This window comes from Amborella trichopoda, chromosome 6, assembly GCF_054954075.1.
Source record: "Amborella trichopoda isolate Santa Cruz 75 chromosome 6, AtrichopodaSantaCruz75HAP2 v2.0, whole genome shotgun sequence".
Classification (NCBI taxonomy): Eukaryota; Viridiplantae; Streptophyta; class Magnoliopsida; order Amborellales; family Amborellaceae; genus Amborella; species Amborella trichopoda.
Window position 1 is genome coordinate 25,693,362 of NC_142341.1, and position 121,896 is coordinate 25,815,257.

At 44.0% G+C, this 121,896-nt stretch overlaps 1 long non-coding RNA gene across 2 annotated transcripts; it reads right to left on the reverse strand.

Moving 5' to 3' along the window:
- Nucleotides 1-28,888: 28,888 nt before the first annotated feature.
- Nucleotides 28,889-111,882, reverse strand: LOC148781676 (uncharacterized). 2 transcript variants are annotated; one of them, XR_016056810.1, is made up of 2 exons: nucleotides 110,566-111,882; nucleotides 28,889-29,133 (listed from the first exon to the last, which is right to left on the reverse strand). It is a non-coding gene; the product is annotated as an uncharacterized LOC148781676 (long non-coding RNA). The 2 variants fall into 2 exon arrangements; XR_016056811.1 differs by lacking the exon at nucleotides 28,889-29,133 and adding an exon at nucleotides 105,692-107,087.
- Nucleotides 111,883-121,896: the final 10,014 nt, after the last annotated feature.

Consider the following 121,896-nt stretch of genomic DNA (forward strand, 5'->3'; position numbering starts at 1 on the left):
AAGTATCATTTTAAAAATAAAATACAAAACTCTTTTGTAGTTATTGGATGTGCCCATATTTAATCTGAGCCATTGAAATGGTGCTTGTGCACCCTTCCACTATCCCCATGATGGGGACAAGAGACTCTCTTATATTTCTTGGTACATCGTTCCAAGGTGTGGGTGTGAACGGATATAAAACCTCCGAATCTCATTCCCAGAGAGAGAGAGAAAGAGAGGGAGAGAGAGAGAGTATTTCATGCTTCTAAAGGAGCATACTATCAATTTACGTCCTCGGGCAAAACTCAAGCTAAGAGTTTTTTATTTTATTTTTTATTTATTTATCAAATTTTACAAATGTAGCTTCTAGAACCTAGAGGCCAATCTTAAAGAAACAAAAAAATTAGCTCTCACCCTCTAAGTGCCTAAAAAATGCCTTCCCAAGATTAAAAGTAACCACTTAATTTTTGGAGGGAAATATCTAGATATTCTAAAAGTCCAAATCTATTTTTTCCTTGAAAATAAGATGATGAGTGGGTGGATCTCAAATTTCAAACAAAAAAAATCCTCCAAAGTAGCTATTATGTCTGAGGGAGTTGCTGTACAATACTCACATAGGAGCATGTTATACACACCTTTCACATATTGCACAAATATATAAAGGGGCCAAAATACATGGAATTTGGAAAAAGTAGAAGGAAATGTGCGAGGAGTACACACTCTTTACATATTGCACAAATACATAAAGGGGCCAATATACATGGAATTTGGAAAAAGTAGAAGGAAATTACAAGTATTCCTTCATGACTTATAAGGAAAATCTTACTAAGGCTTTGAATGAGCTTCTTTCTCTTCTTCATTAAGTATTCCGAACCAGTGTTATTAGAATGAGACTGGATAGGCTTGTTCAAACTGGAAAAAACTGAACCGGCATTATCTCCAGTTTGGTTGGGTACCAACCATGAAATGGTTGGGTTTGTGAATTGGTCATGAACCGGTGGACTGGTCGGTCCAACTAGTTGGGTTTATAAATTGGTCCTAAACTGGTGGACTGGCCAGTCCAACCGGCTGAGTTTGTGAATTTTTTATGAATCAGTGGACCGGCTCAGTCCAATGTGTGGACTGGCTAGTCCACTGATAATGACTAAATTAGGCAGTTCGGTGAAAAGTTGCTTTTGACCTTTTTTTCCCTTTGTTATGACTGGTCAGACCTGATTTTTCCTCACGCTGACGACAGGATAAAATCCTCTTTTAAACAACCGTAGAGGGTTCACGCGCACTGCATATTTGTTGGTGTGCGTACGCATGCTCACCTTATACGGATAGGAACCAAGAATGAGAAAGATTTTACGACAGGGGCACGGTTAGGCACCTACCTCGTTGTTTGGGCGTTCGGGGACACTCCTGGGTGGTTCGCCCTCTTAGAACAATTGCAAAGCCTTTCGATTGTCTGCCAACGCAGTTTGGACATGAACTCTCCTCAAGCTTTAACACGTCGCCTTGTTCTCTTATGCTGAAAACTTCAATGTGAATTCGATGATATTCCTCTACAAAGGTTCACTCAAACGGGGGACTGGCTGGAAAAAGAAAGAACAAGGGATGAAATAGTGGCAATAATTCTGCTATCCATGCAAACACTATGTGCTCAGGTCATCAGAACAACTAAAGAGTTAGAACCCTCTTGACTGTCGACTCAGGAATGCTCCACCCGAGTGAGTGAGGGAGAGAACATATATATTTCTCGTGGCTCAACTCGACTGCATGGAAAGGAAGTTAGAGCAATGATCCGAGGGTTGGAACTCTTGGAATGACTATGAAGGGTACTGATTTGAGCGGATGACGGATAACGGGATGCTATACGGAGTCGCAGGTTTGCTACGTTTACGCTCGAAGCGCAAAGGGGAAGATCACCAAGAGAGACGGGACCACGAGTTCTGCGGCTCCGAGACCCACAACGCAACAAGAATGAGAGGAAGAGGGGGGAAAAGTCAGGACCGCGTGTTTGTCATGGTTCTAGGTTACTGTGCGAGGCAAGCAACGAGTAGAGCGAGAGAGAGGAAGAAAGAGGAGAGAGAGTGAGCTTGAGGCGTGGCCTAGCCTAAGAGAGGGAGAGATAGAGAATGGGACCTCGTGATCTGGCTGGGCTAGGGTTAGTTTATCTCTCTGAAATTTTTCTCTCTTCTCGTCGCTAGATCAAAGGATTAGAAGCAAAAGACAAGTGGACACAAGCTTAATACAATGATCCAACCCTTTTACAATTGACCTAAGCTTGTTTATATAGAGGATACACCAAACAGGGATGGATGCTCAAAACTAAGCCCAATTATAATTAAAATAAATTACAATAAAATATCGAATTTAGGAATAATGATCAAAATGAGCCTTAAGCCTTTTGTGCTAATGGCAAAACCATCCCTTTTTGAGGGGCCTTTCGTCATTGCCAGATCTTGGGAACTTTTATGAATGTTTCTGGCTGTGGTTCAAATGATTCATCATAGTAGCCTTGATGATTGCTTGATTATGAAGAGTTTGATGTATTTTGATCATCTTGAGACAGACTTTTCTTGAGGGATAAAAATCCGGTTATGTTGTGAACTTTGGCCATCAATGCAATATGACACATGGTGCTCAGAGTATTTATTTTTCTAGCAAATTAAAGACGAGACTGTCACAATATTTTTGCACCAAATTTTATCTGATTTGGTTCTTGCTTGAAGTACTTCTGAATTCGAGAGGTCGTCGGGAAAAGGGATTCCGATGACTGGGAAATATTGCCCTCTCCAATCTTGGAACTTGCACTATCCAACCTAAGATTGTGTGTAAAAGTTATACCAGCATGTAGCCCTTCGTGATACGACCGCATCAGACCTGACTTTGCAATGATCTAATGTATGGATATCTAGTAATCACTTCACGAAATTCGAGATGTATTTCTTTCAAAACTCTGATTTCTATGGTTTCGGGCTCATTTTCTCTCTAGAAAAGTTTTGGTTTTGAATTATGTCATGATGCGTGCCACATGTCAAAATAGCCGAGTCCTAGAGACTTAGCTTGTGTCTAAATTTAAGCTTGTTCTGATTCCAAATGAATGACCTGTGGGCGCTTGAAGATCATCCTGAGATGTGAAAACACAGCCTCCATGATTGGAAACTGGTTTGGTGAGGTTGCACCGCAATAGTGTAAAACCTATTCGTTTGTAGTAATTTGGGCCCAGAATGTCCTTGGGATGTCCGATTCTGCCCAAATTTGGTCCTTAGGGGTTTTTCGATGTTCCAGGTGCATTGGAAGTAGTATGGTATTCTTTTGAAGCCCTTGGATATAGTTGTAATGTCTCTTTCCAACATGATTAGGACTGGTCTTTGATAACTGAATTTTTTCCTAATTGGGATAAACATATTTGGATTCAACAAAACTTTACAAGCATCTTTTGGGTATCCCAAACTACCCTTTTTATGCCTTTCAAGGCCATTCTAGTACATTTTCCAAGGTTTCCATTTTTAGGCTTATTTTGTAGTGTTCCCTTGGTTTGGCGGTGTCTTGGGTATTAGCAAGACCAGGTTGTTACTAGCTCTCTTCTTATTTGTATCAGAGATGTAAGTACGTAAAAATGACGTATAAAAGCTTGGATCGACAAATGTTGTGCTTCGAGAGAAGCAAGAAGTGCAACATTCAGAATAAGATTTCATTGTCGAAGTTCATCTTTTGAATCCTCATTAAGACGTATTTTATTGTCTCTCAAAAGAAATGGTTTTCTTCTTGACCATCGGCGTTAGCACAATCCTTGAGGGGGAGATCATGATAAGCTTCCTTCTGAAGGGGCGAACGAAGTGGACTCTAACGATCGGGGGCCCAACTTGAGGGCTTCCTTCCCAATGCTATTGGAATCTTTTTTTTTTTCTAGGAGAGCGCACTGATAGGGTGCCTTGTGAAGGTTCCATGTCAACAATGGCCTCTTGATAGCCCAGCTAATGTGTTCCCTTGGGGGTCTTTGCCTCGATCTAATTGGTGGTGTTCTTCGGCTCTGCGGCCCGACTAGTGGGTGCTCTTGGTGGGAGTTTGGTCTCAATCCAATTGATGGTTCTCTTCAGCTTTGAGGTCTGATTAGTGGGTGACCTTGGTGGGCGTTTTGTCCCAATCTAGTTGATGGTGTTCTTCGGCTTTGGGGCTTGACTAGTGGGTTCCCTTGGTTGGCGTTTGGTCCCAATCTAGTTGGTAACAGCTAAGGTCCTTTTGTCGGAGTTGATCTCAGTGTTGTAGGAACTTGATTTTGGCTTTGGGGCCGACTAGTGGGTGCCCTTGGTGTGCATTTGGTCCCAATCTAGCTATGGTGAATTTGGGCTCTAGGATCGACTTGTGGGTTCCCTTGGTGGGTGTTTGGTCCCAATCTAGTTGGTAACAGCTGATGGTCCTTTTGTCGGAGTTAATCTCAGTGTTGTAGGAACTTGATTATGACTCTAGGGCCGACTAGTGGGTGCCCTTGGTGGGCATTTGGTCCCAGTGTAGCTGTGGTGAATTTTGGCTCTAAGGCCGACTAGTGGGTGCCCTTGGTGGGCATTTGGTCCCAATCTAGTTGGTAATAACTAAGGGTCCTTTTGGCGAAGTTGATCTCAGTGTTGTAAGAACTTGATTCTGGCCCTAGGGTCGACTAGTGGGTGCCCTTGGTGGGTGTTTGGTTCCAATCTAGTTGGTGGTGAAGTGCTGGTCTGAAATTTATTCAGCGCATTGCTATTTTCTTGTTGTAATTGGCTGAGGTCATCTTTTTTTGTCAAGAGCTGCATCAACCTATTTATTTAATCCTAGCGCCCTTTAGGGTTTTCACTTGAACTGGGTAGGAGTGTGCCACAAGAATGTTTTTCGTCGACTCCTTTTTATTGAGACAGTTTTACTCGCGACTTCGAGGTCACATCCACCTTTTGATTACCATTTTTACTCATGGCGCCCTTTTGGTTTTCGCCATCCCCGGTTTTCTTATTTTCAAGACACTTTTACTCATGGCTTCATGGCCATGCCCACGCCCACCTGTCATTTTTACTCATGGCTCCCTTGCAAGTTTTCACCATGGCCATTTTTTTGGTTTTTTTACAGTTTGTACTTTGTGGCTATGTCCGCCTGAAGCTTCTACTTGTACTCATGATGATTCTCATCATGCCGGACTTCTTCTTTCTTTTTTAAAGGGGCTCTCTCTTGGAGGGGTCCTGCTTGGATAAGGCTCATTGGGGCAGTGGATACCGTGGATGAGTTGTCAGAGGATAGAGGTGTGACATAACCACGTGTTTGTGTGGGGAGTCACACTAAGGCTACGATATGCATGTAGGTGTGCGGAGCACAGGGCAGCTCTCTTCTTTTCAGTAGGCGAAGTGTCACTGGTGAGGCAGGCCGTTTCGGTGTATGGTAAACGTCGTCAGGAAAGAGAAACTTCTCTATGACAGGTCCACGGATAAGGGAGACATTGCCAGAAAGGTAGAAGGTCTTTGCGATAGGCCCACGGATAGGGGAAACGTCACCAGGGAGGCAAAATGTCTATGTCATAGGCGCACAGATAGGGAAGACGTTGCCAAGAAGGTGGAACATCTCAGATGGGTCAGTGGATAGACACATCATCATCTCGGGATGCGAGACATTTCTACGATGAGCCTACTGTCGGAGTGGCTTAAAAAGCAGTAGTAGGTGGGGAGTTCGACGGAACCTCAGGCAGATAAAGCGTCGTCAAGAAGGCGAAACAACAGGAGATTTGACTCACGGTTAAACAAGACGTCGCCAGGGAGGCAAAGTGCTGGGACATTGACTTGTGGTCAGACGGAGCATCACCAGGGAGGTGACACATTTTTGTGGCCAGTCCGTGAATGAAGTGACCTATAAAAATGGGGTTTTTAGAGGGAGAGTAGGGCATTTTCCGCCTTGAAATGGCCTATTTCTTCAGCCTTCTCCCTTTTGTAGTGAGAGAAAGAGAGTTTTCCCTCTTGGAGCATTTCCTATGTGTTTTCTTGGCCTTAGTTAGCACCGACATTAGAGTGTTGAGAGGTTCTCATGATGATCATGTGATTAACGGTGATCTTGTGCCTTCAGATCTTCAATGCTTGATTGAGATTCTAAAAGCAAAGTCCAAGGCTGTGCACAAGCTTTTGAAGGTCATCAGGCTTGAACCCAATCTTGTTCATCAGAAAATGATGACGGGTCATGGTGATCATTGCTGGCCTATAATCCATTTCATGGTGGTTCGCCGTATAGATGTTTTGGTCAACTTCAATGTTCAGCGCCTAGGTGGACTACCAATATGTCGAGCAGATGGTCCGTTGTTCAGATCTTTACTCATTGCTGCTCCCTTAACCACCCTCTGGTTCTTTGCATTCACTCGAGGTTGAGGAAAGGCAAGAGGTTCTTTTCATTCTTTTCAAGTTCCCTTTGAAGAGAAAGGTACTGCCCCTTTGAAGAGATAGCCGCTCTAGGAGGAGGCGAAGCATTTTGAGGTTGTGTCTCTTAATGGGAGACTTATTTCACAACAGATCTATCCTTTTGTAGCTACCGATAATTGTAACCATGATTTTGTAATCCTTTTTGTTCATGAAATGAATCCCTTTTTAATTTGAATCCTCTTTCTTGCTCTGTGGCTTGTGTCTCTTCTTTTTCATGGTTTTCTCGCCTTTCTCTCTTCATGTGTTAAGTTCTTATCCCTCTTGATGGCGGGGATAAGAAATGGGTTATGAGACTTGTTTTGCTTAGGGGGCATGACGACTGTCTAGCTTGAACGGTTCCCTTTTAGGCTTTTCATCCGAACCCCTGTGGGGTGCGCACCCTTTTTTCAGGCTTTCGCAAGGACCCCCTTTTTTTTTTTTGGAACTTGACCACTGAGGATCCTGTGTGTGCGGATAGCACAAGGAATATAGCTCGCTTGTCTACCTAGTGTAGTGGTGCACAATTGTGTGCTGAGCCCTTGGGAAGGCCAATGGTTCGTGTGAGTTAGGAGGGATATTGCATACCTGAGATGAGTGGTATTTTGTCGAAAATACGCGCACCATTAGGAGAACATAGTGGAGTGTGCAGAGTGATAGAACCGCGTGGTCTTTGCGCTGAGTGACTGAACCACGCAGCATGTGTGTTTAGCTACGTCGGGACCGCCCTGTGTTTTACTTGTGTGTCATTTGTGCTTCCATGTGACAGAACTGCACGATGTTTCGTTTTCATGCACGACACGTCATTCTCTCGTCAGTATAAAATGGTGGCTAGGGGTACCTTTTCCTCATTTTTACCCTAAGATTTTCTTATCTGAGGTAAAGAGTCCTAATCTTTTATGTGCCCCCTTTTCACCATCACTCTCGAGAAGAATATTTCACCCTCGAGTGCTATTGACAGCAATGGCCAATTTAAGCTCCACCCCTTCTTTAGGTATGGCTTCTCCTCTTTCATCTTTTTCCTTTTTTTTTTTTTTTTTGTTTATGTGTCGAGTGTTTTTTTTTTTGGGAATGCTCCTTTTGCTTCTTTTGTGCTAATTCTTCACCTCTTTTTTTTATGTCACAAGAACAAGAAGACGTCGTGTGATTTCCTACTGAGGAGAGATCTGTGCAACTAATGGCTTTGGAAGCCAACTATGTTCATGTGAAGGGTGAAGTCTTTGGGCGGAACTGTCGCCTTGCGTCTTCCAGTACAGCCCGCGTCTTTGAACTGATGACCTTAACGATGGCGATAGCTGCTTTATTTCTTGAATATGGCGAAAAGCTCGTCGAGCTGGATGAGTGGCATCATGAGTATTTGGCCAACCTTATAGCTTTGAGAGAGCTTGAAGTTCGTATGGATGACGTAAGAAGACTTATCGGGCATGAAGATCCAATGGTGGTTGATGTCAACTTCTCATCCTTCTCAAGATCTGTGAAGCTTTTATGAGGAGGCTTTTACGTTCTTTGGCATGTTCGGTTCAACTTTGAGGAGAATACTTCTGCCCTTTTTTGTATCTTTGAGGTGATAAGCTTCGTAACTTGTCACCTCTCTTTTTTTTATGGAATGAAATTGTTTCTCCCCTTCTCTCAGGCTTGTTTTCTCTCTCTCTCTCTCTCTCTCTCTCTCTCTCTCTCTCTTTTACGAGGCGTGTTTAGGTCGGGCCTTTTAGTGTCGTATAGCCAGGACATGTGCTAACAGTTTAGCGGTTGTGTAGCTTGGACCTTAGCTTAAAGATAATACTTTTTCAAATATCTCCCATTGATTAGGGGCATGGCCTCTTCCCCTTCAGAATCGACTAGCACGTAGGCTCCATTGGGAAAGTCCTTTACCACAAATGGGCCTTCCCATTTTCGTTCGAATTTTCCCTTAGTCCAGCCATGAGTGACAAGGGGTCTCCTTACTGCTAAAACCAGTTCTCCTATCATGCATGATCTTATTTTGATCTATTTGTCAAAGGGTCGATGCATACGGTTCTTGTGAATCTCAAGGCTCTGTTGTGCTTGCAATCTCTTTTCATCAAGTGTATCTAGATCTTGATAACGAAGGGTAGCCTCCTCTTCATCTGTCATTTCGAAGTGGAGGGCTATCTTCAGGGAAGGCAATTGAATTTCTAAAGGCAACACAGCTTCACCCCCGTATACCAGAGAGTAGGGGGTCGACTGAGTTGGGCCTTGGGCTGTAATACGGTAAGGCCATAGAATTTCGGAGAGCCTTTCGTGCCAATCTCTTTTAGTGTCAAAGACAGACTTTCTTAGGGCGTTGCAAAGGGTCTTATTAAAATCTTTGGCTAGACCAGTAGCTCTTGAATGGTACCTGGTCGAGTATTTCCACGTAAACCCGAACTGATCAACCAATTTGTCAATTTGATTACTTCGAAATTGGGGGCTGTTATCATAAATGATTCGGTCAGACACACAGAATCTGTATCTGATATGGTGACGCACGAAATTGGCCACTCCGAGCTTGGGGATGTTTTTTGAGAAGGATCACCTCAGCCCATTTGGAAAAGTAATTTGTGGTAGAAAGTATGAACACGTGCCCCGAGGAAGAAGGTGGATCAATGGGACCTACGATGTCCATGCTCCATTGAGCAAAAGGCTAAGATTCCATTGTTGGGTGAAGAGGTTCAGGAGCTTGGTGAATGAATCTTGAATGAATTTGACATACCAGACAGCTCTTTACGAACACAAGGGAGTCAACATTCATAGTAGGCCAATAGTTCCGTATCATGATGATCATGTTGTACAACTTAGGACAAGGCTGATGCATTCTGCAGACTCCAGAATGAACTTCTTTGAGCACGTGGTTTATTTCTTCCTGATCGATGCATCTGAGAAGCATATCGTTATAGGAGATTCGAAACAGGGTATCGTCATGACGCACATATTGTGTAGCTGACCTTCGGATCCTTTTCGCTTAATAGGATCTTCGGGAAGCCAATTATGTTGCAGATAACGTTTGATGGGGGCGTGTCAGTTTGTTACTGGCTCTACTTCTTCACATGTGCGCTCTGCTGGTCTAGACTCTTCTTCATTTTCTTTTCCCTCTTCAATCATGGAGGATTTTGGGGAGCTGTATGAGGTTTGTGCATCCCTCTCATCGGCAATGTCTACCCTGAATGGGAAGGAGGGCTTTGTTTGAATAGTTGGTCCTCGCCTTTCCGTCGAGTTCCTTAACGAACTCAGTGCATCTTCATTCCGCCACCCATACTGGTGTGGCCCCTTTTAGTGACATTTGGATAGTTGCCCCTAATTTGGTGAGCGCGTTAGCATGTGCATTAAGCCTTCGAGGCGCCGGCTCAAGAGTAACCTCTTCGAATTTGCCATCAATGATTTAACAATATTGAAGTAATGTTTGAGATTTTCTTTCCTTACGTCATATACCCCTTTGAGTTGTCTAATCACCAATTCTGAGTCCCCGCAGACGTCCAAATACTTCAGGTTCATATGGGAGGCAATCTCTTAGCCTTTGATGAGTGCTTGATATTCTGCTTCATTGGACGACTCTATCCCCGGGGGAGAGAAGGACAAAGGGACAAGGCATCACGAGGGGTAGAGAACACCACTCCCGCACCACCTTTCTCAGATTGGAATGCCCCATCAAAATGCATCTTCCATTCGCACGAGACTTCGGCATGGAAGACTTCTTCATCTAGTAGGTCATCGATCAAGGGGGTACTAGCTAGTAGAGGATGCGTAGCTAGAAAGTCTGCAAGGGCTTGGCCTTTTACAGCTTTTTGCAGAACATATATGATGTCAAACTCCATGAGAAGTAGTGACCATTTGCGAGTAGGCCCGGAGGGGCAAGGGCGCGACAAGAGGAAATTTATAGGATCTGCTCAGGAAATGAGCTAAACCAGATGTGCGAGCAGGTATTCTTAGAGCTTCTGTGCTGCAAAGATGAGGGCTAGGTACATGTTTTCTATTGGCAACTAATTTTCCTCAGCCCCTTGCATTCTCCGACTCAAGTAATATAGAGCCGTCTCTTTCCCCTCGTCATTGTTTTGGGCTATCAGAGCTCTAAGTGACTCATCAAGCACAACCACATATAGAATGAGGGGCCTCCTCGAAATTGGTGTAAAAAGAATCGAGGGTTTCAGCATATAAATTTTAATGTCGTCAAAGCCATTTGACACATATCATCCCACCCGAAGAGCATGTCCTCCTTCAAGAGATGGGAGAAGGGTTGGCATCGTCCTGATAGGTTAGAGATGAACCTCCGTACATAAGCGAGCTAGCCTTGAAGGTGGCATTTCTTGAATGGATTTAATCTTAGTAGGTTCGATCTCCAAGCCTCGATATCTGACAATGAATTTCAAGAATTTTCCCCATCATACGCCAAAGGCATACTTCAAGGGGTTCATTTTGAGCTGATGTAGATGGAGTGCCTCAAAGACTTTTCCCATATTTCTTATGTGATTGCCTCTTTTGTCAGACTTGACCACAAGGTCATATACGTAGCATTCCACCTCCTCATGAAGCATATCTTCGAAGACAGTGGGCATAGCCCTTTGGTATGTGTCTCTAGTGTTTTGAGACCGAAAGGCATCATTTTGTAACAAAAGTCTCCCTTCGACGTTAGAAAAGCAGTGGACTCTTCGTCTTATAGGGCTATCCTTATTTGGTTATATTCGGAATAACCATCCATGAAAGAGAATGCTTGGTAGTTGGCAGTTGGCAGTTGGCAGTCGAGTCAATCATCAACTCTGTAAAGGGGAGCGAGAAATCATCTTTGGGACAAGCTGAATTTAAATCACAGAAGTCAATACAAACCCTGATCTGTCCATTATTCTTCTTGACTGACACAACATTAGCCAGCCATTTTAGGTATTTGACTTCTCGAATGAAATGTGTCGTTTTAAGCTTGTTTACTTCTGCTTCGATCTAGATTTCCAAATCTTGCTCTGAACCTCACCGATTTTTTATTGACAGGCTTGGACGATGGATCAATCCCCAATTTGTGAACTGCCACAGAAGGATCAAGACCCGGCATTTTCTCATAATGCCAAGAAAATACATCTCTGTTGGACCTCAGGAATTCAATATACTCCTTTTCTTCAAGAGGCATAATGGCTGAGATAAAAGTGAGTCTTGGGTCAGTTTCGTCACCCAGATTTACTTCTTCTAAGTCATGAGTCGTGTCTTGACAACCATCTTCCAAGACTTCTGAGGCTTCTTCTATCTCCTCTTCAATGAGAGGTGACGAGTCAACAGTCTGCCCATGCGTTTCAAGCACTTCGACTGTTTGCTCCTCATGTGACTTTTCTTCTTTTGTTTCTTTGGCTTCTGAGCCTTTCGTCTCTTGAACAATCTATTTAACTTCTGCTGTCACTTGAGGTTCTCGGAAAGCGACTTCAACGGAAAAAAGTTCCAGAGGGGAGGGCAACAGCTCTTGCGCCACCGTTACATGAGAAATTTGGTCGACGAGGAAGGGCCACGGGGGTAGGCATGGATGCCCCGGGTAACCAAGGCCTTCATTTTGAATATGCTGAGTCACCGTAGTTCCAATGACAGTGAAAGGTGCTAGCATGCCCTTGCCATTATTCAACCCTTGGTTGTTAGACCGCTCATAATCCATTTTCCTCATGATTTGTTGAGCCTCGAGACTGTATAACTCTCATTTGGGTATGACTTTGGCATCTAGAAGAGGATTACTTCAGGGGTTCACTCAGACAACCATTTCCCAAGTTTCTGGGATGAAACCCAGTAAAGGAGTGGGAATGGATTTTATGGGTGCTATCTCTTCGATCCTAGCTTTTCCTTTTCTTATAGCCTCCACTTGGTAAGGCAAATCTTGTACATGTTCCTTTGACTCTACAATTGAGGCTCGTCTTTGAGACTCATATTGCTGATCAAAGGTGCCAATGAAGTCCTGAACAAGGGAGGATGGACTACTTGTTGCTTCCTGGAAGGCAATTCGAGCTTCCAACACGGGGGTTGAAAAATGAAGGATCTTTTGAGGATCTCGCGTGTGGTAAGCCTGGTTTGTGAGCTCAACGTCATCTTCTTCCTTTTCAAGGACTGGGATAGGAAGAACTTCAGGGATTTGCAGGACTTTTGAGGGAGTCTTGTCGATATATGGGGAAGGAGTGAAACAAATTCACACCATCCTATTCAATGTGCAGGACTTTAGGTATTTGCCATACCTTGAGTTGATTTGTGGGACAGTTGGCTTGAGAAGTAAAGGAAGCATCATTCTCTCCCCTTAGGGGGACAGGAATGTGCAAAACCTTCTGCTTAGCTTTTTGTTCTACTTTAGCCATGCGCGCCTTCTCAGTTTTGAGAAAGGGGATGGGGATATGTAACACCTTCATGCCAACATGAGCATAAGTGACTGTAGGTGTCAGCAAGCTCGAATTTGTAGCTTCCTTTCCACCATGCTCACTCTGAGTTTCCATCAACATATAATCTTGTATGGAGGGAATATAGAGTGAGGTTTCTCCTTCATTTTTCTGACACAATGTGTCTTTCATGAATGTGGGGAGATTTCCATCGACAAGCGACAAAGGGATTATTTTTCCACATCTATTTTCTTCTTGAAAAAGGTGACTAAGTGATCCTGTCATGTCGTCTATGTCTTCATGAGAGGCTAGTGCAGTCTCTCTCAATTTTGGGTCTGTATTGATTCTCATAGGCCATGCTGGCCCTTGAGGGCATATTGGGTTTGCAAAATAGTATTTTGCATCAGCATAGTGTGACTCAGCGACGGGAAATGGCCTTTTGTCAGCATAAACCATGTGTTGCCTTCCATCCCGACTACATTTGAAATACTGATGAAGTGTGGATGGAACCACTCTCTAATCATGTAGCCAAGGATGAACCAGTAGAATGTTGTACGAGGTGTTTGTGCGCATAACATGGAAATGTTCAAATCCACGATTTTGAGCATAAGATGAATGGTACCAGCTAGCTTTTCTCCAGACTAATGAAATTGTAGGTTCAAGCTGCTCCACACTTAACCCAATCTGGGTAAGAATACTTCGAGGCATAAGGTTCACTGTTGATCCCCCGTCTAGCATGATTTGGTTGACCTAATAGGCATGCAACTCGCCAGTCATGAAGAGAGGTTGATTGTGGGGTTTCTCTCCCAGTTGTAGGTCATCATTTGAGAACATGATAGCCATGCAATTATTGAGTATTATGGGGTCTACCTTAACTTATTCAACTTCCATTTCATAAACTTCAGGACTAGAGAGAGCCTGCACCAGAGCCATTATAACGTTTTCAGACAACATGAGGGCATCATAGATACTCAAGAGAGCCAACAGTTTCCTCAGGTGCTCGATCACATCATATTTGACTTTATCAGCCTCAGAAAGGGTGGTTCCTCAGTTTTCCACTGATTTTAAAGGGGCAGAGGTGGCAATGGGGCGGTCTTTGAAGAGAAAGGGTCTGCTACAACCGTCAGGGAAGATTCAGTTGTAGAAGTGGGATTAGGTGAAGAAGTCAAGTTAGACTATACGGCTAGGCAGGTGTAGGTGAGGTAGTATGGGGTGAGAGTTGTGATGGTGCAAAAATTTTAGCATGGGAAGGTGAGGTGTCTGGGTAAGGGATCGATGGAGGTCCATGGTATTTCAAGAGAAAGGGTGGGTGGTTTATGGATGGAAGTGGCTGGATCCGGATAGGGGATTAGTGGTGGTCCAGGATATTTCAAGGTTTTAGATAGGGCTAGCCTTTGGGTTGGTTTTAACCTTCTTCTTGACCGCAACCACATTTGGTTAATTGGGGCATTTGTACATCCTTCGTGAACTAGCATATGGCACAACTCATAATTTGAAGGGCTTCATTTTCTTGAGTTCTCTAACAATTCACTTGAGTTGTGTTCAACAGGTCGTTGGGGCTTCATCACTGCTAGGATTGGTGCTTGAAGGCCTTGGGGCCATCGTTCAAATTGAATGGGCTCAAGACAGCCTTGGGGTCATATCTCTTCTACCTACTCGTGACGGCCTTGGGGCCGCGGATTGGGTGAGTGAGTTCATCTTTCTGTACCTCGATGACGCAACAATGAAGAATGACGTGGCTTGCAATAGATAGAACCAATTTTGTTTTAATAGATCTTATGAGATTAAATACTCTACTTTTTGCTTTAAGAGTGGCACTTCATCCCCTTCATCTGTTTAAATCGCAGGCTCCAATAGACTTTCTCCTAGAACTGGAACCGATTTTGATGTCCCTCTCGACTAGCTCGCCTCACAGAGATGTGTGAAAAGTTAATCAATTTGGGCAATGTGCAGTAGCCTGGGAGGAGAGATCTTGGAGTTGATTTCGGCAGCTTAGCTTTGCATGAAGAAGAGGGGCACTGACTGGTTGTCTTTCAGGGTATCCTCTTGCCTTGAGCCCTGCCCCGAGGGTTAGCTCGTATGTATAAGGAAGGAGGAGTAGACATGGTGGTGCTTGAAGGGAACTTCTTTGAGTACCACGTAGCAAGTGGCTTCGGGGTAGTGAGGGAGGTGTTTCATGATTTTTTCCCTTTTTCACTGATAACATCACCAGACCTACAGGTGTGTGCATGGCCCATAGTAGTGTTTGGAGTGGTTTGTGACCCAATCCCTGGTGTAGTGAATGGCTGAGTCTTTGAAATACTCGACGTTTTTATTGCAGTAGCCTTAAGGCTTTCAGCAAACAAGTGTGTTTTCTTGGAGGACTTTTGATTGCCACGAAAGTTGTGTTCTCGTTTCGTTTTAGCCTTTAGGCTGCCCCGAGTCGCGAGATCAACATGCAATGCATTCGTGGCTTGAAGACCACTCGTGGTGAGTCCGGGTCTTAAGAGACCTGAAGCAGGTGGAAGAGATTAGTGTAAGTTTTTGCCTGTCCCGTTTTGTTATGGTGATGGTTAACCATCAGCCGTGACACACGTGAATGTGTGTGGGGCGGCTTTGAGGCTGCTCGAACTGGTGTAGGAATTGCCAAAGTGCGGTGTGTGCGATGATGCGTTAGTGCTAGCAATGCCTTTGTGAAGCGAGGGTGGGGTTCCTTTTTGCTTACCCACTGAGATAGTGGTCTTATCAGGACTAACTGAGCAAAGAAGAGAAGTGACGTCAGGACCACTTTTAGGCTTGCTACTGAAAGGATGCCCGCTAGTAATGTGGTGCGTATGAGAGGAAGTGGATTCAAATCCACCCATGCAGCTGACATCAATGGATTTCCCTTTGATCCCGAAGGAGGGGGGACAAGGGGTTTGAACACCTTTTCCCCTAATTTTCCTAGACTGAACTAGGATGGTAAGGGCAGCTAGGCTGCTTGTGGAGAACATGGGAAAAGCAGGATTAACCATTCTGCTCTCCATAGGTGAGGTCACAAATATGAGGATGATGAAGTCCCCAACTTGGATGAAAGAGGAGTACTGAAACCCCATTGTAGTTTTAGAAAGAGAAAGAAGTGAGATGTTTGCTTGAGAACAACCCGAGCCAACTATAGGATGGCGTGTCCTTAATAGAGTTGCCAGTTGGTAGAACCTGATTTTTCCTCATGCGGATGGTAGGTTAAAATCCTCTCTCAAACAACGGCAGAGGGTCCGCTCGTGCTGCACGTTTGTTCGTTTGTTAGTGTGTGTACACGTGCTCTCCTTTGTGCGGATAGGAACTAACAATGAGAAAGATTTTACGACGGACGTGCGTTTAGGTGCCTATCTCAATTTTTTGGGGAGTTTGGGGATACGACAGGGCGGTTCGTCCTCGTAGAACAATTACGAAGCCCTCTAGGTATCTCCCAACATGGTTTGGACACGAACTCTCCTAAAGATTTAACATGTCGCCTTGTTCTCTTATATTGGAAACTGCAATGTGAATTCGACGATATTCCCCTATAACGATTCATGCAAATGGGGGCTGGCTGGCAAAAGACAGAATAAGGGGAGAAATAGTGACAAGAATCCCCCTATCCGCTCAAACACTATGCGCTCAAGCGATCAAAGCAACTAAAGAGTTACAACCCTCTCGACTGTTGACTCAGGAAGACTCCACCTGAGTGAGTGAGGGAGAGAACGTATATATTTCTCATGGCTGAACTTGACTATATGGAGAGGAAGTTAGAGCAATGTTCCGAGGGTTGGAACTCTTGGGATGACTATGAGGGTACTGATTTGAGTGTACGACGAATAACGGGATGCTATATAGAGCTGCAGGTTTGTTGCGTTTACGATCGAAGTGCTAAGGGGAAGATCGCAAAGAGAGATGGGACCGCGGGTTCTGTGGCTCCGAGACCCACAGCATGACGAGAATGAGAGGCAGAGGGGGGAAGAGATGGGACCACGTGTTTACCACGGCTCTAGGTTACTGCATGAGGTAAGCAACGGGTAGAGAGAGAGAGGAAGAAAGAGGAGAGATAGTGGGCTAGCCTAAGAGAGGGAGAGAGAGAATGGGACCGCGTGATCAGGCTGGTCAGGGGTAGTTTCTCCCTTTGAAAGTTTTCTCTATCCTAGCCGCTAGATCCAAGGGTTAGAAGCAAAAGACAAGTGGACACAAGCTTAATGCCACGATTTCATTAATGACTATGGTCGGACCTAGTTCTCGGGGTCGGGAAAGAATCCTCTCTCAGACAACCGCGGGGTCGCTCATGCACGGACGTGGGGGCACGTACCGGTGTGGGGTGCGTAGGCGAGGGGCCTCCAGTGGGTGGATAGGTACCAACAACGAGAGAGATTTTCAATGACGGGGGTGGTTTGGGACGCTCGACTCCTCACTTGGGGCTCGGGGGACATGCCTAGGTAGTTAGCCCTCTTAGAACATTTAAGAAGCCCTCCGATTTGGATAGGGACTCTTATCAGGCTCGCAACGTCTCTCAGCTCTCGCTCTCTCTCTTACAGATGAATGGGATGGGTTTCGATTGTCCCTTCTAGTGGTTGTCCTCTCGAGCGGCTGACCGGTAGGAGATGTGAGTGGACCCTGGGGTCGGAGCCCGTGGGTCCGCTTGGGTCCGTGTATGTGTCGCGGACGCAGGGTGCTGCACGGGGCAGGTGACGTGTGGAAGAGGAAAGGGAGAGGATGTGTTTGTGCATTCGAGGTCTCTAGGTGCCCACACGCTCAGGGGTATTTGTCTCTCTCTCAAAGTTTTCTCTTTCCTCTCAGGGGGATTAAAAGTTTAGAAGCAAAAGATAAACGTAATGCCTCTATTTTTTCTCTTGGTAATGCATAGTAAACCCTGCTCTCAAAAGTCCATCCCCTCTACAAGTGACTTAAGCTTGCTTATATAGAGGATTCACCAAATAGGGGTGAAAGCTAAAAAAAAAAGCTTAATTACAATTTAAGAAACTTGGAATAAATCCTGAAAGTAGGCACAATGACCAAAATGTCTCTGAGATCTTTTCTGCTAATGACGAAACCATCCCTACATGGTTGTCATTCCGCTATGGCTAGATCTTGAAAGGTTTTTCTACATCTTGTGGTGATGATTCAGATGTTTTGTCACCATATCTTCAATTTCCTTACGATTCTGAGCATTTTGATGCCTTTTAATCGTGTTGGGGTGGTCTTTTTCCATAGGGTGGAAGTTCGACTAGATTCGTGAACTTCATTCGCCATTGCGGCTCGACTTGCGATGTTCTTGCTCTTTTCTCTACGTGCAAATGAGAGAGGAGACAATCGCAGTCATTTTGAACCAAGTTTGCGTTGATTCGGTCTTGGTTTATGTTTTTACCTAATTTGGGAGGTCGTCGGAAAGAGGGATTCCGACATCCGAGTGGATTTACTTCTTCTGCGACCTAGGGACTTGCATCCATCGAAGCTTGGATTGAATGCAAGAGTTATACTAGTTTGTAGCTCTTTACGATGTGGTTGCATTGAACTTGTCCCTGTTATGATCCGATACGTGGATGTTGACATATGCTTCACTGGATTTGAGGCTTCTTCTTCTTAAACCCTGGTTTTTCTGGTTTTGTGGGCACCTGCTTCCAAGAGAAATTTAACTCTAGGTCGTGCCACAGTGCATGCCTTAGGTCAAAATGACGAGGCTGGCGTGATCTAGAATATATCTGGATCTAGGTTTTTCCTGGTTCCAGCAGAACGCGCCATGGGCCCTTCAAGTTGCTCATGAAACATGATGTCGCAATCTCCATGGTTGGGGACTGGTTTGGTGAAGCCACACCACGCTAGTGTGAAACCCTCCTGTTGCGAGGATGCATGTACGTAGACCCTTTTCGGGTGGTCCGATTGAGCCCAAATTTGATCCCCAAGGATTTTTCGATATTCTAAATGCGTTGGAAGTGGTCTACTATAGTTTTGAAGCCGCTAGCATAGGGCTACAGTTGTAAGGTCCTTCCTTGGTGCGATGGCACCATATCCAGGTCGTATGGCTTGAGGCTTTACTTTACGACACAACATTAGCCTGCTAGTGTTTTGTATACCCGTAAGACCAGGTTGTTGCTGACTCTCTCCTTGTTTGTGTAGGACATGCAAGTATCTCAAAAATGACATACAACAACTAGCTCCAACAGATGTTGCGCATCGAGAGAAACGAGCAACATTCGGAATGAAAACTTTATCATTGAAGTTTATCTGGCGAATCCTCACAAAGAATTTTTTATTTCCTCTCAAAAATTTTTTTTTTTCTTGATCACCGACGTCGGCGGAGTCCTTGAGGGGTAGACCTCGCTAAGCTTTTTTGTAAGGACCACAATTTCTCCCAGTCCTGAGATGCGCACGGTGATGAAGGGTGAATCAGTTGCCGCACGTGTATGAGAAGTTAGCGCCGTCTATGAACCAGCACCGTTTGTGACCCAGCGCCGTTTGTGAATTGATGAGAGAGACAGATAAAGAAGACCCAGTGCTGTCTACAAAGTGAAGAAGAAGAGAGAGAGAGAAGGTCAGCGACACGCTGAAAAGTTAGCGCCGCGCGTGAAAGGTCAGCACTGCAGGTGAAGATAGGGATGTGCATCGTCGGTTGTGAAGAGAGAGACGTAAGAGCAACACCACGTGTAATAATTTAAGCATCGCCGCGAGTGTAGCACCATTTGGAGTATTGTCGCACGTCTGGATGGCTGTCGCTGCCTGTGAAGGCAGCAAAGGAGTAACGTCGTGCATGAGTTGAGAGTAGCGCCATAAGAGGAGAGGGAAGATGTGACCAATGTCAGTTCTGTACATGTCAGAGCCGTACGTGTAAGTGCCGCACTTGTCAATTTTTGCTCTCATACTTTCTCTCTCTAGAGCTCAAGGTTAGAGTTTTTTGCTACTGCCGTTGGAACGCCATTGCTTGGAGCTTGAAGTGGTTTGCGAGTGGGAGATTTTTAGGCATTGTGAGGATCAGGTAAGGCTTAGCATCCAAGCATCCCTTGAATTAGTAATAATCAAATTTAAGTTATGAAAGAAAAAGAATGGGAAAAATGATACGATGAAACATATGGGTATGAATGGGTTAAAAAGAGCCTGAAATTCCAGATTTGTGCCTCTACGTGCCATGATAGTTGGGCAATGTAAATGATCTTGATAGTGGTGGAAATTTGTAAAATAAATTACTTCTAAGACTAGTTTACTTCAATTTCACTTTTTACATCATTTTGAAATTCCCCATCGATTAGAATTTATCCTTCAAAATGTGTGGGTATGTCACTGTTAAGAGGTTGCAGAAAATTCCTGGACTCACTCTTTTGTACCAAACTTTTGACTTATCAAATGACATCCAAATTCTATCAAATCACTGCCATTTGATTCATGCATGTGTCTAATATTATTTTTATGTGCTAATCTTGTCCAAAGTCTTCATGAAAGATGAGCAATGCTTCAAATTGTGTCTATATGTCACTGTTAGCAGATTTCACCCGATTTCACAACTATTACCTCTGTTGACACAGGGTTTGACTAACCAAACGGACTCCGAAGGCTCCCAAACCACTGTCATTTGAAATATCTGTGCGTGTACTACAATTTTCATGTTGAATATTTCTAAAACTCCTTGTAGGCTGAGAGTTATGCCCCGAAATGTGAGGGCATATCATTGTTGACAGTTGCAAGAAATTCCAGCAACTGTTACTCACTTTGTGCCGAGCTTTTGGCCATTCAAATATCATCCAAACATCTTCAAACCATCGCCATTTCAAAGATCCATGTTTAGAATTGAAGTTCCATCTTTATATCATTTGGAAATTCTCCTTAGATTGGGGGTTATGCCCTCGAGAAGAGGGGTACATCACCGCCACTCGTAACCAAGAGTTTCAGCTTGTGCCCGTCTTGAGAAATAAATTATTCTATGTTAAAACCCTGGCCAATTTTGTTCAAATCACTTTTATACAAATAATGAGTAAGTATATTTTGAAATTGGTTTTGAAACCACACTGGGACCCTCCACGGTTTGATAATAATGCATTTTTTCCAAGAAAATACCCTGGTGGTGAATGTAGTAAAATTTTACACTCTTTTAAATGAATTGTTCACTGATCAACCTGAGCGACAAGTGTTACAAGTGATAATCGAGAAGAGTAAAAGTTATGTGATAATTTCATATGAGGAATGCTGCATGTTAAGGGTCATGATGTTATATGAACAATGCTATGTGACCATGTAATAAGTGATGACCGATGAGTACTAATGCCATGTGATAGCTCAACTGTAAGTGTTACATGATAAAGTCTGTAGTGATAATGTGACAAGTGTCATAAATGTTAATTGATAAGAGTAAGTTCCACTCGTATGATGGATGTTTCATTCTAAGTGTCATAGTGCTTCATGACAACTGTGTATTTGAGAACAAGACTCAAATCTTGCACAATGAGGCTGGAATTGCCTATCATAAGGTACTGACTAGGTACGAGAAAAGTTGATGCTTGACTGCTCTATTGAAATACTGTGATAATGACCACTACGCAATAGGCCACCCATTGGTAGTGGGCACTGTTATGTTATGATACCGTAATATTGAGCACTACACAATGGGTCACCCATTTGTAGTGCGACTAAAATGATGGATGCTATGAGAATTCTTTGCCGTTCTTTGGGCGTATCGCATGACCAAACATTGATATGAGTGGGTGCTTGCTTTGAGAGTATAGTAGGGCCTGCTTATGTGATTGATGCCAATGAGGTGCATGCTTTGTATGTATTGTATGACCAAGATAGATATGAGTGGGTGCTTGATTTGAGAGTATTATAGGGCCTGCCTATGTGATTGATGCCAGTGAGGGGTATTCTTTGGGCGTATTGCTTGACCTGACCATCTATTTTCTGTAAAATGAAAATGTGCTCTATGACAAAGCAAGAGTATACTTTGTTAAGAGAAGAACGTATATTGTGAACCGTGTTCGGTTATAAATGAATGAATGATAATGGGAAGTGCATGATTGTTATGTATCATGATGGTGTTCATTAAGGAAAGGTTTTCTGAACTATTAATTCTTATGATATCTGTTAATTGCATTGTCAATGTGAATGATAATTATTGTATTGATCGAATGAGAATTCTGATACCTAGAATGATGCATGTGATTGATACACTTATGAGATTCTTGATTTATCTAATATTTATACTGTGATAGACTTGTTAATGATGCTTTGTACCTAGATCTACTTACTGGGCTTTATAGCTCATTCCATTATTTATCCACTCCTTGTAGATTGATAGCGGCAGGTTCAGGGGATTGGAGTTTGTGTTTTATGGCTAGGAGTTGAAGCCAGATTCTTGAAGAAGGTGCTTAGATCTTGTTTGTGTTTGGGCAGTATAGCCCTGAGTTTTTGTTCATTGTGGATATGTGTAATATTGGGCTTAGATGTCCCAACTGAAGTGTAATATTTTTGAAGAATTTTATATAGTAGATTTTGGTGTATGGGATTTTCTATGTTCATCTTCCTTTTGTTTGATTGGTTTAGTTTTTTCCATGGTTTTCTCCATTTACCGCATTATTAAAGCGTTGAGTTCACTTTGAGCTTTCTTAGGGCAGGGCAGTGTAGAGAAAGCAGAGAGATGGCTTATGCAAGTGGAAAAGATCTTTAGATTCTACAGTGCTCTGATGAGCAGAAGTTGAGACTAGGTACCTTCATGTTAGAAGGGAACGTCGAACATTGGTGGTGTTTGGTCCAGCAAGCCTTGGAAGAGGATGAGATAGTACATACTTGGGAAGGAATTTTAGAGGCCTTCAATGAAAAATATTTCCCTGAATCAATAAAGGAAAAGAAGGAAGTTGAATTCATAGAGTTACAACATGGGAATCTAACTATTGATCAGTATGTAGCCAAACTTTCTGAGTTATCCTGATACGCGCCGCATATCATCAACATTGAGGCTAGGAAGGCAAGCAAGTTTGAGAGAGGTTTGTGGCCCGATATCAGAGGGAGAGTTTGTCGACCAATCTTAAGGCCTTTTCTCAATTGGTGGACTTGGTTAGGAAGGTGGACAAAGACTATGATGAATATCGACTGAGGAAAGAGAACCGAAGAACAAGACCTCCACTCCCTGGGGATTCACAAGAAAAAAAATGTCAGAGGAATGACAAGACCCAAAAGACCTCCCACGACGACGTCATGTAGAGCCAGCTCATGCATTGTACCTCTTGTGGGAAGCAGGGCCATGTGGCTTTCGAGTGCTGGCTAAAGGCAAAAGTATGTTCCAACTGTGGCAAGTCGGGCCACCCGGTTAGAGACTGCCCGACATTGAAGGACGAGCCCAAACCCAAGACTTAGGGTCGAGCCTTTGCACTCAACGGGGAAGGAGTTAAGGCCTCAACTTCAGAGAACTAGAATGTGTTTTGATTATAATGTGAAATCTAAAATGTTGTTGGACCTTGTTTCCTCCTCACTATTATAGTAGCATTATATTTTGGCACATATAATAGAATTTGAACTTTTATTGTCTGATTGTACTTAAATTGTGTGCGATTGACTAAGGATCTTCTCGAGATCCTTTAGTATGATAACTGTGTTGAACTTTACTTGAGGGGTATGCCCTATCCCTTTAAGTTGGGGGCTAATATGTGCCATGTAATTGAAATTATAAGTACTGTATGATATGACCTTTATGGCCAATAGTGTGATGAATGGAATCTGATGTATGAAACAAAGTATGAGTGTAGTGAGTGCTAGCGGTTTCTTGGGCATGCTTTGAGTGTATTGCATGACCCTAATTGATTCTGATAAGGTGCCTACTTTGAGCACATTGTAGGGCCTAACCTTGCGATTTTGTGGTACATGCTTTGAGCGTATTGAATGACCATGACTGATGCTTGTAGGGTACCTGCTTTGAGCGTATTGCAGGACCTGACTTTGTGATTGATACTGAGAAGGTGCCCGCTTTGAGTGCATTGCAGGACCTGATATTGTGATTATACTGAGGTGCCTGCTTTGAACGTATTACAGGGCATGACTTTGTGATTAATATCGATGAGGTGCCTGCTTTGAGGGTATTACAGGGCGTGACCTTGTGATTATGTGGTGCATGCTTTGAGCGTATTGCATGACCATGATTGATGCTTGTAGGGTACCTACTTTGACCGTATTGTAGGACCTGACTGTGTGATTGATATTGATAGAGTACTTGCTTTGAGCGTATTGCAGGACTTGACTGTGTGATTGATATTGATAGGGTACCTACTTTGAATGTATTGCAGGACCTGACTATGTGATTGATATTGATAGGGTACCTACTTTGAGTGTATTACAGGACCTGACTGTATGATTGATATTGATAGGGTACCTGCTTTAAGCGTATTGCAGGATTTGACTGTATGATTGATACTGATAGGGTGCTTGCTTGGAGCATATTGTAGGATCTGATATTGTGATTGTACTGAGGTGCCTGCTTTGAGCATATTGCAGGGCCTGACTTTGTGATTAATTACGGTGAGGTGCCTGCATTGAGCATATTACAGGGCCTGACCTTGTGATTATGTGGTGCATGATTTGAGCGTATTGTATGAACATACTATGATATGTGATTGATTAGCATACTTTGAGCGTATTACATGACCATACTGTGATATGTGATTGATTGGCATGCTTTGAGCGTATTGCATGACCATGCTGAGAAATGTGATTGATTGGCATGCTTTGAGCGTATTGCATGACCATGCTATGATATGTGATTGATTGGCATGCTTTGAGCATATTGCATGACCATACTGTGATATGTGATTGATTGGCATGCTTTGAGCATATTGCATGACCATACTATGATATGTGATTGATTGACATGCTTTGAGCGTATTGCATGACCATACTGTGATATGTGATTTATTTGTATGCTTTGAGCATATTGCAGGACCATATTGTGATGTGTGATTGATTGTCAAGCTTTGAGCATATTGTATGACCATACTATTATATGTGATTGATTGGCATGCTTTGAGCAGACTGCATGACCATACTGTGATATGTGATTGATTGGCATGCTTTGAGCGTATTGCATGACCATACTGTGATATGTGATTGATTAGTATGCTTTGAACGTATTGCCGGCCTAGTTTTGAGACTCTGATTCTGTGGTGTGAGTTTGAGTGTATTGTATGATTGATGCTTGGAAGGTTCCGATTTGTGAGTATTGCCGGACCTTATTTAGAGACTAATATCAATAGTTTGCTGGTAGTGACTGAAGTGGTTGAGAAGTTAGGTTTATGCTGTAGACAGTGGTAATAGGTGGCAATGTGTATATGGTTACCCTCCCCCCAATTATTTGATTTCATGTGCATGATTTTGGGGACAAAATCCTTTTTAAAGGGGGCATGATGTAAGGACCACGATTTCTCCCAGTCCTGAGATGTGCACGACGATGAAGGGTGAATCAGTCACCGTGCATGTATAAGAACTTAGCGTCGTCTATGACCCAGCGCCGTTTGTGAATTGATGAGAGAGAGAGAAAGAAGACCCAAAAAGCATCTATGAAGTGATGAAGAAGAGAGTGAGAGAAGGTCATCACCGCGGGTGAAAAAGTGCCATGAGTGAAAGGTTAGCGCTGCGCGTGAAGATAGGGATGTGCATCGCTGGCTGTGAAGAGAGAGACGGAAGAGTAATGCCGCATGTGAAAATTGGAATGTCTTCGCCAGTGTAGCGCCATTTGGAGCATCGCCACGCATGTAGATGGCTATCGCCGTCTGTGAAGGCAGCAAAGGAGCAACGCCGTGCATGAGCTGAGAGTAGTACCGTAAGAGGAGAGGGAAGGCATAACCACTGTCAGTGTCGTGTCTGTCAGAGCTGTATGTGTCAACACCGCACTTGTCAGCGTCGTGCATGCGAGCCACGTGGATCCCACCTTCCCTGGGTACTTAAGGCCCTCTCTCCTTCCATCTCACTGCCATTTTTCCCCTCATACTTTCTCTCTCCAGAGCCCAAGTTAGAGTTCTTTGTTGCTGCCGTTGGAATGACATTGCTTGGAGCTTGAAGTGGACAGCTAGTGGGAGATTTTGAGGCATTGTGAGCATCAAGTAAGTAGGTTTAGCATCCAAACATCCATTGATTTAGTAAGAATCAAATTTAAGTGATGAAAAAAAAAAAAAAAGGGAAAAATGATAGGATGAAACATTTGGGTATGAATGGGTTAAAATGAGCTTGAAATTCCAGATTTACGCCTCTACGTGCCCTGATAGTTGGGCAATGTAATGATCTTGCTAGTGGTGGAAATTTGTGATATAAATTAGTTTTAAGACTAGTTTATTATGAAAACGGTTTGTATCAAGATTTGTATGGGTTTGTGAAACATTAAGTGTTCTTTAAAGCATGTTAAGCTCGAGAATGAGATTTTCTAGAACAATGACTATTCTTGCATCGAATGCTTCAGTGGCCAAATGGTGTCCGAATAGACCCAAATCAGTTTTCAACAAAAGATGTGGCTGTTTCCTTCAACTTTGCCTATTTATGACATTTTGAAATTCCCTATGGATTAGAACTTATGCTTCAAAATGTTTGGGTGTCACTGTTAAGAGGTTGCAGAAAATTCCTGGACTATCGCTCTTTTGTACAAAATGTTTGACCTATCAAATGGTATATGAATGCTCTAAAATCACCGCCATTTGTTTCATGCATGTGTCTACTATGATGTTTATGTTCTAACCTTGTCCAAATTCTTCATAAAAGATAAGTGATGCTTCAAATTGTGTCTATATGTCACTGTTAGAAGATTTCACTGGATTTCACAACTATTACCTCTTTTGACACTAGTTTTGACTGACCAAAAGGAGTTCGAAAGCTACCAAACTACTGTCATTTGAAAGATATACGTGTGTACTACAAGTTACAAGTTGAACTTTTTCTGAAATTCCCTATAGACTGAGAGTTATGCCCCGGATTGTGAGGGCATATCACTGTTCACAGTTGCAGGAAATTCCAGCAACTGTTACTCATTTTGTGCTGAGCTTTTGACCCATCAAATGTCATCCAAACATCTTTAAACCATCTCCATTTCAAAGATCCATGTTTAAAATTGAAGTTTCATGTTTAGATCATTTGGAAATTCTCCCTAGATTGGGGGTTATGCCCTCGAGAAGAGGGGTATGTCACTGCCACTCGTAATCAAGATTTTCAGCTTAGTGCCTGTATTGAGAAATAAATTGTTCTATGCTAAAATTCTGCCCAATGTGTTCAAATAAATTTTATACAAATAATGAGTTTCGAAATTTGTTTTGAAATCGCCCTGGAACCCTTCACGGTTTGATAATGACGCCTTTTTCCTATGAAAATACCCTGGTGGTGAATGTAGTGAAATTGTACACTCTTTTAAATGAATTGCTCATTGATCGATCTGAGCGACAATTGTTACAAGTGATAATTGCTAAGCATAAAAATTATATGATAATTTCATATGAGGAATGCTGCATGTTAAGGGTCCTATTGTTATATGAACAATGCTATGTGACCATGTAATAAGTGATGACCAATGAGTACAAATGCCATGTGATAGCTCAACGGTAACTGTTACGCGGTAATGCTATAGTGCTAATGTGACAAGTGTCATAAATGTTAATTGATAAGTGTAAGTGGCACTCAATAGTCCTATTATGATGGATGTTTCATTTTAAGTGTCATTGTGCTTCATGACAGCTATATATTTGTGAACAAGACTCAAATCTTGCATAATGAGGCTGGAATTGCCTGTCATAAGCTACTAACTAGGTACAAGAAAGGTTGATGCTTGACTGCTCTGTTGAAATACTGTAATAGTGACCACTACGCAATGGGCCACCCATTGATAGTGAGTACTGTTATGTTATGATACTATAGTATTGATCGCTACGCAATGGGTCACCCATTGGTAATGCAAGTGAAATGATGGATGCTATGAGCATTCTTTGGCGTGCTTTGGGCGTAACGCACGAGCAGACATTGATATGAGTGGGTGCTTGCCTTGAGACTATAGTAAGGCCTGCTTGTGTGATTGATGCCAGTGAGGTGCATGCTTTGTTTGTATTGCATGACCAAGACTGATATGAGAGGGTGCCTGGTTTGAGAGTATTGCAGGGCTTGCCTGTGTGATTGATGTCAGTGAGGGGTATGCTTTGAGGTATTGCATGACTTGACCATTTGTTTACTGTGAAATGAAAATGTGCTTTATGATAAAGTAAGAGTATACTATGTTAAGACAAGAACGTATATGTGAACCGTGTTCGGTTATAAATGAATGAATGACAATGGGAAGTGCATGATTGTTATGTATCATGATGGCGTTCATTAAGGAAAGGTTTCTGGACTGTTACTTATGATAAAATCTGTTATTTGCACTGTGAATGTGAATGATAATTATTGTGTTGATCAAATGAGAATTTTGATACCTGAAATGATGCCTATGATTGATACACTGATGAGTTTCCTGATTTATTAGATATTTATACTGTGATAGACTTATTAATAATGCTTTGTAACTAGATCTACTTACTGGGCTTTATAGCTCATTCCACTATTTCTTTCCTCCATGTAGATTGATAGCGGCAGGTTCAGGGGCTTGGAGTTCGTGTTTGGCGGCTGAGAGTTGAAGCCAGATTCTTGAAGAAGGTGCTTAGATCTTGTTTGTGTTTGGGCAGTATAGCCCTGAGTTTTTGTTCATTATGGATATGTGTAATATTGGGCTCAGATGTCCCAACTGAAGTGTAATATTTTTGAAGAATTTTATATAGTAGGTTTTGGTGTATGGGATTTTCTATGTTCATCTCCCTTTTGTTGATTGGTTTATTTTTTTTCCATGGTTTTCTCCATTTACCGCATTATTAAAGCGTTGAGTTCACTCCGATCTGAGTGACATACGCTACATCGAGATCATGAATTCGCACCCGGTCATCCTCCATCGAGTCCAACGGGGGGTCAGGGTCAAGGACATGACATTTTCACTTGACCGAGGGCTGACCAAAGTGGTTTCTAGCATATCGATGCCTTGTTGAGGGGCATCCTTTGAGTTCAACCATAATATATTTTCTGGGAGATCGTGCTGATAGACTGCCTTGTGGGGGCTTACATGTCACGACCCCGCTCCTTGACCCATGTCGGAGGGCGATAGAGTGCGAGCTCACGACCGGAGGTCGCGAACATCACTGAGGTGGGAGTGGCTCAACACATAAAAATACAGAATCTAGAGAAAATCACGAAAGAAAACTAGAATAAATCCATTCATCAACAAATATCAATCCAAAAGGTACAACCATTTCATTCATTCATTATCAAAAGTCTTTACAATTTCTTCAAGGCACTACTGCCCCAAAATACACAAAAGGATGTATACATCATGTTGCTGAGACCACCAAATCATACTGTGAACGTCTTCGGAGGACGACTTCTTAAAACTTCTTAATCTCAGGCTTCAGACCCCCAAACTGCTACCCCCGTTCACTCTACAGTTATGAAAATAGGATGGAATGAGCTAAAAGCCCAGTAAGCATATCTAAACCATTACATTCCAGCTAGCATGATAGTGATAACATTATGCAATGCACATATGTACGTATATATACACATGTATCGAATAAAGTCCATCAACATGTTATTCAACACTCTAAGAATAATGTGATAAAGGCAGTTCAATATATAATGCATAAGTCACAATCACCTCACTTAAAATCAAAGAAATAAGGGCAACAGATCACAGATACAGTTCAAAGTTCATGCAGAAAGCTTAAATAAGATAGGCAAACAGATCTAATTACTCTTGAAGTAAAAGCCACATCGATCATGTTAAGCCAATCCTGAACTTGGGACTTCTAACCTCACTCAGAAGGGTGGACAATGACAAGTGGGTAAATCCACTTCGTAATATCCTCACTCACGCACACAATTCTTAGCGCGCTTTGGGGTTTCGATAGGCAACGACCTTGTCAGACACGACCCTCTCCTTATGCCTTTCTGGTGAGAGAGCGTTACACTGCCATTAGGTGACCCAATACGTAGTGCCTATATAGATCTCGGAGGTGCGACCCTCCTAACTCTCACATCCTGAGTCCCGTCCTATCTTGGGGAGTCGGGGGAAGATCACAGCTGCGACACCATCATTCACACAATAGGTACCCTTCCCAACAGGCAGCTACCAACACCATCATTCACACAATAGGTACCCTTCCCAACAGGCAGCTGCCAACACCATCATTCACACAATAGGTGCCTATTCAATAACACACAAGCATCGCAGCTACCGGAACCATCATTCACACAGTAGGCACCCTTCCCAATAGGCAGCTGCTAGCACCATCATTCACATAGTAGGTGCCCATTCACATATTACATAGGTAGCATGATACGATCATTCACATAGCAAGTATCCATTCACATATCACATAGGCAGCATGATACGATCATTCACACAATAGGTATTCATTTACATATCACATAAACAACATGATACCATAATTGACACAATAGGTATCCATTCATATATCACATAAATAGTATGATATCATCATTCACATAGTAGGTATCCATTCGCATATCACATAAATAATATGATACCATCATTCACACAATAGGTATCCATTCACATATCACACAAACAATGTGATACAATCATTCACACAGTAGGTATCCATTCACATATCACATAAATAGCATGTTACAATCATTCACACAGTAGGTATCGATTCACATATCACATAAACAACATGATACCATCATTCACACTGTAGGTATCCATTCACATATCACATAAATAGAATGATACCATCATTCACACAGTAGGTATTCATCATTATAATAGTAATATCACATTTTCGTAGTGGCACATCACACTTGAACAATATCACAATGATAGTATCATAGTAACAGTAACATTATTTCAGTTAAGCATTATCGCTCAATTTTCTGCCATTAAGGGCAATGACATGCTCTCACAATTAGGGTTGTAACTCTTGGATTATTTAGAGTTTGAAAATGGTTCCAAAACCAATTTTGTACCCTAACCACCTATCTCTAAATGGGAATGTTTGTAGAAATTGGGATGCTGTTTGACCTCTTAAAGGTTCAAGGAGGTGAGGGTTAACTAGCTGCCCCCTGCTGTGTATAGTAGATAGCGACGTATCCTGCTTCATATGAATATAACTTTCAAACTGTAAGGCAAATTGCGATAGTTTCGTAATAAAAGTTTAAGCCAAGATGTATATATTTCTAACAAGGAAAATTTGAAAGCATTTGGATTCCATTTGGTGGTTCAAAGATTTGTGTCAGACAAGGTGATAGTTCTGAAAGTTATCAACACTGCCTACAATGACATACCTTCATAAAATGAAGTATAACATTCAACCTAAAAGGAATTTCATAATAGTTTCTACATGAAAGCTTTAGCCATTCAAATATCCTTCAAATGGCTGTAGTTTGGAAAAAAATGAACGTCATTTGGTTAGTTAAAATCACTGACCACAGTGGTATTCGTGCAAAAATCCAGGAATATAGTCAATAGTGATATACTTTCCCATTTGGAAACATAACTTCATTTTCATAAAGAATTTCAATAGTGGCCAAAAACAAACATTTTACTAGACTCATAGATCTTCTCAATGGTGTAGTTTGAGGTCAATCGGACCCCGTTTGGCTGCTCAAAGTCTCTTTCAAGAACACATATGTTCTTGGAATCTCACAGTGGCATATGACATATCTCAAGAACATATTCCTTGGCCTTCATTTCATGGTGAGGAACATGATAACAACCATTCACTCACAATGTACACACATAACATGAATTTCTCACATAATTTAAGAATCATACATTCAGTCTTATCATCCACTTTCATTATAGATTAAAACTCCCAAATTTTAGTGAAAAAGGTGTAAAGATTTTCTACATCACAATACATTTTCCTTGCTTATTTCACTTGCATAAATTCCCATGCATCCTTACGACTACTATGCAATGATGATCCGCTTACCTAAAAAACAATGGTGCCTTCTCCACTCCTCTTCTCACAACTCTCACTCACCCAACAATGGTTGCCCTCCAACAGTCACTTCTTCTAATCTTGTGTCTTAGAGAGAGAGAGAAATGAGGTAGGAATGAGTGACGTGGGTGAGAGAAGAGGCTTATGTACTCTTAAGTTTGGGGTGGTCGTCCAAGTGTCATCAAAAGACTTAAAATCTGGATAGGTGGCACTTACATCAGCAGGCATTCAACAAGTGGCATACTCAACTCATGCATGTCAGAGACACAGCTGGCGTTGGCCCTCTACACAGTCGGGAAAAGTTTAGGTTGTCACATTACAACTCCGTATCAACGAGAACTCCTAGTGCTCCAACTGGTGGGTGCCTTTTCTGCGGGCGTTATCCCAATCTGGCTGGTAAAAAAGGGAGCCGACAGGTTCCTTTTGAGGGTGCTATCCCAACCTTTCTAAAAAATAGGGGAGCCGGCATGTGCCTTTGAGGGCGTTATCCCAGCCTGGCTAAAAAAGGGGAGTCAGCGAGTGCCTTTTGAGCGCGTTATCCCAACTTGGCTAAAAAAAAGGGGAACCGACAGGTGCCTTTTGAGGGCATTATCCCAACCTGACTAAAAAAAAGGGGAGCTAGCAGGTGCCTTTTGAGGGCGTTATCCCAACCTGTCTAAAAAGATTTGGCCCTCTAGTTGGCGGGTGCCTTTTTTTGTTGACGTTATCCCTTATCAATGGAAACTCCTGGTGGTGGGTTTGTTTTGACATGTAGGGTATCTCTTTGGCTCCCATCCTATCAGCTCCTGTCGAGGGCTTTTAGTAGGCCTATCCTGAAAAGTCTGGGCTTAATAAGGAGGGGTTTTGAGGCGGTCTCTTTGTTGAGAAGATTTCACCCTGAATGTCGGTGATTGATGTTGGTGAAGGGCCCTGGGGACGGAATTTTAAAAGGTGGCATAGGGGTTGAAAATTTAAAAGGGTGGCACAGGGGCCGAAAATTTAGAGGTGGCACAGGGGTAGAAATTTAGAGTTGGCACATGGCTGGAGAATTTAGAGATGGCACAGGGGCTGGAATTTTTTGGATGGCACAGGGGCTGGAATTTAGAGTTGGTGCAGGGGCCGAAATTTAGAGTTGCTTCAGGGGCCAAAATTTAGAGTTGGCACAGGGGCCAGAAATTTAAAGGTGTCACAGAGGCTGGAATTTAGAGTTGGCACAGGGGTCGGAGAATTTAGGGAAGGCACAGGGGCCGAAATTTAGAGTTGGCACATGGGTCAGAATTTAGAGTTGGCACATGGGCCAGAATTTAGAGTTGGCACAGGGGTTGGAATTTAGAGTTGGCACATGGGCTGGAATTTAGAGTTAGCGCAGGGGCTAGAATGTAGAGTTGGTTCAAGGGCCCATGCGAGCTTTCACTTGAATTAGGTGGAAGTGGAACCACGAGAGTGGTTTTCACCAAGTCCTTTTATTGAGGCATTTTTACCCGTGACTTCGAGATCATGTCCGCCCTTTTGATTTCCTTGCAGGTTTTCGCCATGCGCGGTCCTCTTTATTTCAGGACTCTTTTACTCGTGGCTTCGTGGCTATGCCTGCCTGTCAGTTGTACTCACGGTGCCCTTGTGGGTTTTTTTTCATGCCCATTTTCTTTGTTTTTGAGCGATTTTACCCATAGCCTTGGTGGCTATGTCCCTATGTAGCTCTTTTTCTTTTACTCGCGATGGTTACCATTGCGCCCAACTTTTTTTCTTTTTTGAGGGGCTCACTAGAACAGTGAACCTTGCGGATGTGGTATGAAGGTGCGGCTTAGTTGCCGGTTGATGTGATGACTGGTGACCCAGTCGGGGTGTGTCCACGTGGAGTGATGTGTTGCCCTGAGGGGAATGTCATGTGACCCAGGCGGAATGTGTACGTACTAGGTAGAGGGTTGATGCCCACGGGGCCGCTTATGCATGGGATGTGTCTGCGTAGGCTAAAGTGTTGATGTGCACGAGGGTAGCTTGTGAACTTGACGGGATGTGTCTGTGCAGGGTAGAGTGTTGATGCCTGCGGGGGCGGCTGGTGACCCAAGCGGGATGTGTCCGCGTAGGGTAGAGTTTTGATGCAAGCGAGAGCCACTTGTGACCCCGGCAGGATGCGTTTGCGCAAGGTAGAGTGTTGATGCCCATAGGGGCGGCTTGTGACCCAGGCGGGATGTGTCTGCGTAGAGTAAGAATGTTGATACCCGCGACGGTAGCTTGTGACTCAGGCGGGATGTGTCAATGCAGGGTAAGAGTGTTGATGCCCACAGGGGCAGCTTGTGATCCAGGTGGGATGTGTCTGCTTAGGGTAAGAGTGTTGATGCCCGTGGGGGGGGCTTGTGACCTCGGAGGGATGTGTCCGCATAGGGTAAGGGTGATGATGCCCGCGGGGGTGGCTTGTGACTTAGGCGGGATGTGTCCGTGCAGGGTAAGAGAAAGTGACACTTGGAAGACGGGGCGGCGGGAGAGATTTGTTGTGCGATCCGTTGATGATGACTGATTGGCAGCGGGGCGGCAAAAAATTCAACAATAACTCTTTGAGAGTGACACCTGGGAGGTGAGGCGTTAGAAGGTTTAAATGGCAATCGAACGAGGTGCCGTTGTGATGACATGTGTCAGTGTGGTTGGGCGACGTGTTACTCAAGAAGCGGCAATCTTTAATGATGAGCCTATGGCCTCTATAAAAAGAGCCTAGGCCAGGGAGCGTTAGGGCAGTTCTTACCCTTCTCTTTGTAAAGTTCCTTGCTTGCATCTCCTGTTGGTGGAGGATACACGGAGACTTTTCTTTCTTTTGTGTTTCACCGAGAGGCCATGTCCTATGTTGGGGCTAGCTATCAGGTCCCAGCTTTTGAGGCACGTTCGAGCATTAGGCGTCCGGGTGAAGATGTTCGACCCAGCTGAAGGCAATAGTGGATCCGTGCTAGATGGCGAGCTTATGACTCAGAGCCCCTCTATTTGTACGAAATCCATGGTGTAAGGTCTGCGGCTGTGTGTAAGATGTGGAGGGTCAGCCACCCTAAATCCCAACATAACTTTTTAGGTATGATGGTAAATTGCTAGGGCGGTGGTTAGCCCGTCATCATTTTTGGAGATGGCCGACCAATCAGAGGATCGGGTCGGCTTGTTGGTTCGGTGTTTGAGCGAACTGTTGATACATGGAGCAAGGCCCTTGTTTTTCGGGCTTTTGCTTGTTTCTGCTTAGGTAACCAAGTTCTGGCCCTTCGCCCTCATTCGAGGATACACAGAAGGAAAAGATTCTCCTTGCTTTCTTCAAGTCTTGCTTGAAGAGATGGATGTGACCTCTTAGAAGGCACCACCGCTATGAGAAGGTGGAGAAGCTCTTACAAGGGGTGGATTTATTTCAGGATGGATGTAATTTTTTCTTGAAGTTACATATTTTATCGTAACAATAATCTTTTAATCTTTGTTTTTGGTCATGAAATAAAATCCTCCTTCGCATTGAATTCTCCCTCTTTGTGTTATGCACCTTGGCCTGTGCGTTCACCCCGCTCTTCTTTTTTTTTTTTTTTTTTTCCATCGGTTTACTTCACCTTGATTTTCCTTAGCTCAGTTCTTATCCTCACTGATGATGAGGATAAGAAATGGCCGATGGGACGCTCGTTGCTCCCGTGGGGCAGCTGTCGCTCGATGTAACTCGGTGGTTGGGATGCTCTTGCGGGTTTTCATCCTAACCCTTGGGGTATGCATCATTTCTGATTTTTGCATGGACCTCGCATTTTTTTTTTTAAGGGATTACAGTGGGTCCTGTGCGTATGGACTAAAAAAGGAACGAAGTTCACTTGCCTGTTGATTGTGGTGATTCATGAGTTCTCACTGAGCTTTTGAGTGGGCCTGGGATTTGTACTGGCCTAGAGGGGAAGAGTTGCATACCTGAGCAGCATTTTGACGGCGGTAGGTGAGCCGTTTTTGATGAGTTGCATCACGCATGCATAACAGTAAATGCTAAATGAGTGTTGGCGTTGTATGACATCTTGATTATGTGTCCTCAACACTACCTCACGACGAAGCGTGATCTTGCGCATGTGTGGCATGATGCTTTACGTGCCGTTGTACTTTCGTGTCTTTGAGTCGTGTGACGTTTTGCTCGTGTGATGCTTCAGTTCATGTGTCGGTTGTGCTTTTATGCTCCTATTTTAACGTGATGCTTCGCTTCGTGTGCTGCTCGTGCCCTCCCGTAATTGGGACACGCGTTGCTTCGACGGTTTTCCAGGATGTGCGATCTCCCCTCTTTGGCTCTTATAAGAAGGGATGTGCAGGAGTTCACCTTTAAATTGTGAGCCCTAATTTCCTTTCCATCTTCTGCCTGTGTCTCTTCCCTTGTCTTCTTCAAGCAGAGTTGTCTGTCGACAGTGATGGCCAACACAAGCGCTGCCCCTTCCCCTGGTAAGGTTTTTTTTTCTCTCGTTGCTAGTTGAGCGGCAAGATCTGAGTTGCTCACCCCGCTTTCTTTTGTTTCATTGCAGTGAACATTCTTGACGTGAACTAGTTGCCCCGTGCAAGAGAGCTGAGACTTGATTCTTAAACGGTCGTTTCCTTGGTGAGGGGAACCTCGCTTATAAACATTGAACCTACTTGGGAGATAAAATAGCCCTCCAGCATCACCTATGCGGGAGAAAGCACCAAACTTGGCACATATGAGGGCGACGACGAGGAGCCTCTTATCTAGAGGGACGATGTACCACTCAATCATGCTTGGCACAAGAATTTTCCTTCCAAATAGGATATGCCCACGCTGGGAAAGGGGATGTTGGCTAAGCCCGACCTTCAATGGGCCTCCGATGCTCTTCATTTTGAGGGAGAGCACTAATTTGTGGCAGGGTACAGCACTTGGATGATTGACGTCCTTGGCTCTTTCATCAAAACCTTGAAGGATTGCGGGCTAGCCATGGCGTGTCAGTGCTCAGTGGGCTATTGCAATCGTTGTCTTAATACCGTCAAGGCTTTGTTGGAGACATGGTGTCCCAAGACTAACAATTGGAGGGTGGTGAAGCCGGAATCACCCTTCTGGATTTGTACTTTGTGGGCAGCCTTCCCCTATTAGGGGAGGAGTATGAAGAGTTCGTACCAAGAAATCTGGCTATATTCGGCAATCGACGCATCAGGGGCAGGCTGGCTCCATCTTGCCATAGTGAACTTTTTGAGATTTATCAGCTCTTGCTTTCGGAGTCCAAGCTCAAATCTAGCGGGGTGCACTTTGGTGCATGGAGGGATTACTTCCACAACAACTGTTAGGACGACGAAGACATTAATTTGAGCATCTTGTGGAATGACGACACACTAGTGGCGGAGGCCATTAAGGCCTCGAAGAAGGCAGTCACCCCTCCCAGATGCAAGGGGTGGGACGAGGTGTACCTGACTGCGTATTTTGGTCCTTTTTCTGTGCAAGTTTGCTTTTTTGAGCTCAAGGGGTTACTTCACTCAGCTCGATTGCTTTTATATGGCCTGCATGATGGTCGAGGGACTGGCTTCGTGCTAGCTCAGCCTATTTTATGCAGCATCTTCCATTGGCTGGGGACTATTGCTTGAGGAAAGGCTCCCTTGAAGGAAACCGGGTCTGAGGCCCTTGTGGACTACCGCTTTCCGGGGCATTTTACCACAAGCTTCCCGGTCCACTACATATTCGGGTGCCTTTCGGCATATTTCCTGGGGTCATATGAGATAAGCGGTAGTCGAGAGGAAGCTACCTGCCCTCATATGTTAAAGATTGCGGGGATGAAGGTTGTGCCTAAGGAATCGGGGGAAGCTCGCAGGCTCGTGACCAATGCTTCTTTCTTTACTAACAGCAGCCCTTTTCCGGTGGGTGGACCCTCTGATATGGTCTTCCTTGATGGCTTCGGAAAGTAACTAAATTGGGCGATCATGGATACAAAGGAAGCTATGTGCCTTGTAAGCGTACAGGGCTGCACTCTCCCATACATGGGCATAGGCGACAAGAAGTTAGAGGGCTATTTCCCCCACTACTTTGCACGTCAGCATGGCCTAGAGCAGGGATGTTGCGCCCCCATATCCTTCGAGAAGAAATATGGAAAAAAGGGGGAATCACACGACCCCAAGGCTCCAGTAACGAGTCACAAGACCTGGACCAACCTTGATCTGAGGATGGAGTGGGAGACTTGTCTCGTTCTCTTAGGGTCGAACAAATTCATGATTCCTCACTATGGCTGGGTGGGTTGTGTAATCGATGAATACCGGTGATGTTGGGATGCTGTCGGCCGCGTATACTACCGTCTAGATCACCCTTGGCAGGTGATCAATTGCTCTCCCCTGAACTGTAGGGCTGGGAAGTGCCTCACTCCCCCTCCCTTTCCCTAGGTTTGCAAGCTAGATTATTAACCCGCCATCTGGAAAGTGCTCGCCAGACCCTGCTCCTTGAATAAGGATGAGGTAGGAGTGGAATATTTATCGCCACGGGGTGAGACAAAGTCTTTCTTTGATGACCTTGGCCTCCTATTTGTGGGGACGACGGAAGGTGTTGTCCTTGGCAGTGAAGAACGACCTGCGTGATGGTTGACTACCCCAAGGCGAAGCGGGTCACACCCTGATCTTGGTGACAGGGTCAAGATAAGCATTCCTGCGGCTGTGAAGCCGGTGAGAATCCCTCTGAGAGAGGGGGACAGAAAAAAGGGGGAAGGAAGAGAAAAGGGGTGAAGAAAGTGAAACCCGTCCTCCCAGCTTTGGTGAAAGGACCTCGTGTGAGCAAGGGGGGTTCGTCTACTTCGAACACATCCTCAGCGGCCCCACTTGTGAAATGCACGTGGGTGGAAGCCCGTATAGCACCGACTCTAGCCTCCACGACACCTGCCCTGACCTCAAGAGCGGTCGCGGCTTCAAACAGAGGACCAAGTCCACCCTCATCTAGTTCGAACGGTCAATTGGGAGGCTTTCTTCAAGAGCCAGGGCCGAGGCATCGCCTTTTTCTGGTGACCTCGTCACACCTTCCTCGCATCCTACAACCTCTGCCCTGACTACTTTGGCAGCGGAGGTGGAAGAACGATCGTTCTTGGAGCCCCTTTGTCAAGGTCAACGGCGGTGCCTACCTCAGAGTCGCCAGTCCTGAGGGCACAAGTGGGGGAGGCTTCACTTGAACCTTCAGCCCCCTCAAGAGCATCCCTAACCCTTATCGTAAGGGACCCCATCCTTGAAGCCCCTCCTCTCAGCGTAGTCGGTGCGGCAATTCCTTCCTCATCACCCCCAAATGACAAGGCCCTGATGTTGAGGGGGATGCTACGCTCGGGCCTTCAGATGACAAAGGGGTGTCCTTTCTCGGATCTCAAGGGAAGGATAGAGGCCTTTAGAATCTGTGCCAGTGGCCCGCGAGCTATGCATATTGGCGAGGAAATCTACGACCATCTTGATAGGCTGCTAGGGGACCTTTCAGATTGGGGTTTTGCAACTCATGTGTGCAAAACCGATTTGCGAGCGTCCTATGAGGAACGCTTGGTCATCTTTGATAAATGTTTAGCCAGCCAGCGTGTGGCCAGGGAGAAGTATGAGCGATCGAGGGCCCAACACATCTCTAACTAGGATCGTCTCACAGAGGAGATTGCTAGTCTCTCTGATGAGATTCAGGTTGCGGAGGATGAGATAGGGGAGCATCAAACTCGCGTGGCCTCCTTGAAATCTCAGCGCCTCTTGAGGCAGGAGATGGTGCACCAACATTCTCGGTCATTGGAGCGACTGGGCTCTGAGAAGTTGTCGATTCGTGATTTGGCAGACACAGTTGCCAAGAGTATTTTCGAGCTCAAGGAGCAGAGGGATAAGGCCTTGCGACATGCGAGCAAGTTAAGAATGAAGTTTAAAGAGGTTCTTGACCTCTTTTGTGGGTGCAAGGAATGCTCGCCCCTTTCCTTATTCTTTGTTGTAACCGCCTCATTGCATGAATTGATAATCGCCCATTTTTTTCTTGCTTCATGCTTAGCCCTTGTTGCAAGAATGTGTGTATATATATATATATATATATATATATATATATATATATATATATATATATATATATATATATATATATATATAAATTTTTTTTTCTTAGAGTATATATATATATACTATAGTGAGGTGTGTTTTAAAGTCTTGCCTTTGAGATTGCTTTTACGACATGTTACTTTAAGGTTTCTTCCCCTGACAGGGTATACCCTGAATGGTCCTCACAAGGGTGTATTAACCTCTCTTGGCGAGGAGGACCGACCTAGGGGTGAGGTCATGCTGGGAAGGGAGGAGAGGGAAGGGACCCGCCTTGACTGGGCGCTGAGGGAGTCGAAAGGGGTGACCTTACCCCTGAGGATCTCTTTGCTTTCTCCGCCCCTTCTTACCCGGGTGAGGATCTCGACCCCGAGGTGTGGGTACCACATTCGTTTGGCTAGCAGTCTCAGAATTGCCCCAGAATGGGTTAAAATCTTCTTAAGCACTCCAAAAGGGTACTTGCCAAGTTTCACTGTAATTCGAGATGTTCAAGACAGTGTAGACAAAGAAATAATTTCAAAAAAATCAGCCTCTAACACCCTAAAACAGACCCTATAACTAGAACTCTATATGTTAAACAGCTGTGGGACCACTGTCATTAGATCCGGCACAGTAAAAAACCTTTACCGATCAAGTTTCAGGTTAAACAGACGTTCTAATAGGAAGTTATGGGTGAAACATTAAAAAGGGATAGGCTGCACGCTATTCCCGTGCAGCCTCCCTTCATCAATCTCTATTAAAGGAGACTGGTTTGCACAATCACATGCAGCAACTTCGGAGAGCCGTATCTCATTTGGTTCGAGTCGGATCGCACTCAAATTTTGTGAGTGTGCTCGTCTCGTGGAGACGAGCATTTTGATATGTAGCACGCCTCATGAAAATGCTCGAGCAAGGAGAAAAACTAGAGAGAAGTTGGTAATTCGTGAAGACAATTGCAGAAAATTCAGCAGCAACATGCCACGCTCGAGCGGCCATATCACGCCACTGATGTACCCGATTGACCCGAAAACAACTACATTATGTACGTAAGGACTGAGGCTATGCATGGTCCAAAACCTGTGTATGATGAACTGTTGGATTTGACACATGAAGGCATCAAAGTTGCTGCAGATTTCGGTCATCGAATTTCAAGATCCGGCCAAAAACTTAAGATGACGAAATCTTCGTTCGGCCACGAAATCGAGCTGTGTTTGTTGCAATGTGATCATGAATTCTTAGTGAAATTCAATGAAGAAACCAAAGAAAAAATATAAACACACTATCGATAAGAAGTTTTCAAGATCTAAGCGATCGTTATGCCAAGCCCAACAAGAAAGCAATTATCTTTCAGCTAAACAGAAGCTGGGGCAACCCCGAACCATCCATGGAAAATCACGCATATTCTAGGGCAGCAATAGGGACTGTTTTGGAATTTCATATATTGTAGGGCAAGGGTAGTCATTTTGCACCCATTTTTAGATTTTATTTAATTCAAATAAATTGTAATTATCATCAACTAGGCTAGATTTTGGGCATCCACCCATGTTTGGGCGCAATTCTATAAATAAATGCTAAAGCTAATTATAAAAGGAACCCTCAATTTCCAATCTCATGAATAAAATTTGAGATTTTCACATTAAAAGTCTTAAAGAGAGAAGAGAGAAGAAAAAGTCTCGTACCCTTTGATGAAGGTAACTTTCGCTCTCCTCCTCTATTCTCTCTTTCTCTCTTTATCTTTCTCCTCTTCTCGTCTATCTCTTTTTCTCTCTCCTCTTCTCGTCTATCTCTTTCTCTCTCCTCTTCTATCTCTTTCTCTCTCCTCTTCTATCTCTCTCTCTTTATCTCTCCTCCTCTCTTCTCTCTTTCTCATTCCTCTCTCTTTCTTGATCTTCTTTATTCACTTTCCTTCTCTCTCCTCTATCTTTCCTTTATCTTTCCTCCCTTTTTTAATCTCTCTCTTCCTTCTTTCTCCCTTGTCTCTTCTTTCTCTCTCTTCCCATTCATGCCCGACGGAGCCTATCACCGGGTATGATATCCTTCTACTCTTGGAACATAAACAGTGAGTCGAGCCTTAACCCGAGTGGCGGGTTGAGCCTCTGTCCAAGTTCCCCTACTCTTTTCCTCTGTCATGGACGGTGGAACCCCATCGCCAACCATGTTTTCTCTCTCTTCTCTTCTCCTATGTCATGGATGGCAGAACTCCATCGCCGTCCATGTTTTCTCTCTCTTGTCTCTTCTCTTATGTCATAGACGACAGAACCCCATCACTGTCCATGTTTTCTCTCTCTTGTCTCTTCTCATATGTCATGGACGACAGAATCCCATCACCGTCCATGTTTTCTCTCTTTAGTCTCTTCTCTTATGTCATGGACGTCGGAACCCCATCGTCGTCCATGTTTTCTCTCTCTTGTCTCTTCTTCTATGTCATGGATGGCAGAACCCCATCGTCGTCCATATTTTCTCTCTCTTGTCTCTTCTCTTATGTCATGGACGACGGAACCCCATCATCGTCCATATTTTCTCTCTCTTATCTCTTCTCCTATATCATGGATAGCGGAACCCCATCGCCGTCCATGTTGTCTCTCTTGTCTCTTCTCCTATGTCATGGATGGTGGAACCCCATCGCCGTCCATGTTTTCTCTCTCTTGTGCTGGTGAATAATTGACATAACATGGAGGTGAAATGGGCAGGACAATTGAGATCGGCTCGCAGGATCGATACTAGACGTTATTGTCGATATCGATTAGCTAGGCACAATGGTCGGTCTGTCGTGGTTGTAAAGCGGGCGAAGCGAACATGGCTTAACAACATTATAGCTAGACGACGGGACTGGCATGAGATGCTAACCTCGATCCCTCTTGGGCAAACGAGGGAGCAGCAGAGTAGGGGTTAAAAAGAAGAAGGGAACATACATAAGGAGAGAGAAGGAGGAAAAAAGGAGGGCGAAGAAGGGAGAGAAGATGTAGCCGGTGCTAAACATTGCCGACTGTCTCAGAAGATGAGAGAGAGAAGAAAAGAACCAACTGGCGTTAAGTCTCACTAATTGATAGAAGAAGAGAGAGAAGCCAGCTGGTGCTAGGTCTCACCAGTTGACAGAAGACGAGAGAGAAGGCCAACCGACGCTAGATCTCGCCAGTTGGTAGAAGAAGAGAAGGGACAAGACCAACTGGTGCTAGGTCTCGCCGATTGATAGAGAGAGAAAAGACAACCGATGCTAGGCCTCGCTGACTGGTGGAGGAAGAGAGAGGAAAACCAACTGGTGCTAGGTCTCGATGACTAATAGACGAAGAGAGAGGAAACCAACTGGTGCTAAGTCTCGCTGACTGATAGAGGAAGAAAGAGAAAATCAATCGGTGCTAAGTCTCGTCGATTGATAGATGAAGAGAGAGGAAACCAACCAGCGCTAAGTCTTGTTGATTGACAAACGAAGAGAGAGAAGACTAACCGACACTATCTCTTATCGACTGACAAAAGAAGAGAGAGAAAACCAATCGACACTAGGTCTCATCGATTGATTGATGAAGAGAGAGAAAGAAAGAGAGAGAAGAGAGAAGAGAGGAGGAGAGAAGAGAGATAAGATTGAGAGAAATAAGAGAGAGAAGAGAGAGAAGTCTGAGAGAAAGAAGAGAGAGAAAAGAGAGAAGAGAGAGAAGAGAGTGAAGAGAGAGAGGAGGAGAGAGAGAAAGTTGCCTACCTGAACGGTACCGACCCTTTTCTGCTCTCTTCTCTCTCTCTCTCCAAGACGTACTCACAGGCTCAAGCAAGGAATCAAAATTTCTATTCAATCTTCTCAAAAATCAGCTGAAGACCAAGGGCTTGCATCGTTTTTTTTTACAATGAGGCAGTACCTGTTTATATAGAGTTGTGCCTAAACATCGGTGGATTGATCAAAATTAGACCTAATTGCTGAAAATTAAGATTTAATTAAATTAAAAGAAATTCTAAAAAAGGGTACAAAAAGACTGTTTTACCCTTGCCTAACAAAGTGTGGAACTTCAAAACAATCCCTGTGGCTGCTCGAGAACTTGCGTGATCTTCCGTTGTTGACCTGAGGTTGTTCTGATGTCCGTTTGATCGAAAGATTATTATTTTCTTATAGGGCTCGACATGGCGATTGTTTTGATACAAACTTCGAGTCATGAATCATGTTTTTTAGTCATGATCACGAGACTTGAAATTTATTTGAGTCTTGAAAACTTTAGATCGATAGTGCGGTCTTTCCTTAATGTTTTTCTGTGATTCTTCGTCACAACACACTAAGCATGTCATCACGATGGCGTGGCAACAATTGGAATGCGATTTGGAGCCCGAACGACGATTTCACATCTTTTGAGTGGGCCGAAATCTAGAATCTGGTGGCTGAAATTTTAGTAATTTCGTCGGCTTCGTGCATGAAATCTGACCGTCCATAATGTACGCGGTTTGGTCCAATGATAGCTCTGAACCTTATGTACACAATAGAATTGGTTTTGTGTCGATCCGTTACGCAAGCATCGTGATTTGGTTCATCGAGTGAGTCGTGTTGCTGCAGAATTTTCTACAACTTCTTCATGGATCGACAACTTATCTCTAGCTTTTCTCCCTGCTCGGATATCGTCTCGGGGTGTGCCACATATCGAATTGTTCGTCTTGATGAGACGAATAAGCTCACCAAATTTGGAAGCGATCCAATTTGGAACCAGTGAGTTACGGGCCCCAAAAGTAACTGCCCGTGACTGCATAAATAGCCACCTTTAATAGTGTTTTGGTGCAGTGAGGCCATACGAGAATAGTGCGCGACCTATCCTGTTTCAATGTTTCGCTCATATCTTTGTTCTGGAGTGTCTGATCAAGTCGAAACTTGGCCCATAAAGGTTTTTGACCATGCCGGATCCAATGACAGTGATCTTGTAGAGATTTGACACACCGAAAATATAACTCCAATTGTAAGGTCCGTTTCAGGGTGATAGAGGCCAATTTTTTAAACTCTGTTTCTTTGTGTTCACTGCCTTAAACATGTTTGATCGTGATGAAACTTGGCAGGTGGTCTTTTAAAGTGTTGATGATGATATTGAGAAATTCTAGGGACATTCTGAGACTGTCAAAAATTGTCCACTGTTTTGTAGGCTTTATTGACTTGCTTCCTACCAGGGACCAAGGTGATGAAAAATATGTTCAAACAGTTTGCCCCACCGAAGATTGTGCTTCAAGAGAAGCAAGAAGGACAATCATTTGGAAAGTTTACTTCGGATTTTACTTTTTTCCTTCCTAGCCACAAGGCCACGTGAACGCTAAGGAGATTAACGTAATGGTGTAACAAGGCTGCTCAGACGTAGGGATGCATTGTTCGTGGGTCTGTTCATTGAGACTTTAGGGAGAAAATAGATTTTTTTGGCGACGTTTATTTTCTACTACACTAGGTTTACTTTTGGCGATCAGAGTAATACTATTGGTCTCGTCTACCGAGTCCAGTCGAGGGCAGGTTCTATTAGCCAATCTCGAAGGTCTGGTCATGCCGGCTAGGCGAGCTAAAGTCTCTGGTAGGTTCCACCCTGGCTTTGTCAGTTTCTACCTTGGAAGGATGATGACTGAGCTTTGTCACCTAGCCTCATGGAGAGAGGGGTCCATAATAGAAGAAGGAGAGGGCATGCATACTCCATGCACGGGGAGGTGGTCTATAAGAGAAGGAGAAGGCATGCATACTCCATGCATGGGGAAGCCCTCGATCGCTAATGATGAACCCCAAGAATTTTTCTGAGCGCATGCCAAAAGCGCATTTCAGTGGGTTCATTTTAAGTTGATGAAGACGTAGTCGCTCAAATGCTTTTTCAAGGTCCTTCATGTGAGCATCCTTCTCTTCAGATTTTACCACCAAGCCATCTGCATAACACTCCACCTCTTTGTGTATCATGTCTTTGAAAATGGTCATCATTGCTCTCTGATATGTGGCCCCAGCATTCTATAATCCAAATGGCATCATTGTGTAACAGAGACCCCTTTTGAAGTTAAGAATGCGGTGACCTCTTCATCTTTGGGCGCCATTCTTAATTGATTATATCTGGAGTATCCATCCATGAAGGAAAAGATCTGACAGTGAGCTATAGAATCGATGAGAATCTCGATGAAGGCAACATGAAGTCATCCTTAGAACAGGCGGTGTTCAAATCGTGAAAATCAATACACACTCTGATTTGACCATCTTTTTCTTTACCGAAACGACATTTGCTAGCCATTTCGGGTATTTGACTTCACGGATGAAACCTGCTTGTCTAAGTTTGGTTATCTCTGCATCTATTTGCATCTCAAGGTCAGGGTTGAACCTTCTCGACTTCTGTTTGACTGGTTTGATAGTTGGATGGATGCCGAGATGGTGAATTACTACTTGAGGGTCTAACCCAGGCATCTCATGATAGTGTCAAGCAAAGACGTCTCGGTTTGCTTTCAAGAAGGTGGTGAAATCCTCTTTTTCTCCTAGAGACATATTCGCTGAAATGAAAGTGGGTCTGGGATCTGCTTCATATCCAAGATTTATTTCCTCAAGTTCATCTGTTGTGGCCTGACCACCTTCTTCCCATTCTCCTGGAGCCTCTTGTCATTCTTCATCATCATTCTCAAAGATTTTTTGATCAACCTCAAGTGCAGAGAACCCATGATCCTGACATTTCTACTTCTGATAGAGGTCTAGAGTGGGTCATAATTTCTGCACCTTCCTCGAATCGAGTGACAGAAAGGTCAACTTCAGATGTGGTGAACACGTCAGGTTGGAGAGGCTTGTTTTGAACGTTAGATGGGAATTGAGGTTCATTGATGATGATGCGAAGAGTGTCTTCGTACGAACCATACAGTATTTGTATGGATGCCTGGAGTGTTAACTCCAAGCCAACCGGTTCTTCACAGACTTGTATCATGTGGCAAGCCTCCTGAGAATAGAAGCTTTGTCCTCTTTATTCTCTTAATCTCTACTCAAAGTCAGGCTTAGGGGACCACTGGGGCTTCTTTGGCTTTGACCTTGTGCTTCTTTGATGAAGGTCGCTCTACCTTGGCTTTAGCTGCTAAGGCATCAACAACTATTAAGAATCCTGCTGCCTGCGCCAAGGTCTTTGTCAATCACTTTCGCTGTGTCCTGCTTATATTGATTCCTTTGAATTCCTAGTCGAGAGCCTCGAAGTCTGAGCACATCAAGGTCGTATCTACAGAAGACATAAGAGAATGAGAAGCAGCAAAAGAAGGTGGAGAAGGGTTGGAAAGTGGGGGACTTTTAAGGTCGTTCCCCTCATCAGACCGATTTGGATAGCTTTTTACGTCATCACCAGGATTGGACGGTAAGGGATCTTTTATGTCTTTCCCTTGCTCAGACCATTGGGGAGTGCTTTTAACGTCGTCACCCTCATCGGACATTTGCTGAGTGGAAGATGTCACAGGGACGTCTTCTTGACAGGATGAAGAAGGAAAAAGGGTCATGTCGTGGATGAAGTCCAGCAAAGTTGGCAATAGAGGAAGGGGCTTGAGAAATTCTTGCTCAACTATGGTTTGAGAGGTCTTGTTTCTTCGAAGAGTAGCCCTTGGTGTCCATCTTTTTCTGGTTTTCTAAGGTAATGTGTGATTCATCTTGTTGGTCTGGCGAATGACCTTAGCTTGACGAACTGCTTCTTGCCTCAAAGACTTGAGTCTGCTTCGAGCATGGTAGATCATCCATGGCTGGGAAGTTGAGGGTTCTACAGGATCTGAGTCATTGATGGGAAGGTCCTGCCTTGTGAGATCTTCTTGTCCCGATGAGGAAATGATTTGAGGATCACTTACAGGAAGATTGTAGAATTCTTGATACTCCCGCATCTTCTTTTAGAATATGTCAAGGAAAGTTGTGCATTCTGATAAGTAATGACCTCTTATCTGATGGTATTGACACCAACAATCTTCAGTCCCCTTAACAAGGCGAGGTGTTGCCTTGCCTGCTCTGATGTAATTATGCCTTTTTGAAGCATTATAATGAAGGTGTAGAGAATTCCAGGCGCTTCATCCTCCTCCTGGATGGCTACAGCATGGGAGGCCTCAGCTACCATGAAGGCCTTCTTTAGGTCATCTAGCTTTATTTGACCCTTCTGAATCAAGGCCTCAATGATGTCCTTCAGTGTGTAGCAATCATCTGTAGGATGATTAATCCTCCGATGGTAAGCACAATAATTCGCCTGATCGTCAAGGCCAGATTGCTCGAGGAACTTGGTTTCTAGAAGATGGATCATATTCTACTCCAATAATAACTGGAACAACACAGGGACCTATTCCTTCTCGAAGGGATAGCCCTTATTCCTATGCCTGGAGAGATAATCATTCTAATCAAAGTTGGCTAGTGGAAGTACCCTATTGTATGACGGTTGTTGCTTGCCAGCCTGGGGTGTTATTATTGTCTGGAGGGAAGCCTTCTTTGAATCAATGACCATGACGGCTGCACTGATTACCCCTTTCTGTTGGCTGCCGCGTGTGTTATTCCGAGAGCTACCAATGCCCCAGTTACTTGCTAAACTTGTAGATGGCTTTCGTGTCGCACCATGTTGGCATGACAAACTTTCTATGTGAACTGATTTAGAGATCAACTTTGACATGGAGGTCGGATTGGAGGCCTTGACATGTAGACAGATTTTAGGCCGCATATTCCTCATGCAAGTTTAGATTGCTTCCTTCTTAGGCATAGGATTAGAATGGTGGGAAGCCAAGTTTCTCCATCTTGATATGAACTGATTTACAGGCTCATTGGGGTCTTGAGTTAAGGTGAGAAGCTCGATGGTTTGAACCTCTCTCTCGACCTCAGAAGCATTGATAGAACAATTTCTCCATCTCCTCCCATGCATGCACCGAGATTGGAAGAAGTCGGGCATACCATTGAAATTTTGGGCCATCAAGGGCCTCGATGAACTAAGGGAGAATAAGTCTCCCATCAGCTGTCGTTTCCCGACATGCTGCCTAAAAGTGGGTGATATACTGGTTTGGGAAGGTGGTTCCACTGAATAAAGGAAACTTCCCTTTCTTATAGTCTAAGGGGAACATGACTTGATCAATATAGGAGGGGTATGGTCTTTGATAAGTCATCGCCACCTGTAAGCCTGGAATTTGTCTGTTCTTTAAGCTATGGGTGACCATAGTGTCAATATCAGACTGAGAGACCGGATGAGGGATAGAATTGTCCTGCAAGGTAGATGGAAGAGGCTGTCGTGGAGGTATACCATTAGAGTGATGGGAATTAACCTCATCGCTAGCCGATTGGCATGCAGCGTCAATGCGATTGATCTTTTTCATCATCGCATGCACCATATCCTCAAACTTGTTCATGTGATCCTCCTGTGCATCGTTGTGCTCGCTTACGACCATTACGCTGATCGTTTCTCTAGGGAGGTCAACGTCAGTGGTGATAGAAGGTTTGCGAGCTTGACAGGTTCAACATGGTAGATCAGTCAGTAAAGCAGCCCCGACTGAACTTGACTTTTGTATGCAGATCGCATTTGGACCGGTTCTCGATGGTCTTGGGACCGTGGCTACGGGGTCGGTTCACGACGGTCTTGAGATCGTGGTTGTTGAGTGGCTGGGTCTTCTTCTGCGATAGTAACCACAACACAAGGCTTATAGAGCTCTTCTTCAAGCTTCATTATCTGAAGGGGGTAGAAGGGAATCAGGTGAAGAGGGTCATCAAATTTGGCTATTTTGACTGCCTTGGTCACCTACCTAGTCAAAATTTGCAGACCTTTATCGCGTTTAGCCTTGAGGTTTTGATGGACCTCTTTCCAAAACTGTGTTCTAGGTCATGGTTGGTCAACTCTTCTTCCACAAGAGAGAGATATCTTCATCAGGTGTGGTAAAGGACGAGGGCCAAGAACTGCAATCATCTTCGGCCGGGGAGGATGAGGGACTCGATCTAAGGCATTTCCAGGATGACTTGGGCGACATGCCATGTGTTTCCTGGGCAGCACGCCCCATGTTGCCCAAACCAAAACTTTTCCAAATTGATGGTTTTCAATTTGTCTTCTTCAGCCTCTTGTGAAGCTCTTAGAGAAAATTTGGTTCAAAACGGATTTTTTTACTATTTTTAATGATTTGTTTTGTAAAACAGCACGTTTATTGGATTCCTGGTCAAAACATGCATCTGCTTGGTTCTGGGCTGATAGAATGGTTCAGGCTCATAGGGTAAGTTGTGTGACCTATGGATTTTGGGTTTACTAGGCCAATTTAATCCTAAGGATCTACGAAAACCACAGAACTTGCCAGATTTAAAGCGAGTATCTACAGTTTCCCCTCTTTGGCAATCCATGTCCTTCGAGGGATAAGAGAGTGGCAAAGAAGTAGACACGCTGTCGTTCCTTGTCCTTGGAGGGGCAACCGAACACGCACTCCCTATCCTTCGAGGGACATGTGAGTAGAAACAGGAGATTCTTTGATGCTCCCTATCCTTCTAGGGGCAGAAGAATGTCAAAGATGAATGTCATCCTGACGTCACGTGGGCAGATGGCACACCAATTATCCCTCCAAGTCATTGCACTCTCATGCTCACCCACCTAGGGCATTTTCATCCTAGGTTTTTTGGAGTGAGGTGTCGGCGAGTTATGTAGGCTTGAAACGCGAGGTGGATTTTACAGCCATGCCACTTGATCTTAGGGTTTTCTCAGTTTGAAAATTTAACCCTGGCAATTTCTTTGATTTTCTTAGGGGTTTCCTTAGGCTGTATATAGGAAAAGGATTTCCATAGGATGAGACTTGTCTGATCCATTCCAAATAGAGAGCCCATGCAGAAACGAGGTAATCGCAGCAACGCGGTGTTCATCATATAAGGGTGTCCAAGCTATTTCATGTTTACAAGTCTTTTTAGAAATTTTTTATTGTAGGAAGGGATTTAAAACACAACCCGGAGCAGGGACAGGCTACGATTTTAATAAAGAAATTAAATTTTTTGAAAACACAAGGCATATAATGAAAATTTTGAAAAGAGAAAGATATTTCGAAAGGCAATGTTGGATAGCAATTTTAACTCCTGTAACCAAAGAGCCCTCTAAGCAGTTTAGTGTCATGTAGTGATGGACCATACACCCAACATTTTATGTCATACGGGGATAGACAGTATCTGTCTCAGCTCTTTTATGTCGCACAAGTTTGATGTTGAACTGGATAACCCGACATTTTACGTCATACGGGGCTAGACGTTACTTGTCTCGGCTCTTTTACGTCGCATGACTTTGACGTATTAGCTCATTTTTTTAACGTCACGCGAGTTTGACATGTTAGCTCGTTTTCTTAACGTCGCACGACATTGACATGTTAGCTCGGCTTTTTAAAGTCTCACGAGTTTGACGTGTTAGCTCGGTTTTTTAATGTTGCACAATTTTGACGTGTTAGCTCGGTTTTTTAATGTCGCATGAGTTTGACGTGTTAGCTCGGCTTTTTAAAGTCGCACGAGTTTAACATGTTAGCTTGGGTTTTTAACGTCGCACGATTTTGACAATCTGAATCCTGGTTGGCAGTTTAGGCTCATGCCACCGTCGAGCAAAATATTTTTCTAAAATTGGTTAGCAATTTATACTCATGCCATCGAGGAGCAAAAGATTTTGAAGCCGGGTGGCAGTTTAGGCTCATGTCACCAAGGAGCATATGGAATTTTTTTTTGAAATTTTTTTTTTTTAAAAGATTGGTTTAATTGAAAAAAAAAGGTTTTTGGTAAAAATATTTGCGTGACGCGAGTGGTGTCACCCATTTCATAAACAAAAATTCATTTTTAAAATTTTTAAATTTTTAAATTTTATTTATTTTTTTTTAGGTTTTGGCTGGGCGACACCAGGTGTGTCGCTCATAAAAATGTTTTCTATTATTATTCATTTATTTATTTATTAAGTGCTGCTGCCCCTGTTGTGAGGTATTTCTCAACTTTGGCCCTGTTGTGAGGAGTTTGAAAATTTTGTTTTATTGCCCTCGTTGAGGGGCCTTTGCTAAGCTTGCCCTTGTAAGTGTGCAATTTTATTCATTGAAGCATAATAGAACACTTTCTTTGCACATACTTTTCAAACTGAATATTTACATATTCAGGCCCCTAGTTGTAGGGTTTTTGTCTCGAATTTCTGACTATTGGGTGGTTGTATGCACACACTAGGATGAGCTTGCCCCATCTTGCCTCAAGGGATCTAGTCGAGAGAAAATGCTCCCAGACTAGCCAATATTGTCATTGGCGAGGTTCACCCATCTCTGAGAGCCTTCATAACAAACATAGGAAGTAGGCTTCGAGAGCGAGGCCAGATTGATTAATAGTTTAACCTCTTGTAGTGATGGAGAAAGTCCCTTATAAAAGGAGAAAGTTTTTGAAAATTGATGATTTTAACAGTTAAATTGAAACAACATTTTTGAAAGGGATGGGCCTTACAGTTTTGCCACCTGTGGCCCCTTTGGTGGTTATTTTCTTTATTATGTTTTACCCAAATATGATGAAAGGGTTTCCTTGTGAGAACGTGAGAACTCAAAGGTCTTGAAGTTGTCTTTTTACCTTTGGAGCTTTCATCATATGCTTCATGGATTCATTAAGAATTCTTTGGATTCTTGCTGGGCTTCCATCATGGAGGGTCTCGACGTTTTCTAGGGTTCATCAAAATCACTTTGGTTTTCCATTCATGTCACCCTCCTACTTCTTTCTGAGGTGGTTTTGTTGGGAACCTACAGGGTTTAGGAGGAGTCTTTATCCTCAGAGTCTGCTAGTGCAGTATTATTGGAACTTGCAAGTACTTGAGTGTTTTGTATCAAAAGCTCCTTCCTGGCGGATATATTCTTTTACCCATGATGCCTTTTCAGGCCACATCCATTTTTTTTGTTTTTTTATTTTTCGTATTTTACTTTGTGATGCCTTTTCAGGTTTTCACCACGTTTTTTAGCCCATTGCGGGTAGTATTTTCTGAGATACATTGCATTAATGGGGTCGTTGAGTTCGTAACCCTCCTGATTTTTTATCTTATAGGAATTACCTGCATGCACTCGGGTAACCATGAATGGCCCCTCCCAATTAGGTTTGAACTTGCCTAATGGGTGTGGATTTGCAGAAGTGTGGAAGATTTTATTGAGTACCATGTCCCCTTCTTGAATTGTCGAGGAACAACTTTCCTTTGGTGCACCCTCTTGATTCTATGTTGGTAAGCAACAATATTTTGTGTTGCTCATAGTCGTTTTTCATCCAAAGCAACAAGGGCAATGATTCATGCTTCGATCTTTTATTCCTCTTTTGCATTTTTGTGAATAAGCACTCGGAGGGACGGTATCTCAACCTCAATGGGTAGCACTGCTTCCATACCATACACCAATGAGTATGGGGTCCCGCCAGTAGGAGTCTTCTTAGTTTTTCGGTACTCCAATAGGGTGTCATTTAGCTTTTTGTACCAATCTTTCTTGCCTTCTATTATTTTGTCTATGATTCTGAGAAGTCCTTTATTTGTGGCTTCTGCTTTTCCGTTTCCTTTAAGGGTAGTAAGGTCTGGAGAATTTTTGTGTTATCCCAAACTTTTTGCACACCTTAGTGACCTTTCCATTTTTTTAGATTGGATCCATTGTCAGTGACGATTGACTCAGGAACACCGAATCTAAATACGATATTGTTCTTTATGAAACGGGCAACATGTTGGCCTTCAATTTTAACAAATGATGCGGCCTCTACCCATTTGGTGAAGTATTTTGTAGCCGCTAATATAAAACGGTGGCTATTTGAGGCTTTTGGTGATATCATTCCAATGATATCAAGACCCCACATGGCGAAGGGCTATACAGGCGATGTTGAGTTGAGTGATACGGACGATGCATGGATGAGGTCTCCATAGAGTTGGCATTTGTGACACCTCTTAACAAACTTCCAGTAGTCTTCAGCCATAGTGGTCCAATAATAGCTTTAGCACCTGATTTTCTAGGCTAAGGCGACTAACCCAAAATGACCTCCTTCATTGTGCAACTCTGTTATTACTTGGTCAATTTCTAGCTGATCGAGGCACCATAGAATGATGTCATCGAAGGACTTTTTGAATAGGAGATCACCTCTCACTAATAATCCCATAGAAGACCTTGGAAGGGCTTCTTTATTCTATTTAGTCGCTCCTTCATGACATAACCCATCTTTTAGTAGGGACAAAACATCGTGGAACCATGGTTTTTCCTTAACTAGCACCTCTGAAGCCACGAGGGACACTTCCCCATCGTTCTCATTCTCTTGCTCTATTTCTTTTTCGATCCTTGGTGGGGAAGGGTCATGTTTGTTCCTGATGTAGAATGGCAGCATGGTGATTTCTGGAGGAATATCGACTATTGAAGCTAGGGTTGCAAGGGTGTCAGCGTATTTTCCCTAGTTACAAGGTAAAAGGTGACTTTCTTAAAATATGGAATCATCTTTGCCACCTTTTCTTGATAGGCTTTGAGCTTTTCTTCTTTCACCCTCCAAATATCTTGAACTTGGTTTATGATGAGTAAGGAGTCACCAATCACTCGTATTTGCTGGATTTTCATTCTCATGGCATTCCCAAGCCCGGCTATCAAGGATTCATATTCGGCAACGTTATTGGTACATGGGAAATTCAACTTAACTAAAATCTTCTCGAGTGAGCATACTATGACTCCTATTCCTGACCCGTATTCGTTCTTTGCACCGTCAAAGTATAGCTCTCAAATCGAGTCCTCAATTGTGAAGAGGTTCTCATCAGGGAGATCCGTGTTAACGGGAATATTGTCTGGTAGTGCGTGCTCAACAATATCTTATCCTTTGATTGATTTTTTAGTGACATACTCGATCTTGAACTGGCTCAATAACATTCTCCACTTCGCCAGACGTTCGTTGAGGACTGGCCTCTCCAATAGGTACTTGAGTGGGTCAATTTTTTATATGAGCTTGACACAATGAGATAAGACATAATGTCTTAGTTTCTGCATGGCCCACACAAGTGTTAAGCAATGCTTCTCCACATCCGTTCATCTTGTCTCATAGTCGACCATGGTTTTGCTGATATAGTATATCGTTTGTTCTTTTCCATGGTCGTTATATTGTCCTAACATTAGCCCCATGGTCTTGTCTTTCACTAACATATATCGGAGCAGGGGTTTATTTGGACTAGGAGGACTAAGGATGGGAGGTTTGATGAGGTACTCCTTGATTTGATCGAACGCTTCTTAACACTCATTGTCCCATATGAATGAGGTGTCCTTCTTAAGGAGTCTATTGAATGGTGCACACTTATTCGCCAGTTGTGAAATGAAACGTCTTATGGCTTGTATGCGACCTTGAAGCCCACAGATTTCTCTAATGTTCTGGGGAGGAGGCATTTCAGTGATGGCTCGTATTTTGGACGGGTCCACTGCAATGCCTTTTTGGCTTACTATAAAGCCTAGTAATTTGCCAGATTCAACTCCAATGGCACATTTTTGTGGATTGAGTTTGAGTTGATGTTTCTGGAGTCTTTTGAAAATAGTTCTCAAGTTGGTGAAATAACCAGACCGGGTCTTCGAATTGAACAGAATTTCATCAACATAGCCTTCCATAATGGTATGCATTAGATCGTGGAAGATCCTAGTCATTGCTCATTGATAAGTTGCTCCGACGTTTTTTAGACCAAAGGGCATGACTTTGTAACAATAGGTTCCCCATTGCGTTATGAATGAGGTCTTGGTTTGGTGTTCTTCTGCCATGAGGATCTAGTTGTATCCTGAGAATCCATCCATGAATGACAACATCTCGTGACCCGCAATGTTGTCAACCAAGGCATCTATGTTTGGTAATGGAAAATTGTCTTTGAGACATGACTTATTGAGGACATGACAACATTCTGTCTTTCTTGGGTACAACCACTATGTTAGCCAACTATTCTAAGTAATCAACGAGGGTGATGAACCTCACTTTGGGTAGTTTTTCTATTTCTTCTTTGACTTTGAGCTCGAGGTGGGTCTTTTGATGTCGGAGTTTCTACCGTATGGGCCTTGCCCCTTCGTTGAATACTAGATGATGTTGCACTAATGTAGGATCTAGCCCTGGCAAATCATCGTATGACCAGGCAAAGACATCGCGATATTCCCTGAGAAAGGAAATCACATCTTCCCGCTCCTCAGAAGATAAGGAGGTTCCAATCTTGGTTAACCTTGGGTCCTTCTCAATTCCTAGGTTTATGTCAATCGTCTCTTCGATGATAGCCGTTGGGTCACCATCGAACCTCTTCTTGAACTGCTCAACATGGGAAGTGAGCTTCTCAGGTTGATGTATTTCTTCAGACTCTTAACTCTCTTAAACTTCTTGGTCATCCAATTCATCATCTTGGGTATTATGCACCGTTATTGGGCTATCTTGAGTGAGCGTCGTTTTTTAAAATTCGTTTCCATTATTATCAGCTTTATCATGTTTTGAATTTTCCACGGTTTTGGAAATGTCGCAAGAGGTGTCCCTTATGGGACTCGCGAGAGAAATGTTGGGGATCAGACACGCAGGGTGGTTAGATGGCCACCCCGCGCCTATCCAGTTTTTGGCATCGAGACTTGAAGGTGCAGCTGGTATGCTTCTAGTGATTCTTGAGATAGAGGAGTGAATAACCATGTCCATTCCTGGGTTTGAGTAGGCAGATGAGCACGCTTGGCTGTGTCAGAGCCAATTATGCATACCTTCAAATCCAGGTTAGCAAAAAGGTCTTCAATTCCTAGTTCTTGTGTGTGTTGAGATGTGAAGAAGAGTTATTCCCTGTTGAGGATCACATTCGGACATTTTGGAGGACGAGCATCGAGAGGATCGAGGCTTTGAATGCCCCCTGATTGAAGCGCGGAGGGCTCGAAGGCTTTATCCGGCTTTGAAATAGGGTGAGAGTACACCCGAGTCCTCTTCGATCCCCTTTCCCAGTTTTGGCTTCAGGTGATGCAGAAATCGCTTCCTTTACGCCTTACTCTTGACTTCCCAAACCATAGCTAGGTTCAAAGCCTTGGGAGAAGAGCATGTGCCAGGCTTCAAGGGACTCGAAGCCGTATCGATGTTGGCAATGGATGATCTCCTCCATCGATGCAGAAGTTTCCAAAATTTGAGGAACGGATTCACCCGCCTCTAGGCATAAAGTAGCACAATCAGCTTGCTCGAAGGAAGCGAGCGGGATTTCTCCAAGCTTGACTCCTACGGCTAGTTATCCGCTATGTATGCTAGAATTGGAATAAGAAGGGGGTTCGGCACAAACCTTTGCATTGATAGAGTGTAGAGGCGACCACGAGGTTCTCATGTAGCCATGATCTGCCTAGCAGCATGTTGAAAGAAGGTCTTATGTCTAATACATAAATCTTCACCGGCTGAATGGTGGGGCCAACTTGAGTGTGAGAGGCAATATGCCCTCAGCCTACCTTTTGGTCCCATCATATGCAGTGATGGTTAACTGACATGGTTCATAGTCATCTGGGCTTTTCCCTATCTGCTTCACCATTTTCATAGGGCATATATTCAGGGATGCCCCATTATCAACCAGCACCCTCCCTATCTCATATCCTTTCATGAAAATAGTGAAATAAAGAGGCTGGACGTGAAAGCGATTGACATTAATCGGGATTTCATCGTTCTTGAATATGATTGGCGTTGGTGCTATTAGTTGGTTGATCATCCCTCACAACTCATCTGGTGTGTTGCTCGGGATGTGGGTCTTAGCAATAACCTCTTCAATTTGTGTTATATGTGCCAGTGAATTCACAAGTAGGTCCAAGTTAGAGATTTGAGCCTGGATCTTCCCGAGATGAGTCGGTATATCATAGGTGGTTGCGGATCCTTGAGTTATTTTATTAGGTTCATGATTCGCAACCCCGGTTGGTGGTTAGGCTGTTGAAGTGGCTGCCATTCTTTCATCAAGAGTGTCAGCCATAAACTGGATGGGTTTGAACACTCGATCTCTTCGGGTTAAGGAATCAACTTTGCCAGCCTGGAGCTCGATAGGGTTAGCCCTAGCGAGAGTAATGGGAGGCCTCAGGGTGTTGGCCCCTTGTTTGGAAGATGATCCCTTTTCATCAGCTTTGACCATGTCAATCTCGAGGGCATCATCTTTGTCATACTGGTCCACTTAAGAAGATCATCAGAGTTCGAGGACGAAGATTTTCCTATAAGAAGACTCAATTAAATCTTCTTCAACTTCTTGGAGATGATGATCACAAGCAAATATGAATTGGCTAGGATCATCTTCTTCGTCTCCATTTTCAATCATGTGAATGATAACATCCTCCTTTGAGTTACTCGGAGATCCCGTTTCTTCGGTCGTTCTGGCCGTATTTTTGGGGAGAGGGTTGTGAAGATATGCATCTTTTGATTAGGTTCTTCAACATGTTGATTTCTAAGTCTGACAGTGATGTCGCCCCTATTAATCAACCCTTAAATCACCCGCTTCAAGTAGAAACAGTTTTGGGTATCATGGGCATGGTTTCTATGCCACTTGCACCATCTGTTTTTATCCTTAACTTCAAATGGTGGTTCAAATGGTGGCAGGAGTTGAACCATGTTTTTCTTCAAGAAGTAACTCTAGCACTTTTTCTAACGGGTCTTTAAGATGAGTGAAGTTGCCCTCTCGCCTTCGATTGTTATTTTGAGTGTTAGCTCTAGGCTGACCCCTTCGATTGTGATTCCTATTATTGTGCTGGATAGCTGAACCCCAAGCCAGTCCGTAAACGACAAATTCGTTAACATGACCAGAAGGTTTCCCCTTGCCGTTGCTTTTATTTTTATTCTGAGGAGTGGTGATGGGTTTGTTATCAGGCCTAGTGCTGAGGGGTGTCCCTCTCGCCCTTTCATGTCGCTCCACTTGCTTGATCATGGAGTCGAAAGAGTGGGGCATAAGTCCCTAGCTAAAGAAGCTCTTGTATTCAGGAGCTGTAGTTTGTAAGGCCATGGAGATTTTAGCTCGGTCCGTAAGTGGAAATTCAATGACTCACATCGCCGCCTCAAGGAATCGACAGATAAAATCCTTAAGGATTCTCCTGGGTTTTGTTTAGTTGAACTGAGTTCGCCCAAGGATCTTGGTGTCGACCCACGGTAATGAGAGACTATATGATTGAACATTTCGTCTGGAGTTATGTGTGGTTGAGTGGTCATTATTCTTCGATGCCAGTTTAAAGCCTCACATGTCTCGCAAGGCTCGGACGGAGAGGAGGTACACGTTGACATGAATATCTGGGTCATTCTTCCCAATGAATTTTTTTTTAAACTCTGGGATGACAAACCTAGGGGGAAGGTCTTCCATGCCTCCAAGGGTCTCATGAACATAGGCCTTTAGGGGTAGGATTTCATGCATAACTATCCTTACAAGCATAACTTGTAAATCTTTGAAAGTGCCTTCTTGTTGGGTATTCGGCATGAGAGTAGGCCCACTGGTCGGTGGGTTCCCAAGCATAGACTGATGAGTTAAGACTTGGGGTAGATGTTGGCCTGCTTGGGCCTGTGATGGATGAGTCGCGGTTACTGGGGCGGTTTGACACATTTGTCCTTGAGGGGCGTACTTACCCATAAACTGTACGGTTGGTTGGACCAGATACAAAGGAGAGACTGATTGAGGAATCGGCTGACTCGGCTGTGCTATGGGTTGACTTATGCTATTAAGTTAGTTTTGGACCAACCCATGAACTAGGGCATGAACTGTGTAATCTAAGTCAACTAGACTTTTGAGGGCAGCTTGGATGCCTATCTCGCCTAAGGGTTGGTTTAGATTGACGCCTCGGCAGCATACAGTGTTAAGAACATCGTGAGCGGTACTATGGTGGCTCGAGGTTGGATTGGATCTCCTAGACCTAGGTGGGTCTTGGTTTTGAGACAGCTGCATCTCGGGGTTTACTTGGTTCGAGTTGTGAGAATTAGCGTTAGATGCCGCATGAACTTCTTCCCCCGCATGGCTCCTGCTTTGGTTGCCTAAGGTCAAATGGCTCCAACTGTGGCTACATAAGGTTCCCTATAGGACAATGCCCAGTCGGACCCCCTGGCTGTTCAATGTTTTTCGAGCGGAGCCAACTTTTCAAACCATACAAAGCTCAGGGTTAGGAGTGGATCCCTGGGACTCGGCTTCTATTTGAAGACCTGGATGATGGATAAGGGATTGGCCCAAGTTCTGGCCGTAATCCCAAGAGATTGCGGTATACTGGTCCCTAGGTTTGGGAAGGTTTTGTTTAGAGTCAGCTGTGGAGCAATCATCATGGTCATCTTGAGTAACTAACATGGTGACTCTCTTTGGCTAGGTTCTAGAATCTAGTCTTAGGTAAGATTTAGACTCGATGACCTAGGGCAGAGTCAGCCTGACTCTAAGGGAAAACTTTAACTAAGATCAAGGCCATGACTAGACTGGGACCTAGACTTGCTAAACTCATTGGGTTTTGGTTCAGACCCTGAACTAAGGTAAGCTTAGTCTAGCTCTATAGGAAACTTTATGCTTAAATCTATGTTAGAACCTAGACTAAGATCTAGACTAGATGGGGCACGAGTCTCGGCTCGAACCAAGGATGGGTCTAGGTTCGGACTTGGGTGTGAGCCTGATTCGGACCTGGACTGAGCTGTGTGCAAGCCCGGGCTTGGACCTAGGGGGTTTTGAAACTCAGACCGGATGTGGACCAGGACTAGGTCAAGATGCACTAGGAGCAAACCTTCGGCCCGGACCAAGAGGGGGCCTAGGTGCAGACTTAGGTGTGAACCTGATTCGGACCTGGGCTAGGCTGGGTGCAAGCCTGGAGTTGGACCCAGAGAGTTTTAATGATTAGACCAGGTGTGGACCTTGAATGGATCAAAGAGAGCTAGAAACAACCCTTCGGCTAGGACCAAGAGGGGGCCTGGGTTCAGATCTGGGTGTGAACCTGGTTTGGACCTGAGCTAGGCTGGGTACAAGCCTAGACTTAGACTCAGAGAGCTTTAATGATCAGACCAGACGTGGACCTGGACTGGATCAAAGATGAGTTAAGAACGAGCCTTCAGCTCAGACCAAGTGGGGGCTTAGGTTCGAACCAAGGTGAAACCTGGTTCGGACTTGGGCTAGGCTGAGTACAAGTATGAACCTAGACCCTGAGGGTTCAGCTCGGACCAAAAGCAGATTCGGCTGAGACCCAAGATCAATAAGCAAGAAAGCACACGAAAACATTTGACCTAGTAGGTAGGCATAGATTATAGGTAGGCTTGGCTTGAGAGTGGGTTCCTAACTATTGAAATGCGGCTAGGCAGATATAGGTCCCCACATAGGTCCTGGCCTCCTGTTATAGGATTTTGCAAAACCCTACTATACACAGAGTTGCTTTGAGGCAAAGGATTACAAAGGGGCGCTCACAGTTAAAATTACGCGAATCCCAACCGCCTCGACTCTCAAAGCTAGGTTCCTCTCACGCCATTAATGTGGATTTTGGGGGTTTTCAAAAAATTTGTTTTCTGGTTTATCAGGATTCCCGATCGGTGTGTGCTAGAGTGTGTAAAGAAGCACGCAAATGAAAATAACGTCAAGCACACATGAACACAATAAGAAAGAAAACAAGTGAGCGCTTGGCACTAATCGTGCATAGTGATGCGCGCTTCGAGGCAAAACTTGCTCGAGGCACAATATAGATGGAGGGGTGAGGAACCCCTAAGAACGTAAAGTCAAAACAATGAGACCAGGCATAGTTTGTGCTAATTCGAATGTGACCTGATTTGAGGATGACTCGAACGGGACACGGTTCAAGGAGGGTGCAAGCAACCAACCCTCAATCAGTTTATATATATATATATATATATATATATATATATATATATATATATATATATATATATATATATATATATATGTAATTTCTTTTAATTTTTATGAAAAAAAACTAAACTAAGCATGATGAAAGCAGGGAAAACAGGAATTAACTAACTAGAATGAAATCAAGAAGTCAAGAATAGAGCAGACCTACCTGAAGAAACAAATAATAATTTATATTTTAAAAAAATCTATTTAAGCCAAAAATTGGTGAACAAGCATAAAAAGGCTCTGGAATAGGCCTGTGGGGTCCCAGAAATGTTTTGGGACCTTTGTTACAGGGCAGCACAGGTCGCGTCACACTTATAGGTTGGGCGGCATGGGTCGTGTCGCCCAAAAAAAAAAAAAAAATTTTTATGTTCTATTTTATATTTATCTTGTTCATCTTGATGAAATAAGGCTACTGAAACTTGCAGAAGTAGAAAAAATCAGACTTTTTGATGAAATAAAATAAAACAAAGTGAAACAGAAGAACATAAGATAAAATAGACATGTATTAAGAAAAATATTTTTTTGGTATTTTTAAAAATTTTATTTTGCTCCAAACATTTTTGAGCATTCACAAGAAAGTTCCAGGAATGAACCTGCAAAATTTTCAAAAAATTCTGAATTTGGCGACGAAGGGACCAGAGAGCGTGTCACCCTGGACTTGGGCGGTACGATCCGTGTTGCCTGGGTGGCACGCTCGTGTCCTTGTGTCGCCTGAGTGGCATGCCTAGTGTCGTCCAAAAAACTTACTATTTTTATTTTTTATATTTTTTTATTGTAGATCTTAATAAAATAAGCTTACTGTGAACTTGGAGAAACAACAAATAAAATGGTTTTTGATGAAAATAAATTAAAATAAAATGACAGTAGATCTAACAAAATAATATTTTTTGTATTTTAACATATTTTATTTTGACTTGAAACTTTGGTAACATTCAAAAAATCGTACCTAGAACATGCCTGCAAAGTTTCAAAAGATTATGAGATTTTCGAAATTTTGATGCTCGGATCACGCTCAATTTGCCCCACGGTGGGCGCCAAACTGTTTATAGCGCAGAATCGAGAGATCTACCAATGTATATCTCTCAGATCTGACACTTTCAACTGACAAAAATAAAAAAATAATTGGTAGAGGAAGTGGGAACAATCGAATTCAAATATAAGATCAGATCTGCCTAGAAACGAGCAGATCTGCTCTCAGATCTGTGGTAGAGCCAGCGTGATCCAAGGCATCAAAAACATGATTTTTTAAAGAAAAATATTCTAAATAAGATCCAAATAAAATAGAAACATTAAAACAAAGGAAGAAAATGATACCAAACAGGGCCAAATAGCTTGAGACTCCCGAGCCTTCGAGGGCTCGTCGGTATCAGCACCAGCATCCTCTTTGCCTCTCTGATCCAGATGTTGACCAGCAGATTTGTGATGTCTAGGGTAGCTGTTCCATTGAGATGGTTCTATAACTAGGGCTGTTGTGCCCTAGAGATCTAGGTTTACTTAGGCTTAAGATGTGGGTTAGGGTTTTCTCAGGGAAGGTCTCTTTACTATCCTAGGGTTTCTCTTCCAGCCTAAAGTTTCTAAAAGTCTCATCCCTCTTTTTTAACCCTCTCATTTTACATCCTTTTATGGTCATCCAAAGTGAGTTCATCTGAATGAGGGATTTGCTGGGGTAGAGTTATCTCGTAACCAACAAATCCCTTGGTCAAACCAATCTTTTATTTTTTAAAATTCGGATTTGACCGACGCAAATAGCATCATGGGGCCAAACCACCCAAAATATGACCATAAAAACATGAAAAATGATAAAAACGTTTTTGGGGAAAAAAGAGTCGTGTCTCCTGCACGCCCCGTGTCGCCTAAACCAAAACTTGTCCAAATTGAAAATTTTCTTTTCAGGTATGTTCCTTAGCCTCTTATGAAGGTACCAAAAAAAATTTGGGTCAAAAAGGATTTTTTAACTATTTTTAATGATTTTTTTGGTAAAATAGGCCATTTGCAGAATGACTTGGGCAACACATCCTATGTCGCCTGGGCAGCACGCCCCATGTCGCCCAAACCAAAACTTGTCCAAATTGATGTTTTTCAATTTTTGTGTCTTCCTCAACCTCTTGTGAAGATCTTAAAGAAAATTTGGGTCAAAAAGGATTTTTTTACTAATTTTAATGAATTTGTTTGTAAAACAGCATGTTTACTAGATTCCGGGCCAAAACAGGCATCTGCTGGGTTCTGGGCTAGCAGAATGGTTCCGACTCACAGGGTAAGTTGTGTGACCTATGGATTTACTAGGCCAATTTGATATTAATGGTCTAAGGAAACAATAGAACTTGCAAGATTTAAAGCGGGTGTCTACACGTTGCCCCGAGTAGTGAGATGCACATGAGTGGTGTGTGGAGGATCTGGCCTCGAAAGGTTCAATCCAGACATGGACTCGAGGTAACAGAAGGGCCGCCTCGAATTGTGACTCGAGTAGGTTACCATGAGTCTTGTTGTGTGTGAAAGAGGTGGAGACCGTGGGGTTTTCGTTTCTCTATGTTGAGCCTCTAGGGATAGAGACCCTTGGTGCAAGAATATGGGGGGTAGCCTTATGGTGACGCATAGAAGCAATGGCAACTCGCTTGCCTTTTACAGAAAGGGACTGGGCAGCCTTCCGACGTACCTCAGAAACATGATCGGTAAGTGACTTGTCAGTGGCTGGGTGCATGCTGTGTAGGGCAACGTAAGTGCCACCCATGCAAGGCACGTTGGTGGAATTTCCATCAGAGTGAAGAGATGGGGAGTGAGGGACCTTCAAGTCCCTCCTCACACCGGTCCAGGTTAAGACCTGGGAGCTAGACAAGGGGTCTTTGCTCAAGTGGATGGTCGGGATCGAAGTCGAAGAACCTCGTTCCCTAGGGACACTCTCGAATAAGGGGATAAGAGAATCCCCGATCCGGATGAATGGGTTATAGAACCCAGCAGCCATAAGTGAATGTGAAAAGATGATGAAAGCAGATAAAGAAGAAACTAGCCAAAAAAGAACGATCCGACTAAGGGGTAGTAAGTCCCCAGTGGAGTCATCAAGTTGGTTAGGTGTCTCGATCTCGCCCTCCGGATCCCTAAGGGATCAGGCGGCTCGTGTCTCGGGTTTCGGGAGAGACCCGGGACGTTAGTGAGATCGCTCTCTCAGGAACCTCAATTGAAAATGGAGGCAGGTGTTACCAACCAGTGAGAGAGGAATTTAAAAGGTGGGTTCGGGACTTACTCGGGCTGACTCGTGTGGGCACCCTCTTAGATCACGAAGAAAGCCCCCCAGTAATGAAACTGGTTCGGAATCACCTCCCTTGGATCGTATTCTTCTTATTTCTTCTGTTTGCAATCACACACATATATGGCAAAGGTTATGGGACAGGTGGGTCAGGCCTCACCCCATTTCCTCTTGATGAACGTATGCAAGCATGCGTATTCAAAAAGAAGAAAGAAAGACGGGGGAAAGAGAAGGATTCAACCAAGCGAGAAGGTTAGGGCAGTGACTAGGCTGGTGGATAATTGGCGTAACGTGGTGGTGAAACAGGCTCGATAATTGAGATCGGCTCATGGGATCACTACTACACGTTATTGTCAATATCGACTAGCTAGGCACGATGGCCGATCTGTCATGGTAGTAAAGCGGGGCCAAGCGAACCTAGCGCAACAACATTACGGCTAGACTACAAGAATGCCATGAGATACTAACCTCAATCCCTCTTGGTTGAAAGAGAGAGCAGCATAGTAGGGGTTAAAAAGAAGAAGGGAATGGACAGAGGAAGAGAGAAGGCGGAAGAAAGGAGGACGAAGAAGGGAGAGAAGATGCAGTCGGCGCTAGACATTGCCAACTGTATCAAAAGATGGGAGAAAGAGGAAAAGAACCAATTGGTGCTAGGTCACGTCAAGTGATAGAAGAAGAGAGAGAAAGCCAGCTGGCGCTAGGTCTCACCAGGAGAGAAGGCCAACCGACGTTGAGTCTCTCCAGTTGGCAAAAGAAGGGAAGGGAGAAGACCAACAGGTGCTAGGTCTCATCGACTGATAGAGAGAGAAAAGACAACCAACGCTAGGCCTCACCAACTAGTGGAGGAAGAGAGAGGAAAATCAATGGGTGCTAGGTCTCACTGACTGATAGACGAAGAGACAAGAACCAACCGGTGCTAAGTCTCACCTACTGACAAAGGAAGAGAGAGAAAACCAACCAACGCTAGATCTGGCTAACTGATAGATGAAGAGAGAGGAAACCAACCAGCACTAAGTCTCACCGACTGACTGATGAAGAGAGAGAAGACCAACCGACATTAGCTCTCACTAACTGACAGAGGAAGAGAGAGAAAACCAACCGGCATTAGGTCTCACCGACTGATAGATGAAGAGAAAGAAAGAAAGAAAGAGAAGAGAGAGGGGAGGAGAGAAGAGAGAGAAGTGATAAGAAAGAGAAAGAAGAGAGAGAAGAGAGATAAAAGAAAGAGAAGAGAGAGAGGAAGAGAGAGAAAGATGCCTGCCCGAAGGGTATCGAAAATTTTCTTCTCTCTCCTCTCTCTCTCCAAGACGTACTCACAGGCTCAAGCAAGGAATTGAAATTTCTATTCAATGTTCTAAAAAGTCAGCTAAAGGCCGAGGGTTTGCATTATAGAGAGTTGTGCCCAAACATCGGTGGATTGATCAAAATTAGACTTAATTGCTGAAAATTAAGATTTAATTGAATTAAAAAAAATTCTAAAAATGGGTGCAAAAAGACTGTTTTTCCCCGGCCTAACAATGTGTGGAATTCAAGAACAGTCCCTATGGCTGCCCTAGAACTTGCGTGATCTTCCGTGGCTGACCTAGGGTCGTTCTGATGCCTATTTGATCGAAAGATTATTGTTTTCTTATAGGGCTCAACATGGCGATTGTTTTGATACCAACTTTGAGTCATGAATCATTTTTTGATTCATGATCAAGAGACTTGAAATTTGTTTGAATCTTGAAAACATCGGATCGATAGTGCAGTCTTTCCTTTTTTTTTTTTTTGCTATGAATTCTTCATCGTAGTGTACTAAGCATGTCATCATGAACTCGTGGCAACAATCGGGATGCGATTTGGAGCCCGAACGAAGATTTCGCAACTTTTGAGTTTTTACCAGAATCTAGAATCCGACGACTGAAATTTCAGTAACTTCGTCGGCTTCATGCATGAAATTTGATCGTCCATCATGTACGCAGTTTGGTCCAATGATAGCCTTGAACCTTATGTACACAATGGAATTGGTTTTGCGTCGTGATTTGATTCATCGAGCGAGGTGTGTTGTTACTGAATTTTCTGCAACTTCTTCACAGATCGAAAACTTCTCTTGAGCTTTTCTCCCTGGTCGGATATCGTCTTGGGGCATGCCACATATCGAATTGTGTCTTGATGAGACGAATACGCACACCAAATTTGAGAGCTATCTGATTTGGAACGAGTGAGCTACGGGCCCTGAAAGTGACTGCCCATGACTATAAAAACAACCACCTTTAATGGTGTTTTGGTGCATTGAGGCCATACGAGAATAGTGTACGACCTCTTTTGTTTCAATGTTTTACTCATATCTTTGTTCTGGAGTGTTTGATCAAGCCGAAACTTGGCCCATAGGGATTTGAGATACCAAAAATGTAGCTCCAGTTGTAGGGTCCGTTTTAGGGTGTTAGAGGTCAATTTTTCAAAAACTGTTTCTTTGTGTTCACTGCCTTAGACCAATCTGATCATGATGAAACATGGCAGGTGGTATTTTGAAGTGCTGATGATGATCTTGATCAATTCTGGGGCCATGATGAGAGCTCTCTATTTGTTACTAGTGAATTACATGCATGCCCCATCAACCGAATTATGTTGAATGGAGGGTCAACAATTAACCTTATCCCAAGGAGAATACGTACTCTGTTTGGATATATTTTTTAGCACCTTAGTCCCTGATAGGAAGCAGGTCAATAAAGCCTACAAAACAATAGAAATTCTCGACAGTCTCAGAATGGCCCCATAATTGGTCAAGATCTTCATCAGCACTTTAAAAGACCATTTGCCAAGTTTCATCATGATCAGATATGTCTTAGGCAATGAACACAGAGAAACAGTTTCAGGGAAATTGGTCTCTAGCACACTGAAATGGACCTCGTAACTAGAGCCATACTTTTGGTACGTAAAACAGCAGTGGGACCACTGCCAATAGATTCGGTACGGTCGAAAACCCCTATGGGCCACATTTCGGATTAATCGGCACTTCAAGACAAAGTTAGGGGTAAAAGGGGTAAACCACACACTATTTTCGTGTGGCCACTCTGCATCAAAACACCATTAAAGGTGGATGTTTTTACAGTCACGGGCAGTCACTTTCGGGGCCTATATCTCACTCGTTCCAAGTTGGATCGTTCTCCAATTTGGTGAACATGTTCGTCTCATTAAGATGAGCAATTCGATATGTGGTATGCCCAGTGACGACGTCCGAGCAGAGAGAAAAAATAAAATGAAAGTCGATGATCTGTGAAGGAAGTTGTAGAAAATTCAGTAGCAGCATGCCTCATTCGAGAAACCAGATCACAAGGCTCGCATACCAGATCGACACGAAACAAATTGCATTATGCGCATGAGATCTGAGACTATCTCTGGTCCGAACGCCGCGTACGATGAACGGTTGAATTTCACACATGAAGGCATCAAAGCTGTTGTAAATTCTGATTGACTGATTTCAAGATTCCGGTCAAAAACTCAAGACGACAAAATCTTCATCCAAACACGAAATCAAGTTACGTTCATTCCAATGTGATCGTGACGGCATATTTAGTGTGATTTAATGAAGAAGTCATGAATAAAAATCAAGGAACGAGCACACAATCGATCCGAAGTTTTTAAGATTCAACCAAAATTCACGTCTCATGATCGTGGCTCAAAAACATGATTCATGGCTTGAAGTAGGTATCAAAGTGATCATCATGCTAAGCCCTACAAGAAGACAATAATCTTTCAATCAAACAGGCATCAGAACGACCTTAGGTCAACCACGGAAGATCACGCAGGTTCTTGGGCAGCAGCAGGGACTGTTCTGGAATTCAACACTTCGTTAGGCAGGGGCAAAACAATCCTTTTGCACCCATTTTTGGAATTCTTTAAATTCAATTAAATTGTAATTATCTTCAATTCTATGTACTTTTTTGGGTGTACACCAACGTTTTAGCCCAGTTCTATATAAACAAGCAATGCCTCATTGTATAAAAGACGGATTCATTCTTTTTGGATCAATCAATAAAATTCTGATTTTTGCTTAAGCTTGTGGGTACGTTTTGGAGAGAGAGAGAGAGAAGAGAGAAGAAAAGGGTCGATACCCTTTGGGCAAGTAAATGTTTGTCTCCTTCTCTCTTTATCTCTTCTCTCCTCTCTCATCTCTATCTCTCTCTCTCTCCTCCCCTCTTCTCGTCTCTATCTCTATCTCTCTTCTTATCACCTCTATCTATTTCTCTCCCCTCTTTCTCATGTCTCAATCTCTTTCTCTCTCTTCTTCTCATATCTATCTCCATTCGCTCTTCTCTTTTATCATAGTCGGCGAAGCCTAGTGTCGACAGGATTTCTCTCTTCTCTTCTGTCACAGTCAGTGAAGCTTAGCACTGACTGAATCTCTCTCTTCTCTTTTATCACAGTCGGTGAAGCCTAGCACCAGCTAGATTTCTCTCTTCTCTTCTGTCACAGTCGATGAAGCCTAGCGCTGACTGAATTTCTCTCTCTTCTCTTTTGTCACAGTCGGCAAAGCCTAGCGCCGGCTGGATTTCTCTCTCTTCTCTTTTATCATAGTTTGTGAAGCCAAGTACTAGCTGAATTTCTCTCTTCTCTTCTGTTGCAGTCGATGAAGCCTAACATCGACTGGATTTTTTTCTCTCTTCTATTGCAGCTGGCGAACCCATGCGTCCGCTCGATCTATCTCTCTTGCTTCTCTCCCATCACAACTGGAGAAGCTTAGCACCGACTGGTTCTCTCCTTCTCTTTTCTTCTGACACAGTCGGCGAAGCCTAGCTTCGGCTGGTTCTCTCCTTCTCTTCTCTTCTGACACAGTCGACGAAGCCTAGCGTCGGTTGGTTCTCTCCTTCTCTTCTCTTCTGACACAGTCGATGAAGCCTAGTGCAGGTTTGATTTCCCCCTCTTCTCTTGACAAGTCAGCAAAGCCTAGTGCCGACTGTATTTTCTCTCTCTTCTTTAGACACAGTCAGTGAAGCCTAGTGTCGACTGCATTTTCTCTCTCTTCTGCTGATACAGTTGGCGAAGCCTAGCACCGACTGCACTTTTCTCCCTCTCATTCTGACACAGTCGGTGAAGCCTAATGTCGATTACATTTTCTTTCTCTTCTTCTGGAACAGTCAGTGAAGCCTAGCACTGACTACATCTTCTCTCTCTTCTCCTCTATATAACACAGTCGGTGAAGCCTAACGTCGATTGTGTTTTCTCTCTTCCTTCTAACACAGTCGGCAATGCCTAGCACCGACTTCATCTTCCTTTCCTCTCTCTCTTTTATCCTCTTGTCTTTCATACTCTTCTCTTCCTTTCTTCTCCTTCCTTCTTTCTATTCCCTTCTTCTCTTCTTATTCTTTCCTCATAACCTTCATTCTGTTACTCTTTCATTCGACTAAGAGGGATTGAGCTTAGCCTCTCATGGTAGTTCTATCGTCTAACCGTAATGTTGTTGTGTCAGGATTGCTTGGCCCGCTTTATTGCCACGACAGACTAAACATCGTGCCTAGTCAGTCGGTATTGATAATGATGTCTTGTAGTAATCCTGTGAGCCGGTCTTAGTTACCGAGCCTATTTTGCTACCACATCAGGCCAATCATTCACCATCTTAGTCACCATTCTGATCCTCTCGCTCAGTCGAATTCTTCTCTCCCCCGTCTTTCTTATCTTATTTTTCTTTTTGAATGCACATGCTTGTGTACGTTCCTCAAAGAGGAAAAGGGTGAGGTCTGACCCACCTATCTTACAATATTTGCCATATGTGTGTGATTCTAGAAAATAGAAGAATAGAAGTCAAGGGAGGCGATTCCGAAAAGTTTTATTACTGGGGGGCTTTCTTCATGATCTAAGAGGGTTCCCACGTGAGCCAACCCGAGTTCTCAAACGAGGTTCCCGAGAGATAAATCTCAAAAACAACTCGGGTCTTCCCTCGAAACCCGAGATGCGTGTCGTCAGATCATCCAGATCCGGAGGGCGAGATTAAAGCACCTAACTAGCTTAGCGACTCCACTAGGGACTTACTACCCCTTAGTCGGATCGTTCTTGTTTGGCTAGTTTCTTCTTTTATTATCTTCTTTCATCATCTTTTCACATTTTATCTATGGCTTGCGGGTTCTGTAAAAAATATCCGGATCGAGGATTTTCTTATCCCCGCATTCGAGAGTGTTCTTAAGGAACAAGTTCCTTCGACTTCATTCGCGACCATCCTCTTGAGCAAAGACCCCATGTTTAGCTCTAAGGTCTTAACCTGGACTGGTATGAGGCGAAACTTAAAGGTCCCTCACTCCCCATCTCTCTGTTCTGGTGGAAACTCCACTAAGGCGCCCTGCATTGGTAGCACTTCTGTTGCCTCACACAATATGCACCCAGCCACCGGTGAGTCACTCGCCAATTGTGTTCCTGAGGTACGCAGGAAGGCTGCCCACTCGCTTTTTGCAAAAGGAAAACAGGTTGCCATTGCTTCTGTGGGTAGCCATAGGGCTACGCCCCACTTTCTTGCACCATTGGTCTTTATCGCTACAGGCTCAACACATCAAGGCGGAAACCCCACAGTCTCTACCCCTCACACACACCACAAGGCTCATGGGTTACCCACTCAAGTCACACCTTGGGCCAACTCTTGTGCTACCCTGAGTCAGCATCCAAGATCGTACCTTCTAAGGTCAAGTCCTGTGCATGCTGATCACATGCATCGCACTGCTCGGGGCAACACCGTCATTATGCCAATCCGAGTATACAGGAAACGACCTCCTCGTCTTCCTACTCTACACATACAAGTGCACCCTGTAAGGGGCAAGCCTACACCTATTCTCTTACAAACACTTGCTCATAGTTCTCAGTCTCCCAAGGCCAGACCACTTGTACGAGCCCAAGATGACTCCAGTTCTTGACGCTCATCCATTGCCGCACCTAATGGAGACAACTCTCTCCTATGCAAGAAGAGCTGACCGGTCGCAAACTAGATCGCAGTTTTGGCACGAGGTCCTTCAAAACCTCAAGGATAAACGTGATAGAGGCCTACGAATTTTGACTTGGGAGGTGATCAAGGCAGTCAAAACAATCACTTCTGACGATTCTCTTCACCTGAATCCCTTCTACCCCCTTCAGACGATGAAGCCTGCAGAAGAGCTCCATAAGCCCTATGCTGTGATAACTGTCGTAGAAGAAGACCCAGCCACTCAGCAGCCATGATCCCAAGACCGTCGAGAACCTGTCCAAATACGGTCAGCATACAAGAGTCGAGTACAGTCAAGGCATGTTGGCCATCTGCTGACTGACCTACCACGTACAACCCATCAAGTTTGCAAGCCCTCAGTTGCCACTAACATTGACCTCCATAGAGAAACGGTCAGCGTAATGGTTGTAAGTGAGCCTGGTGATGCGCAGGAAGAGCGCATGAACAATTTTGAGGATATTATGCACGTGATGATGGAAAAGATTGATCGTATAGACATCGCATGCCAGTTGACTAACCATGAGGTCATTTCCCATCACTCTGATGGTGCACCTCCACGGCTGCCCGCTCCCTCTACCTCACAAGACAATTTTTTCCATCATCCAGTCTCTTAAATAGATATTGATGCTATGGTCACCCATAGGCTAAAGAAAAGACAAATCCTGAGGATACAGGGTGTGACACCTTATCAAAGGCCATACCCCTCCTATATTGATCAGGTCCCGTTTCCCTCAGATTATAAGAAAGGAAAGTTTCCTTTATTCAATGGAACCACGTCCTCAAACCACCATATTGCCCACTTCCAGGAAGCATGTCGAGAAACAGTGGCTGACGAGAAACTTCTTCTTCGACAGTTCGTTGAGACCCTCGATGCCCCAGTGTTTCAATGGTATGCTCGACTTCCTCCAAACTCAGTCCATACATGGGAGGAGATGGAAAAACTATTCTATCAATGCTTCTATGAGGTCGAGAGAGAGGTTCAAACTATCGAACTTCTCACCTTGACTCAAGACCCTGATGAGCCCGTGGATCAGTTCTTATCAAGATGGATAAATTTGGCGTCATATCATCGTAATCCTATGCTTGAGAAGGAAGCAGTCCAAACGTGCTTGCAGAACATGGGACCCAAGATCGCTCTACATGTCGAGGCCTCTAATCTGACCTCCATGTCAGAATTGATCTCTAAATCAGTTCCCATAGAAAGTTTATCAGACCACCATGGTGGGACACGACAACCATCTACAAGCTTAGCAAACAACCGGGGCAATGGAAAGTCTCAGAATAACACATGGGGCAGCCAACAGAAAGGGGTAATCAGTGCCAACTTCCTCCACTGCCAACTTTATTGAACTTCCTCCACTGCCAACTTCTCCGGCCCCTTTCTCCACTGCCAACTTTATTGAACTTCATCCCTGGTACGGTCCTTCTTCCTTCTTCCTCCTGTCAAGAAGACGTCCCCGTGCCATCCCCCACTCAGCACACGCCCAATGAGGGTGACGATGTTAAAAACACTCCCCAACAGTCTAAGAAAAGGAAAGACCTAAAAGACCCCCTGCACCCATCCAACCCTAGTGATCACGTAAAAAGCTACCCACATCCGTCTGATGAGGGGAACAACCTTAAAAGTTCCCCACCCTCTAACCCTTCTCCTCCTTGTTTTCCTTCTTCTCATTCCCCTTCTTCTATATCTCCTGCAGGTACAACCTTGATATGCCCAGACTTTGAGGCTCTTAGTCGAGAATTTAAAGGAATCAATATAAGCAGGACGCAGAGGAAGCGATTGAGAAAGACCCTGGCACAGGAAGCATGATTCATAATAGTTGCTGATGCCCTGACAACTAAAGCTAAGGCAGATCCACGTTCTTCAAAGAAGCACAATAAGTTGAAGCCAAAGAAACCCCAGTGGCCATGTGAGCCTGACTTTGAGCAAAGACTGAGAGAATAACATGGGCAAAGCTCCTATTCTCAGGGAGCTTGCCACATGGTGCAAATTTCAGGATCAATACCCACCACGAGGAAGATAAATCTTAGATCAGGGAGGACGCTGCAACCTCCACTGCAGAAGTTGAGCACCTTGAAGTTCCCCAGTCCGCCACTGCCCCCTAATGCAAAGACTAGTCTGCCTATCTTACAGCTCCCTGGGCTCCTTCCTAATCCCAATACTTCAAACAATCCACCTATTCTCCAATTACTTAGGACCCCTTTAATCTCATACACTCAGTCTCTTACAAAACCTCAAACTTATGTCACTCAAACCAAGCCCGCTGAGCAATCAAGTCAGCCAGCCGACCAAGATAAACCTTTCTACCCAAACCTGCTCCTCAGTCCAACATACCAACCAAATAAGTGGCAGGACCATGAGCACAAGGCCTCGATTAAGAAAAGGTGAAATATGATGTGATAGGGCATCTACGTAAGCTTCCAGCTCTTCTCAGTGTCTACGATGCCCTCATGCTCTCGAAGAATTATCAGATGGCTTTGGTTCAAGCTCTCTCTAACCCAGAAGTGTACGAAACCGAAGTAGAACCCATTGAGGTAGACCCAGTGATTCTATAAGGATGTATGCCAATCACCTTTTCAGAGGACAATCAGAAGCTAGGGGAAGAGTTTCATAACTTCCCTCTCTTCATTACTAGCATGCATTCCGCATCAATCGAATTATGTTAGACAGAGGGTCGACAATCAACCTTATTCCAAGGGGGATTCTTACTCGATTAGGGTTGGGGTCCAAAGATCTTACCCTGACCCAAGTCACAGTTCAAGGTTCAACTAATCATGAGAGAAGCCAGCTGGCACAATACACCTTCATTTTTAAGATCAGTGAGCTGAATGATTACGCCTAGTTTCATGTAAACGACATTGACACTTCCTACAATATTCTCCTCGGTAGGCCATGGCTCCATGACTAGGGGTGGTTCCATCAACATTGCATCAGTGCTTCAAGTATAGTCGAGATGGAAGACAGCATATGCTCTACGCTAATAAGATACCATTCTCTATAGCCGAAACTCACTATGCTGATGCTAAATATTACTTCACAGATCTGACATCGCCTCAGAATCCGAATGATGGAGGTATCAAGTCTAAAATCAAGAAAATGTCTTTGTCTCATGAAGACATTTGGGGGAACATTGGTGAACATGTTCAAAGAGGAAGAAAGGCAAGGCAGAATTTTACCCCTAACCACCCTTCATTATAACATACCAACCATCATCCCTCAAGAAAATCCTTCTTCACTTGTAAAGGAATTTTTGCCGTTTGCTCCCAGTTCTGAGCCACCTTTGTCAGAAAATGAACCAGAGGTCATTCCTGAGATCGAGCAAGCCATGGGGGTAGAATCCCCGGCTCCAAGGATCACCTATACGCCAAATCAACAGAAAGTCCTGCATATCCCTATTGCGCTCTTGAAAGCCGAAGAGACGCGACAATCGCCGTGAAATATTTTTCATAATCCGGTTGCTATAAGTATAGAGGATGCTCCTCAGACCGGTGGCTAGCTAAAAGTTTTACTTTTCCCCAACCTCTCAGGAGGAGCAAAGTTCAATGAAGAGAAACTTTCCACCCCTCAAGGGCATTATCCCCTAGCAAACTTAAGAACTGAAGTTCGTAGTCTCTAGAGTCAGTTGGACGTCATGCATATCGCTTCAAAAAATCTCAAGGAGTTCGTGCCGGAGACTAAAAGGTATGATGAGCTTGATGTAAATGCGCCACTAATGTAGGCCAAGGCCCCTCCTGACTGGACTATCTATAACAATTAGGCTCACCAAATCATGAGGAAAATGAACTATGAGCCCTTGACCAATCAGACATTGAGAGGAGAAAAAACAACGACTGCCCTTTTCGAAGCTATCCAAGCCACGGCAGCCCACCATGGGGCTAAACCAGGCCTAAAGTATTAGCCTCTTAGGGCAATAAAAGTGTCGAGAGGCATTAAAAAAAAAAATGAAATCACATGAGGTGCAGTAAAAGTAAGAATAGAATGAAATCATGCAGCAAAGTCAAAAGAGAGAAGTTCATCAGTTAAATTTATTTTTTTTTACGAAGTACTGGCAAGAGGAAGTGACATGTTCAGAAACTATTGATCATCTTATTGACCTCTGCGCTGCGTGCTGCAGGAGAAGTCTCGATGCCTCAGACATGCTCCTTCAGTTCCACCATCGTTTGGGTCATCCTTTGACATCACCATAGTTTCCGACTCAATTGAGTTCGGACAAATCTTCAACAAAAGAGGCCTCCATGGCCCTCCTCTGATCCATCTCCATCTCAAGGCCCACGAATTCCTGCCTCAGTATTCACATCTCTTCTCTGATTTCAATCATTCTCTGGAAGCTTCCTTACGCCTCCCTCTTGAGATCCTGCTGATGGCCAGATATCGTGGCCCTCTTCTCGTTGCAAACATCTATCTTCTCGCAACGACGCAAGATCAACTCCTCCAAAGAGGCTAGCCTGCTAGTTTCTTCCTCATGATGTAGTACTCCCAACAGCCAGCTCTCCAACTCGTCTGGAGCTGCATTAAAATGGGAAAGCACTTCTGTTGCACTCCTGACCACAGTAGTCACAATGAACTCCCTTAGTTTTGCCAATCTTCGCTCAACTAATTGAGAGGCAGCTCCCTCAAGCCCTGAAGGCTTGCTCTAAGCATGCCTACAATCATGCTAGAAACACCACTTTTTACCGGCCTATGAACATCGTCGTGCATAGCTCATCACCGAACATCGTAAACCCCGCACGTAACTTACTGCCACAAGCGAGCAGCACTCACCGCATCATGATAAGCCACACATGCTGATGAATACCGACCGGAGCCAGCGCCGGTTGTGCTCCTAACCCTTAGCACCGGCTGCCTTTCTTGAGGTTTAGCGCCGGTTGTGTCAGCACTTCAAACCATCAGCACCTGTTGTCTCAGTGCCAACTGCAACTGTTCGCTTCCCGAGACTCCTCATTTTCAAAGCTTAAGTTTTCGCACCTCCTTAATGCTCTCATGGTTTTTGGAGGTTACCATACACGACGGTTCACCTCCTACAATGGTTCACCTCCTGCAACCATACACCTTCCACGATGGTCCACCTCCTGTGACCGTTCGTCTCCTGCCGAAACTTCTCTTACATGGCCGAAAACCCACTGAAAAACTTCCTCGCCTATGTTTTTCACCTGGACGCCCCTAGAACCTCACTGAAAACTTCTACAAACTTTCCCTAAATCCCTGGGAACCCATGCAACACCACTAACAACGTCAAAACGTTACCACAACCCTGGGGAAACCCCTTAAAAATCCTCAAAAAAACTCCTAAGACATGCGAAAATGCTCACCGTTGCACGTCCTGCCTCTTCTACAAAAAAAAAACTGCAGCCAGAACCTCTTCTGTTTCTCGAAAAACTCCCCGAAGAACTCTCCTTTCCCACTGCTTTCCCCGCAACTTCACCAAATTCTTAGCAAAGTCTGCTCGCCAAAAGCCATCCCTGCAAAACCGTTGGGAATCCCACTGTCTGCCAAAAACCTTCCCTGCAAAACTTTTGTTGGAGTGCCATTGCTTGTCAGAACTTCAACCGAGCACCCTCTCCTCAGTCTTAAGAAAAAATTTTCTTAAGTTTTTTACCTTTGGTGAAAAATGAGGAAAAATGAGATTTTACCCCCTTATATAGACCACACTACCTGCAAATTCCCCTCACAAACTGGGAATTCCAGTCGTGTCCAAGGGAAGCCATGCGACGATGAGTTGGGTCAAGCTTTGGCTCGAGGCTCGAGGCCCGAGGTAACTCTCATCAATCCATGCCTGACGCCGAATTCCAAATAACCCTAGCACCTGTTGACTTGGCGCCGGGTGAATTCCAAACAACCCTAGTGCCAGTTGACTTGGCACTTGGTGAATTTCAAACAACCCTAGGTATGACCTTTAAAAACTTACCGCCACATATGCGCACATGCCCTTTATGTGCACTTTCACACATGCCTTCCATAACCTACCTATTAGTGTGTGCACACTACCTTCATTACCTCCCCAGTGTGTCCATTCACTTCATCACCTTACCTCATTCCTCAGTGTGTCCATTCACTTCATCACCTTACCTCATTCCCCAGTGAGTCTCACCAGCACTCACAGAACGGCGAACCATCCCGCCATCCATATTCGTTGTATGTTAGTGGGTCACCATCATCCACTTACATTTCATACATCATTCATCTTTCATAGGTAGCCTAATGCCAATTCCCCAAGTGAGTCAAACCACCACCATACTCACTCCATGGCCTCCACAGACTGTCATTCATCACCACCACGGTCCAACTGTATGACCTTAAACCATAATGCACATCTTGCCCGTATGACGTTAAACTGTTTCGCATAGGTCCCGGAGGCATGACCATAAACATGCCTTCACAAAAAAGGATAAAAAAATGGGCATGGTGTATACCTTAACAAGGGAACGCTATTAGTAAAAATGACGGACGAACGTGGTCATGAACCCATGAGTAAAAGAGTTCTGTGAATAAAAAAACGGGCATGGTGAAAACACGAAAGGGCCTCGTGAGTAAAACTTTGATGAAAAGGGTGGACATAGATGAAAGGTTATGGGTAAAAGAGCTCAAAAATAAAAAGAAGTTGGTGAAACCCGTCTCTACTGTGCTGCTTCCCAAGTTCAAGTGAAAATCCATGAAGGATGCTTGGACCAATAAACAGGTTCATGCAGCGTCCGCCACAACAGGCAGCTTCAGCCTTCACTCAAAAGAAGAAAATCCTTGGTAGCATAATGCCAGGAATCCAAAAATACGAGCTTCAAGGAAAAGATTTTGGCAGCCTGAGTCCAGTTTCAAAAGGACTCGAAAGAGAGAAGACTCGCCAAGACGGCAAGACAAGTCTCATAAGAAAGAACATTATTCCCATGAGGTCACAAACATACTCTATAAATAAACACTGCAAAGGCAAGAAACTGACAAAGCCAGGGTAAAACCTGCCAGAGACTTCAGCTCGCCTAGTAGGCATGACCGGACCTTCCGGATCAGCTAATAAACCTGCCCTAGACTGGACGCATCAAACAAGACCTACAGTGGTACTCTGATCGTCAAAAGCAAACCTAGTGTAGCAATAAACAGCGCCTACCAAAGCAAACAAACTAACCCAGACCAAATGGGAACAATGCCCTTCCACATGGCACTCAATTGCTAGATTGGCCTAATTCTGACTGGCGAGGTCCGTACAAAATCTTCAGCTTCAAAATCACAAACAGTCCGCACAAGGGTGAGGACTTTTACAAGATCCGTCAGAAAAGTCTTTTCTCCCCCTAATGCCTCCAAGGATGGACCTGCGAACAATGCATCCCTACATCTGAGCATCCTAGTTACACTGTTACGTGAATCTCCTCAACGTTCACGTGGTCCTGTGGATAGGAAGAAAAAAGTAAAAGCCAAAGGAAATTTTCTGAATGACTATCCTTCTCGCTTCTCTTGAAATACAACATTTGGTGGGGCAAGTAGTATGAACGTATTTTTCAGCACTTTGGCCCCTGATAGGAAGCAGGTCAATAAAGCCTACAAAACAGTGGAAATTCCTGACAGTCTTAGAGTGGCCCCAAAATTAGTCAAGATCTTCATCAGTACTTCAAAAGACCACCTGCCAAGTTTCATCACTACCAAAAATTTCTAAGGCAGTGAACACAAGGAAATAGTTTCAGCGAAATCGGTCTCTAGCACCTTGAAATGGACCCCGTAACTAGAGCCATACTGTTGGTGCATCAAACAGTTGTGGGACAGCCATTAAATCCGACACGATATGGGTCAAGTTTCGACTTAATTGGGCACTCCAAGACAACATTATGGGTAAAATATCGAAAAGGGATAGGACGCACACTATTATTGTGTGGCCACTCTACATCAAAACACTATTAAACATGGCTGTTTTTACAGTCACAGGAAGTCAATTTTGGGGCCTATATCTCACTCGTTCTACATTGGATCACTCTCAAATTCAGTGAACGTTTTCGTCTCATCAAGACGTGCAATTCAATATGTGGTACCCCTCGTGACGACGTTCGAGCAGAGATAAAAACTAAAATGGAAGTCGCTGATCTGTGAAGGAAGTTTCAGAAAATTCAATACCAGCTGCCTCGTTCGAGCAGCCAGATCACTACGCTCGTATACCCGATCAGCACAAAACCAATTGCATTATGTGTGTGAGGTCCAAGGCTATCTCTAGTCCGAACCTCACGTACGATGAATGGTTAGATTTCACACATGAAGGTGTCAAAACTGCTGTAAATTTTGGCTGCCAGATTTCAAGATTTCGGTCAAAAACTCAAGACAACAAAATCTTCATCACACAAAATCAAGTTACGTTCATTGCAACGTGAACGTGATGGCATGCTTAGTGTGATTTAATGAAGAAGACACGAATAAACATCAAGAAACGAGCACACAATCGATCTGAAGCTTTCAAGATTCATCCAAAATTCAAGTCTCATGATCATGGCTCAAAAACATGATCCATGGCTCGAAATTAATATCAAAATGATCGACATGCTGATTCCGATAAGAAAGCAATAATCTTTCGATAAAACGGGCATTAGAACGACCTCGGGTCAGTCATGGAAGATCACGCAAGTTCTCAAGCAGCAGCACGGACTGTTTTGGAGTTCCACACATTGTTAGGTAGGGGTAAAATAGTCCTTTTACACAGTCAACGAAGCCTAGCACCGACTGGATTTCTCTCTCTTCTCTTCTGTCACAGTCGACAAAGCCTAGCACCGGCTGCATTTCTTTCTCTTCTCTTCTGTCACAGTCGGCAAAGCCTAGCGCGGTCTTGATTTCTATCTTCTCTTTTGTTGCAGCAGGTGAAGCCCAGCACCAACTGGATTTTTCTCTCTCTCTCTCTCTCTCTCTCTCTCTCTCTCTCTCTCTCTTCTGTTGCAATTGATGAAGCCTAACATCGCCTCGATCTCTCTCTCTTGCTTCTCTCCCATCACAACAGGCACAAGCCTAGTGCCAGCTGGTTCTCTCCTTCTCTTTTCTTTTGACATAGTCGGCGAAGCCTAGAGCTGGCTGGTTCTCTCCTTCTCTTCTCTTTAGACCATTCGGTAAATCCTAGTGCCTATTGGATTTCTCTCTTCTCTTGACATAGTCTGTGAAGCCTAATGTTGACTGTATTTTCTCTCTCTTCTCCTAACACAGTCGGTGAAGCCAAACACCGACTGTATTTTCTCTCTCTTCTCTGAACATAATGGATAACGCCTAATGCTGACTAAGTGTTTCTCTCTCTTCTTCTGACACAATCGATGAAGCCTGGCGCTGATGGCATTTTCTCTCTCTTCTTCTAGAACAGTTGGAGAAGCCTAGTGCCGACTACATCTTCTCTCTCTTCTCTTCTGTATAACACAGTAAGTGAAGCTTAGCGCCGACTGCATTTTCTCTCTCTTCCTTTTAACACAGTTGGCAATGCCTAACGCCGACTGCATCTTCCTTCCCTCTCTCTCTTTTATCCTCTCGTCTTTCACATTCTTCTCTTCCTTTCTTCTCCCTCTTTCTTTTTGTTCCCTTCTTCTCTTCTTATTCTTTCCTCATAACCTTCAGTCTGTTATTCCTTCATTCGATTAAGAGGGATTGAGGTTAGCCTCTCATGGTAGTCCTGTCGTCTAACCTTAATGTTGTTGTGCCAGGATTGCTTGGCCCACTTTATTGCCACGACAGACTAACCATTGTGTCTAGCCAGTTGGTACTGGTAATGACGTCTAGTAGTAATATTGTGAGCCGGTCTTAGTTACTGAGCCCGTTTTGCTACCACGTCAGGCCAATCATTCACCAGCTTAGTCACCGTTCTGATCCTCTCGCTTAGTCGAAATCTTCTCTTCCCCATCTTCTTCTCTTATTTTTCTTTTTGAATGCACATGCTTGTGCACGTTCATCAAAGAGGAAAAGGGTGAGGTCTGACCCACCTAACTTATAACCTTTGTCATATGTGTGTGATTGTAGAAAATAGAAGAATACAAATCAAGGGAGGCGATTCCGAACCAGTTTTATTACTGAGGTGTTTCTTCATGATCTAAGAGGGTGCCCATGAAAGTCAGCCCGAGTAAGTCCCGAACCCACCTTAAATTCTTCTCTCAGCGGTTGGTAACACCTACCCTCGTTCTCGAACGAGCTTCTTGAGAAAGCGATCTCAAAAACGTCTCGGGTCTTCCCTTCAAACCTGAGACGCATGCCACCCGGTCATCCAAATCCAAAGGGTGAGATCAAGGCACCTAACCACACTCGATTGGGATTAGGCTCTGAAGATCTCACTCCGACCCATATCATAGTTCAGGGATTCAACCTGTCGAGAGAAAAGCAAAATGGCACCGTCCACCTTCGTCTCAAGATTGGTGAATTAAATGACTATGCTCATTTTCATGTAATCAACACTGACACCTTCTACAACATCCTTCTCGTCAGCCCATGGCTCCATGACCAGATGGTGGTTCCATCCACATTGCAACAGTGCTTCAATTATAGTCGAGATGGGAGACAATATACGGTCTATGCTGATAAAAGACCATTTCTTGTAGTCGAAGCTCACTATGCTGATGTCAAGTATTATTTCACATATTCAGTGTCACTCCAAAAGCCAAATGATGGTGATTACATGTCTGTGAGGAAGACAAAACCTTCGCCTCATGAAGATGTTGGGGACATCAGGCGAAGATGAGGCTTCCCCCTCTTCTTCCAGTCTAGAGCCACCTTTACAAGAAGAGGAACCTGAGGTCACTCCTAAGATTGAGGAAGTCATAGGGACAAAACTCCTGGTTCTGAAGGTCACCTACACAAAAGTCCTGCATGTCCTTATTGCACTCTTGAAAGAAGAAATGGTGTGCTAGCCTCTGCAGAAGGTCCTCCATTACAATGAGCAAAGAGCATGCTCCTTGTCCCACCGGAGGGTCAGTTTAGACCAGTAGTCAGCCACAAGTTCTGCGCTTCCCTGATTTTGTGGGAGGAGAGCAGTTTGAGAAAAGACAACCTTCTTTCCCTCAAGAGCAGGATCGCCTAGCAGAGTTAAGAACGGAAGTTCACAATCTCCATAGCCAATTGGAGTTCGTACCCAATACTAAGAGCTATGACGAGCTTGAAGTAAATGCACCTCGAATAGAAGCAAAATCCCCTCCTGATTGGACTATTTATAGTGAGTAGGCTCATCAAATCATGAGAAAAATGAATTATGAGCCCTTGTCCAATCAAACGTTAAGGGGGGAAGAAGCAATTGCTCCCCAATTCGAGGTCATTGAAGCCACAGTAGCTTGTCGCGAGATGCAGCAAGGCATAGGGCATTTTGTCTTGTCCCCTTGAAACAATGAACATTTTGAGAGGCGAGCAAGCCCCAAACAAGCAAATGAAGTACAGTGAAGTAAAAGAAGAATGAAATCATGCATCAAAATTAGCCAGAAGAGAAAAAGAGGCATTTCATTCATAAATTCAAAAATTTTACAAGTGCTGACATATGGGAAAGACAGGACACTTTAAAAAATGATCAATGATCTTATTGATCTTTGTTCTGGATGCTGCAGAGCAAGCCTCGGTATGCTGAATGAGCTCCTTCAGTTCAACAACCATTTGAGCCTCCTGTTCCACAAAGACAGTTTTCGACTCGATGGTGCAAATGAGCTCTGATAGATCCTCAGCCAAAGAGGCATCCAAGGCCTTCCTCTGACTCATCTCCCTCTCAAGATCATCAAATTCGTTCCTCAGCCTTCGCATCTCCATCCTTATGGCTATCATCTTGTTAAAACAGGCTTTTCCTTCCATCTTGAGATCGAGTTGATGAGCAACGACAACATCCTTCTTCTGTGTGCAGAAATCTATTCCTCATGACGACGTATGATCGACGCTTCCAAGGAAGCCAGCTTGCTCGTTTCTCCCTCATGATGCAATCTTCCCAATCTCCAGCTCTCCAATTCATTTAAAGTAGCATCAAAATGAGAAAGACTTCTTGTGTGTTCCCCAAAGTAGTCGTCATAAGGGAAAACTCCTTGAGTTTGGCCAGTGCCTCACCCAGCTCGATCAAAGGCAACTCCCTTAAATGCTTAAGACCTGCACGGAGCATCTCCGCAATCATGCTGGATACCCTGCTGAAATCAGGTCTGGACGGTATCGTTGGGTCTACCACTACGGAAGGAGCTTCAGTTTCAAGGGCCGAGCTCAAAGGAATGATAGCCATGTGAGTCACAGGCTCTTCTGGAGCAATCGTGAAGCCCAAAACCTCATGCTCCTCGGATTCAAAGGGACTTGATCCTCTCAGCATTGGTCTCCTCAACGCAAGCCTCCTCACCTTAGCCTTCACCAATTGCGGCCACCACTCTGGTCTTAGTGTGCCCTAAAGCAACCTCTTCCCCCTCTTGCATGACCGCAAAAAGTTCAAGGCCAACATCTCTTCCTTTTTCTCGACCTTCCTGAACTGTCACTTCAGCCTCGACAAGTTCAGGGGCTACCTCCGCCTTGTGACCTTCAACTTCAGTCGTGACCTCTATTACCTGGTCCGCATCACCCGTAGCCAGAACTTCTTCCACAAAAAGCTCAACCCCACCATCTTCATCACCTACACACTCTGGGGCAGTAGCCTCTTGATGCTCAAGTGCCTCACTAACCATAGACCCCTCCTCCTGAGAGATGCTTGGGCCCTCACTATCCATGACCATAGCCCCTGTCTCAGTCGGGGCAACAACCTCCTGAGGGTCAAAGATCTTGTCAATGTCAGGTTCCTACGAGCAGTAACCGCAGTGCCTTTAGCCTCATTGATCTCCATTGAAGCTGGAACTGGGTCAGGAATCACCCTTGGACTTAGAGGCATCACCTCAAGTTCCAATGTCACCTCTCGATCAGAAGCGATGACAATAGGCTCAGAGGGGCCAGATTCATCTACCTCAATTTTTGAGGAGGTAGAAAATAGTTCAGGAAAAGCAGAAGATGATGGAGAAAGGGAAGAGGGTGACTATGAAGGGCTTGGTTAGGTGCCTCCATCTTGCCTTCCAAATCTAGATGATTTAGTGGCACGTAACTCGAGTTTCTGGTGAAGAGGAGGTGAGAGATCGCTCTCTCAGAACCTTTCTTAAGAGTAAGAGCAGGTATACCAATTGACGAGAGAGGAATTTGAGGTGGGTTTGGGACTTACTCAGGCTGGCTCGCTTGGGCGCCCTCTTTGATCACGAAGAAAGTCCCCCCAACTGCTTTAGCTGGTTCGAAATTGCCTCTCTTGACCTGCAATCCTCTTGTTTTCTGTGCAACACTTCCATGGTTAATTTGTAGGAGAAGTGCATCAAGGATAGCCACCCTTGTCTTAGGGCAACGTATGTTCATGTGAGTGTTTGAACGTATTTTTTAGCACCTTGGTCCCTAGTAGGAAGCAAGTCAATAAAGCCTACAAACAAAGAAAATTATAGACAGTCTCACAATGGCCTCCTGACAACGCCCGAGCGGAGAGAAAAACTAATTGAAAATCGTTGATTCGTAAAGGAAGTTGCAAAAAATTCAACAGCATCATACTTCATTCGAGCAGCCAGATCACGACGCTTCGATACCCGATTGCCACGAAACTAATTGCATTCGATGCGTGAAGTCCAAGGCTATCTCTGGTTCGAACCGTGCGTACGATGAACGGTTGGATTTCACACATGAAAGCGTCAAAGATGCTATAAATTCCAACCACCAGATGTCAAGATTCTTGTCAATAACTCGACGACAAAATCTTCATCAGTACACGAAATCAAGCTATGTTCTTTGCAACATGATCGTGACAGCATTCTTAGTGTGATTCAATGAAGAAATCGTAAAGACACATCAAGGGATGAGCACAAAATTGATCCGAAATTTTCAAGATTCAAAAACAATTCAAGTCTCATGATCGTGGTTTGAAACACGATCCATGGCTCGAAATTGGTATCAAAACGATCGCCATGTTGTTACCTACAAGAAAGCAATAATCTTTCGATCAAACAGGCATAAGAACGACCTCAGGTCAGCCATGGAAGATCACGCAAGTTCTCGAGCAGCAGCACAAACTGTTTTTGAATTCCACACATTGTTAGGCAGGGATAAAACAGTCCTTTCGCACCCATTTTTAGACTTTCTTTAAATTCAATTAAATTGTAATTATCTTCAATTTTAGATATTTTTTTGGCGTACAGCCATGTTTTAACCCAATTCTAAATAAACAGGCACTGCCTCATTGTACAAAGGACAGATTCATTATTCTTGGATCAATCAATAAAATTTTGATTTCCTGCTTGAGTTTGTGAGTACATCTTGGAGAGAGAGAGAGGAGAGCGAAGAAAAGGCTCGGTACCCTTTGAGTAGGTAACCTTCTCTCTCCTCCCCTCTTTTCTCTCTTCCACTCTTTTCTCTCTCCTCCCATCTTTCTCTCTCCTCCCATCTTTCTCTCTCCTCCCCTCTTTTCTCTCCCCTTCCCTCTTTCTATCTCCTTATCTCTTTCTCTCTCCTCCCCTCTTTCTCTCTCCTCCCCTCTTTTTTCTTTCCTCTATTCTTGTCTTCATCTTCTTCTCTCTCTTCTTCTCTCTCTCTTCTTATGTCTATATCTCTTTCTCTCTCTTCTCTACTCGTCTATATCTCTTTCTCTCTCTTATTTTCTCTCTCTTATTTTCTCTCTCTTATCTTCTCATATTTATCTCTTTCTCTCTCTTTTTATCTCTATCTCTCTTTCTCTCTCTTATTTTCTCTCTCCTCTCTTCATGTCTTTATCTCTCTCTCATCTTCTCTTCTCGTCTTTTATATCTCTCTTATTCTTATCTCTATCTACATTTGTCCCCTTCTAATGCAACTAGTGAGTCTTAACGTCGGTTGGATTTCTCTCTCTTCTTTTCTGCCAGTTGACAAAATCCAATGCCGGTTGGATTCTCTCTCTTTTCTTCACTCAGTCGGTGAAGGTCAGCATCCATTGGTTTTCTTTCCTCTTCCGTTAGTCAGCGAGACTCAGTGCTGACTAGTTTTCTATCTCCTCTTCTATCAGTTGGCGAGACTCAGCACCGACTATTTTTTTCTTTTCTCTTTTGTCAGTCGACGAGACTCAACACCGACTGGTTTTCTCTCTCTTCTTTTGTCAGTCAGCAAGACTCAACACCGATTGGATCTTCTCTCTCCTCTTTTATCAATCGGTGAGACTCAACGTCGACTTGATTTCTCTCTCTTCTTTTGACTGTCTACGAGACTTATTACTGACTGAATTTCTCTCTCTTCTTCTGACAATCGATGAGACTCAACGTACACTAGATTTCTCGCTCTTCCTCTATTAGTCGGTGAGACTCAACACCGACTGGTTTCATTTCTCCTATGTATAACACAGTCAGCGAAACCTAGTGCCGACTGCATTTTCTCTCCCTTCTTTTCAACACAGTCAGCAATGCTTAGTCCCGACTGTGCCTTCCTTCACTCTCTCTCCTTTATGCTCTTGTCTTTCATACTTCTCTCTTCCCTTCTTCTCCCTCCCTCTTTCTCTCCCTTCTTCTCTTCTCATTCTTTCCTCATAGCCTTAACTCTACCACTCCTTCATTCGACTAACAGGGATTGAGGTTAGCCTCTTATGGTAGCCCTGTCGTCAAGTCGTAATGTTGTTGTGCCAGGATTACTTAGCCTGCTTATTTCCACGATAAACTGACCATCTTGCCTAGCTAGTCGGTATTGGTAATGATGTCTAGTAGTGATCCCGTGAGCCGATCTTAGTTACCAAGCCCATTTTGCTACCAACTCAAGCCAATTATCCACCAGCCCAGTCACCGCTCTGATCCTCTTGCTTAGTCAAATTCTTCTCTCCTCCCGTCTTTCTTTATTCTTTTTGAATGCGCATGCTTGTGCACATTCATCAGAGAGGAAAGGTTGAGGTCTGACCCACCTGTCTTATAACCTTTGCCATATATGTGTGTGATTGCAGAAAAGCAGAAAAATAAGAAGAATACAATCCAAGGGAGAGAGATCTCATAAACGTCTGACCCACCCATTTTCGAATGAGGTTCCCGAGAGAGAGATCTCATAAACGTCTTGGGTCTTCCCCTGAAACTCGAGACACGCACTGCCCGATTCCCAAAGGATCTGGAGGGCGAGATCGAGACACCTAACTCGTTTGGCGACTCCACTAGCAACTTACTACCCCTTAGTCGGATCGTTCCTGTTTGGCTAGTATCTTCTTTTATTATCTGCTTCCATTGTCTTTTCACATTTTATTATGGCATGCGGGTTTGATAACCCATTCATCCAGATCGGGGATTGTATTATCCCCACATTCGAGAGTGTCCCTAGGAAACAAGTTCCTTCAATTTCCTTCCCAATCATGTTTTTGAGGAAAGACCCCTTTTCTAGTTCCTAAGTCTTAACTTGGATTGGTGTGAGGTGTGACCTGAAGATCCCTCACTCCCCATCTTCTCGCTCTGGTGGAAGCTCCACCAAAGCGCCCTGCATTGGCAACACTTTTATTGCCCCATACAGCATGCACCCAGCCACCGTCAAGTAACTTGCCGGTTGTGTTCCCAAGGTACGCCACAAGGCTGCCCAGTTCCTTTCTGCAAAAGGCAAACAAATTGTCGTTGCTCCTATGGGTCGCCCTAGGGCTACCCCCCACGTTTCTGCACCGTCAATATCTATCCTTAGAGGCTCAGCACATCGAGGCGGAAACCTCATAGTCTCCACCCCTCACAAAGCGACGAACCATCCCGCCCTCATACTCGTTGTAAGTTAGTGGGCCACCATCATCCACTCTCATAGGTAGCATAATTCCATTTCCCCGAGTGAATCAAACCACTTCCATACTCACTCCATGGCCTCCACAGACAACCATTCATCACCACCACGGTCCAGTTGTACGACCTTAAACCATAGTATACGTCCAGGCCGTATGACGTTAAACTGTTTCGCACAACTCCTGAAGGCATGACCTTAAACACGCCTTCACACAAAAAAGAAAAAAATAATGAACATGGTGTATACCAGAACAAGGGAACTCCATGAGTAAAAATGACGGACGTGCATGGTCATGAAACCATAAGTAAGTGAGTTCTGTGAATAAAACAAAACTGGGCACGGTGAAAACCTGAAAGGGCATCGTGAGTAAAAATGGATGAAAAGGGTGGACATAGCCGAAAGGTTATGGGTAAAATAGCCCCAAAATAAAAAGAAGTTGGTGAAAACCGCCTCTATGGCGTCGCTTCCCTAGTTCAAGTGAAAATTCGTCAAGGACACTTCGACCAATAAACAGGTTGATGCAGCACTTGTCTCAACAGGCGGCTTTACCCCTCACTCAAAAGAAGAAAATCCCTGGTGTCATAAATACAAGGACTCCAAAAATATGAGCTTTCAGGAAAAGATTCTGATAGCCTGAGTCCAGTTGCAAAAGGACTCGAAAGACAGAAGACTCGCCAAGACGGTAAGGCAAGTCTTATGAAGAAGAACATTATTCCCACAAGGTCACAAACAGACTCTAAAAACAAACATTACAAAGGCAGGAAAACTGACAAAGCAAGGGGAGAACCTACCAGAGACGTCATCTCGTCTAGCCAGCACGACTAAACCTTCGGAATCGGCTAATAGAACATGCCCCTGACTGGACTCGATAGACGAGACCTATAGTGGTACTCTGATCGTTAAAAGAAAATCTGATGTAGTAGCAAACAGCACCTACCAAAGCAAACCAATGAACCCAGACCAAATGGGAATGATGCCCTCCTACATGGCGCTCAATTGCCAGATGGGCCTGATCCTGACTGATGAGGTCCGTAAAAAATCCACAGATTTAGAATCACAAACAGTCGGCACAAGGGTGCGGACTTCGACTTGATCCCTCAAAAAAGTATCTTATCCCCCTAAAGTCTCCACAGACGAACTCGTGAACAATGGATCCCTACGTCTGAGCAGCCAAGTTACACCATTATGTGAATCTCCTTGGCATTCACATGGTCTTGTGGCTAGGAAGAAAAAAAGTAAAATCCGAAGGAAATTATCCGAATGATTGTCTCTGTCACTTCTCTTGAAGCACAACATTTGGTAGGCCAAGATGTTTGAGCGTATTTTTCAGCACCTTGGTCCCCGGTAAGAAGCAAGTCAAGAAAGCCTATAAAATAGTGGCGATTCCCGACGGTATCAAAATGGCCCCAGAATTGGTCAAGATCGTCGTCAGCACTTCAAAAGACCACCAGTCAAGTTTCATCGCCATCAGACATGTTTAAGGTAGAGAACACAAAGAAACAATTTCAGCGAAATCGGTCTCTAACACCTTAAAATGGACCTTGTAACTAGAGCCAAACTTTTGGTGCCCCAAACAGCTATGGGACCATCACCATTAGATCCGAAACGATTGAAAACCCCCATGTGTTAAGTTTCAGCTTAATCGAGCACTTTAGGACAAAGTTATGGGTAAAAGACTGAAAAGGCTAAGTCGCACACTATTCCTGTGTAGCCTCCCTGCACTAAAACACCATTAAAGGTGGCTGTTTTCACAACCATGGGCAGTCACTTTCGGGTCCTATATCTTACTCGTTCCAAGTCGGATCGCTCTCAAATTTGGTGAGCATGTTCGCCTCATCAAGACGAACAATTCGATATGTGGTACGCCCGGTGATGATGCCCGAGCAGAGAGAAAAATTGAATGAAAGTTGCTGATCCATGAAGGAAGTAGCAGAAAATTCAGCAGCAGCATGTCTTATTCGAGCAGCAAGATCAAGGTGCTCGCAGACCCGATCAGCACAAAACCAATTGCATTAGGTGTGTGAGGTCTGAGGCTATCTCTGGTCCGACCTCACGTACGATAAACGGTTGGATTTCATACACAAAGGCATCAAATCTCCTATAAATTCCAGCCACCGGATGTCAAGATTCTAGCAAAAAACTCAAGACGACAAAATTTTGATCCGGACATGAAATCAAACTACTTTCGTTGCATCAAGATCGTGATGGCATGCTCAGTGTGATTCAATGAAGAAATCATGAAGAAACATCAAGGGATGAGCACACGATTGATCCAAAGTTTTCAAGATTCAAGAAAATTTCAAGTCTCATTATCATGGTTCGAAACACGAGCCATGGCTCGAAATTGGTATCAAAACGATTGCCATGCCGAGCCCTACAAGAAAGCAATAATCTTTCGATCAAACGGGCATCAGAACAACCTCGGGTTAGCCATGGAAGATCATGTAAGTTCTCGGGCAACACGGACTGTTCAGGAATTCCACACATTGTTAGGCAGGGGTAAAACAGTCATTTTGTACCCATTTTTGAAATTTCTTTAAATTCAATTAAAGTTTAATTATCTTCAATTTTAGGTAGTTTTTGGGCATACACCTACATTTTAGCCCAATACTATACTAAACAAGCACTGCCTCATTGTACAAAGGACGAATTCATTATTCTTGAATCAATCAATAAAATTTTGATTTCCTGCTTGAGTTTGTGAGTACGTCTTGGAGAGAGAGAGGAGAGAGAAGAAAAGGGTCGATACCCTTCAGGCAGGTAAACTTCTCTCGCCTCCCCTCTTTCTCTCTCCTCCCCTCTTTTCTCTCTCCTCCCCTCTTTTCTCTCTCCTTCCCTCTTTTCTTTCTCCTTCCCTCTTTTATTTCTCCTCCCCTCTTTTATCTTTCCTCTCTTCTCATCTTTATCTCTTTCTCTCTCTTCTTTATTCTCTCTTCTTATCTCTTTCTCTCTCCTCTTTTCTCTCTCTTCTTATCTCTTTCTCTCTCCTCTCTTTCTCTTTTCTTCTTTTCTCTCTCTTCTCTTAATGTCTTTATCTCTTTCTCTCTCTTCTTTTATCTATCCTCTCTTCTTATCTTTATCTCTTTCTCTCTCTTTTTTCTCTCTCTTCTTATCTCTATAGCTCTTTCTCTCTCTTATTTATCTCTCCTCTCTTATCATCTTTATCTCTTTCTCTCTCATCTTCTCTTCTCGTCTTTATCTCTCTCTTCTTCTTATCTCTATCTCCATTTGTCCCCTTCTAATACAACTGACGAGTCTTAACACTGGTTGGATTTCTCTCTCTTCTCTTTTGCCAATCGGTGATACCCAACTCCAGTTGGATTTCCCTCTCTTCTCTTCACTCAATTGGCGAAGCTCAATGCCGATTGGTTTTCTCTCTCCTCTTCTGTCAGTAGATGAGATTCAGTACCAACTGGTTTTTTTTCTCCTCTTCTATCAGTCAACGAGATTTAGCGTCGACTGGTTTTCTCTCTTCTCTTCTATCAGCCAACAAGACTCAGTGCCTACTGGTTTTCTCTCTCCTCTTTTGTCAGTTAGTAAGACTCAGTATCGATTGGATCTTCTCTCTCCTCTTCTGTCAATCGACGAGACTCAACACCAACTGAATCTTCTCTCTCCTCTGCTGTCTGTCGTTAGCACTGACTGGATTTCTCTCTCTTCTTCTGACACTCGGTGAGACTCAATGCTGACTTGATTTCTCTCTCTTCCTATGTCAATTGGCAAGACTTAGTGCTGACTGGTTTCATTTCTCCTCTGTACAACACAGTCGGTAAAACCTAGTGTCGACTGCATTTTCTCTCCCTTCTTTCCAACACAATCGACAATGCTTTGTCCCCACTGTGCCTTCCTTCACTCTCTCTCCTTTATCCTCTTGTCTTTCATATTCCTCTCTTCCCTTCTTCTCCCTCCTTTCTCTCCCTTCTTTTCTTCTTATTCTTTCCTCATAGTCTTAACTTTGCTACTCTTTCATTCAACTAAGAGGGATTGAGGTTAGCCTCTTATGGTAGCCCTATCTTCTAACTGTAATGTTGTTGTGTCAAGATTACTTGGCCGGCTTTATTGCCACGACAGATCGACCATCGTGCCTGGCTAGTCAGTATTGATAATGACATCTAGTAGTTATCTCGTGAGCCGGTTTTAGTTATTGAGATCGTTTTGCTACCACGTAAGGCCAATTATTCACCAACCCAGCTACCGCTCTGATCCACTCACTTAGTCGAATTCTTCCCGCCCCCTATCTTTCTTTTTTCTTTTTGAAGGTGCATGCTTGTGTACATTCATCAGAGAGGAAAAGGGTGAGGTCTGACCCACCTTTCTTATAACCTTTGCCATATATGTGTGTGATTATAGAAAAGCAGAAAATAAGAAGAATACAAGCCAAGGGAGGCAATTCCGAACCAGTTTTATTACTGGGGGGTTTCTTCATGATCTAAAAGGGCGCCCACACGAGTCAGCCCGAGTAAGTCTTGAAACCACCTTTAAATTTCTCTCTCACTAGTTGGTAACACCTGCCTCCGTTTTCGAAAGAGGTTCTCAAGAGAGCGATCTCAAAAACATCCCGGGTCTTCCCTTGAAACCCGAGAAGCGTGCTGCCCGATCCCCAAAGAATTCGGAGGGGACATCGAGGCACCTAACTAGTGAGAGCATGATGAAACATAAAGTTTTAGATAAAGTTAAAAAAGAGAATAAAAATTCAATGGAGAGGCGAAGTTAGCATCACATCTGGACAATTATCGACCTGGAGTGGTAGCATGACGGGCATAGTCCTCAGAACTAGCACGGTGGCAATACTACTCAAAACTGAGACCGTGATGACAGTGCTAAGCTAGATCTACCCTCAGTCAAGTTAGAAGAGAAAAGGATGAAGAGAAGAGAGAAAGAGATGGAAGAGGGAGGAAGAATCCAGACGGCGATGGGCACCGTCGTTGGTAGCACGAGGAGGCAACATGTCCCTAGCGAACAGTGATGGCTACTAATGAGCTGCATGTCGATAACTTCTCACAGGTCTCGTAGTGATTACTTCTCGTAGGGTGCATGGCGATGGGCGCAGGGAAGCATGGAAGAAGCCAGCGTGCGGCGACGAGTATTGCCTCGACCCTTAACGGACGGCGATGGGTATTGCCGTCTGCAATGGTCACGCGACAGGGTGAAGCCCCTACGGGCGGCGATAGGCTTCGTTACCCACATCCTTCACTGAGGCGCTTAGGATACGTCTGCAGGCGGTGATGAGCAGTGCCATCTGTAGGCCTCACGAAAGAGATGGAACATAAGGAAAATGAGACTCACGCATGGAACTATCATTGCCATGCATGACCTGTGAGGCTACTAGAGAAGCATGCACAGCACTGCCACTGTCGTGCATGGCCTTTGAGGAGAGCTCGGACGGGGAAGAAGAAAAAAAAAAAGAAGAAGAGAGAAAAGAGGAGAGAGAGAAGAAAAGAAAACAAAGAGAGAGAAGGCTTATCTTGAACCTCGAGGAACCTGTCAAAAATTTCTCTCACCTCACTCTCTCTCTCAAGCGTGACACAACAGTGGGAAGAAAGAGAAACTATATTCAGTAAAAACTCTCTCTTTTGCAAGGAGATGGATTTTGTGTGTGTGTGTCTTCTTTTTCTACATACAATGCTAGTATGTATATATATATAGAATTTGCCCCAACCATGGGTGGATGATCAAAAGTAACCCTAATTATTGAAAATTAAGATTATATTGAATTAAAAGAAATTAAAAAATATGGTGAAAAATGGCAGATTTACCCCTTCCTAACGATTCATGAAATTTTAGAACAGTCCCTGTGTTGCTCTAGAACTTGTGTGATCTTGCATGGATGATCCGGGGTCATTCTGATGCCCGGTTGATCGTAAGATGATTGTTTCCATGTAAGGCTCGGCATGGCAATCCATTTGATACCACCATCAAGTCATGGATCTTGTTTTTAGTGCATGATCATGTGACTTGACATTTAAGTGGATCTTGAAACTTCGAATTGATAGTGTACTCGTTCCTTGATGTTTTTTGGTGATTTCTTCGTTGAACTACACTGAGCATGCAGTTACGATCACGGGGCAACAATCACAGCTTGATTTCGTGCCCGAAAGAAGATTTCACAACTTTGGAATTTTTGGTCGGAATCTGGAATTCTGGCGACAGAATTTGCAGTTGTTTCGTTGGCTTCGTGTGCAGAATCCTACCATTCATCATGTAAGGAGTTCAGGTCATTGATAGCCCGAGACCTTACGCCCGCAATGGAATTGGTCTCGCATCGACCGGACTGCGAGCAGCGTGATCCGATTGCTTGAGCGAGACATGACGCTGCTGAATTTTCTGCACTTTCTTCACGTATCAGCAACTTCTCTCTAGCTTTTCTTCGCCCTCGATTGTTGTCACGGAGCATTCCACATATCGAACTGCTCGTATTGACTCGAAGAACATGCTCACCAAATTTGAGCATGATCCGACTTGGGACGGGTGAGATATGAGTGTCGAATGTCACTTGTTGTGACTATCCCTTCCAAGGCATGGAGTTGCAGGGTGGCCGCACGGGAATAGCGCGCGACCCCTGTTGTTTCACTCTTTTGCCTATAACATCTTCCTGAAGTATCCATTTGAGCTGAAATTTGACCCCACAAGGTTTTCAACTGTACCGGTTCCAATGGTGGTGGTTCCACAGCAAGTTGAGACATCGAAAATGTAGCTCTAGTTATAGGGTCCATTTCAGGGTGCTCGAAGCCGATTTTACTGGAACTATTTCTCAGTCTGCATTACCTTAGACATGTCGAAATGCGACAAAACTTAGCGGGAGACTTTTGAGAGACCTCATGAAGATCTTGGCCAATTCTAGGGATATTATGAGACTGTCAGAATTTCCACTGTTTGCTAGGCCTTTAGTGAGTGGGGGCCCCATGTTGATGAAAAATACCTTCCAACAACGTGCCACGCAGAATGTTGTGCTCCAAGAGATGATAAACCACTCCATAGTTAAAGATCTCATCGAGGCTCTTATACAAAAGGGTCAGATCAAGATCGAAGAACTCAAGAATGCATTCGGAGCAGGAGAAGCGTCCCACGCAGTGACCGTTCAGGCGGAAGATGAGGCACCCAGCATCCTTCGTGCCTTGTTTTCGATGATGCTTCAAGAAGGCATCATCATGCCAAAACTAGCAAGACAATCCAAACACCAGACTCAAGGAGCCGAGGGTCTCTAGTATCCATATCATCAGATATCAAGGCATGACCTAAGCAAATGCTCTAATTTCCATGAGCTATTAGCGAAGAAAATGTAGAGAGGCCAAGAAGTTAGTGACGTTCCAGACAGAGATCCCCAAATCTCTCCTCCACTGGTACAAAATGATCCCTTGACTCAAGACCCTAGAAATGATAATTCGTACCCGCTTCTAGCCTTGTTTGAGGTGATACTCCAATAAGGGCTCGTCACTTCTAAGCCGACAAGGCAGCTCAAACACCTTGCCCAGGGGTCCGAGAATCATTGGTGCCCATACCATCAGATATGGGGGCATGAGCTGAACGAATGTTATGGGCTCGAAGCTGTGGTTGCGAAAAAAGTCCAGGTAGGTCACATTGCTTATGTTGAACACCCACAAGTCGATACTTACACTCAGGAGAGTGTCCCAGTACAAGACTCCTGGAAGGAAACCTCTGATCCCGCTGAACCCTCGACTTCCTAGCCATGGAAAGTCCATCACGAGCAGAGAAGGCTAAAGTCTTTAAAGCGAGAAGCGATTTGTCAAGCTAGGGTTGTTCACAAACCTAGCAAGACGGACCAAGCACCTCCAAAGGTGACTAGAAGAAGATGAGCACCAAGTGCTGTTCAACGGAAGAACAAGGTTCCTCAGCCACCGATCGCGCCAGAATTCCTCAGGCCTCTTCCTCCCTTGCCAACATTAAAAGACTTCATCTCAGTTGCCATCAACCTCATTCCTTCGTCTCAACAAGAGGATACACCTGAGTCATCTCTTACTAGGGGCACGTCCAATGAGAGTGATGACTTTAAAGCACTCCCCAACGGTCAAAGCAAGGAAAGACCTAAACCCCCTGCACACGTCCAATTCTAGTGATGATGCAAAAAACTGCCTAGATCTATTCAATGAGGGGAACAACCTTAAAAGTCCCTCACCTACTGACCCTTCTCCTTCTTCCTCTTTTTCATCTTCTTCTTATCCTTTCTCTTCTATGTCTCCTGTAGGTACAACCTTGAAATGTCCAGACTTCGAGGCTCTTCACAGAGAGCTTGAAGGAACCAATATAAGCAGGACGCACTAGAGATGGCTGAAAAAGACATGGGCCTAGGCGGCTGGATTCTTAACAATTGTTGATGCCTTGGCGGCTCGAGCTGAGTCAGAGCCATCCTCTTCTACCAGGAAGCACAAGAAGTCAGAGTCAAAGAAACCCCAGTGGCCTCCTGAGACTGACTTTAAGCAGAGACTTGAGAGGATCCAGAGGCAGAACTTCTATTATCAGGAAGCTTGCCACATGGTGCAAATCTCAGAAGCGTCACCAAGCACGAGGCAAATGAGCTTGAGATCGGGAAAATGCTGCAACCTTCACCTCAAAATCCAGGCATTTTGAAGTTTCTTGGTCTACCATTTCTGTCTTACCTAAATACCTCAAACAATTTACCCATCCTCCAACTCCCTAGGCTCCTTCCTCGTCGAAATACCCTGGACAATCCACTTATCCTTCAATTCCCTAGGATGACACTGGTACCATATACCCAGACATCTCCTAAGCCTCAACCTCAAACATCCATTCAGACTACTCAAACCAAGTCGGCTGCACAATCAAGCTAGTCAGCAGCCCAAAATAAATCTCCTCCATCTAAACCTGCTCCTCAACCCATTATACCACCCAAACTAGTGGCAAAATCAGGAGCACAAAAGGCTGACGAGGAAAAGGTGAAGTATGATGTGATAGGGCACCTAAGGAAGCTTCCAGCCCTTCTCAGCATCTATGACGCCCTGATGCTCTCAAGGGATTACCATATGGCTCTGATTCAGGCTTTCTCCAATCCAGAGGTGTACGAGACTGAAGTGGTTCCCATTGAGGTGGACCCATCAACCTTGTGCGGATGTATGGTAATCACCTTCTCAAAGGATGATTTACAATTGGGAGAAAAATTTCACAACTGCCCTCTCTTTGTGACTGGTGAGTTACTTGCATGCCCCAGCAACCGAATTATGTTGGACAAAGGGTCAGCAGTTAACCTTATCCTAAGGAGAATCCTCACTCGTTTGGGATTAGGGTCTGAGGATCTCACTTCAACTCATATCACAGTCCAAGGGTTCAACTAGTTAGGAGAGAAGCTGGTTAGCACCGTCCGCCTTCATCTTTAGATTAGTGAATTAAACGATTATGCCCAATTTCATGTGATCAACACCGAAACATCTTACAACATCCTTCTCGGCCGCCCGTGGCTCCATGATCAGGAGGTAGTTCCATCCACATTGCATCAGTTCTTCAAGTATAGTCGAGATGGGAGACAGTATACGGTCTATGCTGATAGAAGACCATTTCATGTAGCTGAAACTCACTATGCCTCATGAAGATGTCAAAGATATTGAAAGAATGCTCTTGAGCATGTTTAAAGAGGAAGAAAAACAAGGCAAAACTCTCCCTCTAACTCCCATTCATCCCAGTAATCACTCATCATCCTGGAGGAAACTCAATCTTTCCCTGAAGATGAGGTTTTCCCCTCTGCTGCCACTACTGCGCCACTTGTGCAAGAAGACAAACTAGAAGTCACTCTTGATATTGAGGAGGTCATAGGGACAGAATTCCCAGCTCCAAGGGTCACCTACACATCGGATCATCAGAAAGTCCTGCATGTCCCCATTGCACTCTTGGAAGCAGAATTAACACATCAGCCACCCCCAAAGGGTTTGCGTTTCCCCTATTCTATTGGAAAAGAGCAGTTAAGGAAAGGACAACCTTCTTACCCTCAAGAGCAGGATCTCCTGGTAGAGTTAAGAAGCGATGTTCGCAATCTCCAGAACTAATTGGGGGTGATGCATATCGCTTCAAAACACCTAAAGGAGTTCGTGCCCGAGACCAAGAGCTACGATGGGCTTGGGTTGAATGCACCTCGAATAGAAGTCAAAGCTCCTCTTGATTAGACTATTTACAGCGATCACTCTCATCACATTATGAGAATGATGAATTATGAGCCCATATTCAATCAAACATTAAGGGGAGAAGAAGCAATTGCTCCCCCATTCGAGGTCATTTAAGCAAGGTGTAGGGTATCCCTCCACATCCCATTCCATGAAGGGGCAGGAACAATAAACAAAAAGAAGCTCTTTGACCGGTCTCATTGAGCTTCCGACTTTCGTACGCAACAGGGTGGCCTTCTTGTACCAAGACTCCATCGATAGCCTAGTTCGATGCATCTATATGTACCTCAACTTGGTCTGATCTGGTAGTCGTAATACCCCGCCACGGCTTGCTTTAAGTAATGGAATCATGCAGCGAAATGAAGTAAGATGAAATAAAAGACGCATTTTATTCATGAATCTGAAATTTTTACAAGTGTTGGCGTACAATGAAAGTAAAAAGACAAAGAAGGACATTCTATTATTATTTCTCAAAAATTTGTGTGAAAAGAATTATAAATGAAGATGTTCGCTCAATCCTCAAGACTAAGCTTATAGTAGTTATGTTGTGTCCATTTGATTTCATCCTTCATAGCCGCCGCCTGGAGAAGGGCAAACCTTCTGACCAATGGGGATATTCTCCGCGCACCAGCTGGTGAGAAACTGGGTCTTTTCCTACCTCATGGGCTATAGTGAGTAAGCCTTCCAAAACATTGATGTTGCATTCAAGAATCGTTATGTCATCCTCATTTTTCAAAACATGTGATTTCTTTAAAAATCAAAGGAATCTCTGAAGGCAAGATCTCAAAATCTGAATGAACAAACTATCGCATGAGCAAGTTGGTTTTTAGATTACCCAAGTGTGCCGTCACAAAATGTGTGACAGTCAAAGGTCTGGGGAAGAACCTGAGTAAAGGCCTGATATAAGGATATTTCTCTATAGAAGTCAATTCTTCTAAATCCAGAACTGCCTTAGCCCATTGAGCTATTTCAGTCACTTTGTCTTTGAACGAGTCTACACAGGGGACATTGAAGTCTATGAGGTTGTCTATCAGCCTTTTTGCCAAAAATGGGAACATGATCAGCTCGAAGAAAGAAGCCCGGCTGAAAAGTTGATAAGCGGCTCTAAGAAGATCACGTCCATTGTCCATATACGACGATTGAGCTTGGTAACCTGTACGGGGAAAGGTATCATGGCCTGTCATACTACAAAGCCTCCACGAATGCACCAAACGAGAGGATGAACAACTTGTCCCAAGAAGGAGGTGACTACAAAACTTGAACCTATGATAGGTTCCCTTCAAGTGGAAAGCAAAAGGCCCCCTCCCAAGGTTGTAAGAGAAATCACCCAGTTGCCCATTGCTATCAGGTCGCACAGACCAGAAACACCCCGCGAAGGCAGTGGCACACCCCCGCCCCTTAAGAACAAGAGTTTGAGAAGAGGGATGCGCTTCGTTCTTAGTAATAAGAAGCTCTGCGTCCTCGATAACAATGGGGACCTTTTTCGAAGAGACCTACGTTCTAGGAGCTTTCGAGGCCCTGGCTAACTGCCGAGAAGACATTCGTTAAAGGCCTTTATCCAACCACCGTCTATGCACAATCAATCACTAAGGCACTGGCCTACCGTCGGCTATGTTCTCAAAGACGGCTGTGTCTTCAAGGACTAACACCGTCTGTGACCAATGCTGACGGGATTCTCAAAAGACTAACGACGGGGGCATTTCGAAAACCTAACGCCTGCTATGTCTACAGATGGACGTGTCCCCTCGAGCTCCAAAAGCGTCGCCTGACACCTGCCACCACTACACGGCCTGATGCACGTTTCTCACGTGGGTATTGACAGCCATTCTCCCCGCGACTATCCAACTACTTGCAGCTATTCACTTTCCCAACGACCTTCGGTTCCCCACGAAAAACAGTCTCCCCGCTCGCTAGAAACCAATAGTGACACCTGTTCCACTACTTCTCGACATCGGAAAACACTTCTGATCACTGCTGCAACTCTCCCACTACTCCCTGGTGATGAAAAACAACCACGAACCACCAGAAGTTCACGAAAATGTCTGACGGCCTTTGCTTGCCTCTTTCCCCACCACTCCGGGTAATTGAGAACCTCTGCCCGAATACATATGCAACCACTGGCATTCTCCCTTCTTCACCTGAACCTTCTATTCCTCAACGAAAACCTCGTCCCTCACTAGCAAACTCTTGTAGACAACCTATCGAAGCTGTTAAACTTGCCAGAATACCTACGCACTAGTTGGAAGTTCTCACCGGAAGTCTCTTCTCTCACACTGTTAAACTCTGACTATTTTACCTCCAGTAAAACAGTAAACATGGGGTCTTTCCCCCTTATATAGAAGATGGTTCACCAAGGTACCGCTCACAAAGCAAGAATACCATCAGGTCCCTGAAGGCCAATCGGCGATAAGCCGGATTGGGTCGGGCTCAAGCCCGAGGCCCGAGCAGAGGCTTACCACCAACAGCGCAACACCAAGCACTAACCTTCAGATGGGCTGGACCGAGTTGAACTTAGATCTGAGGCCCGAACAGAGACTTACCGTTGCCTGTGCAATGCTAAGCATCAACCTTCAGATGAGCCAGAGCGGACCGGGCCCAAGCCCAAGGCCCGAACGCAGGCTAAACGATGGTTGTGTTCCACATCGCCTAACGTGACTAACACCGTTTGCAACTAACATTGCACATGCCAGTACTACTGCTGCTCGTGACCACCCTCGTGCATGCCAGCGCCGCTCGTGCTAGCGCTATGTGCGTCAATGACTATCACCGCGTATGTTGCTGTTTTCTGTGGCTAATGTCGCGCATGTCTAAACTTGATCATCACTATAAGTATTCTACCACATCCATAATGGAGTTGCATCAAAGTCGTAACCTCTGTCATCCTCAATGGAGTTGCATCCAGGCCGTTCCACCCAGACCATGACTAGCCATCCCCAACGAAATCAAGAGCAAGTCATTGTCCCTGATCCCCAGCAGGAAGTACACCTGTATTGAACCCCATTGATCCCCAACAGAGTTAAGGTCAGGCTTACCCCTTAAATTTCATGTGGGTTAGTCGCGTACCAAGCTGTCTTATCCCCAGGAGTCGGGTTACCTTCCATGAGCCTATTCCCCATGAAGTTCCATCTTTCACCTTAGGGAGGCATACTTGTCCCTTAATCCCAAATGAAGTCTGCTTCACATCTAAAACCCCACTATCATTTTACCCCTAGGGAGTCAAATTACTATCCACAAGCCCATCCCCTATAAAGCTTCACCTACTAAGCGACCCTCATAATGGTCTAAGCTGCATGACCTTATACTGCACAGCCTTGATCGATGTTGCATGACCCTAAGCGGTACAACCTTGGTCTAGATGCACGACCCTAAACTGCATGGTCCAAGTATACGACCCTAAACTATTGCAGAGGTCTAATTGCACGACCTTAAACTGCATGATCCTAGTTGCATGACTTTAAAGATAGAAAAGTGGAGAGGAGAGAGAAAGGAGGTGGAGAGAGAAAATTACCTTATCGAGGGGTATCGGCACTTTTCTTCTCTCTCCTCTCTCTCCAAGACGTACCACTCCGGTGATTGAGAACCTCTGCCAGAATACCTATGCAACCACTGGCATTCTCCCTTCTTCACCTGAACCTTTTATTCCTCAACGAAAACCTCGTCCCTCGCTAGCAACCACTTGCAGACACCCTATGGAAGCTGTTAAACTTGCCGAAATACCTGCGCACTAGCTGGAAGTTCTCACCAGAAGTCTCTTCTCTCTCACTGTTAAACTCTGACTGTTTTACCTTCAGTAAAACAATAAAAATGGGGTCTTCCCCTCTGATATAGAAGACGGTTCACTAAGGTACCCCTCACAAAGCAAGAATACCATCAGGCCCTAGAAGGCCAATCGGCGATAAGCCGGATGGGGTCAGGCTCAAGCCCGAGGCCCAAGCAGAGGCTTACCACCAACAGCGCAACACCAAGCACTAACCTTCAGATGGGCTGGACTGGGTCGGGCTTAGACCTGAGGCCCGAACAGAGGCTTACCGCTGTCTGTGCAATGCCAAGTATCAACCTTCAGATGAGCCAGAGCGGACCGGGCCTAAGCCCAAGGCCTGAACGCAGGCAAAACGATGGTTGTGTTTCACATCGCTTAGCGTGACTAACACCGTGTGCAACTAACATTGCGCATGCTAGTACTACTGCCACCCATGACCACTCTCGTGCATGCCAGCGCCGGACTTGCTAGCGTTGTGTGCGTCAATGACAATCACCGCGTATGTTGCTGTTGTCCGTGGCTAATGTCAAGCATGTCTAAACTTGATCATCACTATAAGTATTCTACCACTATCCTTAAGGGAGTTGCATCAAAGTCGTAACCTCTATCATCCTCAATGGAGTTGCATCCAGGCCGTTCCACCCAGGCCATGACTGGCCATCCCCAATGGAGTCAGGAGCAAGTCATTGTCCCTCATCCCCAGTAGGAATTACACCTGTATTGCAGCCCATTGATCCCCAACAGAGTTAAGGTCGTGCTTACCCCTTAAATGCCATGTGGGTCAGTAACGTACCAAGCTGTCTTATCCCCAGGAGTCAGGTCACCTTCCATGAGCCTATTCCCCATGAAGTTCCATCTTTCACCTTAGGGAGTCATACTTGTCCCCTAATCCCCAGTGAAGTCTGCTTCACATCTAAAACCCCACTATCATTTTACCCCTAGGGAGTCAAATTACAATCCACAGGCCTATCCCCCATAAAGCTTCATCTACTAAGCGACCCTCACAATGGTCTAAGCTGCATGACCTTAAACTGCACAGCCTTGATCGATGTTGCATGACCCTAAACTGCTAGATGCACGACCCTAAACTGCATGGTCCAAGTATACGATCCTAAACTTCTGCAGAGGTCTAGTTGCACGACCTTAAACTGCATGGTCCTAGCTGCATGACTTTAAATTTACATAACAATGCTTCAAACTATATGACCTTAAAACCATAGTGCACATCCTGACTACATGACGTTAAAAGGCTTAGCACCATGGTCCAAACTATATGACCTTAAACCATAGTGCACGTCCTGGCTGCATGACGTTAAAAGGATTAGCACCATGATCCAAACTATATGACCTTAAACTATAGCGGAAGTCTACTTGCACGACCTCAAACTGTATGGTCCTAGCTGCATGCCTCTAAATTGTATAACCACGGTCCAAGTAATATGACCTTAAACTATAGTGCGCGTTCTGACTGCATGATGTTAAATTGCTTTGCATGGGTCCCTTAGGTGCGACCTTAAAATTTCCCCTACACACACGCAAACACCCTTTACATGCATTTTCCCGTACGTCTTCCCTAACCGAACGGTCTGTGTGCACGCATCATCTTCATCAACTTCCTAGTGAATCCCTTCACTACTATTCATCATTCGCCAGTGTGTCTCACCCATGCTCACAAATTAGCGAACCATCCTGCCTTCTATACTCTCCGTCAGTTAGTGGGTCACAACGTTTCACCCACCATTCATACATCATCCATCTTGCATAGGTAGCTTCGTGTCATCGCCCCAAAGTGAGTTAAAACCAGAACCATACTCACTCCTTGGCCTCCACAGACTGTCATTCATCACTGGTTAGGTGCCTCGAACTCACGGCAGCACGCATCTTGGGTTTCAAGGGAACCAGAGACTTTGAGATCGCTCTCTCGAGAACCTTGCTAAAAAACAAGGGCAGGTAGACCATCCGATGAGAGAGGAATTTAAGGTGGGTTCGGGACTTACACGGGCTTGCCCACGTAGGTGCCCTCTTAGATTACGAAGAACGCCCCCCATAATAAAACTGGTTCGGAATCACCTCCCTTGGCTTGTATTCTCCTATTCCTGCAATCACACACATATGGCAAATATTACAAGACAGTTGGGTCAAGGGACCACACCATGCCTTCAGGTGAAAATCCACAAGCGTGCATATTCAAAAGATGAGAAGAATGAGAGGCTGAAGATTGGGGTGAGAAGAATTTGACCGATTGATGATCGACACAGTGACCTCACTAGAAGGTAATTAACCTGTCGTGGTAGTAAAATGGGCTTGGTAGCTCAAACTGTCTCAACAGAGTTACTACTAGACAATTATACTAATACTAACTAGCTAGACACAATGACTTGTATGTCATGGCAATAAAGCGGGCCCAGTATATATGATCGGCACAACAACATTACAGTTAAAAGACAGAACTACCATTCAAGGCCAGTCTCGATCCTTCTTGATCAAACAAGAGAGTCAAAGAAAGAAGAGAGATCAGAGAGAGAAAGGAAAGAAGCGAAAGAGACCACGAAAGAGAAGAGAAGAAGATAAAAGAGAATAAGAAACAGAGTAGGATAAAAAACCATGAGAGAAGAAATAGAGAGAGAAGGGAAGGAGAGGAGGAAGAGGAGGACACAGACAACGATGGCTTCCACCTGTGAAATATAGAAAGAAGAGGGCGAAACTAGGCGGCGCTAGGCTTGCGTCGGCTGCAACAGAAAAGAAGATATAAAGAGAACCCAAACGGCGCTAGACATGTGCCTGCTATGACAAAAGAGCAAAAAGAGAGAGAATCAGGCGGCGCTATGCTTGTGCCTTCTAGGACATAAGAGAAGAAAGAAAGAGAACCCAAGCGCCACTAAGCTTGCGTCGGCTGGAACATAAGAGAAGAAAGAAAAAGAACCCAGGTAGTGCTAGGCTTGTGCCAGCTGGGACATAAGAGAAGAAAGAAAGAGAACACAGACGGCGCTAGGTTTGTACCGGCAGGGGTAGAAGAGAAGAGAGAGAGAGAGAACCCAAGAGGCATTAGGCTTGCACCTGCTGGGATAGAAGTGAAGAGAGAAAGAGAACCCAGGCGGCGCTAGGCTTGTTCCAGCTAGGACATAAAAGAAGAAAGAAAGAGAACCCAAGCGATGCTAGGCATGCACAAGCTACGATACAAGAGAGAAACTTTTGACAGAGGCCAAACCTGCCATCCAAGATAAGGCCTGGCTCACTGCTCCTGTCTCATGAACAGGAAAACATCTCACAAAATGATAGGTACACCGTGCATGAATAGAGAAGGAGAAGCAGGAAGATTGAGGCATGATTGACCTGAGGAGGAAGGGAGAGAAAGAGATAAAGATGAAGCCAAGAGAAAGGGAAAGGCAAAGAGATAGAGATAAGAAAAGAGGAGAGAGAAAGGGATGAAGATTAGAAAAGAGGAGAGGAGAGAGAAAAGAGTAGAGAGAAAGAGGGGATAGAAAAGAGGAGAGGAGAGAGAAAGGAGGTGGAGAGGAAAAAGAGGAGGAGAGAGAAAATTACCTTATCGAGGGGTACCGGCACTTTTCTTCTCTCTCCTCTCTCTCCAAGACGTACCACCAACTCAAGCAAGAATTTGAATCTTTTATTGAATGAATCGAAGTTGAACCCCAAGTTTTTTGTGTGTCTGTTTACAATTTGGATTTGCATATATATACCCAAACATGGGTGGATGCCCAAAAACTACCTAAATTGAAGATAATTACAATTTCATTGAATTAAAAGAAATTCTAAAAATAAGTACAAAAAGATTGTTTTGCCCCTACCTAACAATGTGTAGAATTTCATAACAGTCCCCTGCTGCTGCCCGAGAACTTGTGTGATATTCCATGATTGATCCAGGGTTGCTATGATGCATGTTTGATCGAAAGATGATTGCTTTCTTTTAGGGCTCTGCATGGCGATCGATTTGATACCAACTTCGAGCCATGAATCATGTCTTTAATACATGATCATGAAATTTGAATTTTGAATGAATCTTGAAAACTTCAGATCGATAGTGCACTCATTCCTTGATGTTTTTATTCTGTTTCTTTATTAAACCACACTTAGCATGCCGTCACCATTATGTTGCAACAAACGCAACTCGATTTCGTGTCCGGATGAAGATTTTGTCATCTTGAATTTTTGGCCGAAATCTTGAAATCTGGCCGCCAAAATTTACAACAGCTTCGATGCCTCCGTGTGTGAAATCCAGTCATTCATCGTACGCGGGGTTCAGACCAGAGATAGCCTTGGACCAGGAAGGGGCAACAACCATCAAACAGAAGCTACGTAGACAAAAGCCTCACTTGGAGTTGAAGAAAAAAGAAGAGATTGACAAACTTTTAAAGGCAAAGTTCATCTTACCTATGGACTATCTGGATTGGTTAGTCGATATCTTAGCAGTACCTAAAAAAGATGAGAGAATCAGAGTTTGTATCGACTATAGGGACCTGAACAAAGCATGTCCTAAAGATGACTTTCCTCTTCTAAATATAGATGCCCTAGTTGACAGTACTGCTGGACACCAGATGTTATTCTTCATGGATGGCTTCTCTGGCTACAATTAGATCCTCATGGCGAAAGAAGACCCAAAAAGGACTTCATCACGCAATGGGGGACATACTGCTATATGGTCATGCCTTTCAATCTTAAAAATGCTGGGGCAACCTACCAGAGCGTCATGACTGCTACATTTCATGACTTGATGCATGACACTATGAAACATCATGTTCCTCGTCAAATTCAAAACTCGGGATGCCCACGTTCACAATTTGAAAAGAGTATTTGACCGACTTCGAGAGCACCAATTATAGTTGAATCCTAAGAAGTGTGGTCCATTAAATCATCTGTTAAAGAAGGACACCTCGTTTATCTGAGATGAGACATGTCAAAAAGCCTTTGACTGTATAAGGGAGTACCTTTCTAACCCACCGATCTTGAGTCCACCTGATGCCAACAAACCTCTATTCCTTTACCTTGCTGTGACAGATAAGACAATGGGGGTGGTGTTAGAGCAGATCTCATAACAGAGATCGGTGCAGATCTGAGCGTAAACAGTTTGGCGCCCACCGTGGGGCGCCTTGAGCTTTAGATCCGTATTTTAGACTTAAAAAGCTTATTCTTTTTCTCATATTTATTTTTTCAGCAAAAATAAAAATAAAAAGTATAAAAAATAAAAAGAAGAAAAACAACGTAGATTTGAAAAGATTTCTTTTTTATTAGATTTGATCTTTTCTTTCTAGATCTTATTTTTTCTCTCTCCATTAAAAATTTAGAATCCTTTTTCTCTTAATCTTCATGATCTTTTGGATCTTTTAGATTCATCTTTTATATCAATCATTATTATTATTATTATTTAGATATTTTTTTATATCCATCTTGATCATCTTTAGCGTAAGATCATCTTTATCTTTAGATCATCTTTTAGGTCAATATTTTAGATCATCTTTAGATCTACCTTTTAGATCATCTTTAAATCAATCTTTAGATCATCTTTATCTTTTTTAGATAATCTTCTTTTAGATCTCATCTTGATCATCTATATTTTTAGATCTTCTTTTTAGATAATCTTTTAGATCATCTTTATCATCTAGAACATCTTTATATTCATCTTGATATCATCTTTATCATTTTTTTCATATCTTCTTTTATTCATATTATCATCTTTAGATCATATTTTATCTTTTTTAGATCATATTTTATCTCCTTTAAGTGCATCTTTATTTTTTTAGAATGCATATTTTAGAAGCATCTTTATCTCTTTCCAAAAAATAATAATAATAATAGAATCTTTATCTCTTTTGATACTTTTTTTTTATTTTTTTTTAAAAAAAAAAAGGAACATAGATCTAGGCCTTGTCTACTTTATCTATTTAGATTAGAAATAGATCTCATTTTTTTTTTCTTATATTTTGTTGTTAAACCTTATCTGCGTAGCTTACAATTTTCTTTACATTATCTTCTTTTTTTAAAAAAAAAAATCTTTTTTCTTTTTAGACGCTTCTTTATCTTTTTTTAAATAGCAAAAAAAAAAAATCCTCCGAGCTGAAATCGGAAAGGAACCCCGAGCATTAGAAAAAAAAGCCACCGGGCTGAACACCCGAAAGGGACCCTAGCGACAGAGAAAAAAAAAAATCGGTCAGGCTGAAAATCCAAAAGGAACCCCAAGCGTTGGAAAAAAGGCTACCGGGCTGTACATCCGAAAAAGATCCTAGAACTGTTCTATCTTTTCGTCTCTTCTCCAAATTCTCTAGAAATTCTTCTCTTCTCAAGTTAGAATGACATCAGAAAACAAATGAAGGCATCAGTCCAAGTGAAACTTGAAGAGGCTCGACTATCTGAAATTCAAAAGAATGGTAGTAGAGGAACAAAATTGGAAGTCCAAGGATAGTTTGAGCACTCTGAGGCACATCTTATATTATCCAAGATACCAGTTTGCTCGAAAAAATAAGAAAAAATCTTCCTTGAATTGTGACATAAGAGCCAAGATTGGAAGATGAGAAGTACTTAGTGATTCCTCGTCTTGAAAGTCCCAAGTAAAGGCCTGACAAGCTCATGAAAAAAAAAAAAAGGAGAGAGCTCCATAGTAGCATGAGCCTAAACTGCTCACCAAAAACTTGCTTTTCAAAATTTCTCATCCATCTTTAAAATTTCCCCTATGTGTTTCATGAGTTTTCAAACACCTTAATTTCTTTGGTTAAAATATAGCCTGAAACTCTGTTTCTGTTCCAAAATTCAATCTATCTTCAAAACCTTCTAAAATGTTATTAAAAAACGAAAGAGTTTCATGGAGGCTTGGCAATGGTGTGCCTGCCGCCACCATATCCTGGATTTCCATGCTTGCAAACCCTTAGGAAAATAAAGACCAACCCATATGTTTCCATACCAAAAAGCCTGAACTTGTGGACCCCAATAATCAGAATCAAAGGCGAACAAGAAGTTCAATTAGCCAAAAATTCATCTTCCCATCATTTCTTCTAAATCAAAATCACATTCGACTGAATAATTAGACCCTAAGAAAAAGGTCTCAAGTCGAAGATGACTACACTAGCAGCTTCCTAGGTAGCTTTGGAGTGACTACAACAAGGAGTGTCACTGGCTTAAAGATAGCACGGTTCCTTTTGACTGTCACCGCATATCCCGATTGTCAGAGACTTCTCAACCGCACTGACTCAAAGATAGCAGTGTCAGTTCAATATCTTACAGATCAAAAGCATCCATTGGCGTACCACGTACCAAAGGGTACAGGTCATTCAAAAGAATGATCCCTCGAAAAATGTTTTCCTTCCCTTCGTATCTCAGGTGTCTACTTCTTTGTCATTCAGTTGGTGCCCCAGGTGAATAAAAAAGATGGGCAACTGTAGACACCCTCGGAACTCCTAAAAACCTCAATTCTAGTATTAAATGACCACACAAACTCTAGTAAACCATAGGCAACCTAGACTCAATTTAATTAACCCAAAACTACCCAAATCTTATCCCAACTTATAGTAGATCTCAAGAGCTTTCCAACGGTCCAAGAATCGTCTGAATCGGACGTACAGATAAAACGATTTAACAAATAACAATTTCATCCCTGTTGGTTGATGACGCAGTAAACACGTTTTCTTTAATTATATAAGGCTAAAACTTCAAGAGAATTTCAAAAAATTTTGAAAAAACTCCAAAACAAATTAGGAAAAATCACCAATGGAATTCTATAAATACCCCCTTCATAAACCAAAATAAAAAGAGAAAAAAGAGGAGAAAACACAAAGAAATCCCTTAGAAATTCCTGAAATTAGAAAAATAACCCAAAAATACCAAAAATAGGAAAACCCTTAGAAAATTCCTAAAATTTAGAAAAAATCCCCAAAAATCTCAAAAAATTAGAGAAATCTCAAAAGCTATATTCAACCTTTAGAGATACCAAAACCTTTAAAAAATTAAGGAAATTCTCCTCCAATCCCAAGAAAAGTCTAGGTAGACCCTACCTAAAATTCTCAGTTTTTCCCTCTGCCTTAAGAACCCTAGATCCAGATCAAAAGAACATTAGATCTACCAATTCCAGTAAGCAAATGCATCCAAAAAAAGAAATGTGGTGTAAATCGGAAGAGCGGCTTGATCCAAGCCTGAAACTCTAGGTTTCAGCTCCCTAGAGGTAAGCATATCTTTATTTTCTTAATTTAGTTTGTTTTTCATCATTTAATTATCTGCTTTATTTTATTATTTTTTAAATTAATTCATTCTTAGATTTAATTAAATTTATAAGTGTTTTTAGGTCAAAATACAGATTTGGAGCTGGCGCTGCCAGTGGTCTCAGAAAAAGATCGGATCTGTATAGATCTAGGATTTTTCTGAGCCCAAAATTCAAGCGACCCCCCTTTTAAAAAATAATACAGTTTTTGCGAAGATTTGAGCTGATATCATCATAGAGATTAGTAATGATCTGAGCATATACAGGAAAGTGATTCCGAACCTGTTGTAGGATTGAAAGGCTTTCTTTGTAATCTAAGAGGGCAACCACGCGAGCAAGCCCGAGTAAGTCCCAAACCCACCTTAAATTTCTTTTTCATCGGTTGGTATACCTGCCCTTACTCCTGAGCAAGGTTGGTCGGTATACCTGCCCTTACTCCTGAACAAGGTTTTCGAGATAGCGATCTCAAAATCCCACGTTTTTTGAAACCCAAGATGGGTGCCGTCAGATCATCCAAATTCGAAAGGCGAGATCGAGACACCTAACCATGAGGCCCCATCCCATTTTCTCCCATGATTCACCCAACTTCCCCGGTCCTCCGCTTCCTAATGTCGTGTCCCACCTTTGCTACTGAACTCTCACAACCACGACCTCTGTTGCCATCCCCGGTGCTGAAGTTTTCATCACCCATCCTCTCATCTCTTGTCTCCTCTCTAAGAAAGAAAAGAAAAAGAAAACAAAACCCAGTCTTGCCTCCTCTCTCTTGAGTCATCTTGCTCTCTCTTCGCCTCTTTCTCTCTTCTCTCTGCCACCCGCCTGCAACTAGGCCCCATCTTTCTCCATTAACTTCAGCCATGGCCCATCACAACCTACAACCAGATTCAACCGTGTCCACCATCTAAGATTAAGTTGCAGTTGCAGCCACCACTCGCTCTCCCCTCTAATTCTCAGTCACCTCCGGCTAGCTTCTGCTGCTGCCCCCTTTTCCTCTCTGCTACTCCATCCTCCGCCTCCATCTTTCGCCCCTATTTCCGCCACCTTGCTGCACCTATCGCTGCCACCATCTCATCCCACCTCTGCCGTATCCAGCTGCCACCACCGCTTTCCACTTCGGTTGCACCAATCCGCACCTCTCCAAAATCCTCTATCATACCCACCATCTTTTCTCCCTGCTTCCTCTTCTTCCTACCAGCAACCTCCGCCATTCTGTTGCTGCCCCTTTCCCGCCTGCAACTCCCGTCCTCCTCTCGCTGCAACCTATCCTCAGCTACTGCAACCATCTCTTTCCACCTCAGCCTCCGCCTTCCAGCTCCCTCAGCTTTGCCATTCTCTTTCTTCCCCACCTTCTCCGCAACCTCGTGCGTCCTATTCTCTTCCCTGCAACTTCTCTTTCTCTCTCTAAATAACCCAAACGAGCGAGCCATTCTCCTTTTCCCTTATTTTATTTCGTTTCGTTCACCCTCTATTCGTCTTCATTTCGTCCAACTCTCCTCACTCAGATAAACCCCTCGTGACTTCTTTTTTTTTTTTTCTCGACTTTCTAAGCCTAATAACCCAATAGCCCCACTCTCTTTCTCTCGTATATCCAAATAACCTAATTATGAGCCTTTCCTTCACTCTGTTTCTCTCGTTTATCCAAATAACCTAATGATGAGCCTTTTCCTTCACTCTCTTTCTCTCGTTTATCCAAATAACCTAATGACGAGCCTTTCCTTCTCCCTTACCAATTTACTTTTTTTTTATTATTATTTTACTTTACTTAGCCTCACCCATTTATTTTACCTTAGCTTATCCTCATCATATTTCTTCTACCCCACTCATTTATCTTAATTTCCCTTACCCTATTTTATTTCATTTTCTTCATTGATTTTATTAGCTTATTTTATTTTATTTATCTCAATTATTTTATTTTATTTACCTCGTTTATATTATTCCCATTACCTCATCCTATTTTATTTTAATTATTGATTTTACTTTATTTCATCTACCTCTTTTATTTTATTTACCCCATCTCATTTTATTTCATTTTCTTTTATCCCTTTTATTTTATTTTATTCCACTTTATTTTTTTATTTTATTCCACTTTATTTTTTTTATTTTACTTCACTTCATTCTATTTTAATTTATTTAATTCTAATTTCATTCTATTTTAATTTATTTAATTCGAATTTCATTTTATTTTAATCCACCTCCTTCATTTTCCTTTCATCTCATTTTCCGCCACTTTTATTTCACCATCACTTTTATCTTCACTTCCTCTCCATCGCTTGTTTGACCAGAGGGTAGGCTGAGCCTTGAGTTGTCGTGCCAGTCTTGTCGTCGAGCAGTATTGCCGTCGTGCCGATCTGAGTTCCCGTGCCTGTCATGCTGTCACGTCAAACTAGCCATCATGTCAAGCTGGTTGGTGTTAGTCTTGTCATCGCGTAGTATTCCCGCCGTGCTAGTCTGAGTTACCATGCTCGTCTTGCTACCACGTCAAGTTAGTCACCGTACTAGTCTAGCCACTGGGTCAGTCTAGCCACCCAATCAAACTTCTTCTCTTACCTTCATATCTCTTACCTCTTTGCTTCTCTCATTCTTTACCAAAAAATATGTACCGAGAGTCCCTTGTCAAGAAGATATCATGAGGCTGTTGAATTGACACGGATTTTTGTGTGTTATTTTTCCATTTCTTCCTTGAGGATACACACATGTATGTTCTTTCCCTATAATAAGGTGGGGATCCATGCCCCACTTGTACGTACTTTTAATAGGTGTGTGTGTGTTTGTAGGAAAAGAGAAATAGGTCAAGGGAGGAGATTCCAAACCGTCCATAGGCCAGGGGACATTCCAACGTGATATAAGAGGGCGCCCATGCAAGCTAGCCTGAGCGTGTCAAGGACCCCTGCGAGGTAAGTCCCGCCTCGTGACCCTAATTCCTTTCTCACCGATTGGTACTCTTGCCCACGTCTTTTTTACGTGGTTCCCAAGAGAGCGATCTCAGGTAGGGTCCATCTCGAATCCGGAACCACACCACCAGGTCAACCCGACCTGGAGGGCGAGATCGAAGCACCTAACCACTCATGAAAGAGGATTCTTTCATCATCTGCATCTACTTTGGTTATCAGCTCGATGTGTCACCACTCTGCCACCTAAACAGGCATGCGCCCTAGTGAGGACAATTGAATGTTAGCTTCGATCTTTGTGAGTGCATCAGCCTGCGAGTTTAATCTCCTGGGGATATGACTCAAGGATACATCATTAAATTGAGTCATATACAATTTTGGGGCATCATGATAGGGCTTTAGAGTGTCCTTTCTTACATCATAAATCCCCTTAAGCTGCCGAATGACCAACTTGGAATCGCTGAAGATATTGAGTTGTTTCAAGTCTAAATCGAAGGCTCTCTCCAACCCAATTATAAGGGCCTGATACTCCGCCTCATTATGGGAACCAGTCTCGATGAGAGAGAAGGATAGAGGAAGTACCCCTCCTTTCGGAGTCATGAATACCACTCCGGCGCCTCCGCAGTCAGATTGGAAGGCTCCGTGGAAGTACATCTCCCACGCGCGAGCAAGTTCTGCACAGAATATTTCTTCGTTAAGGAGGTCACTTGATAAAGGAGATTCTGCCAGTATTGGATGTGCTGCGAGAAAATCAGCCAAAGCTTAACCCTTGACGATCTTTTATGGGACATATGTGATGTTGAATTCCATCAGTAATAACACCCACTTAGCAAGGTGTCCCGACAAGCATGGGCATGTCATGAGAAATTTTACAGGGTCTGCTTTTGATATAAGCTATACTTCATGACCAAGCAAGTAATGACGGAGCTTTTGTACCGTAAAGATTAAGGCCAGACACATCTTCTCTATAGGGGGATAATTCTTCTCAACCCCTTGCATCCTGTGGCTAAGATAGTATAGCATGGTCTCTTTCCCCTCATCATTGTTCTACGCCAATAGTGCCCCAAGTGACTCGTCCAAAGCGGCCAGGTACAGGATGAGAGGCTTTCCCAACATTGGTGTAGAGAGCACTGGAGGATTGAGTAAATACTGCTTGATGTCATCAAGCACCACCGAACATGCTTCATCCCAGATGAATGGGGTATCCTTCTTTAACAGGTGCAGAAAAGGCTTACAACGACTTGAGAAGTTCGAGATGAACTTGCGGATATAAGCCAACTGCCCTTGGAGGGATCGCCACTCTCGCAATGTTGTTGGTGGGGGCATTTCTTGGATTGCCATGATCTTGACTGGCTCAACTTCCAGCCCTTAGTGCCTAACAATGAACCCCAAGAACTTTTTGAACACACACCAAAAGCGCATTTCAGCTGGTTCATCTTGAGCTGATGAAGGCGTAACCGTTCGAACACCTTTTCAAGGTTTCGTATATGAGCATCTTTCTTTTTGGATTTCACCACCAAGTCATCCACATAACATCCCACTTCCTTATGCATCATGTCCTTGAAGATGGTCGTCATTGCTCTCTGATACATAGCACCGGCATTCTTCAATTTGAAAGGCATCATCGTGTAGTAGAAGACCCCTTTTGGAGTCAAGAATGCGGTGGCTTCCTCATCTTCTGGTGCCATCCGTATTTAATTGTTCTCGGAGTATCCATCCATGAAGGAGAAGATCTGGCAGAGAGTTGTGGAGTCAATGAGCATTTCCGTAAACGACAACAAGAAGTCATCCTTTGGGCAATCGACATTCAGGTCATGGAAGTCTATGCAAACCCTAATTTGGTTGTTTTTCTTCTTGACTTGTACCACATTTGCCAGCCACTTTGGGTACTTGAATTCACGAATGAAGCCTGCTTGCCTGAGTTTGGTCACCTTAGGATTGATCTACATTTCGAGATCAGACCTGAATCTCCTTGATTTCTTCTTGACAAGCTTGGCGGATGGATCTAGGCCGAGACGGTGGACTGCGACTTGAGGATCTAAACCAGGCATCTCATGGTAATGCTAGGCAAAGACGTCCCAGTTTGCTCCCAAGAAGGCAGTAAAGTTCTCTTTCTCTTCTGGCGACATATTTGCCAAGATGAAGTGGGCCTGAGGTCGGCTTCATCTCCTAGATTTATCTCCTCGAGTTCATCGGCTGTGGGTTGATCTCCTTCTTCCCCTTCTTCTAAGGCCTCCTGCAATTCCTCATCATTGGCTTTGGAGGGCTTCTCAGTAACCTCTAGTGAAGGCACCCATACTCCTGACATTTCTTCTTCTAACCAAGCTTTACCATGGAAGATGGCTCTTGCATCCTCATCTTGTTTGCTTATGCAAGGGTCAACTTCGAGCAAGGTTGAGGATCCAGTCGAGGGGATTCACTCTGAGGCACCTGAGACAGTTGCGACTCAGTGATTGTGCAGACATCTAGTACCTCATGAAGACCTTCTCGATGTTCCCTTATATCCACCATGGTCTAGGTAATGTGGTAGGTTGAGGGTTAGGTTTAGGTGAAGTAGGTTTGTTTTGGGATGCTAGCCGACTTTGTTGTGCAGTCAGCATGGCTTGGGCGGTTTGGGTGGATTTGCTTTAGTGGAATGGAGGTTTGAGGTTGAGACTTAGGAAGTGGTTGGGTGTATGAGACTGGAGGCATCCCCGGGAACTTGAGGATGGGTGGATTGTCTGGGGTATTTGGGGGAGGAAGGATCCCCAGGCTCTTGAGGATAGGTAGATTGTCCAGAAACTTCAAGACCTTTGGCTTCCAAGGTGGAGGTTGCAATATTTTCTCTGATCTCAGGCTCATTTACCCCGTGCTAAGTGATGCTTCCGAGATTTGCACCATGTGACAGACTTCCTGAGAATAGAAGCTCTATCCTCTCGATTCTCTCAGCCTCTGCTTAAAGTCTAGCTCAAGGGGCCACTGGGGTTTCTTCGGCTTCGACTTCAAGCGCTTCTTTGTGGAAGCAGATGGCTCTGACTTGGCTCGGGGCATTAGTGACTGTCAAGAATCCAGCCGCTTGAGCTAGCATCTTTCTCAACCGCCTCCGGTGCTTTCTGCTATATTGGTTCCCTCGAGTTCTCTGTCAAGGGCCTCGAAGTTTGGACATTCCCGAGTTGTACCTACAAGAGACATAGAAGAGGAGGAGGGAGAAAAGAAGATGAAGAGGAAGAGGAAGAAGAGGGGTTAGTTGGTGACGGACCTTTAAGGTCATCCCCCTCATTAGGCTGATTTGGGCAGCTTTTTATGTCATCACCAAAGTTTGACATATGCAGGGATCTTTTGGGTCTTACCCTTGCTTATATCGTTGGGGGTTGCTTTTAATGTCGTCACCCTTATTGGACGTGCCTCGAGTAAAAGATGGCACAGGGATGTCCTCCTGATGAGATGAGGGAGGAAGGACGATCGCACCGGGGATGAAGTCCTTTAAGGCCGGTAATGGAGGAAGAGGCCTGAGAATTCTTGCTCGACCGATGGTTGAGGAATCTTGTTCTTCCAGCGAGCAGCCCTCAACACGTGTCTCATTTTGGTTTCCTTGGGAGGTGCTTGATTCGTCTTGCTAGGTTTGTGAACAGCCCTACCTTGACGAACTGCCTCTCACTTTAAGGACTTGAGCCTGCTCCTCCCGTGATAGACTCTCCACGGCTGGGAAGTTGAGGGTTCAGCAGGAATGGAGGCATCAACACGAGAATCTTGCATTGAAGCTTTCTCCTAAATAGGGACACTGACTTGTGGGTGTTCTTCTACGACTGCATAAGCAATGTGACCTCTCTGCACCTTCTTTGCGACTATGGCTTCAAACACATAGTATTCGCTCAGCTTGTGGCCCCATATTTGATGATACGGGCACCAGTGATTCTCATTTCCTTGGGCAAGGTACGTGGGCTGCCTTGCCGGCTTTTGTGTGACAAGTCCCTGTTGGAGCATCATACCGAACAGAGCTTGATGGAGATCTAATGGCAGCTCATCAAAAGAGTGAGGGCCTTCGCTTTCCTCCTGCATTGTCACTGCATGGGAGGCCTTTGTTGCCCTGAATGCTTTCTTAAACTCTTCAAGCTTTATCTGGCCCTTCTGGATCAGAGCCTCGGTAAAGTCTTTGAGTGTGTAGCATTCCTCTGTGGGGTGGCTTATCCTTCGATGATAAGCACAGTAGTTTGCATGGGTGTCAAATCCAGCTTGATCAAGAAACTTCCTCTCAGGCAGCTCAATCATATTATGCTCTAGCAATAATAGGAGTAGTGCGAGAACCCATTCCTTTTTGAAAGGATAAACCTTATTCTTATGCTTGGTCCAGTAATCATCCCGATTAAGGTTCGCAGGTGGGGCTACCCAGTTGTATGATTGCTGCTGTTAGGCTCGAGCATTGGTCCGAGAATTACCATTGCCTCGGTTGTTTCCCGAGCTCGCAGACTGTTGATGTGACCCGCCATGGTGGAATGACAAGCTCTCTATGCGAACTGACTTAGAGATTAGCTCTGCCATGGGGTCCGATTGGAGGCCTCAACATGTAGGGTAGTCTCAGGTCGCATATTTCGTATGCAAGTCTGGACTGCTTCCTTCTATGACATGGGATTGGAATGGTAAGCAGCCAAATCTCTCCATCTTACTATGAATTGGTCCACAGGCTCGTCCAACTCTTGGGTCAAGGTGAGAAGCTCGATGGCTTGGACCTCTATGTCGACCTCATAGAAACGCTGGTAAAAGAGTCACTCCATTCTTCCCAAGTATGTACTGAATTTGGGGGAAGCCGAGCATACCACTAAAAGGCTAGGCCACCAAGAGTTTCAACAAACTGACAGAAAAGGAGTCTCCCATCAGCTGCTGTCGCCGCTTGGAAATGGGTGATATGCTGATGTGGGGATGTTGTACCATTGAACATGAGAAGCTTCCCCTTTTAGTAATTCAAGGGAAACAAAATTTGATCAATGAAGGAGGGGTACGACTTTTGGTGAAGAGTTGTCCCCTGCATTCTGGAGATTTGTTTGTTCTTTAAGCAGTGGATTACCATGGCGTCGATGTCTGCCTGTGAAAACATTCGAGGGGCAGAGCTATCTTGCGAGGCTGGTGGGGAAGCCTACTTTGGAGCTGCGTCGACCTGGGGATGGGAATTTGCCTCATGGTGGGGCGAATTAGTTGCGGATCGCATGCTTTCCATGCTGTTAATCTTCTCCATCATGGCACGCACCATGTGTTCGAACCTGTCCATACGCTCCTCCTAGGAGTCGTTAGGTTCGTTCACCACCATAACGCTAACCGTTTCTCTAGGGAGATCTGCCTCAGGTGCAGTTGAAGGATTCCGAGCTTGGCGGATCGTGCGCAGCAGATCGATCATCAAGGGTTCTGTATGCCCCGACTGAACTCGAGTCTTATATGCTAACTGCGTGAGGACCAGTTCTCGACGGTCTTGGGACCGTGGTTTCTGGGTGGTCGGGTCATCTTCTACGAAGTTGACCTCTGTGCAGGACTCTCTCATTTCCTCTTCGGGCTTCGTGATTCGAAGAGGGTAGAAGGTGTTCCTATGAAGAGGATCATCGGAGTCGGCTGCCCCAACCGTTGAGTGGCTTCTTTGGCCAAGATTTGTTAACCCCTATCATGCTTCACTTTGAGGCTTTGATGGACCTCAAGCCAAAACTGCGATCCGGACTGCAACTAACAGGATTTTCTTGCGCAAGAAATAACCATCTCCGTCAGGTGAAGCAAAGGGTGTGGATCAGGAACTGGGGCCAATCTAGGTGGGGGAGGACGAAGGACTTGATCTCCCATCGGGTCTTTGCCTCGAGCTCTCTTATGGGCTTCAAAGACATGACCAAGCTGATGGGGCTGGCTCAAGATGGCACTCTTGAGGAAGACCTTTGAATACCTGGGCTTGAGGTGCTTGCCCGAAAGAGAAGGGGCAAGCGGGAGAAGGATCGACTCATGATGGCGCCTGAGTTCGAAGAGAGAAGCGGTCCGTGAAGGCGGTGCATGTGCGCCCCGTGAAGAAGGATCAAGGGTGAGTCGGGGGTCAGTCCGGGCTCGAACAGGTTGTCTGACCTTAGGAGGCCGAGAGCTGCGAGCAGGTGTCTGTAAGGGAACAGGCGGAAGCCTGCCTCTTACAAAGTGCATTAGTGTGTGCTGAGAGGGAGGACGAGGGGGTCGTCTCCCATGTGCTTGGATTGGCACAGCAATGGTGTTGCCCCAAGCGGTGAGAGGAATTTAATGTGAGGCGAGACACACCTCACCTGGTTCCGTTACTCACTTGGGCTGACTTGCGTGGGCGCCCTCTTAGATCACGACAACGAGCCTCCTAGTCCTTCAACTGGTTCGAAATCGCCTCCCTTAACCTGTACTCTCTTCTTTCTGCGATCACACACACATGGTTAATTTTACAAGACAAGTGGGCCATGGGACCCTACCTTGTCTTTGAGCGAAGTTCGAAAGAAGAAATGAAAGGAATGAGATGAAAATTGGGGTGATAAGAGGCGAAGGGAGAAATAGAATAGAAGGAAGAGAAGAGAAGAAAGGGAAATTTGACCAGGCAGTTAGACTAACACAATAGCTAGACTAGTATGGTGATTGACCCGGTGTGGTAACAAGACAAGCATGGTAACTCAGACAGGCACAATGACAATACTACTCAACAACAAGACCAACACCAACCAGCCTGGCACGATGGCTAGCCTGTCGTGGTAGCTAGACGGGCATGGTAACTCAGACCGGCACAACGTCAATACTGCTCAATGACGAGACTACCATGATAATGCTAGACTTAGCCTGCCCCTTGTTCAAATGAGAGAGGAGGGAGAAAGAAGAGAGAGAAGAAAAAAAGAGAGGAGAGAAGAGGCGAGGGAGTACGAGAAGAATAAGAAGAGACGAGAGAGAGAAAGAGAGAAAGGAGAAGAGATATAGAAGAAGAGGGAAGGAGAAGAGAAGAGAAGAGAAGAGAGAAGGAGAAGAGAAGAAAAGAGAAGAGAAGAGAGAAGAATTAGACTTTAAGAAGAGAAGAGAGAGAAAAAGAAGAAAGAGAAGAGAGAAATAAGAGAAAGAAGAAGATAAGAAAAGAAGAGAGAGATAGAGGATGAATAGAAGAAAAGAAGAGAAGAGAAAAGAAGAAGAGAGAGGAGAAGAAAGAAGAAGAGAAAAAAGAGAGAGAAGACAAAGAAGAGAGAAGACAAAGAAGAGAGAGAGAAAGAAGAGAAGGGAAGAAAGAAGAGAGAGAAGAGAAGAACGGAAAGAGGGAGAAGAGAGAAGAGAGAAGAGAGAGAAGAGAGAAGAGAGAAGAGAAGAAAGAGAGAAGAGAGAGAAAAGAGAGAAGAGAGAAAAAAGAGAAGAGAGAGACAAGAGAAAAAAAGAGAGAGAAGAAAGAAGAGAAGAGAGAGGAAAGAAAGAGGGAAAGAAGAGAGAAGAAAGAAGAGAGAGAAAAGAGAGAAGAAAGAATAAAGAGAGAAGAAAAAAGAGAGAGAAAAGAGAGAAGAAAGAGAACAAAGAAGATAAACATGGACGACGATGAGGTTTTGGTGTCCATGGCAGAGGAGAGAGAAAGAGAAAAGAAGCATAGACGGTAATGGAGTTATGCCGTCCATGACAGAGGAGAGAGAAAGTGGGAAAGGGAGGAGGAACATGGACGGCGATAGGCTCCACCATCCATGACAAGATAAAAAGAGAACATGGACAGTAATGGGTCCCGTCGTTCAAGACAGAAGAGAGACGATAAGAGAGATCATGGATGGTAAATAAGTTCCACCATTCACGGTAGGAGAGAGAGAACGAGAGTGAATATGGACAGCGATAGGTTATGCTGTCCATGATAGGAGAGAGAACGAAAGTGAACATGGACGGTAATTTCTGTCGTCCATGACAGAAGAGAGAGATCAAAAGTGAACATGGATGGTGATAAGTTCCACCGTCCATGACAAGAGGAAAGAGATAGGAGAGAGAAAAGAAAAGACACGTGCGGCAATATGCATCGTTGTATATGTCAGAAGGGACTCAAACACGAACCGCCCTACCACTTGGGAAAGGGCCCGGTTCAATATCCTTGTCAGAGAATAGGGAAAGAAATGTTGTGCGTGACAATGAGCATTGTCGCGCACAACATGAGGAAAGAGGAACTTGGATAGAGGCCCGGCCCGTCGCTCGAGTTAAGGCCCGGCTCATTGTGCATGTTTCAAGAGAAGAGGACGTCATGCTTGGCGATAAGCGTTGTCATGCATGGCTGGAGAGGAGAGAGAAAGAAAATAAAAGAGATAATGAAGAATAGAGAGAATAGGAAAGAGAGGAGAGAGAAAGGAAGGAAAGTAAAGAGAGAAGGAGAGGGGAGAAAAAAGATTAGGAAAGAGAGAGAAAGGATTAGGAAAGAAGGGGGGATGAGTGAGGAAAGAGAGCAGAGAGAAAAAGGAAAGAAGGGAAAGAAAGACACGCACGACAGTAGCCTACTGCCGTGTGTGTTGAGAGGGAAGAGAGAGGCAAAACGAAGGAGAGTTAGAAAGCAAAAGAAGAGAGAGAAAAAGAGAAAGACATGCATGGTGTTGTTTACTATCGTGCATGTTTGAGGTAGAGGAGAGAGACATAGAGGAGAAGAAGAAGAGGAGAGAGACAAAGAGAAAGAAAGGAGAGAGAAAGAAAGAAGAGAGAAAAAGGAGGAGGAGAGAGAAGAGGGGAGGAGAGAGAATTACCTTCACCTAGGGGTACCAAAATTTCTTATCTCTTCTCT